The 121,896-nt window shown below is 41.1% G+C and overlaps 3 protein-coding genes across 4 annotated transcripts in view; all 3 read left to right on the top strand.

The window, feature by feature from the left end:
* Positions 1-27,327, top strand: part of gabra2b (gamma-aminobutyric acid type A receptor subunit alpha2b) — a 33,097-nt gene extending 5,770 nt beyond the window's left edge. The window contains exons 4-10 of the mRNA XM_075480908.1: positions 9,076-9,143; positions 10,873-11,093; positions 12,364-12,446; positions 13,230-13,373; positions 24,646-24,798; positions 25,131-25,333; positions 26,201-27,327. Of these exons, the coding sequence (XP_075337023.1) occupies positions 9,076-9,143; positions 10,873-11,093; positions 12,364-12,446; positions 13,230-13,373; positions 24,646-24,798; positions 25,131-25,333; positions 26,201-26,506 (1,178 nt within the window). The 3' untranslated portion in view covers positions 26,507-27,327. The remainder of the gene's footprint in view (positions 1-9,075; positions 9,144-10,872; positions 11,094-12,363; positions 12,447-13,229; positions 13,374-24,645; positions 24,799-25,130; positions 25,334-26,200) is intronic.
* A 7,370-nt stretch (positions 27,328-34,697) lies between these two features.
* On the top strand, positions 34,698-44,611 carry guf1 (GTP binding elongation factor GUF1). Its single transcript, XM_075480545.1, has 17 exons — positions 34,698-34,919; positions 35,095-35,206; positions 35,358-35,506; positions 35,628-35,708; positions 35,803-35,880; positions 35,967-36,050; positions 36,131-36,195; positions 36,286-36,489; positions 38,630-38,769; positions 39,047-39,170; positions 39,604-39,736; positions 40,242-40,385; positions 41,179-41,312; positions 42,526-42,627; positions 44,008-44,127; positions 44,247-44,283; positions 44,396-44,611. Exons 1-17 carry the CDS (start codon positions 34,734-34,736, stop codon positions 44,528-44,530), a joined length of 2,028 nt encoding a protein of 675 aa, XP_075336660.1. The 5' UTR covers positions 34,698-34,733; the 3' UTR covers positions 44,531-44,611.
* A 1,357-nt stretch (positions 44,612-45,968) lies between these two features.
* pigg (phosphatidylinositol glycan anchor biosynthesis class G (EMM blood group)) lies at positions 45,969-121,581 on the top strand. 2 transcript variants are annotated; one of them, XM_075480937.1, is made up of 13 exons: positions 45,969-46,412; positions 46,494-46,699; positions 54,529-54,738; positions 55,243-55,431; positions 62,401-62,539; positions 68,200-68,412; positions 75,569-75,786; positions 75,967-76,251; positions 90,746-91,149; positions 93,865-94,056; positions 109,017-109,326; positions 113,914-114,077; positions 120,868-121,581. In XM_075480937.1, exons 1-13 carry the CDS (start codon positions 46,259-46,261, stop codon positions 121,088-121,090), a joined length of 2,907 nt encoding a protein of 968 aa, XP_075337052.1. In that variant the 5' UTR covers positions 45,969-46,258; the 3' UTR covers positions 121,091-121,581. The 2 variants fall into 2 exon arrangements, with proteins under 2 accessions (XP_075337052.1, XP_075337051.1); XM_075480936.1 differs by lacking the exons at positions 45,969-46,412; positions 46,494-46,699; positions 54,529-54,738; ... (1 more) ...; positions 62,401-62,539; positions 68,200-68,412 and adding an exon at positions 73,858-73,873.
* Positions 121,582-121,896: the final 315 nt, after the last annotated feature.

The raw sequence follows: 121,896 nt of genomic DNA on the forward strand, positions 1-121,896 counted from the left end.
TTGGATTAAAGACTTAATCTTTACTTCTCTAAACTTCCATCTGGTCATTGCGACCAAACAAACCACTCATTTTGTATTCAACCTGACCAGAAGTCTGGCTTGAAGGTGGGGATTTTGGAACAGCAGCAAGCTTTCTTGAGCAGCGGCCTCTCAGTGTATAGCGGTGTAAAACATGCTTGACCGTAAACGGTGACACCGGTGTTTCAGCAGCTTCCACTACATAACAAACACTTGCCCTGTTGATTTGTGCTCCTGTCTGTTTTAACCAAGGCTGTGGGTGTTTAGAGACAGTCAATCATCCTTCTCCTTTTTTTCACATTGTTCTGCGTGTTGGTCAATCCACCGAGTGCTGGTAAACACTCACTTTTATTTTGGGATCCTACAGCTGCATGGAAAGTTATGAAGGTATGAGGTAAATTAATAAAGGTCAGTCAGATTAGTCAGAAAACGTGTGCAGCGAATTCTAGTTTCTTTTTCTATTAAAGCTGTTTGTTGTGCAGTCGTTCGGCTACAGAAAAAGGAACAGTTGCAAGAAATCATTGAAAGCCTGATATGAGCATGTCTGTTAGGATTTCATTGTTTGTTCCCAACAACTCACTTTAAATCTTAATATGAACATTTGAGTATTTCACACACCAAAACGTAATGTCGGCACCCTGATGAAATATCTGGGAAATGCATATATCTAGTTTTCCTCTGGCATCTTCTCAAACATCTTTGTCGTCCACGTTAGATTCAGAGGATTCTATAATGAAAAGTACTGACTTTGAGAGAAAGACAATGACATTAAATGATGACTCCCAACCATTAGATTGCTCTGACAAAGTGAATAACAGTTTGAAGTTAACAACTTAGATCAAAGATCAAAGCATTCATTGCATGCTTTCGATCCTGTTACTGTACCACCGGCAAATACATTTTTATCAAATTAAGCCCCAGTGGAAGCAAAAGCCTCAGCAATCAGTGTGTAGGACTGTACTTTATCCATGAAGCTACACAGGAACTACACAGAGCTGCAGTACTCACTCTGTAAAAGAAACACAAGATGACATCAGATGTAAATTTTCACATCGTAAACAAATTAGATCTGTGTGTCGTATCTCCACTGGACTTTAGTTTATAAAACATTTCTATTGTGGAAAAAAGGGGCTAATCACAGCTGCATGAGTGTGCTCACTTATAGATACAGTATGTTCAGGGTTAAAGAGGAAGTCCCTTTGAGTGTTTTCATGGTTCAAGTAACATGTACAAAAACAAGAGGGATATAAAGGGGGGGGGGGCTGAATACAAATGCATTTTAAAAAAAAAACAACCTTTCTTTTCTTTTTTATTGTGGAAATAATCAAACATTCCGTCATGTAGAGCCATTACACATTCCCACACACATTCTACTGAGGTCATATTGCAGAATAATGTATCCCTACAGTGATATGGCTTATCTGCTTTCTTCAAAAAAATATTTTCATTGAAAACAGCACCCATCTGTACATAAATCACAGGAGCAGGGCCGTAGAGTAAAGCTAAGAAAGACCAAAAACAGGCTCGAAATAGCCCACACATCTCTCAGACAGTTTCCAGCACAGCTCCGAAAAACTAACAGCCTTGAAAAAAGGTAGTTTACATTATAAATCCATCCCATATCACCTATTATATAACACTGGGCTGCTATGTGCTACTGAGCAGTCAACAGCAAGAGATGTAGGTGAAGCGTTTCACAGCTTCCACTGATAAGTAAATTGCAAAGATGGAAGAGATGAATCTAGGGCAGAGGTTTTCAAGATGAATCCTGATGGCAAAAAAGAACTGTAACTGCTTCAACAATGGTTAACACTGCATGCTTCTTATACATTATAAGCACAGACATTTGTTTGCTAAGCCAAGGCTTTAGCTCTCAGAGGCAAAAACCACTTCTCTCTAAAATTCTTTCATCTCTAATATAGATAATGCTTCTACCATGAATTGAATCGAAACACAGTAATGTCTGAATTGATTGTAATACTGTTCAGGACACTGAATGTAATTTGGGATTTTGCACACCTACGGGTGATGTCCTGTGCACGGCATCGCAACTTTTATTGAGATGTGGTTGCGTGTGCCCTTTTAGAATGCAGACGCTGATGTTTGTCGTCTTTAAAGCCAAACAGCAGAGAGCGAGGAAAGAATGTGTGACCGCTGTGAACAGCTTCTGAACCTATTCAGCATATTGCTACAGCTTTGAGAAAGAAAGAAAAAGTCATCTCCCTATGACGTCCTATAGTTCATCAGATCCCACATGGACTGCTGGGGAAGCCTGCACAATCAAATTTACTGATTGTGCCAGCGAAATGTTACTCTGGATAGCTGAGCGGCTGTCTCTGCTATGAATCAATTAGGAAATAAGGTGTATTCCCCCTGATGTTCTCAGACATAGTCCGGGGAGGAGGAGCCAAATTGAGTGTTCAGCTGTCACGGAAAAATTGTGACTTTGTGTGCCTGTTTAGTGGAGAAAAATGGTCAAATATATACATCATTGAGTATAAACAAAGTTAAACGTCCCTGATGACAAAGCATATGTTGCGAGGCTGAGCCCAAGGGAGACTCGACCCAGTTTAACACCTGATCTTATGTTCCCAAAGGGACAGAGAGAAAGAGAGCTCGCCTCATGAGTTAAAATGACAAAGATAAAATGTGTTGCTTATTGTGATCACTTCTCTGAAAACTGCGATTTCTCAAACCTGAAAAGCGAATTACAGAGGCAAGAATCTTTGGTCTGAAGACGTCTTTGGTTGAAAAACATCCCGTCGTGTTTCTGTTTTCTAGAGTTTTAAGAGAGATCTAAAAGTTACATTCAGCTCTTTAAAGCTGCACTCAGTATTGTGCTTGTTGTAATAAAGCCACAGACGATCATCCTCCAAATGTACAGTACTTTATATTTTAGGGCCTTTCAGCAAATTGTCTTGGATTCAAAGTGCAGAACTTTGCTATTTTGCTTCAGTCTTACTGATCTCCTGTTCTCACACATATAACATTAGCTTTGTCAGTCTGATCTGCTCTGTCAGTCTAATTACAAATTAACCATGCATTCGAGTTGTTTGCGCTGTATTGAGATGTCATGTGGCTTGTTTGCAATTGAACTGGTCGATTGGCCAAATCTGACTGCTGCTACTGCCCAAATCAGGTTAGAAAGCCAGCAAAGCTAACTACTCAGCTTCAAACGCAACACTTTGCCAACAGGCATCAGGTATCTAATACATCTCATCAAAAATGCTAATTCATTTTCTGTAATGAGTAGTTGGCAGAGGAAGGTTGCAGTTTCACACATAGATAATTTTCCGTGCTGCTATTAAATTTGAGGACAATTTGTTCAGTGTTGAACAATCTGTCTCATTGGATGAGGAGTTCATCTCTAAACTGATGTCATTCACTGTAATGGTTCAACATTTGTTTTTGCAAATTTTCCTAATCTCTGTCCAAACTGGCAGGGCTTGAGTTGACATTTGAACAGTTGCACAGTGGAATGCACAGTCCCTCACACGGGCAGGTTGTGTCTTACCAATTAAACATGGTTCAGCAGGCCCATCTGCACCAAATGATTCAGAATGCATGAGAAGCGCGTGTCTGTGACTGTTGTTGCTGAATAAATGAACTTTAGGTATTGTCCTTGTTCCCATATATTCCTAAAATCCTAAGGCACTAAATGCACTCTTGATATTTTCAAATAGTGAACACACGCACTCCCTGAGGTCTGTACGTTTCTAGGTTTGCTACAAAAAAAAGAAAGGGATTTTTGTTTTGAATATCATCCTCATGTACAATGCAAATGGACCTATGTTGCAATTTACTGGTGGATTTGGTTTTTCATAGACTTCTGTCTGTTCTTTTGTTTTTAAATACAGGGCTGGGATTTTTTTTTTCTTTGTGATAAAAAAAATCATCTCCTGCTGTCACGTTGTCAACACTGATGGTAAATCAACTGAAGAGCTGTTGATCAAGCAACTGTTTTTTGGATGGCATTTTGTGTGACAACTGCTACTAGTTACGAACAAAGTACAAAAATAAGCACCGACTTTATAAAATCACGCACACTTAGAGAATGTTTTAATGTGTATTCAAATAAATTCTTCACTGCAAATGAAATGATACCAACTCCCCAACAAAATAAACAGCAAATATGTATATCAGTAAATCTAAATCTATGAAGAGAGTCAGCTCTATTCATCAAACATTTAAATGACAAAACAAAATGCCCAACACGTCAATGGCACTGCCAGTGAGAGGTCCAGTGTTATTCCTGTAATAACATGCACCATCCTGTGTCTCTGTACAATAGGAGGCTACTTTGGTTCAACAACACTTAATGTCAAACATGTTTTTTACTGAGATGCAGTTTCAGTCGTTTAGTCAAAAGAATAAATCAAACTAATGGATAAATGTGTGCTAAATGAAAAAAATATAATCAATTTCAATCAGTCTTATCCACATACCAAGCCTTGTGTTACAACTTTATGTCTGGAGAATGGATGGAACTTATTATCCAGCAGCCTGCATGCTCCTCTTGATTTACATCACCTTATAAACAAGACGGGGTGGTAACACTTAATAATGCAGCCTGTGATTTACAGGTGATTTCACTTTTTCAATCAGACACTAATGAAACAGTCACTGGTCCCTGCTGGTACTTAAATCTTGGTATGGATGAAAACAAGACTATTAGGGCAACAGTGATTGAGGCAAAGTAATTGAAGGATTTCAAAACATCGAACTGGTCATATTATCTACAAAGACAGTTAATTCATGGCCAACTCTGGACATTTTAACATTGTCTCCCTCTCTGCTATGCTTCTAATTTTCCAACATTTTTATCAACTGCTGCGCCAAAGAAAGTTGGATTTATTCTATACAAATGTAGGAGATGCATACAGCTCTTATGCCCGTCCCACTTTAGAAAAATCAGACCACAATCCGGTTCTCCTCACCTCCAACTATATACCCATTGTTCAGCGGCAAGAAGTGATCAAAAAGAGTTTGAAGAGATGGTCTCTGGAAGCTGAAGAAACTCTAAAGGAGTGCTTTTGAAGCTACAGACTGGAATACATTCTGTTAGTAATAGCATTGTTATGATCTACATGTGGCTGAGTGTGGGTCAGACTACTTTAGCTTCTGTGTGGAGAGTATCACCCTCACAATCACAATGAGGTGCTCGCCCAATAGACCTTCAGGTATTGCCTCAGTTGACCTGCTGTCTCACATCATGGAAGTCCTGGAGAGACTCTTATTGGCCCACATAAGTAAGCAAATAAACACCTTTCAAGACTCTCAACAGTTTGGTTAATGTCCTGGGTTTGGGCTTGAAGATCATCTACCTGCTTCAGCAAGCTCACTCACATCTGGACAAAACAAGTAGCACCGTGAGGACCTTGTTCTTTATTTCTTTAGCGCTATTAATACAACGCAGCCCGAATGGTTATGTAAGATGCTCCGGAAAATATAGTTCTGGACAGGAGGCTGTATTCAAGAAGAGACAGGAAAGGCCGTACTTTCTGAGGTCCTTCCATGATTGTTTTGATTCTTTATGTTGCAAAAATGATTTCTAATTTGGGGATTAATTAAGTATTATTCCATTAAATTCAGTTCAATTAAACAGGGCAACACTTTGCTACTCTCAGTAATTTTTCAAATCTACATGGTGAAGTTTATAACCAAATTCTTATTGCACAATACAAGACAACCCCTTAATTGCACCTAAAACTATGGAATCTGTTATGAAGCACTTGTACAGCAGGTTTTGTTGGAGGGATATGAATGATGGTGCATCTTGCCAGCACTTCATATTTTAGAAGTAATCTTAGAAGTAATGATCTCTTTAGATTGTAAGATGCAGTTTAGCATGCAGAGTAAAACCTGAAAAAGCCTTTTGAATTGGCCAAGCATGAGTGATGATTATTGAAAGAGTGTTGAAAAAGTGAATGGACCTGATGCAGAAGCATTGATGCAGCCGCACACTTTCACTTGAGTGGAAAACAGAAGAGGCTTCCTGTCTGAGATATTGGTGTTGACATTAGATATGCTTGGAATCGTAGCTCATATGTTGCTCTAGCTCAGTAAATTGAATACCAAAAGAGTTGTCCATTAGTTAATTTACAGACAATTACTTTGCACATGCAGAAGTGAGCTGGGTTGACACACAACACAAATCCGTCTAAGCGGTAATGGAAATGCTAAACAAATGCAAAAAGAGAGAAGGTGGCTTTATGGTGCACTGGTGCATAGTGAGAATGTGATGCATTAACTCATCATGCTTCCTCTTTGTGCGTGTGTTGTCATCTGAGGTCTGCTCTGTGTTGTGGGAGCTAGGCCACAGAAGAGTATTACAAAGCAAATTCAACACAACCGGGCTTTTTTTTTGTGTGTTTGTTAGTTGGGTTGACAAAAGCTAAAAGTTAAATTAGTCATCGAGTTCTACAACAGTGCTCTTTCTTTGTTAAACAAGGCTTTCCTCTTCATGACTTAGACTTAGACTCAACTTTATTGATCCCTTTGGGATCTCCAGCAGCTTATACAACAAGACTCAGCACACAGACGGTAATAAGAAAATTAAAAAATATATTAAAAAAACACAAGATTGGATAACAAAATTAGATAACAAAAATACACTCTTAGAGAATATAGAAGTGAACAGTGGATAATTGACCAAGTTATTTAGTAAAATTGAATTAAATTAAGTTATTGCACTGTGGTTGACAGATTATTGCACATATGAAGACCATTTTGTTAGATAAATAAGTATTGCTGTTGAATAAAAGGAAAAACAGCAACTGTTTACTATGACGAGGTGGATAGCGGCTACCTGTTACCTCTGCCCCCCAAGTGAGGAGTTGTACAGCCTGATGGCCTGAGGGACAAAGGAGTTCTTTAGTCTGTTAGTCCTGCACTTGGGAAGGAGCAGTCTCTCGCTGAACAGGCTCCTCTGGCTGCTGATGACGGCGTGCAGAGGGTGGTTGGCATTGCCCATAATATCCAGCAGTTTGTTCAGTGTCCTTGTCTCTGCCACCGTCACCAGAGGGTGCAGCTTCATGCCGATCTCGTCTGATCAGTTTATCCATGCGTTTATCCATGCATATCTATGCGTTTATCATGCGTACTCGCATAAAAACATTGCCTGACATTTCATCCATAAGAAGGATTAAAATAGTTGGGAATGATACACAGATCACCAGCGGGGAAAATTATATCCCTGCAATTAAGACGAGAGGATTTCAGTCAGAAAATTGCTGCTGATACAAAGTGCATAAGTAAGGTCAATATGTTTTTTTTTAACTTGATACTAAAGAGCTGTGATAATCATCAAAATTTCCTACGTAGGTGAAATAAATTTGATTGATTCTCAATATATAGACAGATTTTCAAAAATATCTTAGATCCAATATCAGCAGTAGGTTATAGAACAAACTTGTTGGCAAATGAGGACAAGATATGAATGGACTATAAAGCACTCTCATCACTTACACACTCGACACTTTATACTTTACACATGCCTACCTCCACTGCTGTTTGCACTGCAACTTGCAATATTGCACAATATTGTATTTTTTTATTTTACCTTATATTCTAAGTTAGTATAGGTCTTAGATTAGCATAGGCTATTATGTGTATCATATGTTCAGTATAGCTCTTGTAATTAGCGTAAAATCTATATTGTAGTATCCACATTGTCTATTTATTGTTTCTGTTTTTGTTAGAGTACTTATGTCATGACATGTTACGGCAGGTTATGTCTTGTTATGGTAGCTGCTGTACGGTGTCCTGTCCTAAGAATTTCAGTGCCCAGTCCGACTCTGTTGTTCTGTCTATCTGACAATAAAAGACTTGACTTGACTTGACTTGACTTGATATAACGTATATTGTATGAATCAAATTCTCAATGCATGGCTGGCATGGCAACATATTGCACAGCCTTTAGTTAGTTTCCCTGTGACCGCAAAGCTTCTTTGGTTGCATAGAGTACAGCCCAAACAAGCTTCATCTATGACGTAGTCCCTCAGTTGAAAGTCATTGCAAGGTTACCAGCTATTTGATAGATTTTACCTTCATCATCGCATCATTATTACATTCAGCCTTTCAACCATTCAAAAACTTTTATCAACGTCTAAATTCACTGACCAGTTATTAAGTTGAACGTGAACGGATTGATTTTCTGTCAGTCATTTGACCATTTTGATTGGATTCTATTCAATGAGAGTCATGTGCTTTCATTTTGGAGATTCAATAGTTGCATGATGGATTGATTGATACATGTTTGTGTTTTAATCGTTGTTTCAGTCTGATTTCGGTGTCTGGAGCAGGTTATGTGTCTAGCCACAGTAACTACGGTGATCTAGCTAGGTTAAAAAGCTAACTCTGTAATAGTGAGCATGTTTATATGACAAAAAGAAATTAGAATTATTGTGTTACTGAAACCAAAATTGGATTTTTAAAAAACGTTAAAACAGGTTAGATTGACCAAAATTGGGCTTCTCACTACCAGACTGTGGTTGCTTAAAGCATCTCCAGACTGTCACTTTGCTCAAATAAAATCTTGATTTTAAAACTGCAGCATCATCTGACAAAATACGAGCAGTGATCTCATCTGTTTGAAGTTAGAAACAGTAGAATATTTTTAACAGTCCACAGCATCATGGTGTCTTACATACTTCAGTTAATAATTCAATCAACGTCTTGTGAATGGAAAAAAGGATTTTGGTCCAATAAACTGTCCGAGTCAAGGTGTAACCGTAGCTAGACTAAACTGTGCATGTGATCATGCTGACTGAAATCTCAGTCTGTAGGCTCAACATACCTTCCTAAGCCATCAATATTGCTTCATAGTACACACCTCGGGTCAAAAGGATTGGTTTTAAGTATGGCTACCAACTACCAAAAACACTGAAAATGATAAAGATTTTAGCTCAGAATGTCAGGTTAACCTTCCTGGTCTGTACAGAAAATAGCAGGAGTATACAGTGTATCCCCAGCTCAGCAACTTAAAGCCTCCTTTTCTTTTTGACAGTACTTTCCTCTTTGGTTTCTTAATGCCTCAAATGGTTTTCTCTGATCCAGACAGGGTAACTGAAGTGAAGACAAACATCTACGTCACCAGCTTCGGACCGGTTTCAGACACAGACATGGTGAGTCCATAATTTGAATATTTATTCGCTGTGTTACTCATTCATATTATTGTTGTTGAAGAGAAAGTCATCAATCCCCACTTAAGCTGAGGGGAAGGAAAGGTGCTTTTTTTTTTTGCTTTATTTTAGTTTGATCATGGCTCCTCCCCCATTTGGAATTATTTCATACTGATTTTTCTGTCCACACACACACACACACATAGATGTTCCGATACTGAGGAAGGACATGTATTCCTCACTCTAGCACGATGTCTATTCATCTGACAATTTTCATCTCATACATTATTAAAAGTGTTCTTGTTATTCTAGTCACTCCTTTGTTTACCCTGAGCCCTCCTGTTTGTCATTCTGAAACATGCGGCCACCTTCACATCATATCATCAGCCTCCTCCTATTGCCGAAGACCCATTTTTCACGTGATTGATCTATTGATTTAACAATTAAGAGCCTGGGTGTGCAATGCAGCAACCTTTAAATGATAAGTGCACCAGAGGACTCTTAGCTGAGGACAAACAGTCGCTTATATGAGCTGAGAAACAGAACAAGTAGAAAATATTTCTTATCATGTGGTGGAAATCCCAGATCAGCATCCACATCATATCCCCTGTGACTAAGTGGCCCAGAGGGTGATCTGTCCGCCTAATTTCAGCCAAATCATTCCTAATCTTGCTTTTGAACTATCTTTCACATCAACAGATGGACAGACAGATAAACATATCAGAGGAAATCATCCTATCCTTAATTTTTCAGAGGCAGAGAGTGTTTTTAATGCAGCTTTTCGATCCAAAAAGAAGCAGATCTATTGATATGTTTGAAAAAAAATCATCCAATGTATATTCAGGTTTTTAAAGAATCATATTCCTCATTCATATGTAGAAGGAACATATGTTCCTTGAAAATTACGCATAAGGATAAAAATTTGAAATATTTTTTTAAGGCTCTGCTCTTGCATAGACAGATGTCTCATAAAAATGACAAGCAGCACAAAATAAGCTCCTTTGATCTGCAGCTTGTCATAGAATTTACTGGATTCATAGAATGTCCACTGATAGCCAGACCTGTACAGAAAATATTGGGAAAGGGAAAAAAGAGAGGACAATTACTTGTATTAGAATAAACTTCTCTGTTCCAAATATTCCATCTTACAGAAACCACCTAAAATGTAATAAACCAGAAGCCTCCTGCTATTGTAGAAGCTGCTGTGCTGAGCTGAACTGGACTGGACTGGGTGTCAGTGGCAGTTTCTGTGTCCATAGATCTAAATGTCAGAGGCTATTCAACTTTGACAAGAAAAAAAAAAAAAAAGAAAAGAAAAAACGACTCTGTATCTCTCACTCTCGCCCGCTGCGTGTGATTCACACAAACACTCTCACACATCCACTCATTTCACAGTGCAGTGCATCCTGCCTTTAACCATCTCTTGTGTGTGGTAACTTTTGACAACAGAGGTTAAGAGGTTGTCGTGGCCTCACAGCCAACTTAGGAGTTCACCAACTCAGGAAGCAGGGAGGAATATAGAGAGCAAAGGCCTTAGTTTGATGGAGCTTTGTCTAACAGAGAAAGACAGTGCCCATGTTTTAAAGTGGCAAGTGAACTTATTTGTGAAGAAGCGCTGTTTGCATGCATCCACAAAGTCCGACAGTGGAAAGAGCACTGCATTATTTCACTTGAAGAAATAAATAGTAATGGTAATAATATCACTTTACTAATTTATCTCCTCTGCATTCAGGAGTACACCATAGATGTTTTCTTCCGGCAAAGCTGGAAGGATGAGAGGTTGACATTTCATGGACCAATGAACATTTTGCCCCTCAATAACCTGATGGCGAGTAAAATCTGGACCCCGGACACCTTCTTTCACAATGGGAAAAAATCTGTGGCTCATAACATGACCATGCCTAATAAACTGTTAAGGATCAAAGATGATGGGACACTGCTGTACACCATGAGGTAATTAAATTGGCATGCTTATGTCTGAAGTAAAAGTCACAGTTGTATTTATGACAGTGATAACTTATTAATGACATTTTGTCTGTAAGCCAAATTTAAAGCTACTGCTTAAAACCACACAATCACATTACCACATTTAAGCTTGTAACACAAATTTAATAAACAAGTTTTGTAGCGTTGGTTATTGAGCTTTAGACGGACTGGTGTGTTTTATTTGGTACATTTGTGGGGAGCATGTTAAGATGTTTACTTGTCGTAAGCTAAGCTGCTAACTGTTCCACTCCAGGAGTTATTGTTCATCTGTACTCCACAGATTTATACATTTAAACGTTTTTTGCCACAGACAATTTCTCGTAGGGTCTCTGCACACCAAGAAATGAGCAGCTAATGCAAGCTATGAGGAGAAGTTAGCTTGGCTAGTAGGGGCCAGTGTCCACTCTACTGGCTGAGCAGTAGACACATATCTTAGGTTTTCTGTTATTTTATGATTTTTAGATTTAGTTTATTATACTGCATTAGTCCAATGGTGAGTCAATGCACCAGGATTTTGTACTAATGTGCACTAACTGGTGGATGTTCTGAGAAGCGGCCTCTCGCCCGCAATAGCCCCCAAGCTAACTTCTCCTCATAGCTTGTGCCTGCTTCTCATTTCATCAGTTCCTCATAGGACTAATAAAATAGTTGATAAGTATGGTGTTATAATTGTGCCACATTACTGAGCAATAACTAGGGCATTCTTAGTGCAGACAAATATTTTTTGCAAGTATATCAGATGTGCTCAGAATGCGCTCAAAACTTGATTTATAGATATAAATCTTTGAAGCTATTATATATATAAAATTAGTATGAAAATATAGTGCTTTTTTTTTTTTTCTTTTCAGGAGAACTGACTTGGACAAGACACCTGTTTTCTTGTTTAGGCTAGAAGCACAGAGATCCATCTGTATTTACCGTGCATCCTGTTTTATGCAACGATGCAGTTTCCTATCACAGAGCTAACCTACAGTCAGATACTCACTGTCCCTTTGATTTTTGCTAATCTCCCCAGCACCTGATTTATTTTGCTGTGCTAGTTAGCAAAGACATATATCTCTGTTTCAAGGCATTACAGATGGGAAGCGTCTTGAGTAGTGCATAAGGCTTTTTTTCTCTCTTTTCTTTTCTCTCTCTTTTTCTTGGTTAGTTTGTTTTGTTCTGAGATGGTGCTTAATCTATGATGTTTACTTTTCATCAGTCTGCAAAATCTTAATGCTCTGTGAATTGGATGCAGGTTAACTGTGCATGCAGAGTGCCCAATGCATCTGGAGGATTTCCCCATGGACTTTCATTCCTGTCCACTAAAATTTGGCAGCTGTGAGTAACTCTGACGATGATAGTGCCTGAGGGAACTCAAAGTAAAATGCTTTTTACCTTTTCTCCTCTCATTGTTTTTTTGTCAAGAGAGCAGGCTAAGGACTGAGTAAAGCTGGGTTGCATGGCTCAGTTTTATGGCCCTACAAATATGAAACTTCGCATAAAATCTAATAATTAATTCAAATAATTTTGTTGAGAAAATTCCTTTTTGTCTCAAATTCTATTGCTGTGGCTTCCTTATATTTGTATGAATGTTTTTTTTTTTGGTTTCAGCTGTTTTTGAATGGTTAGTTTAGAAGCAAATGCGTACTAGTCATTATCAGAGCATTAGAACTTAGTGGGTCATGTCTGAAATGCCTTGACTTCTCACATAGATTAAATGTCCCATTTGGTTTCAGTGCATCACTATGTAGAGTAATGTACATTGATCTCCAGGCTAATTTACTTCTTTTTTTAGCTGCCCATTGCACAACATGATGAGCCGAGCATTTAAATGACTGAACAAAAATGTTATGCTTTGCTCAAACCTATATTCACATTCAGCATTTGCTGTGAGCGACTGAGAAAGGCTGTTATCACTAAGCATCGGTTGCTGGTCGGTGTTTTATTTCCATTTCTATTTCTCACTGCAGTATTTTCTTTATTAAACACGTTGAAGGGGGCCTTTTCATTTGGGTCATAGACATTATTGAAAAAAAAAAGAAAAATAATAATTGATAGCTGTAACTGCCCCAGATTTATCCCCTCTGGGTTTATCCTTTTTCTTTTTTCTTTTTTTCTTAGATGCCTACACAATCTCAGAAGTGACTTATGCTTGGACTCGAAATGCCTCAGACTCGGTCGTGGTGGAAGGGGAGAGCTCTCGCCTGAACCAGTACGACCTGCTTGGGCAAACTGTCGGACAGGAAACAATCAAATCGAGTACAGGTAAGCTCTTGTGGAAGCCTATAAGGTGTCTAAAGTGACCTCTAAACTCCTCCATCTTCTACTGACCTCCATCCTCTGGATCGTCCTGCTCAGAGCACATTTCAGGGGGGTAAAAAAAGTCCTTTATCAAGCACTTCAAAGTAATGAAGGCACGCCACTTTCACAGTCAAATTTTACCAGGTGGTTGCCAGCTGCCATGCAGCAGAAACTGGATGTTTCATAGCTGTTTTTAACGCACCCTCCAGCAAGAAAACACAGCACTAATCTGAGAGTAATTGCATCTTTGGCTTCCACCAGATTCATTTTGGTGGAATCAACAACCTAATATCTTTATCTCGGCTCTGCTGCAGTGTGAAAGTCAAACTGTGATTTTGGGCCTGTTTTAACGGAAACAGAGCTCGTCCACCTCCTACATGTTGCAGGAGGCGGCAGTGATCTTGTTGTGAAATGCTTGGTTTTCGTGCTGACTTGGTTTGGCTGGAAAAATCCAGGGAAATGTCTGCCCTGGCTTCCTCCACACGACAAACACTAGATTTGGCATCTTTGGCGCTTTAGACAAAAAGCAGGAAATTAAAATAAGAAATCCGTTAACTTGACCATTTGCTAAAAGTCTTAGGTTGTTGACGGCCCAGTTTTGGCTCAGGAGCTGCACTACAGCGAGCGCAGCAGACCTGTCAAGCTCCGAATTTTACAACATGCTGAATCAGCGTGTTTGGAGAACAAGAGAGTGATGCACAGCACTTAAAGTGATTGAGGCTGATGTCTTATTTAGCCTGAAACCGTAAACCTGAAACAGATTGCCTGACCAGCTCGTCCTCGTGAAATCGAAATTCAAAGCTTGTGTGTTTTTATAAGATATGCCTTGCACAATGTGTCACCTATGTGAGAGTACCTATCCATCTATAAAGAAAAAAAGATGTTGGTGACTCATTCTGTACTGTGGGCAATTTCCTTATTTTGTGCCCGATGAAATGCTTTCTCAGGTTTTTAAGAACAGAAAGTTTGTGCATAATGATGCCTGATCATCAGGCCCATGAGCGGACAGTCAGAGAAGACTGGGCTAAAATGGAAAGAATATGGCACCACAACAAACTTGCTTAGAGAGGGACAAAGAGACCAAAAGACAGAGGAGCGGGAAGACAAAAAACATTGCTTACAGGCAAATTCACCGATAAGCATGTGGGAAACTCACCAAACACACGGAAGAAGGTTAAGCAACCCTCGAGCAGTTGAAGGGGAAAACATTTAAAAGTGTCAGAATGGCCTAGTTAAAAGCCCAGACCTCAATCCAACTGAGAATGTGTGGCATGACTTAAAGATTGTTGTACACCAGCTGAACCCATCCAACTTGAAGGAGTAGGAGCAGTTTTATTTTCAAGAACAGGCTAAATTTACAGTGGCTAGATGAGGGACGATCATAGAGACTTAGAATTGCTATATGTATATATATATAAATATATTTATTTATAATTATATTATATATAATTATAAATTATTATATTTATTTATAATTGTTTTAATGTTGAGGGTAGTTTTTAAAGCACAGAGAAATGTTGCAGCAACTAAAGCCCTGACTATGTTGGCTTGAAGCGTACTTGGCTTTTTTTTGGATCCCATACAGAAATAGAAATATGCTCTATTCAAGATAATAGTTGTCAAGTTCAATCATTAGAGAAAGAACAAAGTGCACAAATATATTGGAAAATAGGCTATACTATAAAAGAAAACGATAATGAGGGCTAAAATTAGAAGGAATATTCATGCAACCCCACCAACACAGAAACGGGGCCAGAGCTTGGGAGAGCATACATGAGTCTACATGTGTTTCTGTGTGTGTGTGCGGATAAAAACATCATTACAGTCCAGGAAGCATGTGTTACAGAGAAATCATTTGAAAGCGTTGATCAAAAGCTGGTTGTAAGTTGTAAAAACTAAGTCGGCCTTGAGTGGAACAATGAGACACAAGGAGGTGTGGAGGTTTCTTCTGCAAAGATGAGCAGAGGTTGGCCACTGTTTTCCTTCACAAGCTGGGATTTTACATCAAATGACTGTTGATTATATGCTGGCAAAAAGCAAATCACTGATGATGGCCATGTAACGAGTGTTTTTGTGACATCAGTTTCCGTCATCAGGTATCAAATACTGCCATTTTCTTCCAGACCCATCAATGTCTCTGGCAGTGGTGCCCTAATGGACCAGCCACTGCAGTAATGGATGCCAACAGTGAAAGCTTCATCGTCACTCTGGAGTGTTCGCTTATGAACAAAAGATAAAGTTCTTTTAAAGTGGCTGGAAGCGAGGTGGCAGAGGGTCACTGGAATTATGAGAACTGAGACCCAGGACAGTTTAGGACAGCATGGTTTCTGCTTCCTAGTTTTCTGTTTTTGGTCACTGTGTGGGTTAACTTGAGGTTTAGACATCAGGACAACTTGTTTAGCGTTAGGTAACACTGTTTCCTTCCTAGGTTCAGGCAATAAGGCTTTGCTTGACTTGTTTTACTCTGTGGTCCACTATGTCAGTGGTCAGCCATGTTGGAAAACTGTTACAAATTTATACTGAAACGTTTTACTCACTCTCTGGTGCACCATAAACTTGTGGAGTGGTGCACCCAGATTTGTCTCAGATTTTCTGTGTTAGTTTGTTTCTTTGACATGTTAATGAGGCGCAGCTGTAGTGTCCACAACTCAACAGCAGCTGGCTGCCCCTGTTCCCTGGTTAATCCTCTACATCATGAACATATATTGGGTGAGTAACAGAGCAGACAACCCCAACACCTACAACTATTTGGTTAGGTTTAGGAATCGAAAATACGTGGTTATAATTAGAAAAGAGTAGTGGTTTGGTTTAAAAGTGTGCCACCTCCCACTGCACTGGTTTGTGACAACAAGGGTTCCTGACAAAACAACAGTATGTGAGACCATCTGAGAGAAAACAAGCTGAGAAGGATTTGAATAAAAAAATTCCATGAAGATTTATTCACTAGATCCAATGATTTAAGACGGAATCTTGTGAGATCTTTTTTCAACTAAGAAAAAATTCATCATCCATTACATGTGTTTTGGGTTAGGGGTTTACGGTTAGGGTTAATCCCTTTCTGTCAGATAGTATCATTATTGCAAAGCAAATACAAATGGAAATATGAATCTCTGCAATATGATTCTCCTCTCAGTAAGGATCTCTGCGGTGCAGTTTGGTGTAGCAGAATGAAATACATAACACAGAGATAAATAACATGCAGGGACAATTTCAAATAATCCCCCAGCGGTTATTAACTTAGAAATAAATGCCCTCCGGAGTGCGTACAAACAGAGCAGAACTGACGCAGGTGGAGGCTTGGTGCTGAGGAGCAGTGAAAGCAGCAAGCATGCGTAACAAATAGGCCGCCAGATCAGTGCAGTGAGATGTGCCGGCTGGGGATGAGGTTGGTTCTGTTAGGGCAGAGATGGACCACAGCTATGCAAGTAGTTAATACACATGTTTATCACTGTATCACTGATGATTAAGCAGCAGAGAAGTTGTATCTTCATATTGTGACAATAATTAATAAAGATTTTACATACGTTAGGATGAATAACAAAGGACTTGTGACTAAAGTCTGAAGGACCTCAGAATTCACCTGACAGATCTAATTCAACACACAAACACACACACACACACACATAGCACTTGTTACGGGGTGTGTTGTCATGGTAGCAATGCATATCGCTATGGCAATATGAGCATAAACTAATCATAAAGTTCTTATATAGTACTTTTCAAAACAGAAGACACAAAGGGCTCTCCTTTCAAAAATATGAGAAATACGAAAGCTTCTGATGCAGTTCAAAGCAGAGGCTGGGGCCCTTAAAAGGGCCACTAGATAAATGTGAGGATCACAAGATGATTAAGCTATCCTTAAACTATTGAACCTCTGTATTCATCTTTGGAACTGCTCCTTACTGCTGTACTGCATGCCACACATGGAGAGGGACTGCAAGCAGAGGCTGCCAAGAGCCAAAAATGTTGGAAATCTCTCATGTAATTCCAAACATACAAAATATTAGCTGTCCAGTCTGCTGTGGTTCTTAATTACTGCCCGTTAGTAAAAAAAAAAAAAGGGAAAAAAAGTCTATTTCTTTAAAGTTTCCCTGACGTTATCATGCACCCCCCCACCCCAAAAAATAAAAATAAGGAGAAGAAAAGTTCTACAAACATCTCACACATTAGTTTAATTCAAGTGAACTGAATGTGTCTGTAGCTAAGGGATTTGAACGCAGTAGTATTCTCTGTGTTACTGAGTGACAACACTCATCTAATTTTAGTCATAGTCTGAAGCTGAGGAAGCGTAACAGAAGGCCTGATACACTTAAGCAGGGTTGGAACTTCAGCATCAATTCAGACTAATTCCTGTCTCATTTATAGAACCCAGTATTAATAAAAAAAACTGGAACTGTGTAAGGAAACAACACAAAGTGATTACAATGATTTGCAAATCGCTCACAGTAAATCCAAACAGTAAAAATACAACAAAGCAACTGTTTAAACTGAGAAATGTTGATAATTGTTCTTAATCACTAATTTTATATTTTGATGCAAGCAACATGTTGCAGGAAAAGCGTAAAGTGTAATGCTAAATAAAGATAGATCAATTCAGATAGATCAGTCATTTAAAAGACTAATTGGCTTGATTGGCTACTCATTTGTTACAAAATTGGGAGCAAAGAACATCACAGAGGTTTCCAGAAGTATGTAAGCAAATTGACATGGATATACATACACCTGGATAGATGCTGGGATTCCATCACTTGTGGTCCATAATATCATTAAACGAATCAGAGAAGCTCTACACAGGGAACAAGGCTGTAAAAACTGCTGTATTTCAGAATCACCCCGATCTTCAGGCCCTCCGGCAGCACTGCAATAACAGCAAGCACAATCCTGTGGTGAAAGCCACTGCATGGACTGAGGACATTTCTGAAAATCAACTCCACCTTGTGCGTTCCCATTCATTCCTCCGACGAGCCAACAGCTTCTCATCCCAGGCGGGTGATGCCGTGTCATCACCAGCTGAATGCCAGCTGGCTTAAACCAGAGAGCGGACGATTGCAGCAGTGTTCTCAGACAATAGCTGAACTGGTTTTCATAACCTAACCCCTCATCTGTAGTGGTGTTGCAGACTCTGGGGCCTTTCACAACAGGTGTCCTGGTATCATGCGATACATAGAATACACACATGTGGACTTAATTGAACCAATTATTTGACTTATGAAGGTAACTGACAGCACTAGATGAAGGGATTCATAGGAAAAGAGGTTAGTAGATTATATATTCTTCCTCTACTTTTTATCTTATTATTTTTTTTTGTATTTATTCACTTTGTTATAGTGAACAAGTAAAATATAAATAAATTAAAAAAAAACTTGGTTAGGTTTCAGTAAGAAAATCGGTTTAAGTTTAGGGAGAAAAACTATTTGATCCGTCCCCCAAAATGACTCAGTAGGGATTAGGAAATAATACGATCAGCCTAATACACCATAACAGAACTCAATTTATGATCTCTATTGAGCTGATGACTCTTTCATCGCTTTTTTCACAGAAGTCACAGGGTTCTCTCCGCTCTGGGTTCGCTAGGACGTATCAACCCGGTGTTCCAGATATTTATGAAATGCAGTTTCTGCCGATTGTTTCCTTTATTGATGCCAGCCTTTGATTTCAACACATGCTTGGCTTTCTAAGGCTGCCCATAGCACCAGCAAAGACTGAACTTGGAATGCCAGGAACCTGAACCTGCAGATCTGTAAAGGAACCACTGCTGCTGACAGAATTTTGAGGCCACATATGTTGCCATTAGGGAAGAGCTTGCTCATTTCATCAGGACTAATTACATCCTGCATGTAATATAACAGCAACGGTGCCTTGATAACAGAGTCCAGGTGCTACGTGACCTGCGTGTGGCCCAGACCTGTTGCTGAAAATAACTGGCACATGATGAAATAAAAAAAATCACTTACATTTTTTTACAAAAGAAGCTGAGTCCTACGGGGTAAGAATGCAACCTGCCAGAATTGGTCAGCTCAGTCCCAACAGACCGCTAGAAAAAGAAGCGATTCAACACAGTAACGATCGCATCTCTGTTCTTTGATCGTGTCAACATTTGACGTGTTGTTTATGTGCTAATATCCATTAAGTGTAGATCCTAAAAGATTTGCAAGCATTCTGGAGGAAATCATGTCATAGGGAAAATGAGTAGAATGTGTATCGTGGCTCAAAAAAAGGTAAAGAATGAGATACATCTGATGACAATGAGAGAGTTTCAGAAGTTTGTCCCTGGTGGAAGATATTGATCTTAAGGTCATAGCCTCCGGACTTAAACTGTAGACTTAGGGGAAGAGTAGATGGTTTGCAAAGCTTGGCTTTGGAGATTCGTGTCTTCTTTGATGTACCTGAGCACGGAGTAAGCCATTCTTTTTTCACAAGCTGCTCCAGTTTTCAGTTCTTGGGGCTTTCTCTGCTGAAGTTTCCAGGTATTTTAGGATAGTGCGGATGAAAGCATCATTTACATCTGATGTTTCTGAAAGAATTTGGCTGAAAGATAGACCGAGACATCTTCCCTTACATCGCAATCTATAAAGACACCTTTATTGAAGGGATGTGCAATCGATCTGTTGAGTCGATGGCATTTTTTTTTTCCTCTGAAGAGTTTTACCCAAATCAAAAACAATCTGTCTGCTCTGAATTCAAATACAAAAACATGTCCAAAGAATCATTTAAATCTAATTTTTATGTTGCATCCTTAGAATGCGCAGTATAAATGCATGTGACTACCTCTCTTCGCCAGGTTTTCCACCATCACTTCCTTTAGGTATCAATTACTTACATGCAGTATTCCCCCAGTGACTGCAATCCACTATCATGGGAATCCCTGCCGCTGTTCCACTGAGTAAGAATTCCCTTTCATGCACTAAATGCTCCTATCTAGGTTAAGTGGTGTTTGATGCCTTGGTAGAAGGCAAAATGCCTGCCAGTGACTGATTCTCTTGTTTAACTAGTCACTCCACATTATCTGATTGGCTGGCTTTAAATGAATCATTCATTACTAGTGTGTCAGTGTTTGGTGTAGCGTACTTTCAAACTAGGTCATTTGGCACAAACCAATTCCTTCGCAGGCCTCGCGGGGACAGACATCTTGCATAAGCCTGTGAACATATCAACGCACTGTTACAGAAGTCCCAATTTTCAACCATTCATTCATTTGTCACACAGTCATGTTGAATTCAGTTGTTTTTGTTTGCTCTCAAAAAACATTTGATGTGTAACTGCATACATGAAAAACCCATGACTGAGCAGAACTGACAGTCTTATATGTTATGTTATGTTGTGTTTCTGCATTTAGCAGACGCTTGTATCTAAAGCGACTTACAAATGAGGATATAACATTACAACTGACATCAAAGCTAACAATAAGCTACATAGAAGGAAACCATTTGTCAGAGGTGACGGGGTGACAGTGTACAAATAGGGTGCAGGCATAGAGGGAAGTACAGGGTAAGTGCTAGGATAGGAGATGCTCTCTGAAGAGCTGGGTCTTTCTTGTTTCCACCGTCACGCCTATGCAGGAACAAACCGCTTTTTGACACACTTCATTCCGTTTTAAATTTTAAATGCAAGTGCAGAGCTGATAGTGTAATAAAAATCCTGACCCTGAACTTTTTGGGTGGTCGGTGACGGGTACGTACGCGTCACAGTTCAATATATAACATATACATTATTATACACACTGTATTGTCACTTAGGCTAACTGCCATATTTCCATATTGCTCTTTGCATACTCTGACTACAGATTACACTTCAGCAATACAAAGACACGCTAGTAGGTGGCAATATTGCTCAAAAGTAGAAAACTATTTTCTATTATTTTTTTCATAGAAGACTCTAAAACAGAAATGAATTTTACCACATCAACATCTTAGTGCTACACCATTACAAACAGTGCTATTTGTATCAGTATCTAAAACATACAAACGCGAATGGCGTTTTTGAGGCGGCGCGAATGAGGCGAATACCGCCGCGCGAGTGACAAGACGCGAATTTGCGCAAGTTTAGAAAATCCAACTTTGGCGAAATATTCGCGTCACGACAGCCTATCAGCGTTGAGATTCTGGACATCAGTGACGTGGAGACAGATGGACAGGTGCTCCGCAGCTGAAATGGAGCGCCTGTAGTTGGTGTCCTGCCGAGAGATCGCGGCACCGATCCTCCCGAGCAGGTCATCAAACTGGGTCCTGGTGAGCCTGAAATACCGCTGGAAGCGGCCGTCATCCAGACGCGACTCCTGGAGAAGGCGGTGAAATTCTCCGAGCTGAGTGCACATCCGGATGATGTCACTGACCCAGACACGACGGCGTGTGCGTTTCCGACGAATCTCGGACTGCCACAGCAGGTATAAGGACGCGATGGTACTTCTATCAGCCATGGTTGATGAGAGAATGAAATGGATAAACCCCTTGAACGAAAATTCGCTCGTTGTTTACTCACGCGAATAAGGCGACTAAATTCAACTACACCCGCGGCAAAACTCGCGCGAGTAACGCGGTGCGTTGCGTCCGGTCTGAACGCACCGTAACAAACAACATAAATATCCAAAAACGGCAAACATTTTTTAAAAAATTAACAAAATCTTGTGCTTTCCGAAACCAAAATCCAATCAAAATGAAACTATTAAAAGTTTCTTAAGACACCCAAAAAACGCCCAGACTTCGAATCTCAGCCTTCGTCATGCTGGTCATGCATATCTGAGACACAGAGCGATACAACCTTATACTTCATACACACTATGGGTTTTCAGTGATTTCTATGTTGTTGCTTTATAGCCCTGAAGTTTTATTCATAGATAGATGATCGTGTTTTTAAAACCTTCAGTGACTTATTTCTGGTCACATTGGTGCAAAGAACAAACGAGCTCTGAACGGTCAACAACTTGATAAGCTTTTCATTTACTTATCCAGCCAACACAGGGAAACAAAAGTTTTCAATAGAGGTGTGTTTTTGCATATTTTAATCATTGCAAAGCAACTATTACCTCAATTCGAACTCCTGGGCAAAATATTACCTGCTAAATGTTCTACGATATTCTGCTAACTTGACAGTCGCTAAAGTTGTTAACTGTTGTATGTTGCTGGAAACGTATAGTCAGAAGCTTTTTTCCCCACAGTTTTTTCTTCTTTTTTTTTTTTTACTGAAATCAGCTTTAGTTTTTCTGCTGTCAAAAACAGTTCTGATGAGGGTGAATAAATCTGTTGTTTGGCTGAAAAGACCAAAACAATTAGCTGAAAGAATTAGTTGCTTGCTAGCAGTGTTACAGCGTGTGATTGGTAGCCTGCTTGGAAGTTGTCTACCCTCCAGGGTCGTAAATTGATGAAAACTCCATTATTCGTTTGTTTTTGCTTTTTTTTTCAAGGAATCAAAATCAGTTCCCTGTTTACAGAAAGACCTTTCAGCCTGTAACAACAGTTGAATACTGTGTTGTAGCTGAGGGAGCTTTTTAAAGTCTGAGAAATTAACCCAGGTGTTACCGGCGATGCCGTGAGCCTATAAAGTCTAACAAATTAAGACTTTAATTTCTATGTAGAGCATCCAGTCTAAGACATGTATGGTTTTAAAGGAAAATACTTTTGATTTACATTAGGCTATAGCTCATTTCTAACTCATTCTAGTAAATATAAGTCAGGGTGGTTTACATATTTTGAAACATGCAGCAAAACTAACAGATTTTGGTAGAGCAGATCTTGTAAATACAATGCCACCCTGCTGTAGTTTTCTTATCAAGGGAATGTAAATATAACATTTTTAAAAAAGATTACTTTCCTCAAAAGTGTTCTTATTGTTTCTCATATACCAGCTGAAAAGTTAAGGAAAAAATAATCTGGACGTGGTAGCAGCTTTGCTTTCTGGTCCTTCTTAATCATAAAACAATGAAATTATGTTACAGAGCATGTGCTGACTGAGGGAGGTATTCCTCTTTGGTTCCCCATTCATTTATCAAGGAAACGTGGGAAACCAGCTGTGATCCTTATCTTTATCCTATAATAATTATACTTTGTCTCGGTGAAGCAGAGCAAGATCCAGTGAATTGAGCCACGTTCAGTGAATTCCTTGCTCATACATAGTCCTCCCCCATCCACGACACAGGCATGAGGACTGGCATGCAAATTGAATTACGCAAGATATAGAGCTCCATAGGGTACCGAGAGTGCACTCAATTTCTCTAAATTCCAGTGCGTGGCTGCGGATACGGTGACAGACAGAATTTGTCCTCACACAACTGCATGTAACACATGCAATACAACTATGGTGCTATAAAAAAAAGGGGGTGAATAAAAAAAATCTGTTGGGATTAGTCCATAGAGTTCACACCCCCTCCCCCTTTTCCATTGCTGAAAAGGACTTTCCTCTTGCCAAGTGGCAGCGTGTATCAAGGCCCTCATTTCGAAATCGCCGCAAATGAGCTATGTTTCTCTGTTCTGTTGCCATGGGTAACACATCTCTTTCTTCTCATGTCAAATCTTGGCTTCTCTTTGAGATATCTTCCATTTGGAAAGCCTGGCTGCAACTGCAGCACTGGCACTGTTTCACGTCCCTGTGTAGATGGATTATTATATCAACATGCAGTTTTCATCTAGTCGGCCTATGTCTAAGACAGCATTTGCTTCTTAAAGCTACAATCCTGAGATAAAAATATAACGTTTTGCTGAAATGTGAATGCACTCTCTCAACTTTTTCAGATTATTTTGTAGTCTAAGAAATCGAAATAAGGCTAACTTTCACAACAATAATGTTCCGATGAGAAATGCGACACCTCACAGATTTGATATAGATTAATCCAAGCAGACTCTGCCACAACTATTAGAATATTGATAGTTGTGCCTGAGGCAGACTTATTTCCAACCAAAGCTACCGTCTGCTCATTCAAGAAACAGGTCCTAGCAAATTGAGGAGGAATAAATTGCAGCAAGACATAAATAGTGTAACAGTATGATTTATTTAGGAGAATTTGAACTTGAATGGACAATAAAAGATCTGAAGTGAGGGATGAAAAGTCCTCTGTGGGCGATTGCAACAAAGCAAATTCCATTCAAAAGTGACAGTTTGTAGAATTCCAGCACGGGGGAAGATTGTACATATATACCAAAGAAATGTATGCAGAGCTGACAGATGAATGCAGACATAAAACGTAGCAGGTAATTAAAAGTAACAGTCAAATGGCTCTTAAGATATTTGTTTTATTCTTTTGCAGGTGAATACACAGTGATGACAGCTCATTTCCATCTAAAGAGGAAGATTGGCTACTTTGTCATCCAGACGTACCTCCCGTGCATCATGACAGTCATCCTTTCCCAGGTGTCTTTCTGGCTAAACAGAGAATCTGTGCCAGCTAGGACTGTGTTTGGTAAGCATATCACTACATCGCCGAGCACATTATTTTTAGCCTCGCTGTGTTATTGAAATATTCTAATTCCCAACGACACTGATGTAATTGAAGACCAGTGTTATGAGATGCTCAAGCTCACGGTGGGAACTCAGAAAACAGACTGGAGGAGACGCTTCTAAGAGGCCCTAACTGTCAAAAACAGTCAGCATAAAAAGGGAAAATGATTTTTCAGATGTGCGCTACGTTGGTCCGCATACTTCATTTACAGCATTAATGTATGTGAAACATATATGTGTCATAGAAAAAAAAAGTAATATCATAAAAGCCGACCAAAATTTTTTTTTTCCCAGGTGTGACCACTGTTCTCACAATGACAACACTGAGTATAAGTGCAAGGAACTCCCTGCCTAAGGTTGCGTATGCCACGGCCATGGACTGGTTCATCGCTGTCTGCTACGCCTTTGTCTTCTCCGCTTTGATTGAGTTTGCCACCGTCAATTACTTCACAAAGCGAGGCTGGGCTTGGGATGGGAAGAGTATCGTGAGTGAGAAGGTAATGAAGAAGAAAACACGTCTTCCATTTTCAAAGAGAATTCATTAGCATTGTATTGCGTCTCGCAGGTTGTGGCTTTAAAGGCATTTGTTGGAGACGAGGGGAGGAAAAAATAGTAACAGCTTATTCAAACCTCCTCGTGCTCTTTTTTATGTTTCAAATCAGCATGCATTACCAAGTGCACCTTTATAGAAAAAAGCTACGATGGCAGCTTAGTGTTTTTGTTGTGAGATGTGACACATGACGATTTCTCTTTTCTGGATGCAGAAGAAATACTTATCAGGGATAACATGGAAGTCAAATTTATCCTACTGTAATGTGCAGAGACCAGAGCAGTTCAGGGGGGAGGACAGATCTTACATCATTAGTACCCATATTACGTTACAATGTCAACAATAATGCTACACTAGTGGTTAGCACTGTCCCCTCACAGCCTGGTTTGAATGCTGGGGCATTTTCAATATGGAGTTTGCATGCTCCCAATGTGCCTGCGTGGGTTCTCTCTGAGTACTTCTTCCCACTGTCTAAAAACATGCATGTTAGGTTCACTGGTGATCCTAAATTGATCCTAGATGTGAGTGTGCGTGGTAGTTTGTTTGTTTGTCTCATTCGCTTCATTTGTACATAAATATCCTAATTACAGAACGTACGTACTTCCACCCCCTTTTGCACCTTGTGTTCAAAGAGAGCTAATCAAACAGAAAAATCTGGAAATCTGTGTGTCCTTAGCAAACTAGTGATGGATCTGGCCCTTGCTGGCCTTCATTGTGGCACAGCCCTTCGTTTAACTTCCTTTTAAATTCATGGACGTGTGATGACAAGTGAGGTTGTTTTGAATAGCAACTAATCCGTTTGGTCTCTCGACAGAAAAAAGAGAGGGCATCTGTCGTCAAGAAAAATAACGCCTACGCTGTAGCAGTGGCCAACTACGCACCTAATATCAACAAGGACTCCAGCACACTTCCGACTATTGCCAAAGGTTGTGCTACGGATCCCAGCAAGGCCAAAGCAGACGGCAAAGCCCAAGAGAAGAAGACATTCAACAGCGTTAGCAAAATTGACAGAATGTCCCGGGTTATGTTTCCAGTTCTCTTCGGCAGCTTCAACCTTGTCTACTGGGCCACCTACTTAAACAGAGAACCCGTTATAAAGGACATGGTCCCCTCCACTTAGACAGCAGTTTTGATGGCTTCTGGTCTGGGGACTAAGAAACGAACCAAATACCTCCAGAAACTGTATACACATACCTTTGCAGTCCTGGATTGCAGTGTGACCCTCTATCTCCGCCTGTTTTCTACACAGTCTGCAGCACTTTTGAAAAGCCTGGCTTTTGTAAATGTGTATGTATATTTATATTCATGGTTTCATGGTAACATATTGTGTGAATACTTTGATTTGAGTGCATATTCCCTTGAAAGTATGTTTCCAGTTCCAGGATGTGGCCACTGTACATACAAATCAAATGAAGATTTAAGACCTTAACATTAACACATACATTTTATTTAAGATGACTTCTAAGTGTGTTGAATTACGCTGGTAATGCCCACTTTCTTGATATCACAGTGCGTATTTTTCTTTGGAGTGAAATGAACTGGTTCTCATTTTTCTTTCGTTCCTTGCCATGTAAGTGTGGCCCGACTCTTTCTTTCTTTCCAAACCAATGCAAAAACACACTTGTATAATATTGTTACAGTTAAAACTTGTTTTATTGCCTGTGACTGCAGATATAGGGCTGCCATCAGACACTGATCTCCAGAATTACTGAAACACATCAACTCAATAGAAAGAAGCTGTGTGAGCAGGATTCACACAATTGAAATTGTAGCAGCAGGTTATTTCGTTGGCGCCTCCACTGCCACTCGGAAAAAATGTTTACTCTCCTCAACTTTGCAGCAAAGCTATGCAAACAGAGCGCTAGCAAAAACGACGCGGCACACTCAGAATTCACTTTCATCGAAGCAAGATGTCATCTCATTCAAACCGAATGAGACAGAAGGCCTGAAATGTTTGCATGTGAATCCTGCCTATAATACTGTAGCTCATATGAAAATTATCTTGAAAAATCTTGAAATCACCACCAGGGGGCGCAGGATCCAACCACAAAAAATATGACGGACGCGCAAGTCTGACCAACATGTTAGCAAACAGTTAACCTATTCACACACCAGCAGACTATGACCAACATTAGCATTCATTAGGAGCCATGTTTGATAGAACTATCAAACATTTAGCTCTGTTTTCTCTCTGGGGCCAAACTTGTTTCTTCCCCGGTTGGCTAATGAAGTTGCTAACCTTGTATGTCTGCCATTAGAGGTTGCTCAAGTTAGTTCCTGTAGTTGGCTTTTTTCAAAAGTTGCTTTCACAGAAAGCAGTATGTGCTGTGCTCGACATGAGGGCAGGGCATAGGAGGGAGAAGTTCTATGCCAGTTGCAAGGCTACTGAAGAGATACTCAGGAAAAAGCTAGTTTTTCCAAGACATGATGCAGGATGTATCTCTAAAGTTTTCAGAGGAAAGACTTGGCATTGCTGCGGTGGAAGAGGGGTGCGGGTACATAATACCCTCATGGCGAGACAGCAGTTGGGAGAGTTTAGGCTCATCCAGAAGTTGCACTTGAACAATGACTGCTTCCAGGTCTACTTCAGGTCTACTTCGGAGCTTAGGGAATGCCACATCTTATATGAAAGTCCCTATAGACTCCCTATATAAAAGACGCCCATAGCTATCCTCACATCATCCATTCGTTTGAGGACTGCCGTTTTGTCCGATGACCATTGTGGTTTTTGAAGCCTAAAATGGTGAGAGAGGGGTTGATCTAAAATCTAAGAACACAAGCAGTCACAGTTTAGCCTTGCCTAAAAGCGTTGGCTGCTTTATCTCAATTTTACTCTACGGTAAATTCATTGGGAAAAGTTCTTACCAAAGTAATACATCAAGTGAAAGTGGTTCTTTTCTAAAGTGGAGTCACCCCCTGCTGGCTGTCAAAATATTTGGAGGCACATGGATATTGCCTTAACTTGTCATGTATGCAGCCTATTTTAAATGTTTTGTATACAGTCTGTATGCTTTTTAAGTAAGGCCTTAAGCCTTAAGTAATGGTTTTTAAGCTGGAAAAAAAAACAATAACAAAAAAACAGACAACAACAAGACTAAGGAAAGCAAAGAATAAGAACCTAAGGAGACTAAAAAAAACCTACTTGAAGCTGTATAGCCAGGTGATCATTTTCTTCAGGTTTGTAACCAGAAGTGACTCAGTTTGTATCAAACACTGTCAAACGAGCACATTTAGTGAGGAACAAAACAACAACTCTCTATTAACAGAGTAGAAAAATGAATGGAAGGTACAAAACAAAAGAAATTATTGTTATTTGTCAGCAAAGTTCAGGTCACAATTACTGCCTTTGGAGAGACGTGCAAACTTCCTTGTTTGAAATGTGTCCGCCCATAAGTGGTGATAATTCTGGAGGACAGTGCAAATGTTTTGATAGCAATTAGAACTTCTGTTGCTCTAGTCATCATGTCCACCATTTAAATGTTTGCTCAATATCTGAAGCCAGTGTCTGGCTGTTTCCAACATGTTTCATGATGTCAGTCCTCATGTAATCGATTTCCATCAGCATGAAAATAGCAGGAGCTAGCGGTTGTGCTTCATTCTCTTAAAGAAAGTCCAAACCATTAAGTTAAAGTTATGGAATTGCCACGGTGTTTTTTTTTTTTGTTTGTTTGTTTGACTATTAAAAAATAGTTTCCTTTGATGTGTGCAATATGATGATATCGTATTCCCTGAAGCGGAGAAATGTCTTGTCTTGTCCGTCTCTGCCACGATCACTGTATATTGTATAAGAAAGTTGATGTTCAGCCCCGTATCAGCAGTCATATACTCTAAGGTGTTAATCTTTCTCATATGGTGATATGATTTTACTCATGATAATTTAACTTGATTTACCAGTTGAAACCAACTTTGCATGGAGACAAGATCTAGGATTTTTATGAATTGTTCTTTTTTCTTTCATGTCATCAGATATATGTCTCACAGTTTCTCCAACATCCAAATAGAAACTTCAACATTCCAGATAAAGTGATGGATGCTTGATTCAGCGCGCGGTTTTTAATAAACATGTTATTTCAGTTCTTTATATCCAGTTTTTGTCGTGGTTTTGGAAGTTGACACGAATTTCAATTTTACTGTAACAATACCCAAAAAAACAATTTGTGTATTGATAGATTTAGCTTTCGTAGTTAAAAAGGAAAATCAAGAAAGATGTTGAAAACATCACAGTATTTTGGTCATGAATATGGTAGTATATGAATTTGAGTTATTACACTCCTTTTAATGTGTAAAATATAACCAGTATTCCAGATGGGTCATCTTTACCTCTGTGCAGCATCCACTCTTCTTTTAAAAACTATCTGTAAACATCTGGGAACTGAGGAGACCAGCTGTTGGACCTTTGGTAGAGGACTGTTGTCCCATTCTTGTCTGTTCTTGTCCTGGGTCTTCTGTGTTTCGTAATGATGTTTTCAGTTTAGTCAAAGGTCTGGACTACAGGCAAGCACCAAAACTCTTCTCCTACAAAGCTATGGTGTTGTTATAGATGCAGTTTTAAGTTTAGCATTGTCTTGCTGAAATAAGCAAGGCCTTCCTTAAAAAAGACGTAATGTGGATGGAAGCACGTCTTGTTCTAAAACCTGTATGCACCTCTCAGGATCGATGCTGCCTTTCCAGATGTGCAAGTTGCCAGTTCCGTAGAGACACTAATGCACCCCCATACCATTGGAGATACAAGCTTTTAAACTGTGTGCTGATAAAAAGCCGGTGGCCCCTCTCCTCTTGATTCCATGATTTCTAAAAAGAACTTAGATTCATCTGACCAGAGGGCATTTTCCCCACTTTGTCTAAGTCCATTTTAAATAAGATTTGGCCCAGAGAAGATGGCTGTGTTTCTAGATCATGTTCACATATGGTTTCTTTTAATAGAGCTTTAACCTGCATTTGTGGATGGGAGAATGGTGTTCGCAGACAATGATTTCTGGAAGTGTTTGTGAGCCCATGAAGTGATTTCCATGACAGAATCAGGTCTGTTTTTAATGCAGTGCTGCTGAGAACCCAAAGATAGCAGGCATCCAGTATTGATTTTCAGCTGTGTCCCCTGCACACAGGGATGTCTCCGGGTTCTCAGAATATTTTGACAATATTATGTACTGTAGATGGTGGAATATTTAAAGTCTTTGCACAGTTTTTTACACTGAGAAATATCATTCTGAAGTTGTTCCACAATTTATAGATGTAGCTTTTGCAGAAGACTGAACGTCTGCCCATCTTTACTTCTGAGAGACTCTGCCTCTCTAAAGTGCTTTTTTTTAATACCCAATCATGTTACTGACCTGTTGCAAATGAATCTAATTAGTTACAACATGTTCCTCCAGGCGTTTCTTTTTAATAACACTTACTTTTCGAGCCTTTTATTGCCCCTGTCCCAACTTTTTTTGAGACGTGTTGCTGCCATCAAATTCTAGATGAGCTAATACTTTTCAGAAAATAGTTAACTGTCTCACTTTATATATTTCATATTTTTTCTATCGTGAAGAGAGAATTGGTTTATCAGTTTTGCAAATAATTACATTCAGTTTTTATTGACTTTTTTTTATCCAGCTGATTTGTAATTTGTAATTTGTAATTGTATCTTTCAAACTTCCATTTTCCATCAGCCCCAACCAAGCAAATAATTTATGTTACTACAAAGCTTTCTTTTTCCTTGTCAGAACTAATAGGAAGTCTGGTTTGACACCTCAGAAGATCCAAAATACGCTAAGCTGACCCATCGACTTCTCAGGTACATTAATATCATGGCAGAATAGTACGAAACAAACAAAAGACACCTAAATAAATTGTATTTCAGCTAACCTTTCAGAACAGAGCTGTGTGTAAACTACAGCTCACTGGTAACAGCCCAGTAAGCTCATGAGACCCACAAGTGGGGCAGCCCAACTCTTCTTCAGCGGGACAGGATCATCTCAACCAATGATTCTATGCTGCCAGGAACTATCATTATAAGTGTGTTAGTAAAGCCCTGTGGCACTGAGCTGTGATGCAACGCTCGCTGAAGTTACATTTTCCATTGTCTTCCCTAAATCCTTTCTCTTCAGTTCACAGCCGACCCCACTTGTCCGCTTCGAGACTGAAGTCTGATGCAAATCAGTGCTGATGGATGGGAGATCTCTAGTTGGTTGGTGCTGAGCTTGCTACATGCATGTCTTAAAATCTTCTTAATTGAGAATCATTTACAATTTTTGTAAATGTCAGATTGGAGCATTCAAATGTGAGTCACACTTCAAGACAAGTCTGCTTGTAAATGAAAGTACAGCATGATATGTATGGCTGATTTAGTGATTTAGAGCTCTTTATAGGCACAGAATTTGGGTTTGGTAAATGCGAGATCACTGTTTTTCTGAGGGAACTTCAAAAGTCTGATTTCTAATCACTGAAAAAGATTTAGGAAATGTTCATTCTTTTTCTTTTGTCTGTTTGCTTAATTGCTGATAGAGAGAGAAGCCACTAGCCTCTGCTGTCATCACTAAATCCATTAAACACAGACAGCGCTTCGTGAAAGTTTTCACCCCCTTTGGCATGTTTCCTTCTTTGTTCCCTTACAATGTGAAATTAAAATGGATTTTTGGCGGGGTTTGAATAATTTGATCAATGCAACATGCCTACCATTTTGAAGACCTGTTCAGCCCCACAAACAAATACTTCTTTAGAGCCCCCGTTTCACAGCTGCTGCAAGCCTATTGAGGTATGTCTCTATAAGTTTGAAACAAGCAGAATGATTCTATTATTATACAGCAATCTTTAAGTCATTCAACAGATGCTCAATTAAATTGAGGGCTCTGCTTTTAGTTTGTCATTTCAAGACATTTGCATGCGTCTCCAGAAACCACTCAAGTTTTTCTTCAGCAGTGTGCCGAGGGTGATTGTCATTCTGATTGGTAAACTTATGTCCTAGTCTCAAGTATCTGGTACATTAAAACAAGTTTTCCACAAGCATTTACCTGTATTTAGCGCCATGTATCATTCCTTTCATTCTTTTTCAATTTCTGAAGCCGTTCTTCGCCGTAAGGTTGGTGTTCTTGGAGTGATGGATTTGTACCCAGCACCCAGTTTTACAGAAGAACCTGACAAGACTTTCAAAATACTGTATTTCAATAGGAAGTCTGTCTGGTTTCAGCACATTTTGAGTACTTAGCAAAGGGGGCGGGACTCAGCAGCCTGCAATCCCCGAAAAGGATATGCTGATGAAATTTGTTGTTACAGGGTGAGTTTTAGGCAAGCGATTGTGTTTTCCTAAGCTTAACCATCTCGTTTTGTATTTCTTACCATAACTAAGTAGTTTGTCATGGGTGAAACATTGACAAAACAGTGAGAGAATTCAAAAATGATATTTCAAGGTAAAGCTATGTGAAGGCCCCAGAGGCTGGGATGGGACTTGATCTTGACTCTTGCTTTGGATAATCAGGTATGCCATCATCCAGCCCCTCCAACCTTCGAATGTGGACTTATTCTCGAGTTCAGTACCCTGAAAAAAACGAGAAAATTGTGTCCGCGGGCATTACACATACTTGACTATTTCACATTTTGCCATGAGACTGGGTTGCAGTTCTTCATGTGGTGTTTCCAGAGAGTTAGATTTTAGTCTGATTTTCCTTTTAATTAACTTTTCTTTTTTTTTTTTACAAGAATTAATAGTTTTTTTTGTTTTTATTCCACTCTACTTCACTAATTTACATTACTGTGTGCAGATCCATCATACAAAATTACAAAAAAACTCAAGTTACAGATCACGATGATTCAAAATAAGATAGATGCCAAATGGGTGAAAACGTATCCAATGCACACTAAACCCATTGACTGGACTACCATGATAACTACAGTGCATATTTTGTACATTCATATCTGGAGTAAATTTGACTTTGTCTTGGAAATGCAAACAAGACCCCAAAGTTACAACTTTTGTGGAGAAATAGCAAGCAGTTTGATGAGATGTTGTTGTATGATGGTTGTGTTTCATGTGTACAAAACCTCTTCCAATGCCCTGTGAGATCTTCTGACTGCAAGCAGATGCCCTATCACTTCCCCCAAGGTAGGAAAGATTCTGTGAAAGAGGTAATCAGGTGAGAGGCATATGCCATGTTTGGAAGCCTTCAGCGACAAAAAATTTCACAACTGTACAGATCTGAGAAAATGACATAGTCTAGAATTAATATAACTTGATGATTTCTAAGACCATCATGAGGGCAATAAATAGTTTTAAAATACATACACATACATGAATAACTGACTTCATACTTTTTGGTTTTTGACCTATTTTCATTTCCCTCCTGGCTGAGCATATGGATCTGCTGTATGTCTGAAAGAAGCATTTACTGCACATAAACCTTTTCTTTCATTGTCCAGAGGACGTGAGACAGAGACGTATTTGAGGAAGAAATAAGATGTTTTTATGCTACTGATGTAACTGCAATTAATAAGGTTGCCAAAAGACCAACGTCTTCTTTTGAGAGATGAAAAAAAAATCGAATCACATGCTTCCACCAGTGCAAAAGTCCCAAATGTAAAACAAAAGCAAGGAAAAAGAAAGAAAGAAAATAAATGATTGCATGACAGGCAGAAACTGGGGCTAATAGAAGCTTATTATCTCTGGTTGCACAATGGAGAGAAGCAGTAATCTATTCATGTGCAAGCGGCAGCCTGGTTGTCATAGCAACTGATATCCATTTTTATCCTTCATCTGACAGACTGAGTGGGCGGGACACCCGACTGTCAATCATTTGAAGGATCTTTTTCTAAAATGATTCTCCTAGATGCTTTGAATCATAAAAAAAAAACCAAAAAAAAAAACTGTCTTTAGATTATTAATCCCGAAAACTGTACACACCAGTTACGGATGATCACCAAACAAAGACTAAAACAGCGCAAAATCCTATTCTAGATCTCGAAATGTTGAGGAAGCAATTATCTGTCACATTTCAGTCAACCAATGGACATGTTGGAAGCGGAAGCTATCGAGGAAATATTGTCTTAATTCATTCTTATCGTCTCTGGTTTGAAATAACAAAACAAAAACAACTACAGTTCCCATGAGCCTTTGCCGCTGACCTGTCACCTAAAATGTCAGCACTCTTAGAGCTCACGCACCGGGGTTAACCCAGGACTATTTGATAAGTATATTTGTAATTTTCGTGTATTATTTCTTAAATCATTGGGACGTTACGCAGGCGGTACGCCATGTTCCCATTTGTTGGTATTTTACCATGAAGTTTTCCGTTGCTAGCCACTGAAAGGTTAGCTAACATTTATCTGTCTCTGCAGTCTTAAAGCCGTGAGCCTACCAGCTGAAAGAAAACATGTCCTTTTCTATAGCGAAACGGTTCTGTGAGATACCCATACTAAGACGCGTTTTACAGTTTAAAATGTGCAGAAGGAAAATTCCTTGCTGTAATGTGAGCTACACTGTGTTCAGACACCGCTGGATGAAAAGTCTGCCTGTGTTGTCCAGCAGCTGCAGACTGATGAGCACACAGCCCGAAAAGGTACCTTAAGCATAAGCAGGTGGCTGTGAATGCATCATTCAAAGTCAACATTGGCAGTCTATGTTGCTTCTTAATCATAACTTAGAAACACACTGTTGCACAGTCCAAATGTTACCGTGGAAGCTTGTTGAGATGCTGCCAGGATTTAGCCAGCTCTTTTCCCTTTCCTCATAAGGACACTGTCGACCTCTCTAAGTTCCCTGTGGACAAAATCAGGAATTTCTGCATCATCGCCCACATTGACCATGGGAAAAGCACTTTGGCTGACCGGCTCTTGGAAATGACGGGTATATTTTCTTTTTAAGAGGCTCCAGCTTTATGAGGGCCTACAGTACACACAGTCAAACACATACACATCACGGTGACATTTGTAGACGTGACCTGGGGTCCGCTCCCTAGTTGTCGCAAGATAACTGAGTAAATCATGTCGTACCTCAGGTGCCATAGCAAAGACTGAGAAGAACAAACAGGTTCTGGACAAGCTTCAGGTTGAGCGGGAGAGAGGAATCACCGTGAAGGCCCAGACTGCCTCGTTGATTTACCCCTACGAGGGACAGCAGTATCTCCTGAACCTCATTGACACGCCTGTAAGTTCTGAGCTGGGTTGGGACATAATGAGGAGGGTGTTTTTCTTTTGTTTAATCGGACCTTAGAGGATCATTCATCCCTCCGATTGGTGTGTCTACATGTTGCATGTTGTCTCCTCAGGGTCATGTTGACTTCAGTTACGAAGTGTCGCGCTCGCTCTCTGCATGCCAAGGTGTCCTGTTGATCGTTGATGCCAATCAGGTACTAAACTTTTTTTCCTCCTGAATGATTGTGGGAGGATTTACGGACTTCCTGCATATTAAGAATTTGTTGATAATTTGTTCTTGCTGTGAAGGGCATTCAAGCACAAACTGTGGCCAACTTCTACCTGGCTTTTGAAGCTCAGCTGACGATCATCCCTGTGATTAACAAGGTACACTCAGACCCACTGCCGCTGCGCTCATTTGAGTGTCATTTTCCCTCTTTACCTGAAAGACGATCTGACTTTGTTCCCCTCAGATTGATTTGAAAAATGCTGATCCAGAGAGAGTGGAGTCTCAGATCGAAAAGGTGTTTGATATTCCGAGTGAGGAGTGCATCCGGGTAAGATGGAGCACATGCACAAAGTACTTTTTTACTGAGGTGATCACTTTTCTGAGAAAATATCTCTTCGTGTTTCTCAGATTTCAGCCAAACTTGGAACAAACGTTGAAAAGGTGCTCCAAGCCGTCGTGGACAGGATCCCAGCGTAGGCGCGCTCAGATTATTACATTTCACACGTGAATTATCTTCAATTGACGTTTGCAAAAAAGATGTGTTTAATTTGACTTTCTTCCAGGCCCGCGGGAAGCACCGATGACCCATTTAAAGCCCTGGTGTTCGACTCCAATTTCAACCATTACAGAGGAGTGGTGGCCAACATCGCTGTGTTTGGAGGTCGAGTCAAAAAAGGGGACAAAATCGTGTCGACCTATCTCGGCAAAACCTATGAGGTCAACGAGCTGGGCCTTCTGCGGCCAGATGAGCACCCGACGCAGAAGCTGTAAGCTGCGTTCATCCTCATTCTGTGTTGCGCACCCCCCCCCCCCCCCCCACATATTCCACAGTGCTGTGCCAAAGTCTTAAGCCGCCCCTCATTTCTTTATGACGTGCCAGGAAAACAGGAAATAGGAGCACTGATTTATGGAAACATTTACAAACTTAGATAGAATTACAGTATATAAGACAAAAACAAAAATGTTTGAACAGTCAATGTTTGCTCTGAGCACCTTTATTCTTTAACACAGCCTGAACCCTCTTAGACACTGTTTCTGTCATTTCTTTAAGTAGTCTTCAGGAATAGTTCTCCAGGCTTCTTGAAGTACATTCCAAAGCTCTCCTTTGGATGTCGGCTGCCTTTTGTTCCGTTCTCTGTCAGGATGATCCCACACTGCTTCAATAATGCTGAACAGCAGATGGATCAGCTGAAGGTCCAGATGCATCTCTCAGGTCCTGTGTCAGGTCTTTGCTGGATTTTTTTCTTCTTTCTTAAAGGGATAGTTCGCCTCTTTTGACATGAAGCTGTATGACATCCCATATTAGCAACAGCATTTATTAAATTTGACTTACCCCCTGCTGCGCCCTGTGAGCCGAGTTCCGGCCTCGTTTTGGCGTTGACGAAGGTAGTCCGGCTAGTTGGCTGGGGCTTAAAAAAAAAGGGTTTTGCTTCTCAAAACAATATGTGTTCAAAAGAGTAATACATTTACATCACAAAATCGTTCAAGTCAGACCTCACAATCGCTTGGCGCTATTTTCTCTCCCTTCTTATCACTGCGTGCTGCCACCTGCTGATAGCCGCGCCTGTTATGGTGTTTACTGCTCGGTCTGCACTTCGGTCTGCACAGTTTACACAGCCCGCAGTGATACAAAGGTAGAGAGAAAATAGCACAAAGCGATTGTGAGGTCTGACTTTTTCTGGATGAACGATTTTGTGATGCAAATGTATTACTCTTTTGAACGCATATTGTTTTGAGAAGCAAAACGCTTTTTTTTAAGCCCTAGCAAACTAGCCGGACTACCTTCGTCAACGCTAAAACGAGGCCAGAACTCGGCTCACAGGACGCAGCAGGAGGTAAGTCAAATTTAATAAATTATATTGCTAATATGGGATGTCATACAGCTTCATGTCAAAAGAGGCGAACTATCCCTTTAAGGATGTCACTTTCAGATACTGTTGATCTGCTGTAGATAGGTTTTCAGAGCTCACACTTCGTCTTTCTTCTTCACCCTGCTGAGATATGGCAAGTTTTCAGCTAATAGCTCTTTGGGAATCGCCTTTTCGGTGCAAAAATACAATGTTATGTCTGTCAAACTGTGTTATATTTGGTGTTTTTCATAGGTGCAACTAAAGAAATGGAACAAAGGATGCGTCTTTGTGACAGGCTGCTAGCAACCAAATAAAAAAATAGTCTGTTTATTGAATTGTCTGCTATGAACAGCACTAGTTGTTCATCCTTTCTGTTGGGTGCCTTTTTATTCTGGAATTGTTCAGAGGTCAGTTAAACAAACAAAAAACACATTCCTCTAAAAATAGTCCAAGAGCTGGACTGAAAAGTCTGGAGAACTATTGCTGAAGGCCGCTTTGAAAGATCACAAGAAAGTCTGCAAAATATGCAGAAATGAGGTCTGGATCAAGTTTCATACATCTGAGGCAGTCGACTGTCAGAAAATGCTACACCAAGACAGGATAGATCTTGCAAAACTCTCTTCTGTCGGTGATCTTAAAAGCAGTGTCAGTCAGTCACTGCTGATTGGTTTTATGTCCGGGTATAACCTAAAAAAATAAATAAATTTAAAAAAAATAAGGCCTCTCCCTTTAAATTTGTTTTTTAAATGTTCTGAATGCGGTAAAACCGTCTGACGCTTATCCCTGAATTTTTTTGTTAGTTACGTCATTTTAAAATGCATGAAATGACACTCAGAAAACTTGTGCACGTGTGACGCTTCGTGTACTTTTTCACAAGGGTTCACCGGTTTGCTCTTGGTGTTTAAAGATGGAGAGACTTCTAACTGTTGCTCAGCGGACCAGCTCTGTTTTTTTTCCGTCTTTTGTAAAGAGCACCGGCACACACGATGAACAGTTAACAGACTTTTCACTCAACTGTCGTATTTGGGTCTCTTTCTGATCTGGGCTGTTTTTGTAGCTTTGCAGGCCAAGTGGGATATATAATCACGGGGATGAAGGATGTGAAGGAGGCCCAGATTGGTGACACACTCCACCTGCAGGAGCAGCCGGTGGAAGCTCTTCCAGGATTTAAGCCTGCCAAAGCCATGGTCTTCGCTGGTAAGAGCTGCTCTCATCCACGGCTGCTTCTTGCTCCTAGATGAGAAATAATACAACCGTATTAAAATGAAGCCATTAAGACCTTAGGCACCGACTGAATGTTGGAACCGGTGCACTCATATGATGCATCAGATCCTAATGGGTTTACAGCTCTAAGGTCCATTGGTGCATTTTGTGTTTCTCCAGCCAGCATGGTGCAATCAGTGCTTTCATCTTTCCATCTCATTTTTTTTTGTTATTTTATTCATTTCCTTTTATTTTTCGGACTGTCCCTCAGGCATGTATCCAATGGACCAGTCAGAATACCCCGGTCTTCGCAGTGCCATTGAGAGGCTGACCCTGAATGACTCGAGTGTCACAGTGCAGAGAGACAGCAGCTTGGCCCTGGGAGCAGGCTGGAGGTCAGGACGAATGCTTTACATGGGAATGAAAAAAAAAAATTTCTTTATTATCCCCGGCCAAGGAGCGGGTTTTGGCTTGTACGGTGGTGAAAGAAAACAAAACGGGTCTGGTTTTTACTGTGGAAGAGGTTCGTTTGGACACTCCTCTCGTATACTTATTGGCAAATACCTTTTCTTGGGACATACTATAAGTGGGCAGAAAAGGCATCCAAATAAGAGTTTATTTGTGGTCACAAATTGAATTACCAATCCAGATGATTTAGATTTGCTTCTGTTAGTTGCGAGGATTTAAATCATTTAGGAGCATGACACTGTGCTGGAATAGCAATGAGCCCCGTGGGCAAACTCCTCCCTGCCAGACTCTTTGTAATTAAAAACACGTATCAATTATTAAACTTGACTTCAAACTGTGGACCCTCCCGTCCTCCCACAGACTCGGCTTCCTGGGTCTTCTCCATATGGAGGTGTTCAATCAGAGGCTGGAGCAGGAGTACAATGCCTCTGTCATAGTAACTGCGCCCACCGTGCCCTACAAGGCTATCCTCTCCTCAGCCAAACTCATCAAGGTAAGAGCCCTCTCCCGCTCATATATCTTCCAGTTTTACAGCTGAGTTTGACTCGCACTGATTACAACAGAGCGTTTCCACTCGGCAGAAAAATTGCTAATAGATCAAGGCTGTCTCGCGTCCACCGGTATGCGTCCCTGTGAGTGATATATGGCTGATGCTCGATAGGAAATCCTTAAGAGGACGGTCACATGTTTCATGTTAAAGACAGACGCTAATTTGAATGCCTGATGTGTTCAAGTTGAGTTAAGCTGGAAACTACGTTCGTTATCCCACTGGCAGTGAAGGTTGTAAATACTATTTCTAAGTTTTTCTCATTAACCTTAAAAAACGGATGATCAAAATGCCTATGATGTCTCGGTCTTGTCAGATTAGAAATTCTATAAATGTGGTTTGTCTTTCTTTCCCTTCAAAACATAACATTATGAGACGAGCATCACGGAGTTCATCCCATGTTTGAGTCATCTTCTTCTTCTTCTTCTTCTTCTTCTTCTTCTTCTTCCAGGAACGCGGCGGTGAGGAGATAACCATTGTGAATCCGGCTCATTTTCCCGACAGATCGCTTGTATCGGAGTATTTGGAGCCCATGGTGCTGGGGACCATTCTCGCTCCAGACACTTACACGGGCAAGATAATGAGTCTCTGCTTGGTAAGAAAAACAGTGGAGATGCTAATTAAATAACTGAAAGCTGCAGTTTAACCTGTTCAATTCAGCCTGCTGTGACCGGGAGAGCGGGAATGTGCCCAGTTAATGCACAGCAACAGTAAATTATTATGTGCACACAGGGTACCGATCAGGGCAGAAAAAGAGAGTACTCAGTCCGACATGTACGCTTAATTGCCCATCACAATTAAATAAAAAGGTGAACCAAGTGTCCATCACAGTAAACAAAGAGGTGCATTGGGTTGTGTTTAAATGGTGGGGGCAACTTTGGTCCCGTGTAGAGAACTGGTGATGGTAAACTTGGAGCCGTTTAAAAACAGATGCACATAAAACTCTATAGTCAATGCACACATGTATCTATGTAGGGCTTTCCTTATATGAAAATATACCAACATCTGCTAATTGAAGCTTATATTTTTTTGCTGCAGATAGAATTTGAAATCAATAACTCCCCTTTTTCCATTAAGGGTTACCTTGAAGTGGATTACAGGAGATTTACTGTATGTGTCCGCCTTGCAAACGTCTTGCGTAACGCGTAGACAGAAAATGGAGTTTGACAGGATCATATGAAGTGCAGGTTTGCCTTTTAGTCCCTCCAAATAGCCCTTTTGCCGAAGATAAAACTAAGCACAAGAAACCTGACACGTCCAAGCCTTTGCCATACGTCACATGTGTCTCCCTCAACTGTAATTCAAACTCATGAAGTTGATCACCAGAATCGCCCTTCCTTGACGGGTGATTAATAAAGTTCTAACAAGATTGATTATCTGTCTTTTAGAATCGCAGGGCGGTCCAGAAGAATATGGTGTACATAGATGACCAACGTGTCATGATGAAATATGTCTTCCCTCTGAACGAAATCGTTGTGGATTTCTATGACCTCCTCAAATCGATGTCATCTGGATATGCCAGGTAAGGCTGATCACCTCCTGTTCCCCTGGAGCTAGTATCAATTATGTTACCGCATAACATAACTGATACTGAGTGATGCTTTTTTTTTTTTGGTATTACCTCAGCTGAGATTCTGATCAAGTCGAGCAGACGCGTAGAAACTCTGCGGGCTGCTGCTGATTGGTCGGAGAGAATCGCTACCTGTGGCCTTGCACGACAACATGTCTGCATTTTAACGTCTAGCACAGCATTTGCAAAATGATTGCATCTCATTCGTGGATTGCATGCGTAAATGACAAAAGAATACACGAACATGTTTATTAGCTGCGAGTGTGCTTTTACAGATGCATCTATCCTTTTTCTTCTCTGACCAGAGCTGAGCTCCAGAGTGCTGCGTTGTTAATGATCACACCCAAAAGATACTCAAACCCTTCTGAACTCAACAAAAAACCTGTCATTCATCACAAAAACTACTGTGCGCTCCTCTAAATCAGTGTAGTGTGATAAACGAACACAGAGCAAAGCTGTGTGTGTGTGTCTGATCCCGCCACACGTTGAGTACGTGCAGTATAGAAGCATAGAAGAGCCACGCCCACCTGAACCACACTGTAACGGACACACGGCACATCACCTTGAATTGAACACGCGTGCCACTCGGATACATTCTACCTGATTGTTTTCCTCAAAGACAAGAAAAGTCGAGTCAAAGTTTATTCCTGTAGCAGATTTAAAACAAGCCTCAGGTGACCAAAGTGCTGTAGAAGTTAGACCAATGTGAGTGTAATCAGCAGTCACTAAATCTGCTGTAGATGTGAACTAAAATCAGCAATAGAACAACAGTGAAATAAAATAGGTGGAATAAACTGTGCTTGCATGGCTAGCCAAGATATCCAGCTCAAAGTGTTGTAAGGTGATCTTGGAATGCTCCAGACTAACTGCTCTGTAGACTTCAGAGCTCTGGCTGGAGCACAACGTTGTAGAAACCTGGTAGGACGGCGCCATCCTGTTGAGACTCTTAAAATCAAGTAAAAATAATTTAAACTGGATCTTGAAATGGACTCTTAAACTAAATTTAATACACCGTTTCTAGAAATGGCATCTCTACAGATTTCAAGTTCAAAAGGCAAATATTAGAAGCTTGTATTTTCTTGTGACGTGTCTTTTCCTTCTTAAGAGCCCCTCATGTTGCATGTTTATCGCTTTATCGTCACCTTTCTGATTCGATCTTGCACAGCTTCGATTATGAGAATGCGGGCTACCAGGCTGCTGACTTGATAAAGATGGATATCCTGCTGAATGGGCGGCCGGTGGAGGAGCTCACCACGATCGTGCACAGGTACCTTTTCAAATAACGCTGTGTCACTGCAGTCTCCTGTAGCCCAATTATTTATGTTAAAGTTGCTCTCAAGGTCATACTATATGGTCCTTGATTACTGTGGCAATTATCCTGGTCCTCTGGAGCATAAAATGTATTCAACGCTATGGAAAGCATGACACTGGCCTCTTGGCAGCTGGCATTAACAACGACTTTACACACCAAACAAGGACTTCAGGACAAGGACAGCAGTAGAAAAGTGATGACGAACAGCAGATCAGCACTTATTGGACTATCTACCAAAGTTCAAGAGCTAAAAAAAACCTCAGTAATTGAAAGAAGCTATGCTTCACCGATGGCGGCCACTCTGTCTCATTCCACTCATTCTGTAACCAATCACAGAGCAGATAATCTTTTACAGGAAGTACATTCTAACCATATGATCCTCTTTCAATGGAGATGGCAATTCATTCATGTCGAGCTTACAGTCCTTTTTCAGTTTGAAGGTTTTATGTACCATGACAATGAAAAGTCATCTGATCCTTACCAGAGTCTTAAAATGAGGTCAATACAACCTCAGCTGTATAACACCTGATATATTACACAGTGTCACTATTTATTTAACAAAGACGAAGCCAAAATGCAGAAGCAGTGTCTGAAAAAGCACAGTTTGCTGCTCTGGAGCGTTCAGGTGTGTGTCACTCAGTGACGAGGAGGAAAGACGTCAGCCGCGACAGCCAAACTTTCAAGCCGTTTGGAGTTCATCGTTCCACAGCAAGGAAAGATTATTCACAAGTGGAAAACATCCAAGGCAGTCGTCGTTTTTTCCTGCAGGAGTGGACGTCCCAGCGAGTTCACCCCGAGGTCAGAGCGCGCGATGCTCAGAGAGGCTGCAAAACACCCAAGAGACACATCTGACGAAAAAAAAGACTGAACAAGTGGGACCAAAGTGGAGATGTGTGGTTATAACATGTGCAGTGAAAACACTTGTCTTGGCGGATGTAGTCGTCAGGTTTTTACGACTACGCTCTCTCTCAGTAAGACCTCTTTGATGCATAATAAAGCCCCAGATCATTTCTTCTTTTCTTTTTCACATCACTCTCCGTCTGCTTAGTATGAAGGAGGGTTGTTAGAAATCTTACAGCCTGAGGATAACACGGTGTAACCCGACATTTCGGTACCCTTCCTGCTTCTTCATCAGACGACTGATAATAGTATCAATTTATTGTGCTCGACCAGTGCACCTCTTTGACTCTGGCTGCATTTAGAGGGCGACGCGGGGATTTAGCTGACCACACTTGCTTGCCTTTCCATGAGCATAAAGCAAATATATGACCACCACTCGGTCAGCTCTTGTTTTTATAGTTGCTTCTGCTTCTGATGAGTATGTTGTCTTTGAAGGGACCGTGCGTACAGCTCAGGGAAGGCCATGTGTGAGCGACTCAAGGATTCCATTCCGAGGCAGATGTTTGAGATTGCCATACAGGCAGCCATCGGAAGTAAGGTCATCGCACGAGAAACGTAAGTACAAGGGATGCAAAATGATGCCCAGTACAGCTGCAAAGTACTTCTGAAAAAATTTGCCCTGAAAAGATGTGATGTAATGGAGTATGACCATAGTGTGTATGTGTCTGTTTCAGGATAAAAGCATTTAGGAAAAATGTTCTTGCAAAATGTGTAAGTCAATCCATTTATTTTTTTTCTTCTTTCCAAAAACTAAACGATTGTAAAAATATACAGTTGGGTGCCTTGATTTAGTCTTTTTTTTTTTTTTTTCCTTTTTCTGAAGTATGGAGGTGACATAACCCGGAAGTTGAAGCTACTGAAGAAACAGGCAGAGGGTAAAAAGAAGATGAGGCGCATCGGCAATGTGGAAGTTCCCAAAGATGCCTTCATTAATGTCCTGAAGAGGAAGGAAAAGTAGAGAGTGGTACTATTGATGCATTATTACAAAGTATTATATATATATGTGGAATAGGTCACTTTTATTGAAGAGCTCTGTTAGATTTACTTTGAATAAAGTGCTACAAGCTCTTCTGCTGTTCTCCGTTTGACGTTTCTTTACTTCTCTGTGATATTTAACAGTTTTCGCCTTTGCAGCGCTTTCCTTCCATCATCCAAAGTGGTTCATACTACTGTGTCCCACGCCCCACATGTTAAGAGTCCTGATAGAACAGAAATTACAGGAAAGATTAAACCTGAAAATATCAGGAACTGCTGAATTTTGCACCTGTGAGCCAGCTTTTCACCACAAAATACACAATGAAAGCATCTGTGAACTTCAGCTTACATTAGGGATGTTTGAGGTGCCAAAGACAAAGAAATAAGGTATTTATTTATTTATTTTTTAATTCGGGTATCTGTTACTGTGCCAGCTGTGTTGGTGGGAAAAAAACCCCCAAAAAACAATTATTATTTTCCATGAAGTCCAGTAGAACTTCCAGTAGATGGCAGCAGCAGCTCACACATATGCAGAGGTTAATTCAGTTCTGTGCTCATTTCCAGTCAGCCTCAGATCACATTAATGTCAGGTTTAGATAAGACATAAGTTGTGGAAACACAAATGTGGGGGAAAAAAAAAAGTAAATAAATCTGATTTGTCTTTTGCTGTAGTAAAGGTGAGGAGTTTTGAACTTCAGCAGAATGAAATGCAGTTCAGAAATAATTTTTTCAGTGTAGACTTTTGGGAAGAATATTAGAACTTCTTGTGAATCTCTGTAATTATGTGTTTATATAACATTCATGTTTTTATCAGATTGGTAAGGTTGTATAACCACCTGGACTGTTGAAGTTAGCTAATGACAAACTGCAGTAAACTCTAAAGCAGGCGCTTGATGGTGGAAGGTCCGATCAGCCATAGTAGCTTATAACTATTTGAAATCTTTACCGTATTAAAAAGCATTCAGATAGTTTGACACATTGGTGAGAAGCTTCGGCTATGAGTTTATCAGGACAGCATGTAACTTAACTTATTATACTGACCTCCTTCACACACTGTACTATATTTATTTGGTCATATTTGGCATTAATGACAACGTGGTTGCATGAATATCTTCTTGTATTCTTAAATTACAATCAATCTGAATGATTTGTAAGCAACTGATACTCTGGGGCTTACTGCATGTGCAGGAGCTTGAAATCGACCTCCACTTTTCACCATATTCAGGAGCCTGTTCATAAAAACTGCCAATTTTCGCATTCAAACGGTGTGTGACAATTAAAAGATAAATTGCCCGCCGGTAATCACCAGATGTGATTTGTTTTTGTGGGCAGGTTACTTGACAAATATAGGTCCACAAGCATAAACGTTGAAGGAAAAAAAGCGTATTAGTCTTGTTTGGTTCTACGTCTTACCCGTAGTTTAATGCTATCAACGCGGAAGCTGGTATGAACTGTGACAGCGCTAACTGGAATTGAAAATAATGATTTTATTCTAAATTAGGCGCACAAATAATCACCATGTTGGCATTTCATGTAAAACCGAGACGGGTGACTTTGTAGTATGCTGTCCGACTGTGTTCATGACCCTTGTCACATCCCTCGGTCCTTTTCATTCAGGTAAACTGTAGGAAGGGTCATGTCCGTTGTCAGCTAGCAGGTTATCTTACTAGCATAACTTTCTCCCTCCTTAAAGTGTCCGTCGACCAGCACAATGAAAGTACGCTCGTCTATTTTCGCCTCGTTCATTTTGATATTTGAAGTAATTGGCGTTGCTCTCTTCCTGCGGGGATTTTTTCCTCTTCCTGTCAAGTCTTCTGTCGAATCCAAAAGCAAGCTGTCGGATCTCCCAGCGGAACCGCTGACAGGTGAGCATCCCCTCCCGGTAACACTCATCTCCTCTGACTGCTCTCTGTTATAAACTCATCACATTTGTTCTCACATCATAGGGGGCTCTCCTAACTCATCTCGCCTGCCTCAGCCCCTGTTTAAGAGGGTGGTTATTATGTTAATTGATGGCCTCCGAGAGGACTTTGTGTTTGGACCCAATGGTCGATTGTATATGCCCTACACCAGGCATCTGGTGGAAAGGGGCTCGTCTCACAGCTTTGTGGCCAAGGCAAGACCTCCCACAGTCACCATGCCCAGGATCAAGGTAAGATGTCACTCGGATTTGGATATGTTACAGAAATGAGCGTTTATTGTTTACATTTGAAATGATATTGTATATCGAGGACAAATCTAACAGAAGCATTAGACAGAGGCACAGTTTCAGTTTGACAGCTATTTCAGTAGTGTACCAGTTTCATTGTTTGCTGTGTTATGGATGTTGAAGGCCATGTTGTGGTGTACAATGCTTACTTTGGCATTGGAAGAAGACAAAAAAAAAAAGAGCAAATGGATAGAAATCCTGACTGGTTACGTGCACGTCATCTTTCCTCTTCAACTACCTGTCAGACTTCTCAGTTTTCGCCACACCAAAGTCCACTGGAAATGACCTCAAGTTTCAAGCAAAACAAAGTCAAACCAAACCCCTTTCTGTCTTCAGACCTTTTGAGGATCATTGTGGCTGACGATACTAGTAAAATACTTTTGCAATACTGTTGTACTGTGAAACTGTGACATTTCCTGAGACTGTTGCCGTACAGTGAAAAATGTCCCACTGATGCAACCAGTCTACAGCAAAGCTGGGTTACTCAGATTTCAGAGCTGTTGTCAGGGACATGTATGACTTGCACAAAGAAAACTCAAGTGAAGGTTTAATGACTCGGGCAGTCAGGAGTAACAAATTCCACTGAGCAGTCCCTCTCTCAGTGGACTCTCTCTGCTGTCAGTCCATGATATATCCATCTGGATTACATACCCTCTCTAATGACCTGTTGTCTTCTGGCTGATCTTGAATATAAATGTAGTGTTTTTTTTCTTAAATGTGCTCTGAATAAGAGAAGATCAATTCAGTTGTCTTTTATGTATTTATTTCTTGTCAGTCATACAGAAAGTGTGGCAGTCTGCAGAGTTGGAGATAGAAGCTATGCTCAAACGTTGTTCTTTGTTAAGCTGAGATGAGCCGCATAAGATACATGTATGAATTACTCCATCTACTGATCTTAGACAATGCTTGTATACATTTTCCATCACACATTTATTGAGGCTGGCATGGGCTGATACACCCTCATTCGTAAGTCCTCGGTTTGGTTATGAGCTGGACTTCTCTGCTCTCTTCTCCGCACATTTCCTGTTGGTTTCTAATGGAGCTATAAACTGAAAAGTAGATGAATCTTAAGAGCTCGGGTTTCATTTGCTATTGCAGAATATCTCTACATGGTCTTTAGACTGACTTCCACTCAGCGCTGTTTGAACACAATTGATCTAGTATGGGGTAGGTTTGATATGAGGAATGTACAGGAAAGCAAGATGTAGTTAGTGATGTTGGTTATAACAGATGCGTTTTTTGAGACAGAAAGTGCATCCTTCCTGTAGATGCCAAAACACATATATATCATGAAGCAAGAAGCATATGAACCTTAAAACGATGAGCTTCTGACTCCTTTTGAACTACACTGACATGCATTTTGCACATTCCCGGGCCTGAAACTTGTGCCTTTGGCAGCTGAGTTTACAACCCTTCCCAATTTTGGTTTTAAGCCCGGCATCCCGTTTCACTACATGTAAATGATACCATGTGACACGGCAACGGGGTTGCCCAAAACCCTAACCCAAATAGGAACACACTTTTTGTCATCTTGCATAAAGTTAATAATAATAATAATAACTTGGACTTATATAGCGCCTTTCAAGGTACCCTAGGTCGCTTAACAAAAGAAAAGAAGGGGGGAAGGGGAGTGCCGGAGGGGTGGGTTTAAGAAGAGTAGGACATGGAGAAGAGATGTGTTTTTAGATTATTTTTGAACTGTAGTAGAGAGGGGGCAGAACGGATGTGAAGTGGCAGATTGTTCCATAGGGTAGGGGCAGTTGAACAGAAGGCCCTATCTTCATTTGTTTTTAGTCTGGTGCGAGGAACGGAAAGTAGGTCCTTGTCTGAGGAGCGCAGAAGCCGTGACTGGGAGTAGGGGCGGAGGAGATCAGAGATGTACTTAGGTGCGAGTGAGTGGAGAGATTTGTAGGTCAAGAGAAGGATTTTATAGGTGATGCGTGCTTTGACTGGGAGCCAGTGAAGTTGCTTTAGGATGGGGGTGATGCGCTGCCAGGGCTTGGTGTGAGTTAGCACCCGGGCAGCTGAGTTTTGAACATACTGCAACCTGTCAAGGGCCTTACTGGGTAGCCCAGACAGAAAACCATTGCAGTAGTCCAGGCGGTTAAGAAAAAGTTGGTGCAGATGGCACCCATTACCACGCCATCAGATTTAGACGCAGGGCTGTGCATATGCAGGGCTCAGACTGAGATTTGCTTTCACCACGATGTTTTCAGTTCCATAACTGTAGGGGGCGCCCACGAGCAAAAATTGACAGATTCTCAAGGGGGTAATTTAAATGAAACCGAGAGGAGCGTTTGGAGTTGGAGCCAGGTGTCTGTCCAATAACTGAAAGCAGGGTTAGACGGCAGAATTTGGAAAGCGTGAAAACATGGTGTGTTGTCACATTTTAATGATGTGTCATGCTGACGGGAGTATTTTGGGAGGTGAGCCAGGAGGGAATTACAGTCATGTCATGTGTGTTTCGCATGACAGTCGGTTGTGCTAAAACAAAGTGAGATTGTGAACAGACTGGGAAAGAGTCGGCATGTTGTTTTTCAGCGGTGCCGGCGAAGGTTTGCAAAGGAAATGATTTTCCAGGCAAAAGAGTTGCTTGGGCCCTTTAAATATTTACTGTAGGTGCTGGGCAGAGCTAAGGTGAGGGAGAGACGTCTAACTGAAGTGGTCAGGTAGAGTGGAATATTCAGCCTGAGTGTCAGAGGGCAGAATAAAAAGCAATATTTATGTTTTAGCTATGGTGGAAGGAAGGGAAATGTGCTGACAGCTGCAAACTGTTGTGACTGGGCCCCAATATTCCGCCCAGAGGAACCCTGCCGCTGAAGATGGACAATGTGGACACAATCCCCCTCGATGATTTCTGCTAAATGTGCTCAGAAAGTGGAACAGAAGCCGTGAGACTGCAGACTCAGCAAACTGGGAGTTAGTGTCAAAATAGAGGATGGATGACGATGGACAGAATCTGGAAGATGGTCTCATTGGTACATAAATAAGATGACAGATACTTGTTAAAGGTTACCACGAGACAAAGAAATAAAATAAAAAGTATGCTTTTTAAAGAATCTGACATATTGATGTAGGATTTAAATATTTGACATTGTTATGATATGATAACCAACCCTCTGTCACTTCAGGCTACTGCGAAGTCTGAAGACAGAAACGCCAAAACATTATCAGTTATTCATGTGTTTCAGCTCCAGTCCATAAACTGTCAGAACAAGAACAAGCCAAAGTCTGATCATTGATATGGGTTTGTCAGTAAGATGAATGTATTCTTGCAGTGAAAAATGATCATCTACAGTCTTTGGTCCTCTTACTGTAAATCTCTTCGGATAAAATCAGAAGCTGTTACCTTCACTGAGAGGCAGAGGCGAGCGTGAATATCGGCAGAAATAAACCGGCTGTTAATAAATTCGCGAATTGATCTCGGACAGATTTGACTGTTTTTCGACGCGAAAGAGTTGATCGCGGCTGTCGGATGGGAGCGTGCCACCCCTGATGTGGGGGAGGGGGCGAGAGGATGGAGATTTACTTGGACTCGCAGGGAGACGGATGTTTCACCGTAATCCAAGGGGTTTAGAGAAAGAAGCAGGGATAATGTAGGGAACGGATGCACAGTCATTTATTTCCCCTCACCCTCCCTGTACTGTCCTGTCGCGGGTTTTCATGAGAAAATATGAAGTGTTCATCAAAGTTTGTTGACCTTGCAAAACTTCAGAACGCTGCATCTTTTTCAGGTTTCTCCGTAAGCCTCGCCACTTTCTTTCACAAAATTTTTGGCTGCTAAATAAAAAGATTAGACGGCACAGCACTTCAGACCGTGTACGTTCCCACGAAGGACTGTTCTGGAAATGCATTCCATGAGAAAATGCTACTCTCCTTTGGGGGAAAAAAACTAATATGAGATGTTCTATCCAACAACATTTCTGTGAGTAAATGCGGCCTTTCCAGGCTTCATTGAGTTTAAGGACTGTTTGCCTGTTGGAGCTTGTAATGTGACAATGTTTTGCATGCTAGTCAAAGTACGAAGCGACAAAATACAAAGCTCATTTACAGAAAAGTTGAGAAGCTTTCTGTGATGCTACAAAGGCTTAAATCTGTCATTTTTCAGTCCAGGGAAAAGATTTTCACTGATCCGCTTTGTTGTAGTAGGGCAATAGAAACAAATTTAGATTATGAGGTTAGCATAAAACTTGATAAAAGTTGTAATAAAGTCAAGTTTGTTCAATCATCTCTTAATTAGATCTTTCAGTTTGAGAACTGAGGATACTAATTTATTTTTTTAATTTTGGGGGGCTTTTTATGCCTTTATTATATAGGACAGTGAAGAGAGACAGGAAGCAGGGAGCAGAGAGAGGGGGGGAATAAAGCGCAGCAAAGGGCCGTCTGACATGGGATTCGAACCTGGGATTTGTGCACAGTGTTGTTATTCGTGCGGAACGAGGTCTGGTTTTGCCCTGATGATGGAACCACTCCTCTCCCAGGAAAAGATTCCAACCTTACACCGCTGCATCGATTGCGAGGCATTCATGCCGCGGACACTGTTGCACAATGCACACCCAAACCCATCATGGACACTGACTTTCGCACCTTTTGCTGATGGTCTCTCCGATCTTTGGCATGTACAACAAGATGTCGGGATTGCAAAGCAGCTAAAACACAAACTCATCTGACCCCAGAACACGTGTCCACTGTGTTCCTGTCCATCAGAGTTGATATTCGGCCTCCTCTCTTTGCAAGGCATTCGCTGCAGTCTTCATCTTCAACAGCAGTGCTGCTGCTGAGGAAATGAGCGGGTAAATGAGCCGGATGGCCCTAAAAGGAGTCTACCGAGAAGTGCATCGTTCATACAAGTGTATCTGCTCATTTGCTGATTTTAAGTTGTTGCCGCATTTTTGGAAAATTTCCCCAACTTTTCTTTAGAAAACTTATTTAGCTCAACACACAAATGTTATTGCACAGTTCATAGCATGTGGACGTCATTTCTGGCCTTAGGAAGTCATTTATTTACGATGCCGTAAGTTGATAAAAGACAGAAATTAGTTGGAAAATAAATGAAAGTAGAAAACTGAAGTTTCCTGGATTTTTCGATGACATTTTCAGAGCAAATGCATGACATGACATGGGAAGAGATCTTCATTTCCAACCTTTAAAGACTTTGGTAAACACTGCTGGAAATGCACTTTTTTAAAAAGGATTTTCATTGGCAGGAAGAGATAAGAGGACGTTTAAATCTAAATCTCTGATTTAGCAGTGCCTGCATGAGGACTCGTGATGCGGCAGAGGGGAGCGTTTTTGATGTACAGGAGAGGAATATTTGGCACCTGATTTTTAAAGCTCCTCTGAGGGACTGACGGGAGACGACAGCTTATTATGAGGACATGCCAGTGGACATTCAGCGGATTTGTTTGCTCGCCGTCCCACCGCAGCCTGAATATCACGAAAAACAGACGCATGCTTCTAGTCCCGCTGCTGCTCAGTTTAACCTCAGTCATCAAAAGTTGGGCTTCGCAAAGGGCTCTGCAAACTGAATCAGCCTCTGAGTTGTTGACTGTCAGTCACATACCAGTAGGTGGCATTACAGACCAGCTGCCTGTTACAGCCCAGTATCTCTGCATTGCACCCAATTAACTGATATGACACAACCAACTCACCTTAATAATAACCTTTCCGTGGCACAGCCGTTAATATACACAGGCTTTATAGCTACCGCTGTCAGAGCCGTAGGTAATAATGAAGAATTCTCCGTCCAGCTGAGTTAAAGTCTCACGTGGACACTGTTGGATGTTTAGTTTGTGAATTCTTCTCTGTGGGTTGTGCATACAGTAAACATCTTCCGGGGTCCTCCCGCTCAGTTTGATTGTTTCCAATTTTAAATGGTTGTCATAACCACAACTAGAAGGGGAAACAAAGCCTCCCTCTTCCTCCAGTCCCATATCCACATGTGACCAGTTGAGACAGACTCTCCGCTTGGCACCGCGGGCAGTGAACGTAACTGAGGGGTTGCACTTAGGGAATGAATTCAGTTCATCATAGCAGCAGCAGCAGCAGCAGCAGCAGCGATGCACTGTGGGTGTTTGAGATGCTGGGATCTGCCTGGCTTGTATGAGCACAATAGTCCATCATAGCGCTTCGGTGTAAGTTCCGTAGGCATCATGTGGTAAAGGGCTTGTGAAGATTGGGAATATATTTTAGTTAATAGCAGAGAGTCTTCTATTCAGAAGCGAATGGAAAGCAATCACTGAGAAGGAAACTGAAGAAATGTGGTGCCAAGGCCTCAGCACTCGAAAGACGGCCCCTTCCGCTCGTGTTTTGGCACATTTACAAGTTTTCATCAGTATGCCAGAGAGCGTCTGTATGCCCCACTGATATCGTATTTGACATTTATTCAGTGGCACATCGCAAGCTTAGAACTGAAGGCCGGTAATTACTACGTTGATGAGTCACTGATTCGTTTGGGCAGCTTTTGATGTGTTTTTTTTAGCATCGAAGGGGAAATTTTAACCGTGAACCTTTTTTTTACTGAGCTTTCAAACAGTACAGTAGAAAGATCCACATCCCTGTGTTTCTTATTACGTCCCAGCAAATCTTTATTAATAGATCGGGGACCTCCATTCAGCTGAACAGGCAGAAAGAGAAGCTGAGCTGTGCGTCCCTTCCTGTAACGAGCACCTGCGCCGGTGGGAGCGAACCCATCGCCAGGAAGGAGGTTGTAAATAATTTAGCTCGGTAACGAAGCTCACGAGATTCTTTTTTTCATAATCTACAGTATATTTGACGTAACTAAAGTTTCTTGTTTTATGATTTGTCTTTGTTAAATGGGCGCCACGGATGTCTTTAAGTGCCATAGGAGAGCTTTTTTTCTTCTATGTGCTGAAAATGTTTCAAGCTTTGGATTCTTCTTGGCCTGGTTCTGCCTTTGCTTATGGGGGGGTGGGTCAGGTTCAGTTGAGTGCTATTTGTCTCTGTTGGAGCAGCGACGGGATGGTTCTCAGCCAGTGTCCACGCATACAGTTCGAAAGTGCTTTGTTTGCAGGCTTAAAAGCTGACCAGCTGAACAACTTGAAAACATGATTACATAAGTACGAACACGCACAACAACACTAAAGGGGCTAAGATGAGAGTTGAAGAAGTGATTTGAAAGGATTTGCCAGCCCTGCCCCCCCCCCCAGTTTTCACACCATAAATAAAGGCTGGTCTCTGCCGCTTGGAGCCTGGTTTCTGAGTGTGCCGGAGGATCTCAGGCTGTGCTCCAGAGGCTCGTACAGGGGTATTGAATGACAGACACTCAGGTCTCCCATCAGTACATATAGATCGAGGCTTCGTATTTCCCTCTCAGCGATACACCAGATGCTTTCATGACTTCCATAATAGGATGAGTCTTCCCTGTCAGTAAAATGGAAGCCGGCATTTTTTTTTAAATTTTAGATTCCATGATGAAATCAGCAGAAACTGTCTCTGATAAATATCGTATTTCTGCCTGATGCACTCTTCGTTTTGTGACAGGAAGATTAGCAAGCGGATCCGGGTATTAGTTTTTTTTCTTCAATCTTAGATCAACACTGATCAATCGCACCAAAGGGAATTTTTTTTTAAAATTGTTTTTATTAATAATTCTTCATATTAAAAACTTATCTTTTTCACTGACCTCTGTGTTGTGGCACAGATCTTAATCATGCAGGTTGACATGTTTAAACTTTAAGGTTGAATAACACCATTGAGAGATGATTCTTTTTTTTCAAAGGACAATGACACAAACGTATATCCCTCCCCAGGCTCTCACCACTGGCACTATCCCAGGCTTCATTGATGTGGTAATGAACCTAAATTCCCCCGCACTGCTGGAGGACAACCTCATTTGGCAGGCCAAAGAAGCGGGGAAGCGGATCGTCTTCTATGGAGACGACACCTGGGTGCGCCTTTTCCCAAAGCACTTCATGGAGTACGACGGCACCACCTCGTTCTTCGTGTCGGACTACACCGAGGTGAGCCGAGCTAAACGGTGTGAGTGATGTGTTTTTCTGCTCACATGAGTGAAGGATTAAAGCACCAGCGGTGGCTTACGTGATGCAGGAATTAAAAAAAAAAAAAAAAAGATGAAAAAGAAGTTGTTTTCTGTTCGTCACGGTGATGATGTTTAAGCTTGCGGCTTGAAGTGAATCACACGCAACACAGCTGTCATGTTGGGAAGATTTTTGATGCTCCAGAAAGTTTCTATGAGATTGAGATTTAAAAAAAAAAAAAAAAAAAAAAGAAGTCAAGTAACACCTGTGTGATTATGAAATAGTCTCAGTTTGATAAATGAAGCACAAACATTTGTCCCGCGTCATGCTAATGTGTGATTCAAAGCAGCTGAAAACCAGGGAGGCAAAGGGCCGAGATGAGAACTGCTCATCAGTGTGATGCGGCCGAGGCCTTCACCTGCAGCGTCAGGATTTGGAGGAAATTGAACTGTTCCTGATTATCTTTTTTTTTTTTTTTTTTAACAGGTTGACAACAACGTAACCCGTCACTTGGATAGCACCCTAAAGAGAGACGACTGGGACATTTTGATCCTCCACTACCTGGGCCTGGACCACATCGGCCATATCAGTGGACCTCACAGTTCGCTCATCCAACCCAAGCTGCTGGAGATGGACGACATCATGAAGAGAATCCACGGCGCTCTCGTTACAAAGGTAATTTCTTTTCTTTTAATCTCCGTTTACGATGCAGTGCAGATGTCCTAAGCCGACCCTCATATCTTTATATTTTGCTTCCAGGGAGCAAGGCTGTCTTCTTTATCTTTTAAAGTGGTCTTGAGCAATAGTTCTCCTGGCTTTCCGAAAGCCTGTTAAAGTTTTTCTGTGGACACTGTGACAGATTTTTTTTTTTTCCCCTCTCATTTTCAGTCCAGTCCTTGTTCCTGATCCTTTTCGAATGAATGTGTTTTTCTGCTTGTAAGTTCTCTAAGCAGCTTACCTATGAGTCCTTTGAGCATAAAAGGGCACCTAACTCAAAGGATAAACAAGTGTTGTTTCTCCACATAACAGACACCTTAGTGAAGAACAAAGTTTTAATTAAATTTTTAGACACTTTTAAAGTTGCATCAATGAAAAATGCCAAAGAGAATACAAATTTGACCTTCAGTCACTGAAGCCTCATCAGAAATGGTCCCCTGCAGTACCCGATGCTGGCAAACCCACAGAGACGAATGGCCCAACTCTGCGCACACCTCTGGCTCTCTGGCTTCGTTGTTTGGGTCATCGTTGAGCACCAGCCTCCTTTCTGCTCTCAGTTAGCAGACGGGGGACGCATGGTGGCTGACTTGCAAACAAAATGGAGCAGTTAGCTGCAGAGGAGCACCAAGGAGAATGAGTGAGAGGAAAGAGTGGGACTGTTGATATGAATTAGGTCACTTTAGATGCTACTCAGTTCCTTTATGTCAGCTGCCTGGTAACACGGTAGCTGTCACAGTAGAGCTGCTCGTAGTTGTGAAGCTCAACCTAATTGCAACCCTGAAATGACTGAGTCATTTCTTCAACTAAACATTCTGCAGGTCTAATTTCTCAGTTGTAAGCTTCTGCTGCTGAAATGACAGTAAAGCAAATATGTTTCATGTTTTTGGGAGTATTTGGACATGAGCTGAGCAATGCTCATATCTTGCAATACTTGAAGAGAGGACTTAACATATAGTAATGAAATACAAGCATGTTGTCAAAAACTGACCCAAAAACAAAAAGCATGTGATGTAAAAGAAAAAAAAACACGGTTTCTGTTGTTGGTGACTTTCACCTGTGGTTGACCTACCATACGTCATATAAAATGAACTCATTTACTCTGAAATGAGTCTGTTTTGAGTCGATATCTCCCGATTAAAAGCATTTAACTCAGCGTTGCCATTTCAATTTTAAAGTGTCATTTTAGAACTTTAAAGGGGTTTGAGAATTATTAAAATGGTCCCTCGTAACACATGAAAGGCAGGGATATGTGCAAATATGAAAAAAAAAAAAAAAATCAAATGGTTGCTATATTAATGAGATGATTTACTGTCGGCTGCATTTCTGACGCTATCAGCTGCAGCGATGCCACAGATGTAATAAAGCGACTGCTCCTCTGTTATCTTTAATTTCGTCTTTTCGTGTGTGCATGTCCTGCGCTATGCCTTTCTTCTTCTTTTTTTTCTACGTGATCTGACAGCTGTGCATGCATGTTGCCTTTGCAGTGTGTGAGCTGCTAATTGGTATTGTCTCACTGTCATTCTGCTGGGTAGCTTGTTCTTAGATTGTCAAGACTTGTCGACACGAGACCGTTATGCCCCCCTTCTTTCCTTCCCTTTTCTGTATCATTTAAGGCAGAGAGTGCACACCTTCTTGCAATCTCTCCCTCTTTGTAAAAGATACGATAGAACCTCTTTTGGATACGTTCACGCAACATTTCACCACATCCCAGAAATGTACGATTCGGTCTCATTTAACCCTGCTTCTCCGTGCTCTGGGCAGCCTTGTGTGCTGTCGCAGCAACATGTGCTCCCAGTCAGCTCTTTGACTGGAACCTTTCTAGAAAACCTTGCCTGAGTTACATTATTGAAACCGTACCTGTTCTCATCTACACCAGCAGCATGACCTAAATATAGCTACACCCCATTGAGGTCCCGTGGGTACATCTTATCAGTTTGTGCTTTTAACAATTTGGGAGTTGATCTCAGCATATCAGGGTGTTTCGCTCTCTGCGCGGCACACGACTTTCCGTCATATGCTGCTGCATCTCGGAGCGCTCAAAGGAATGCTGGCTCCAGCTGCAGCAGAGAAAGGGAGCGCAGCATTCAAATGACGGCCTTAAGAACTCCATTTGTCATGTGACGCGAGTCGCCCATTTCAGAGAAAAAGTTGTACCCATAGAGGAGACGGCAGCAGCACGTTCCATTAAAAACAAGATTGAAAAGCCTGACGTCCTGGTCATGAGGACCTCAGTCAGACCTGCCTGTTAATGGAGTGCACGTGGCCCCAATCTTCTTTGCTTGATATTTTAGATTTTAAGGTTGGTTTCCGATATGCCACTTTGCGTGCGAAACGTCTTAAATCCAAACTGCAGAAATGAAAGGTAATCCAAGTCCCGAGAGAGAAACCAAACCGAGATTCTTCTTCTTCTTTTAAATGAACTGCGCTCACACAGAATGATCAGATGCTGGCAGATTTCTTCGACCACATGTCATTGTTAAAGAGAACAGATTGTATCATATCATATTATTATGAAATATCTGTAACATGCTTGGCTAAATCCTCAGTTTTAAAGTACCACGGCAAAAGGAGTCATAGCAATATTTTCTTACAGTTTAAGAGCGCAGTTTTCTCATGACTTTTACTTTCAATTGTAACTATTGATTTTAGTTTTCTGAACGGTGCAACCAAACCATTTCCATTTGATAAAAAGATAGCAGAGCATTTAGACCGAAGCACATTTCTGAATAGATTTGAACCCATTTAGGCCTAAAACGCCTGGAACAGAATGCCTGTAAAACCTATGGGCGATTTCAGAAAGATCCCCTAAAACCTGAAGTTTTTCTGGAAATTCAGCAATTGTGTCAACGCCTACTAAATGATTGATTTCTCAGGCTACGTGCCCACGACAACGCTCTGAAGCATAAACGCAGATGTCCGTTTTTTTCCTCCACAATTTATCTGCGTTCTCACGAGCGTCTTGGGGTGGATATCTGTCTACCCATGGGAACAGGGAAAACGTATAAAACTGTTCCTACGGCGACGAGAGGTTGGATCGTTTTCAAGATCTCCACTCTGGAGGGCATTTGCGTTTTCTCCGTTTTGAACTCCCAAAAACACCGTCGCCGTGTGCAAGATAGGCACATCTGTCGAAATGTTCTGCGTTTATCTGTCGTTACCGTTGTCGTGGGCACGTAGCCTCAGCCTCTGTAGCAGATAGAAACAAAATTCAAAAAGTATTTGAGAGCTTACACCTGTGGCTTTCTTTGGAAGTTGAGTTTATTTACATACACCTTCACGAAAATAGAAAATGTAAAAAGTAAAGTGCAGGAACAGCACTATTTTCAATAAAAAAACAGTAATAAAATAAAAAGTAAAGTGCAGGAACAGTGCTATTTTCAATAAAAAAAAACAGTAATAAAATAAAAAGTAAAGTGCAGGAACAGCGCTATTTTCACATTGTTTTTTTTATTTATTTTTTTTAGTATTTTTGTGCCTTTTAATGATAGGACAGTTGGAGAGAGACAGGAAGCAGGGAGCAGAGAGAGAGGAAAGACATGCAGCAAAGGGCCGCTCGGTGCGGGACTCGAACCGGGGCCAGCTGCAGCGAGGACTGTAGCCTCTGTACATGGGGCGGCTGCTTAACCCACTACACCACCGACCGCCCCACAGCGCTATTTTCAATTAGAAAACTAAATGATTGATTTCTTAGCCTCTGTAGCAGATAGAAACAAAATTCAAAAAGTATTTGAGAGCTTACACCTGTGGCTTTCTTTGGAAATTGAGTTTATTTGCATACACCTTCACGAAAATAGAAAATGTAAAAAGTAAAGTGCAGGAACAGCACTACTTTCCATAAAAAAAACAGTAATAAAATAAAATAAAAAGTAAAGTGCAGGAACAGCGCTATTTTCAATTAGAAAACAGTAATAAAATTTAATTTAATTTTATATTTAAATTATTTATTTATCTATTTATTTTATCGCCAGTAACCTCTTCGTACTGGCAGCACAAGGAGTCCCATGCCCATACACATTCCAATAAACGTTTTCATCTCCGGCACAGTTACGTGTGACCACCTTGCCATCTTTGCTCGAGCTGGAGTCTGAAGTACCTGGTCACTGTATCTATTCGTCTCGGAAACGAGATGCGCCCAAAGCTCCTCAGTAAAAATATGATTAAATGCCTGCAACAGTGTGACATCTGCAGGTAAACCGAGTTTCACCCCGGTGTGCGGTTGAAATCTCTCCGTCGATTACGGTGATAATTGTTAGTCTTCCACTCACATTCAAACCCTTCAAAATCATCCTCGTCGTTATCGTCATCTTCAAACATATGTGCTAGCCATAAATCTCGATCAATTGGGTCAGTACGTTCATCAGCATCATCAAAGCCAAGAAACTCCTCACAATCGCTACCGTCTGAAAAAGACGTGTACGCTTTCCCGGCCTTAATGGTAGAATAACGCAACAGCGCCCCCGGCTTTAAAAGGTAGAAATGCGGCAATGCTTTCCCGGCCTAAATGGGTTAATCAGCAACAAACACCCCTTGTTTTCTATTGTTTTGATGGAAGCCACATCTTTTACCATATAAAAGGTATCTGCTTCAGTTGTTTCTTTTCACCGCTTGCTTGGCTTCTCACGTGGGAGTCCCCTTTACCAAATGCCTGTATTAAAGTGGTTAGTTTCAGTCTAAAGACTTTACCTGTGGCTTCTGCTGGCTCTGTGTTAGGGTTAGGGTTAACCCTCTGGTGTGGCTGCTCTCTTTGCTCTCCTGTTTAGGGTACTGTCTCTTTAAGTGGTTGAAAAGGTTTGTCGTGTTGCCATCCAACTTTGCAAATAACTGTCGTTTGTACATTGATGGAGTTCTTCTTAGGGACCAACTCCTCCGTTCTGTTTTCCCTTTCCGTCATAGCTTCCTGCTAAACTCTGAATCAAACAGGGTGCGGGAGAAAGGGAGTGACGAATCCACGCCAGTGCCCGTGGTTCACTATGACTGGTTGATCGCTGTTTCTCTTGGGCAGGCATTAAGCCGACTAGCAAGTAGTGTGATTTTTGGCTTAAGAAAAAATAACAGATTTGCATGTGCAAGAGCATAGAACAGCAATGGATCGAATGTGCCCTATACCACAATCTCTCTGCTTTGGCAAATCGTCAACATGTTGTAATCATTCACCTTCCAATATTGTAGATCTGTAATATCTATACACTGCTGAAACTACCCTGTTCTGACCAGCTGGTTCTAAGGTGCTGTAGTGATCAGTGGGTTTGCCTCATTTGGGTAGGTCCTCAGAGAGTGTAGGTTGGATAGACTTTGTCCCCTTTAAGGTCGCTTTGGTCAAGCTTGCATTCGGGAAATCTCTACGGCTGGCAGAGGTTGGACATGACAACAATTCATCTTTTGTTACCGATAGGGTGGTAGGATGGGGAGGGGGATTAACAGGTGGATTTGGACGGTGTCTGCAGTTGTAGATCTACATTCCAACCCTTTCCTATGGTCATGAGCTGTGGGTAGTAACGGAATAGCTGAAATGAGCTTCCTCCGAAGGGTGACCGGCTTCGCCCTGCTCTGCATCAAAAGAAGCCGGTTGAAGTGGTACGGGCTGGTCAGGAAACCTGACGGATGTGAGGGGGAGGTCTGGAGATCTCTCCTCAGACTATGGTTAGTGACAGAAAATGGATAAATGAATCCATTTCTTTTAGCAGTTTGAACTTTGAGATGTCAAACCTCTTACCTACACAAGTGGCCATAACTTTATGTTTAAACAATGCAGCCGTTACTAGATCAACTATTCAGGTGAGTTTGTTCTTTAAGCTTTTCACCAGTCCGCTAACTTCTGGAGCACCTTTTGGTTGGAATCACTGAGCGTGAAATGGAAGTCACGGGCTTCCATGTACCTCAGCACAGTTTGCTTGGTTCGTCTCCATGCTTTCTTCCCCAGGAAAAAGGAGGAAACTCTGACTCATCGGAAGCAGAAAAGAGGCCCGGTGGTGTTCGGCACTGGTCTGAATGTGTTCATTGGCTCCCTTGAGTCCAGTGCCATTTATAACATACAAGAGGCAAATCTGGGACAGAAGATGGTCTTTTGTTCTTTTTGTGCTGAGTAGGAATCATAATGGGTCATCTAAGCACTACGGCACAGTCTAACTCCCAACTGCAGTCTTTGCATTTATGGTCCTTCTTTTTTAAAGAACTTGTGATCAATATTTCTAAAGCTCCAGTGAGAAAATAAAGATATGTGCTGACATAAGCACTTTCTAAGCCTTCTTCCTTTAAATGAAGCTCGTGTCTTATCTGACTTTGCTTCGGAACAAAACAGCAGAATTTATCTCTGCCGTTCAGCAGTCACTGCTTTCCTCTTTCTTTCAGGCTGCTTAAAAGAATAAATTTTTCCATCTTCAACAATAGATGAAGTGTATGCCCTCTGATTCTCGCATGTTTCTGTGATACTAGTCTTTCGAGAGTACCCTATTTTGGCTTTTCTTTTGTTAACAGTCGTGTTGTGGGTCAGCCCGCTCTGCTGTGGCTCATAAGGCATCCCTGTCGAATTCGTAGTCAACAGCAGGTTCTAGTGGCTTCAGTTGAAAGTGAATCACTTAAGCAGGAAACCGAGTTTGATCAAAGTCTGTCATCCTCAACAAACTATTCTCCCCTTGTGTTTGTTTTCTGCCTTTACTGTTTATTTTATGAAAGTCTGGAGATAAATGGAACTGCATCCCCGGAGCATTTGTCATGACTTTCTTTTTTTCGGGAATGTCATGCCTCACTTTTGCGCTGCTGTTGAATGTCGCCAGCGTAACATTACCCCAGCTGCCTTCATTTTAGGGCTCCTGTCTGGTTTGCAGACTGGATGTATAGTTGCTTCCGAGCTTGAACAGCTCCCATTTGATTTTTCTTCATCGGCGCATGCAGTGGCGGCTCATTAACCTTGGCGTTTGCTTCTCTCAGGAGGCTGAGGGATCCTTGCCCTACCTGCTGGTGCTTTGCGGAGACCACGGCATGTCGGAGACCGGCAGCCACGGAGGCTCCTCTGAGCCAGAAATCAACACTCCTCTGGTCCTCATAAGTCCGGCCTTCAAAAGGAAAGGTAAACTACGTGGTGTTTCTTAGAAGCAGCAGACTCATCTTTAACTTGAATGGTCTTTCTTTTTTTAATTTTTTATTTTGAATGTGGTTTATTTCTATCGATAATTAAATGAAACTTTGGAAGGAAGCGCTTTCTTTCTTTCTTTCTTCTTTTTCTTTTTTTTTTGATCACACATACGGTCACATCAGTTTCAGCGTTAGGTTTAGTGTCATGTGTGCAAATACATGCTCCCAAGCAGAAGTGATGAATGAGCTTGGGTGAAAGTGTGAGTGTGATAATTGCTTCTTTATCAGTGAAGCCTATTTTGGAGGTCCTCCTCGCACGGTTATATTTTAAGATTTATTTATACTTGCATCATTCATGCTAATTAAACACTTACAGTTCGGTGAAGCTGTTGCTGCACGGTTCCCGCTTCAGCTCTCTGCCGCCGGCAGCGCTAAAAAACTTGAATGACTCGCTCACCTCAAGGATTTTGTTATTGATAATAGGTTTTATCGATCACAGTAGACCCACACAGAAGCACATGAATGCCAAATGACGTGTTACCTCCAAGGATAAGCGAAACCCCGGGCTATCTGAATGAGCCGCTCACCTTCACATATTTTACAAAGCCCACACCGTTTCTGTTCATTAATTTATTTTTTTTCAGCATCAACACTCTTGAAGCTGTATTCTTCTCATTTCTACAACTCTACTGCTATCGGGGACATAAGATTTAAGTTTAGTCTCTTTATTAGTTATTTCCCTGCTTTCCCCCTTGAGACATCGTGTGGCAGCCATTTTTCATCTTAGATAATGATAACCTGACGTCCTCCTGTCCACCGATGAAGGCTGCACGTGTACATCAGTGAGTGCTGGTGTTCTGTCGCTAGATAAGACCTTTTCATACCCTTTCTCATCGCATCTTTGGGTTGAACGCAGCTGTAATATCCAAAAATCTCATGCAAAAATGAAATATCCTGTATGAATATCTGAGAATCTGAATATTTAAACGAAATACTGGCATTTACAGCTTCAGTGTCATAACCAAAACAGAGGGTGTAAACCTTCATGTTGGTATTTAATAACTAGAAAGAAAAACTGAATTTCTACCGAGGGTCTAAGTGAAGAAGTCGACCTACAAGCATTAATTTGGCAGCGGGTCTTCATGATGAGTTTATTTCAAAACATGTGCTTCTGGTTTTGTCTAAAGGTCTGAAGGCTGCGATGTTTTGAATTGGTGATGTTGAATCCTTTTTTTTCCTTTTGGATACTCAGTTGCTGTGATAAGATATTTTATTTTAAAAAATTGCTACCTTTTTCACACAACCGGAGGTGCTTCCAAAATAGGTGCAGCTATCCAAATTTTCCTTTGTAGTTATCACATGTTTATGTGGGGGTTCACACCTGGTGTTCTGGTTATGTGATGCTTACGGAGCTGATGGGTTCAGACAGAGATGCACTGGTGTGGAAACATGTTTTATATTGCTTGTTGATCGCTGGATTGTCGTGTGACAGACTTAGCTTTTCACGACTCGTGCCAACCTTTCCTGTAGACGTGTTTACGTTGATTTTCTATTGTGTTTAGTCTGTTAGGAGCTGAGCGCCTTCTGCACAGTCGTCTGTGTATCTGACACTGATATCAGTGGTGTGATGGCATAGGAAGCGCTGTACGAGAGCTCGTCTTGATGGATGAATGAGAAGCACATATTAAAGTGCTTTGGGGAGCCCGGATGAGGTTAAAGGTGCTCTGTAAGTGCGTACTTACGGGTAGCTACGGGTCGCTCGACATCCAGGAGTGTTCTCGGTCCGAAATCATTTTTCACCTCAAGGTGATCCTCGCAGTCAGAGTTTTCACAGAGCTTATTGGACATGGTTCACTTCTCATGTTTAGGCCTTTTTAAATTTTGATTTCCTAAAACTGACACACGATCCAGCTATCAAAAATATATACAGTGTGTTATGTCTGTTTTTTGAGTTGAAAATCTTTAGAAACCGAGCGAGGGCTCCGTCAGTTTTCTCCAGTTTGGCCATGATAGAGGTATATACCCACTTCTGTAACATCCCTTCACTTAAGAACAACTTAAAAGACCTCGGTAAACACCCCTTGTGCCTCGCGGTGTTCTTCCAGGAGCAAAACTTAATTTAATTTTGAATCCACTAAATGTGAAGACGAGGAAACTTTATCGAACCTCTTCATTCTCTAAGGCAGAAACTTTCTGATAGCGACACCTTATCCACAAACAAGTGCACATGGAAATGTGCTCTGCTTAATGTGTCATTTAATGCAATCAGTGTGGTCATTAGTGGAACTGGCTATTTTTGGGAAATGAGGGGTCATTAGTAGAGAGCGTATCTGGCTGTTGTTTTCATTAGCTGCACCGGATCAGGATTCACTGCAGGCTGAGTACCTGGCTTCACTTTCTTAATCTCATTGCATCATTGAGAAAACCACATATTAGCAGAGCATTTAATTGACATTGCTTGGGAGGATCCTTAGAGGCAAAGCCACTTTAATCAGACCGTGTGGGGAACAGGAGTGTGTGGAGTTATTGTTTATCTCAACAACTACTTTTCTCCTTTTTTTTACGCTTTCCACTAAGAGATGTGGTTTGGTCATTTTTGCCCCTCACTGTTCAGAAGATGGAGGCTCACAGTTTGACACTTTTCAAGTTCTTTTTCTCGGCCCACCTCAGAGAGCCAGGCCTGTGAAGACTTGACGCCTGCCTTGCACACGATGCACATTGATAATGGACTCTCGGTCAGTTATTTCCTCGGGTCTCTCTCAAATGTCTGTGACATACTTCAAAATACCTCAAAGAGACGGTCCACCAGCTCCCTTTTTAACCATAAACGGGCTATATTCACTCTATTCTATTTATTAGATCATTTGAACGAGTTGTTTCTACAGCAAGTAGATTTACCTTAAAGGGATAGTTCGCCTCTTTTGACATGAAGCTGTATGACATCCCATATTAGCAATATCATTTATGAACATTGACTTACCCCCCGCTGCGTCCTGTGAGCCGAGTTCCAGGCGAGTTTTGGCGCTGACGAAGGTAGTCCGGCTAGTTGGCTGGGGCTAAACAAATAAAGCGTCTTGCTTCTCAAAACAATATGCGTTCAAAAGAGTAATACATTTGCATCACAAAATCGTTGTGCATGAAAAAGTCAGACCTCACATCGCTTGGCACTATTTTTGATATCCCTTGATATAGCGCCAAGGCATAAATAGCGCCAAGCGATGTGAGGTCTGACTTGTGAGGTCTGTCGTTCCCATAAACAATGCACATCAGTCTCTGTCAGTCAGTCCAGCAGCTGACATTTATTTCAACTGAGACAAAAAGAGGCATTTTTTTAAAGTTTACAGTTACAAAATTAATTGAAATGTCCACACAGCACAAATGTGGGCTAGTTTTAACATAACTTAATGTGATGAATTGATGAAGTTTATCTGGACATGGATCTGACGTAATATAATCGATAAAGCTTCCCTTGGCATAGCAAATGTGTTTAGCATAAACGGTATTCAGATTACAATTCTGCTGCCATAATGCTGGACAGGACAAGGGTAAAAAATAAATTTAAAAAAATATATATATATATATATATAATCGATTCAGTGGAGAAAAATCGATTTTTAAAATCATCCCATAAAAAAATCGCGGTATGTACATGAATCGATTTTTTTTCGCCCACCCCTACTAAAACCTCTCAGTAACTTGGGCACGCATGTCTGTGATTCATTGGACAAAATTTCAGGTGACATTTGTGAGAAAGAGAGTAATGAACTGAGGCAACATGCACCATTTATATGCGGCATAATATTTAAACCCCGTCATGACAAATGTTGACTTAACTGGGACACAATTTGTCAAAAGGAATAGAAATGGTGGCAGCTTTTCAATGAAAACAACTGTAATCTTGGTATTTTTCATGTAAAATTAGCCCCGGAATGGATGCGGCATTTTCACCAGCTGCGTTTGTCTCATCTGTGCATCGGCGCGCAGTGTTTATAACACAGGGCGCAAGTAGCTCTGCAGTGTACACAGCACAAAGTAGATTTAACTCCAAACAGGTTTGGTTGGATGGAACTGAACAGGAATTCAGTCGGTGGCAAATAGAACATATCCTCTAACTGTTTGTAGTAGGATTAGTATTTACTAGATAGTCCTATTTATTAGAAAATATTTTAATTTGCTTTGGTAATTAATGCATCTGCAGCAGCTAAAGGCCCAACTTCAGTATTTTCAGACACGTAGCACCAGGTAGCAGATTTAAGCCGGCCTGAAATCCTCTGGTGGCAGATTTATGGCAGCTGAAGGCTTAATTCAGGAGAGTCTTTGTCCTGCTGCAAATCCGTCTCCTTTTAATATAAAACGGATAATTCCCCCCCCTCCGTCTTATCTCATTGTGTTCAATATCCAAATTAGCACTTATCTCTGGGGTTCGTCCCAGTCTTTAATCTTTGGCTGTCTCACTTCCAGTCACGTGTGAGCTGTGTTGTTCATTTGAGGAGTATTTTTTCTGTTTTTTTTTTTTCTTTCTTTCTTTCTTTCTTTCTTCTTTTTTTTTTTTTGACACCAGTGTTAATTCATTACTGCAACCCGAAAACTTCACTCAAACACAAACGTTGTACGAGAAGACGCCCGCTCTCTGTTTCCTTGGAAGCTCTCCGCAGGAAGTCGAGTGTCAGCGCAGACGTGCTTGACAGGCAGACGCGCTTTGAAAAATGAAAAAAAAAAAAAACTCAAATCCCTGGATAATGATATTCATTTTTTTTATTTTGTTGTTGCGGTTGTTCGACATGTTGTGACAACCCACCTCACTGTTATTAACGGGGGATTAATGATTCCGGATGATGTGTGGAACTTTTCCTGATTGGGATCCAGGCATCTGTGTTAGATTTTCTGAGCGAGCGTTGCCCTGATTCCAGCCAACAAACAAAGACGTCACAAACGCACTTTGACTGTTTTAGACATTCCTCAGAGCTACCGTGTGCGCGTGGGACCGCAGATTGACTGTGCCGAGGGCTAAAAAGGAAGCGATGAGAAGTCACGGCTCCTGTGATGAGAGCAAAACGCACAATTAAATTCATTTTACGCCGTCTCTGACTTCCAGGTAATTGGTAGTTTTCCTGTTAGTGTTTCTGTTAGGTGTATGACTTCAGGAGAATGGCCTCGTCTCCCAAATTTAACTTGACGAGGCTTGTGAAATGCTTTGAGACAAGCTCTTATTGTTTAAACGGAGAAGTCCTCCACCTCTGACAGAAGGAAATTTTAGCGATTTCCCAACACCTATCATGAAAAGGTTTTATTTCTCCCTGAATTATCTGTTGATGTAATGGATTGTGACTTGTGTTTTTCTGAGAGTAAATATCCATTTTTGTGCCCCAGTATCACAGATTGATTGTCATACAATTGCGATTCAACGTTTGACTCGTTTTTGGAACGTTTCTCCGCACTCTGTGCCTGACACTGCAGCTTTTTATGGAAAAATCCACTGTTTCCTTGAAGCGTATCAGTGGAAAATAATCACCGCTGAACGCCGTGATCGACAAAACAACACACCAAAGCAAATCTACCACAAAAATATTCCAAGTGACTATATTGGTCGTTATCTTATCATCCCCACATTGAGTTTCACTCTCTTCCTTCTGTGTCTGTGCCCTGTCACGTTAGCGGGAAAGGAGCAGCCTGGCGTGGTGGAGCAGGTCGACCTGACTCCGACTCTGGCCCTGGGACTGGGCCTGCCTATATCTCAGAACAGCGTCGGTCGTGTCATCGCGGCCGTCTTGGAGGAAACCTCACTCCGAGACCAGCTGCGCTTCCTGCATCTCAATGGCCACCAGCTCAGCTGCCTGCTCAAAGACAGCATGCCTGACTACGAGAAAGGTGAGTGAGAAACTCGCTGTGCTGGGGCTCCCAACTGAAAGCCGCGGACCTTGCCTGACAGCTACTCTCATCATTATGCTGTTATGTTTCGACACTTCTAATAGACTTCGGGGGATACTTTTTTTTTTTTTTTTTTTTTTTTTTCAGTCACACAGCAGTGAGGCTTTGGCACATAATTCAAGGTGTAGTTCACTGCGAAATACAGTGCAGTACTTTTTCTCTGTCTGTCAAAACTCTTCCTGAAGTCTGTAGAGCTGTCAGACTTGCAGGGGAGTTGGTTACCATTTTTTTTTTTTTTTTTTACACCTCAGCCTTAACTCAAACATTGAAGTTGACAGAGAGATCCATTCTGTAATTTGCAAAATGAGCCCTGCCACCCGATACTCATATTCATACTCATTCATGACTGTAACTAAAAGCAGAGTAAATATTAGAATTTCATCTCTCGGATGGACAGAAGTGAGACTCTAAGTGAATGCATGAATACTAATGCAAGTCTGAGTGTGAACACACATGTTGTTAAACTAAAATACCAGTATGCTACTGCAGACGAGCTAATTATCTCTGTATCCCGCTCACATTTTGGTGCGGATAAGGAAATGTTAGAGACGAGGGGTGGCAGCGATTGTTTTTTTTTTTATTGTTTTATTGTATAAATTATGTCATTAATCATAAATGCATACAATAATAAGGTAGAAGAGAAGAGATGTGTGGTGAAACTGCCTCGTTGGACCACCACACACTCTCAGAAATAGGGGTACAGTACGAGTCCTTTTTTGTCCCCGAGGTACAATCTATACTTAATGTACCCCCTAGGGTTAATTATTGGACCTAAAGGTACATATATGTACCTTTTTTGAGGGTCCAAAAGGTACATGTATGTACTCAAGTGGTAAAATGTACATATATGTACCTTTTTTGAGGGTCCAAAAGGTACATGTATGTACTCAACAGTGGCGGCTGCTGACTTTTAAAAAAGCCCATATTACACGTTCAGGGTTGTAGTTGCTCGTGCCATCCCAAAGCAGAAGATAGCAAAGTTAAAAAGAATTAGTTATCACATAGCTGTGTCTAGTATGACAAGTATGCCCAGCAAATACACAGAAAGAAGGTATAGACTTTGAAAATTCACACAGCAAGGCCAAAATCAAGTATGATTGAATCTAAGGCCTGTAAATGGCTGGATCTGTGGCTGGATCAGAATCTGTGGAGCATTTTTCCCTGTCATAATGAATACTTAGAGTTTGATGGAGCATAGCTGCCATTGTGACAAAACTACTAGCTAACACGACAAACAAATGCACAACAGGAATATGATTGACAAAACTTCTAAACAACAAGGATGTGTTTCTTATGTACAGTGTAATATTTACAAAAGTGTATGTGTGTGAGGATGGAAATGGTAACGATGGGAAATGAGTGAAACTCCGACAGCACTTTCACAGACAACCAGTCTCTTTCGTATCCGCTTTGGGACTGAAGTTCCAGCGTGCTTCTCCCCGCTTAAAAATTCGGCTGCCACAAGATCTCTCATGATCTCTCACTGACTCCAATCATCACGACACAGCCCCTCATATTGACACACATACGTCTAATCTACCCCCAGAGACGCCGAGCAGCCTCGGAAGTGATGAGTTTTTGTCGATTTAGCCAATGATGACCTAGAATTGTAGAAAAAAACTTGACTCTCCCGCCCCCTCCTCGAAGCCGGGCAGCCCTCGGCTCAGAAGCCTGGCTGTTAGTGGCGGCTTCATAACATGATTTCCTCAGTGAACGGCGGCGATTTCAGAACAAATCACTTCATTAAGCTACAGGACAACATGTTGTAGTTATGAAAGTAAATGCAGTATTGGGCATATCTTGTGTTTTGTGAATAACTGTTTTATCGTCAATTTAACATTGAAGATGTAGCAATTTCGCCAGAGAATGGGAGAGGCTGTCCGGCTTCCTGTGTTGTCTCTGAATAGCCGCGGCTGGTACTCAAGTGGTAAACGGTACATATATGTACCTTTTTTCTACATGCTGGGGTACAATAGACAGTCTGTGTTAGGCTACTTCAGTAATTGCCACCAGAGGTACAAGATTGGTCTCTGTAAGGTACAAATCACAAGGGTACAAAACTATACCTTCTGAGGGTACTGCCCCAGTGACAAGCCATTGTACCCCTAAAGGTACAATTCTTTACTTTATTTTCTGAGAGTGCAGGAAGCATCTTACTGTTAATGAGAGGGAGTTACAGGTCTGTTTACCCATGAGTCACAAAACCTATAAAACAAGCAGAGTCTTCGCTTGCTGCCCAAGTCAAAGAGAGTCACCTGCCCGGCTTTTCTCACTCTGTCAGAAGTGCTGATAATTCGCGCAGCGGCGAGTCGTAGCCAATGGCGGCTTGTTTTAACGTTAAACTCTGATTTTCCAACGGCGCCACAGGCCCGGAGCTCGGTGTCCGACAGAAGAGCAGCTCCGGCCACTAATGGTGCTAACGAGCAGCAGGACTCTTAAAGCGGGAGTAATGAAGTGTGTCAGCGGCAGTTTAGCGACGGTAATAAATAGTGACAGGTTTCCTGCGGTGATAAAGTTGTTGCGTTTGTAGACGTCGGTTCCAGCTGAGCAGTACTTGGGTTGACTACAGCGAGCAAGTCGCTTGACCATGTATCAGATGGTGCGACTGTGACTTTGTGTAAAATCTATACGACTCTAGGCTGTGCAGAGACGGGTGATTTATTGCACACTGTCGCAGGTTATTTACCGTGGAGGAGTGCAGCTCGTTTGCTGTGTTTAATAGTTTGGATTTTTAAAGGCCAGTCATTGCGTCGCCATTTTAAATTAGGTTTTTTTTCCCTTCCCTTTTGATTTATTATTCAAATCAGCTGTTAATCATCTGTCCTTCAGACTCCGAATATAACTGAGCTGAATTTGCAGTGAACATGAAGGGTTTCTGGCTCGAGAGAGGTTCGCCATGTTTCATCCATTTAAATGTTTCATCGATTCTTGATTGTTAATTCGTGAAGGAACTGATTTCAGGTATGCGACTTTAGTGCTGACAGACGATGCAGATCTGATGTGACTAAGAAACGGTTTGCTCAAAGTACAAGTCAAGTGCATCAAAGCCGCTTCTCTGCACGTTTAACCCGAAGCAGTCTGATTAAAAACGAGGGTGCAATCGTCTCACAAGTTCAAAAGATTCAGCTAAGACTCAGTGCCACGGAAATCCTCAGCAGAAATTGTCGTAAAAAACATTTATGCTGCATTACAGAAAGAAGAACCACTCAACAATACTTATTCAAATAATAATGTCCCAGATAATCCCAGAGATGTCTCCGAATACAGTATGTTTGTAGTTTTTTTTTCTTTTTTTTTTTAAAACCCCCACATGCAGTGTGCCGACTGAAACAAGGGCCGTTTTTGTTGAGAGGGAAGACGCACTCGGCTCCCGGAGGAACTGAGTGTCTTATCTAACCTTTTCTGAGCCGATTCCTTTCAGCATAAATTTCCTTTAAAGTGTGAAAACTCCTCCCGGAAGACTTCAAGTTTGTCATCTGCTCTTGAACATTAATGCTTTTCACCCTTTGGGCAAATGCATGCACATATCTTCCCACAGTGTCGCTCCCCGGCTTGATGTCTCGGGGTCACACAGTTTGTCAGAGTTATCCATCTTTGAGCCTCCCCCACCAGCCCTAACTGTCTCCTCCTCCTCTGGTCTCTGGTGCCGTCCTTCACTTAATCAAACGTTAAGCACACTAGTGGCAACCCCTGCAGATGTTCGATTGGTCAGAAGTAATTTGCCTCAGTTTAAAAAAAAAAGAAAAAAGAAAAAGAGAGCTAAGCAAAGCAGTTTCATATTTGGTTACCTAAAACCAACATCAATTCCTTATTGTACATTCAAAAGACTACCAAAGTAGTTAATAAATGGTGCCACAGTTTCTTTCCCAGCTGAAAATCAAGAGCTCGTGCCTCTAAAGTGAGAAATGCCGACACTGGTTTTATAGGTAACTAGTCTGGAAGATTAAGGGTGGATGAGATAATTGGAATGAAGGAGCACAAAAATCATTGAAATGCAGCATTTACCCACCTACACGTTGCCAGTTTTGTGCAGATTCCCTTTTAAAATGGGTCTTTAAAAGCATGTTTGCAGCCACGCCAGCGGAATGGCACAGAGGACTGAAATGGACAAAGCAACCATTGAAGGACCCTAAACTTCCTCGGTGGTGCATTTATCGTGCACGTCTGTTGTTGACGCGTAAAGGCAAATGCACAGCGCGCAGAAGAAGACGGATCTGTAGGACCCACCCACCTGTTCAGCAAAGGAGCAAATGTTGAATGTTCAGAACTTGACACGAAATACTTTGTGTCACATAAAAAATGAAAAAAACTCAGTGCTCCGGCAGCACATTTTCCTCTCTATTTTGGTCCCTGGTTTCCATAGCGATGGTGTGAAATGGAAATTATTTCAGCACAGCTGCATTTACGTGTGTTGATTTTCTTTTTAGTGTAACCACTCAGGTAATCAAGGAGCCGTTACGCTGTAGAATCTAATATTTGCCGCTGCCGGGGAGTTTCTCCTCGGATATTTTAAGTGACACGTCTGTTGGACTCCTGTTGGGGTCAAATGGTATCCAATTCTGTTTCACCAGCAAGATGGAAAGTATTTCAACCAAAGATCAAGTTTTTGTGGAATTTCAGCGTTCAGCCGCCCACAGTTTGAGTTTGACATCGTTTTCTGATCTCGTCACGTTGCGTTATCTCTCCCGCGGTCACTTTTCTTCGTCTCAACATGAGAATAACCTGAAACTCGCTAAAGTAGAATTTCTAGTGCAGCTCTGGTGAGACGAGGTTTGAATAAGCTCGTTCTGGCTTTATATTTCTCTGCAGCATCCTCAGTCTGTTTATTTCAGTCTTCATATTGTGTTTTTCTTGTGCCTCTAACCTCAGGCATCTTAAAGAGCCATCAACCAATCCCTCTCCTTCTAAGACAGATGGAACATGGCCAGGGTCGTCGATAATGTGTGATTCATGCTTGTGTCTTAAGGCTCCAGTATTACTCCCAACCCCTCCGTCTGACGAAGCCTTAGTCACTTTTCCATGCTTATGCTGCCGAGATGGGGTTTATACTGCAAATGTTTGTTTTAAGGAGTGCGCCTGTGTCACTGAGGTGTGCACGTTGCTCTGACCTTCATCTGGCTTCCAAAGCCTTACAGTTAAACACATCATTTCATCTGGTTTCAGTAAATATGTGAATGACTCATGGCACGTCTCAGCACCAAGACAAATTGTAGACAGGACTCAATGGTCTTTACCTTGGGTGCAGTTTATTTTCAATTTAAGGAACATTACTGACACAAGAGCACAGGAAAAGAAACTAGCGACATTTAGCAGATTTTTTTATTTTTTATTTATTTATTTTTTTTTAATCATATTTCAGAAAAATGGATGAAATCATGAACTCTGATTCTTACATATTCAGGTTGGTTAAAATTTGCCGGTATTTCTTTCTTTTTACAATAGGGATGCAAATGATTAATCGATTTTAGATTAATTGTCGATCAAGAGGTTGCTCGAACAAAATTTATTAATCACGATTAATCGTAAAAAAAAAAAATCAAAAAAATCACGATTAATCGCTAGAGGGCGCTACTGTCTGTAGTAACTTGAACAGAGCGTGAGAACGAGAGGTGAACAGTGATCCCTCGCGAGATGTGTTCAGTGAAGGGACCAGGGTTGAAGACAAAATGAAGCGGGCGAAAAGAAGTGCTGTGTGGGACCATTTCAACATTATTAATGCAGGCAAAGAAGTCAAATGTTCGCTGTGTCATGCGGTATTGAAATACAACAGTTCAACTAGCTCACTCAGTTATCATTTGAACACCGTGCATGGAGCTGTCCTGCATGGCACCCGTGCACCTGGTCAACCTACAATCAAAGCTACACTGGGAAGGCAAGCGTGTGATGAGAGAAGGGCGGAGGGCATTACAGAGAGCATATGCAGCATGATCGAGAGAGATTTGATGCCAATCAACACAGTTGACGGTGCAGGATTTCAGGATCTCATTGCGATCCTAGAGCCAGGCTACAATATCCCTTCCCTTAATTTATTTCTTTTTTTAAAAACATTTTTTATTAAAGAATGTATTTTGTTATACCATAAAAAAACATGTCTGCTTTCTTTTCCTAATGCATAATTACTTGAGGAATATGTAATATAATATAATACAATATAATTATCATAATATAATATATACTTTTTGAATTCAGTGTTTTAACTAGCTGATATTTTTAAAGGCCCTATTGAAACACTGAAATTCAGGTGAAAAACGCCGCTTATCAATTAATCGTAAGTCGATCGATAAGATCAGTCAACAAATGATTAATGAATTAATCGATAATTTGCATCCCTATTTTACAATGATGCGTCTGCAACATGCAGAAGCTTTTCTGGGGGTGCTCCACGTTTTCCTTCTCTTTCTTTGAGCTTATTTTTATTTATTTTTTAATAACTGGCTAATGGTTAACCAAGGAAAAGAAAATCCTATTTGCATGTGATTCCAACTACAGGCATCCGTGATTTAGCACCCAACCTTGGTTACACTCTTTGTTGATATGTCACAATGCTGTGGCCAAATTCTACAAATGCCTTTTTTTAGGTAAAGGGTCCTTTATAACATGGGAAGCAACATGGGAAGCAAAAAACTTTTGGTGGACAAATGAAACCAAAATAGATATTTTTGGAAATGTTTTTATTTAGATATACTGATCTATTTGCCTAATCCCAACTTTGAAACATGGTGGTGGTAGTATCATGGTTTGGGTCTGTGAGACTGTATCCGGGCCTGGACAGCTGTCCACCATTGACTGAAGAAAAATGCTCAAAGATTAGCGGAAGCTCTTTTGCCACTCGAATGTGTGACGGTGGCTCATTTTCCTCCAAAAGTGGCCAATTTCACAATTTGTTTTCTGTTTGAGTTCAACTTTTAGTATAAAACAAGATGATTTTTCAGGTCCTATTTATTTAATGCAGAAATCCAGGCAGTTTTACAGGGCTCACACACCTGTAAGCACTCCATTAGCTGATCTGGCCTGAAAAAACAAACCATTTAAGAGTTCTTTTTCACTGTCTAACCACAATGCATAAAACTTGGTTTACTGTTTCCCTTCAACCCAGCGGCAGGCTTTGAGCAGTTTCGTGTGGCAGAAAAGGCTCACGGGAGTTGGATGAAGCTCTACTTGGAAGGAAACACCTCCGAGGTGCTGACCAACATGGGCAAAAAGGTCCTGAAGCAGTATCTGGAGGCCCTAGCTGCCATGAGCTCCGCTCTCAGCAAGCAGCTCGGCAAGTACGACATGTACTCGATGATCGCGGGCATGGTCTTCGTGTTTCAGGTGAGCACTGAGGAGTTTCCTGGATTTGTTTTAGTGGGAAGGCCGTGTTTATGGTATTTACAAGCATGCAAGAAACGACAAAAAAAAAAAGAAACTAAGCTCGCAAAGTAGCACGTTGACGCTTAAATAATCAAAGTGGTTAAAGCCTTTTGTTTCTCTTCCTCCCTCCTGGCCTTTCAGCTCCTGTTGGTCTTACTGCTGGCTTTGCCCGAAGCCCTCAGCGGTTCAGCGTCAGTGGACCTCCCGGTCCTCTCATCCCTGCTCTCGCTGCCTTTCTACCTCTTGTGCCTGCTTCTGGCCTCAGTGCACGTCTCGGTGTGCACGTCAACAGAGAGCTCCTGTTACTTCTGCAGTCTCTCCTGGGGTCTCGTGTTTGTTGCCATTGCCTTCTCTTCGGCAATGTTTTGTATTCTGATCAATATAGCAGCACGGAGGCTCCCCATCGGACCAAAGATTCACGGAAAGGTAAGTAAGACCTAATTATATCTAACCCCAGACATCCGTTTGCTTGCTTTCAGATGTGGACATCTAGATATGATGAGGTGAATGTACGGTGCAGCCATTTTGCCTTTCATGTAGCAACAGAAAAATGGAGGAAAAGAAACATTGCTAGTGCATTGAGCTTCTTTCGATGAACTGAAAGCTCACAGCCTTTTTGTAGGCAGATTTTTAACAGTTATATTTAAAACATTTAATTGCTGTGAGCAGAGCAGCACTATAAGGCATCTCCATTTGCTTTCATGGAAACCTCCTTCATCTACTGTGGCTCTGGGTTCCTTTTATGCCTTTAATGGATAGGACAGTTAAGATAGACAGGAAGCAGGGGGGGGGGGGGGAGGGGGAATAACATGCAGCCAAGGGCCGTCCGATACGGGACTTGAACCGGGGCCAGCTGCAGCGAGGACTGTAGCCTCTTGTACACGGGGAGCCTGCTCAACCCACTACACCACAGACCACCCCATGTTCATCCACTTTTTGATTCAGCTAAGTTACCAAAGCCTTTACTAATGTGCTGTGTTTTAAATCGCTTGAGCGCTTCGGTGCTGTGAGAAAAGGGACAAAAAGTTCAGTAAGTTTTCCAGGATCTGTGACAAATGGTAAATCACTGAATGCTTCTCAGTCAATATGAGGACGTGAGCAACATTTATAATCATCAAACACTCTGTATAGTCAGGCTGTATGGCTACCTTGTTGGGTTTTTAATCAATGAATGTGATGAACCACCTTTATTGTTGCTTAATTATTCAACATCATTGCACAGGAATACGATAAAGTAATAATAAGTATAGAGTACTTTACACCAGGGGCGGATTGTCCGTTTGCACAGATGAAGTAGTGCCTCATAAAGAATGTACATGAGCAAACCGCAACGTATCCTGTCAGCTGTGCCTGATACAGTCACGGCTGCTGTGTGTTGTGTGAACACACAGACTGAAGCTGTACAAGTGATGGCCAAAGTTAAAATAACACGAAGCGCATACAGTTCTGAACTTCGTGGCTCAGTAATGTTTAGTTAGTGTGTCTGATGAAAAATGTATTCATACAGGTTGCAGAGCTCCAGACTGTGACCAAATGGTCGCATTTCGCGACCAAAATTTGAGTGTGCGCGACTGAATTTCACATCTGCTCTCGCATACGCGACCAGTAATTATTATTATTTTTTTTACATTTTGCAAGTTAAACGTGGAAGGGGCGCTTCATTGAATCCATAAGCCAATGAGTGTGAGAAGGATACTGTTGTAAGTGGCTAATGTGTGGAGGGTCCTACAGTTAATCGCGCGTGCATTTAAGGTGAAAGAGAAAGATTTCACATCACAACCTGTGTGCGTTTGAAATGAGCAAGCGAACTATTGACTCGTTCTTCAGACCTGCGACTAGTGTGCCAGTGCCAGTGCCTCAGTCTACAGTGGCACATTTGGATGATGAATGATGATGATAATGATTCAGAGTCAGAGGTTTGTGTGGCGCAAAAGGTCAGAACCCCAAATTTTCACGAAGAGTGGCTGCGAGAATTCAGCTGGTCGCTACCCCAGAACTGGGGGGGAACACGAAGTTTGCCGACAGTGCAGGCACTTCGCAGTTTAAACAATGACACACTAGTGAAACACAATGTTAGCCTCAAGCATAGAGTATGCTGAGACATGTTAACAAATGAAAAAGCAACGCCACTGCCGGTTGCTTTTAGAAGACAAAAGGCTGTAAATCATAGCGCAGATGAGGCAGAAAAGATACTGAACTTTAACACGGCCTACTTCGTTGCTAAGGAGGAACTACCCTTCACCAAATTCAAAAGCCAGCTCGATCTTCAAAGGTATGAGTAATACAGTGGAAAATTAGTAGAAATGTGAATATTTGGTTAGTATATTGATTTACGGTGTGTGCCCCTAAAATTTTCAGTTGGGGGCTACAGCGCTCCTAGTGAAAAAAGTTAGTCTGGAGCCCTGGGTTGGACTACTGTAACACTTTATCTGCAGGATTCTCAAAGCGGTCAGTAGGGCGGCTGTAACCCTATACAGAATCAACTTTAAAATCCTCTCAGTCGATTCGACCCCTCGATGCATCTCTGATTGGCTCACTGTTTATAACCCAATCAGGTCACCACATGCACGTCCTTTGTTCCCAGAATGGGATCCAAATCTGTTGAGGGTGTGGTCAGTTACTGTGGTCCAGCTGTGGAACAAACTACTTGCTGAGCTGAGGTCCGTTACGACTATGTCTCCACTCAAAACATCTCTGCTCTCACAAGCCCACAATTAACAGCTGTCTGTTTGATTGTGCGTATCTGAACTTGCGCTGTTTAATTCTATGCGTGTGGCGCTCTCTAAGGCTCGGTTCATAAAACCCAATTTTCCAATTCGAATATACTTTCATTTGAAAAATCTAACATCAATTCATAAAGTGCGCGACTCGATTCTTATTACCCGCCGAAGCAGCAACGCTGACAGTGGCGCTGACCCAGAGGCCGATACGTGGCAGCATTTTGGAAAGAGAAATCATGCCCACCGAGAGGAGCTAACCCTTGTTTTATTTACTCATTTATTGTTTTTTAAAAGCTCTTTTATAGCCAAGCCAAAAACTGAATTATTTGAATTGGCATTGAATCGCATCCTTTTGAATTGGAATGAAATTCAATTCAGATTCAGGAAGTCGGTAGCGTTGCCCCAGCTCTAGTTCTCTCACTTGTTTGCTTCTTTTCTGTGAGCGGCTCCCTCACACTTTGCCTTTGTTTTGCGCATTGAGTTTCATATGTAATGACAAGTGCCACATAAATATAATTGCCAGGTGTTCTTTTGGGGGCTGGCACCACTTCCCTGTTCCTAATTAATTTCTGCACCTAAGTGTGTAATCCGTTGTCGGCAGACAAATATTAGTGGTGATCGCTGTGGCAGCATTCTGTGGCTCCGCTGCACCTCGGCTTCGCAAAGCTCATCTGCAGAACCAAACAAGACAGGCTACTGCAATATGCATCAGGTTTTGACAACGTCCTTGCAGCCTCTCAATGTCTGAACTATGGAAAAAAAACAAAAAGTTAACCCATTAAAAGGACTCCTTCACAAGTAGCAGTCCTGCATTGAAAGGACTAGACAATATTTGAAAATATTAATGCACCTTTTCTTCAGATTTTAAAGCTACATTTCAAATTAAAAGGAAGAAGAGACGTAAATATGATCTGTGCCCAATCTGACCAGAAAATATGACTGAACCATGTCAAGGAAACCTGCCATTAAACCTCCATAACAAAGGATGTTGATGGTATATAAAGAAACTGCTGGGTCATTGGCTGCCATTGACGTCTATAGACGTCAATTTAAATTCAACCGTTGACTGCCAAAGACGTCTATAGACGTCAATTGCGTTTTTTAACGGAGCGGGCTGGGGAACAATCTAGCGGAGTTTGTCACTAAATCTTAGGCTTGTAAACACTAAACAGAGAATATACTGGCAAAATTACTTACTTTGGATGGGAGATGAGTAAAGATCACATAGATTGTAGAAGAAGACTGAAGCGGCTTTGAAGCCAATGAGACTAATCAAAATGTTTGTAAACTATAATTGCCAAGATCGGAGAAGGAGAAAATGTCGCCGGCGAGACAAAAAAAAAATTTAGGCAGCTAACGCTCGAACAGAGCCTTCTGTGCAGCAGAAGTAGTGTACCACTACTATCCACCGACGAGATACCCGGGCCAAGCGGAGAGAGTCGTCGGCGTGCGCGTATTTCACCTCAGCGGAGCGCACCACCAGACAGTTCTGATGACTGTTGTTTTTGCTGTTTTATGGAAGGAAACCACTTTTCAGATGTTTGAGGTGTCACTAAAGCAAAAAATGTTAGCATCAAAGTCACTGTTCTGCTTGACAGGTTTCTTTGCACAAAAAGCGTGTTTTCTCCATTTTTTTTTTTTTTGGTCAAAAACAGCTGTTTTTGGTGAAACCAACCTATGTTCTACTGTCTATTACTAAAGGACTGAAAATGGTAGAAACAAACTTTTTTTTCCTGATGAAAGAAGAGAGTCTACTCTTTCTTTTGGTAATTTCGGTGTGTACATAGTCACAAGACACACTTTTCTGTGGGTCTTGGAAAATCAGTTAAAATACTGTAAAACACTTGGCAGTATGGGTCTCTCTGCACTGAAAATGGCTGGCAGCGAATGAGTTAATGGATTTTTGTTGCTCAAAATTGATTTGTTGTGTATTTCCCCTATCATGGAAATATTGAGCTTTACCTCATTAAATTAAAGTAGCTACCAGCAAATAGGTACATCTCTACCAAAGATGTGAATAATCAGTCATATATCGTACAGTGGAAGGGGGGCATGTTTGTTTAAATGGCCTGAAAAGTAACTTGTCTTCTCTGCTGCACCAATTTACTCATTATTTTTTTGTCTGCAAAGGTTACATCTCATTTCCCTTCTGGAAACTGCTTATGTGGCCAAAAAAGCAAAAAAGTCAGAGGAAATCCACTTAAGCCATTCGGCTGCATGCGGGAAAAAAAATTCTCACATCTGTACGCTGCAGAATATGGAGGAAATATACGGCAGCGTGGATGCTACTGCCACTCTCTGAGTTTCAATATCACGAATAAATGTTAAAGGAAAGAAGAGAACTCATAGTTCAGTTGGAAGGTAAAGATCATACCCGTAATGAGAAGCGCGACCTATCATCCGGCTTCAGTTTTTTGAGAAATCACCAGCAGTTGGAGAGAAAGATAAAACAGTCAGTGACTTGAGTCTTTAGTAAGCTGAGTTGTAGCAAGTTCTGCAAGATGAGTAGACCAAGAACCTGTCAAGTACTTTGAAAAAACTGCGAGTGGGTAGCTGACAGAGAACAGGCTTTTTCTCTTCTAAATCTTTAACACAATAGAGGAATTTGTACAGCTTTTTGGTTTTGACTGTGGCTATGGTTTGCACACACCAAAATGCTTAACATACCGTTTACAACTTTATAAAAACCAAGGAGGTGTTTTTTTTTATTATTATTATTATTATTATTATTAAGGTTGTCTGACTCCTGAATTTAACTCTACACTTTACCAAAAACACTGAGTTTTTTTTATGCTTCAACATATTTTTATACCTTTTTAAGGTCTTGTGTTGTAAGTTTTGACAAAACTAATAAAATTCTAACAATTCAGTTCACTTAATTTTGTATTTATATACAGCAAAATCACAACAAATGTAATTCTCAAGGCACTTCATACATACAGTCCAATCCAATTCATTGTAATCAAATTATAATTCAGTCAAGTCAAATTCATTAAAATCCAAATTAGTTCAATTCATACAATGCCAATTCAAAAAAAGCTGCCGAGCTAAGGAAACCAACCGACTGCATCCAAACTTCTTTGATTCAGTCCTCCGTCTTGTGTATGCATGAGGCAATGGTGGGAAGGGGAAAAAACGCCTTTTAACAGGAAGAAACATCTGGCCGAAGCAGACTCAGGAAGGACGGCCGTCTGCCTCAGCTGTTTGGAGGTTGATGTTACAGGAAAGAGGGGACAACAAGCATCATAACACCAGGCCAGGGATACCTGCTGAGAGAGGGGACAACAAGTTAATGACTACAATAATGTCCTGTGTATAAGAAGAGTACAGAGATCAGAGTAAGGAGAGGTGCACAGTGTTTCCCGCAGCACATTATAGTTAAGGCGGCCGCCTTAGCAAACTCGCACTGCCGCCTTGCCAACGTTCCCAAAAAAAAAAAATTTTTTTTTTTTTTTTTAAAACCGAAGTAATAATGCTTTGCCAGGCTCAGACATTAAAAGACAGCATTGATAACATTGAATTGCGACACCTACTGGTTGTTAATGTAAATGGTTAATAATATAAATAAAAAAGTGTTACAGCTCTTAAACAGCTTCGTTATTACTGCTCTAACAGCCCCCGTCCCATTCCAAGTAGTAGTTTCAGGGTTACCTGAGCCATCCCTAACTTAAAGCTTTATTAAAAAGGGAAGTTTTAAGCCTAATCTTGAAGGTGGTGATGCTGTCTGTAATGGAGTCAAAGGAAAGATTCTGGTCAAAAATAACTCCAAGGTTCCTCACTGTTGTACTGGAAGCCACTATAATGCCATCAAGAATCCCTACATAGCTAGACTTTGGGCCTCATGCAAGAACATTTTCGTATTTATATTCTAAATTTGTCTCACTTTTTTTGTAAGAAGGTCTCGTACGAACACACCACGTCAGATTCAGCAAACGCTCTTTACGACCTGCGTAAATGATGAATGCCACCCGTGCGTATTTAAAGGGATATGCCACCCCCAGGCCAAATTAAGTGTATCCCCGCATTCCCGATACATAAATAAGTGTGTGGGAGCGTTTTCCTGGCGACCCAGGCATTGTCCGAATCTCACAGCACTGACCACTGCTTGGTTGCGCGTAATACATACATGCTAGCGTCGCCAGCGTCGCCAATCGAAATATTTCGCCCAACGTGTATTAATTTACTTGATTTACCTTCTAATTACTGTGTGAGTGGTGTACTTTCACATCGAGTGCAAATGACTGTGTAAATCTACACGGAAGGCGCGGTTTGCTCATGTCGGTTTGGGAACTAGTTTCCAGTGCGGAAAATACAGCCGAAGCACACTCCCCGCTACGTCATTGGGAATCCCCCCCCTGGCTGCTTCACGCTGGTTTGTTTGAAGAAGTCGGGGGTGGGGATTCCCACACACTTATTTATGTATCGGGAATACGGGGATACACTTAATTTGGCCTGGGGGTGGCATATCCCTTTAAGTGCACGTGCACAAGGATAGTAAATTTGCATACTCCACGCCAAAAATGATACCATATAAGGCCACGCTTCCTCTCTCCTGTGCCAGGAAGTGTTGAGTGTTGAGTCATGAGAATGGCATCAAGGCGCAAAAAGAACAACTTTACGGGCTCTGAGATTAAAGTTCTGCTTTCAGAGATCCAAAAAGGAAAATCTGTCATTTTTAGCAGTGTCAGCAGTGGAATTACAGGACCTGCTAAAGCGAAGAAATGGGAAGCAATTACGAGTGCTTTTAATTCCGTGTCACCTGTAGTTCGTAATGTCAGGTAGTGGGAGACCCTCATTAGACCCAGAATAATCTGGCATGCCTTCTCTGGGCTATAGAGGAGTTTGTCCTCCGCTGTATCAAGACACACCCACCTGCATCCAAAAGTAGCAGGTCAAGACGGTTAACCTTCCCATTGACCGTGTTATATACAGAGTCAAATTAACCTTCAATTAGTGCATCATTTAAGTCAAACAGAATAATGTCAGCATCATTATGGGGTATAATGTATATATTTATTTATTTATGATATATAATTCTCTTAAATTACTCGTACGCACGACTTAAGAACAAATCTGTTCGTACGAATGGTTGTTGCATGAGGCCCAATGTCTTCCTGAAGTGCTGAGGACAAAAACTTAAGTTTTATCTGAATTTAGAAGCAGTTTATAGTCTAACCACCTGGTTGGTTTCATCTGGTTTCATACATGAGTATAGTTTAGTGTTGTCAGCATAGCAATGGAAATTTATACCATGTTGTCTAATATTGCTGAAAAGAAACAGAATCAGTACAAGCACAAGCACAGAACTCCATGACTAACTGGTGTGTGAGGAAGATTTTTTGTTGACATGGACAAAGGGAAATCCATGAGATAAATGTGACTTAAACCAGCCGATTGTGGTTTCTTTAACCCCAACAACATTTTCAAGCCTCCGTAATAGAATGTTGTAATTAGCTGTATCAAATGCAGCACCAGATCCAACCGGACACTAACGGATAAGTCCAATATCAGAGGCCAATAGGAGATCACTGGTAACTTTCATCAGTGCCGTTGAATTATTTCTCTGTAAATTATTACAAAGTTGAGCTGCAGCATTTTTTTTCCCCAAGAACTTTAGACGAATAAGCGAGATTGGATAAATATCTATATCAGCAAACAGTCCTGGATCAAGATTTGTTTTCTTTAAGTAAAGGTTTATCACAGCAATCTTAAGCAATCATAGTGGATTGATCAAATCCACTATGGAAGCTTTGATTAACGGAAAAACCTCTTTGTGCAGTCTGTTTGGAATTGGGTCTAAAATATATGTTGATGGTTCAGATGATGCTATGATTGTTTTCGACTCAGAGAGCTCGACAGGACAGAGACAGTGTGAACACAAGTCAGGTTCCACAAATGTCTGTAGTAAAAATAGTATGAAAGATTCCATGAATTTTCTCTTTGATAGAAACTATTTTATTGGTGAAGAAGCTTGGGAAGTCATCATAGTTAAAAGAATGCAGAGCTCGGACTCTTAAGGCCTCAGTATGCTTCTCTGTAGTCACGGAGAGGCTCTCATTCCTTTCGAAGTTCTCATTCCTTCCGAAGTTCTCCGTCGGGCTGTCTGGTACGAAAGGCAATTCACCTCCCGATCAGTAGGCGTCGCTACGTTAAACGACCCAATCTTGCGACGTCTATCGTGAAAGTCGTTGATTGATTGTTTACCTTCCGGCTCCGTTCCACTCCTCACAGTGAACGATGGCGACCGAGAGAGAAAGACTGTTGTTGGAGTTGGAGCTTATTGATTTTGAAATGCAAATCATTTTGACCAAATGTTGACCGGCACACAGTAAACTCTTTCAAAAATGGCGGTGTTGTTGTTCTGAGAGGAAGGCGCTAAACCGGAAAAGTGATTCCGGAAATGATGTTGTTAGCCGACCAATCACAACCCTTGCGGTCTCCCTCGCCTCGACGGATAGATAGAAATTTTGGCCGACGCACGCAAGCGACGGAGAGCCTCTCCGGGAGGGTCTCCGTTGACTGAGAGGGTTCTCCGTAGGCGACCATAAATCAGCCTTTAGTCAGCCTGGCTACAGTGCTGAAAAGAAACCTGTGTTTGTTCTTATTCTATCACTTCTATCAATGATTGATAATAAGCAGTTTGAGATTTGCGAAGGGCTTTTCTTATATGTTATTGAATTCTCTTTCCAGACTAAGTGAGATTTTTTTTAGTTTAGTGGAACGCTTTTTTCTATCCAGCTTTCTTTAACTCTGCTTTAAAGCCCGCAGGTGTGAATGAAACCAAGGAGCCAGCCTGTTCTGACCGATTATGTTCTTTCTTAGAGGGGCAAGATTGTCCAACGTTGTAGCTATAGCTCCGTCAACAAGATCATTAAGTTGTGTAACAGAAGTCGATACTCTTAAGAAGCTGGAACCTAAATTGTCTCAGTATTTGTCTGCATGAATGACCTGATTAGATTTTTTTAAGTCTCCAGGGCTCTCTGTGCCTCACATTAAATTATTTCTGTCAGAGTAATCCTGAAAACTAGAAAAGTTGTATCTTATATGCAAATATAAATCCTCCTCACATGAATCACAGTGATTGCCCCTGATTGACTGGCCACTCCAGCCCCCAAAGTTAGATTGTAATTGTTTAGTGTTTAACTTTCAGAAAATACACAAAAACTGTCGTCCATCCCCAACCAAAACGCTGTTACCTCTGTTCATATAGTTTGTAATCTTGCTACAGATGCGTGTACAGAATGGTTATTCTTAAAGGAACTATAATCAGTAAAACTTTAGCTGTAGCTTTCATACATTAAGTCACTGTTGATCTTGGAATCAATGGGCCTCATGCAAGAATATTTTCGTATTTTTATTCTAAATTTTTCTCACTTTTTTCGTAAGGTCTCGTACGAACACGTCACGTCAGATTCAACAAGCGCTCTTAACTTCGGAAAAAGTGTGTAAACGACCTGCGTAAATGATGAATCACACTCGTGCGTATCTAAGTTCACGTGCACGAGGATAGTAGATTTGCATACTCCACGCCCTAAATTATACCATATAAGGCAGTGCTTCCTCTCTCCTGTGCCAGGAAGTGTTGAATGTTGAGTCATGAGAATGACATCAAGGCGCAAAAAGAACAACTTTAGGAGCTCTGAGATTGAAGTTCTGCTTTCAGAGATCCAAAAAGGAAAATCTGTCATTTTTAGCAGTGTCAGCAGTGGAATTACGGGACCTGCTAAAGCGAAGAAATGGGAAGAAATTACGAGTGCTGTTAATACCATGTCACCGAAAAAAATAAATGGTTTGATATGAAAATGGCTTGAAAAAAAAACGTCTCGCCATGGGCAGGCGCTCGATGACTGCAACTAAAGCCGTGCAATCAGTTGTTGCCTCATCATGATGGCACTTTGATGGGGTGGTCCATGAGGGGGGTCTTCTGGCACCACACCTTCTGGTCTGCCTGGGCTGGTGATTGGTGAATGCGCAAATTCTCTTAAATCACTCGTACGGACGATTTAAGAACAAATCTGTGCGTACGAACGCTTCTTGCATGAGGCCCAATGTTCTTATTGATTACTTTAAAAGCAATGCATGGATTTGTTCCTGCTGCCATTGTAGGGCCTTTGCGTAAGTGCTGTTTCATACGCCATGTTTTATATATGTTATTCAAAAAGGAGGGATTAGAAATTTACAACCATAACCCAGTTTCACAGGCAAACTGTCTGCAAAAGTCCTCTGTGTAATGTAAACATCTCAGTGGGATTAAATCTATTTATCGCAGCTTGTTATCTATCTGGACTGATTTCACCTACAGTACCTTTGTTTGTTTGTGTTTGAACCACCCTTCCAGTTACTAATGAGGAAAGAATAGTTGGAAATGATTGTGATACAAATTTAAAACATGGCAAAAGGAAAGGTTAAAAGATAACTTTCAGGTACATTGTCAGTAGGAGCTCAAATGCAGATTAAGGCTAGGTTTGGCTTGACAAATGAATACTTTGTCGGCATCATGTGAAACTTGAAGAATTTTGCACATATACCAAGTCGCTGCTCAAACAAAAATGTGATCAGAACTGCAATTTAATTAAATGTAATAACCCTAAGGTGAATTTGCTATATTTCAAGAAATGAGGGAATGTTTGAAAAGCGGGACTAGAAAAAAATAAATAAATTGCATGTGTAAGATACCCGTAATAATAGAAAGTAAGCCCCATAACCAACCATTTAATTGAGTCTCTTCTAACTTTTATAGGTTCACTGAAGTCTGACAGCAGTACAAGAGTTTAACAGGATTTCGGGTTTTTACCAGAGTGAAATAGTCGTGTTTTAAATGAAAAAGCTGGCAGGTCATGTTGCAAATGACTGAGTCAGAAACTGTTTGATGGAAAGGCAAGTTCAGAGCTCAGCCTGTGGAATATGATCAATCATGTACATGTACAAGACCCGCAAATAGTTTTTTAAGGCATCACAGATGATTTATAACACTGCTGTTATACAAGATTAGATTTGAACTGGAAAACACAAAAATGGCACTAAATGTTCTCCAGTAATTCTTAGCAAAATATTACATTTTAAAATTCAAAAAGCTTATTTTTTTTTTATTTAATTTCAGTGTGCTTTGTCATGACTCAGACTGGGCCTTTGACAAGTTTAGACAGCAGTGTCCTCTATCAGCATGTTGGGCTTCAGTATATGTTGACAAATTGATGCTGGTCCTGAGACTCCTTGGAGAATATTTTTCCCATTTACACTTCTCGAGTCAACAGAAGAGCCTTAGGTTCAGAGGTACATAAGAAAATCAATACTACAGTACTCGCATCTGTTTGATTAATATAAGGATTGACCCAGAAGCTGGTTAGCTCTGTTTCACACAGAGACTTCCAAACGGAGGGAAACAGCTAATCCACGAAACGTGTGGAGCTCATGGATTATTCTGGCTTGTTTGAAATAAATAAAAAACAGTCTGCTCTTTACAGATGATTACATGTTTCATTGGCTATAACTTTTTCCCGTCTCTTTGCCGGCTGCTGAATCCCAAAACATTAATGTTTCATACAATGAAACCGTGACATGAATATGAGCTGGTTCTGACACAGGGGGGAACTTATGGACTTGAAGCAAAAGTTTGAAACTGATTTTGGTACTGATATGTGATAATTCAAAGACTTTATTAGGGCTCTTTCTTGTTTTGGACCAGTAGAAAGCAAAAGTAGCCTCAGCTGACCTAACCTGTTCAGATGGGAAACCTTGTTGTCTTTTGATCATGAAAGGGTGTTACATTACTACATTAATTTCAAATAAGCAATGTAAGTTCAGCTGGTATTACTTGTATGATGTATGCAGTGCGGTAAAAAGTTAAGTATAAACCGAAGTTTCCTGAGCACGAGTATGCTATCTAAAATAGCTCTTTTGAAAAATTAAGCTACTTCAGCTTTTATAAGAAAGGCCAATGTATTGATCCGTTTGGTGCTCACTGGCCAGACTGACTCACTTTGATTCAATTGTCAGTGGAGGCGAGAATGTTTGTGTCACACAAGTTGCATCTGAATCAATCTCATCAATCAATTCAGCCGTCCAACATTTCTAAGAGTTGGGACGTAATAAAATGTGTCAAAAGAGGCGGAGGGATCGAGGGCAAGCAGAACATTTTTTTTTTACCCCCAGAAAGGTGTTCATTCAAATGATTAGATGGTTGTATAGTGCAGTGCAAAAGTCTCGAGCCACCCCTCATTTCTTTGTATATTGCCAGAAAAACAGGAAATGGGTTCAGCAATTTATCGAAACGTGCAAATGGAAATGGAGAAGTCAAGTCTGACTTGGATTTCTTAAGGACATCACTTTCAGTTACTGTTCATCTGCTGTAGATTGTTTTGAGGCTTGCTCAGTGGAATAACAAACAAAATACACATATCTTTGAAAATTGTCAGGTGCAAGGACTGGAGTGAGAAAAAAAAATAGGCAGCCAGATGCATAAAGAGAAAACTTCAGAAAAGATCAGCACAAAGCCTGGAAAACAGTTGTTCAAGAACACTTCAAAAGATGTGAAAAAAGTCTGGTTTCTGTGGGGCAAAATTGAAAGAAGCAACTTAAGACTTTTGCACAGTACTGTATGTGTCAGTGATGCCTTCCCTTTTACAGTATCTCAATCTCAATCTTAATTATTGTGTGGAATTGAATGACTAGATGGAGTCAGAAATTGAATTTGTAGTGTTCAAGCATTTTTTTTAAATGGTTAATTATGTGTAAATGTTCCCTCCTTTTTTTTTTTTCCTTCTAAATTATTTGTAATTTTGATATTTATTCCAATCCGCTTTGAAACATTGCAAAACGCTTACTTGGCAAGGGGGAAAACAGGAATTTTTCCTCCACAGATTTAGCAATTTGCCAATTACCGGAGGAGCCGGGAACCAAAGCAGGGGGCACTTAGGTCGCGACATGTTTTAACTGAAAACAAGTTGTCGGCAAACAGAACGTGATTCCCCTCTTTGATTGCAGGAGTCTTGCACTTCGAATAAATGCACAAACTTATTAAAGGCCTGTTTTGACTCCGAAGTAGTTTGAGAACAGAGAAAGTATATTTTTGGGGTTTTGAACCATGGAGCCATTCATCAAAACTTTGGAATAGACATTGTGACTGAAGAGGATTTTATAAAAAGAACGATCTACATTTTGTTCATTCATGAAAATGTTTTTCATCCTGAATGTGCCCCATTTGAGCCGTTTCTTTTCCTTTTGCCCTTTTTGTTTTGGATATAAGTACCAGACCTAAGTATTTAATCACCCTTTGTGTTGTATAAGTAAACATGGATATGCTGGCAGGTATTATTTTGGATTTTGAAAGGAAAATCTGTCAAACGGCTCAGTCCCATAGTGAGCCTGGCGCTGTAGCCTGCAGGTAGAGTATGTAACAACTCAGCCTCTCTGTCATCGAAGTAAACGCAGGCTAATATGCATGTCTGCTGCTTGTTGGGCTGAAAAATGGCTGTTGAGCTAAGAGGTTGGCTGAACTCTATTTGAACTGACATTCCATAGAATTAAATGATTTGCATACAAGCATGCAGGTGGAAAGACACTAATCTTAAAGATGGGATGGAGGCATCCGTAAAACGCAGGCAGCAATTTGTGAATGAGAGCTCATGGTCACTGTCTGCAGTAGCAAGGCGATACAAAGAGGTGGAAAAAAATGAAAAAGGGGCATATCTTCTGCTTCAGTTGGCCCAGTCTTTCTATATGCATGAGTGGAGCAGGTGTAAGTGGTTCAGAATTGGACAGTTCTATTGTGAAGAAAATGGGTCATTTAATGAGTGTTATCGGATCAGGTTTTCAGTATTTAATATTGGCATGAATCATATATGCAGTAGTTTGATCCAGCTACCTATCCTGGTGACAATAATGGCAAAGTATATAGGTGGGCGGGGTGAAAATAGGCTGAGTTTGGAGCCAAGTCTGTGTGATTACGTGAGCTTCTTGCAACAGATCTAAAGTGCATTTCTTGAATTTAACAGATGACAAGTGTAGAAAACTCACTTTGAGATTGGCTGTTAGTTATCATCTAATACATATTCACTTTTGACTGCAGATAGAATAATCTCAGGCGATTGTTGATTCATCTTTATCAAAATGGTGCAATATTGTCTGCAAAATCTGGCAGAAATCTACCTTTGACTTAAGACTCAACCAGCTCTATGTTGTTTTTTTCCTCTCTTCCATAGTCCCCACTGAGCAGCATTGGCAGTGAGTGGTCGCTGTCAGAGTTGGACGTTTTGCTTCTGGCGGGCACCATCGGCCACACACTCAGCTTGGCGGCCAGCAGTTTTGTAGAGGAGGAGCATCAAACGTGGTACTTCCTGCTCAATACACTCTGCCTCACAGTTTTCCAGGATGTTTGCCGCAAGTACTTCAGAGAGCAGAGGGGCTCTGGAGATGAAGATGAACTTATCCTCCCTTCCAAAGACGGTCATCCCTTTGCTCGCTCCAAATCCGACATTTACTCAGAGAAGTGGCTAGCTTTAGCCACGCCCCCCTTCACTCTGGTTTGCTGCAGACTGCTGCGCTCCCTCAACCAAACAGGAATTCAATGGGCTCATCTTCCTGATGTTGGGCATTGGCTGAACAGGTTAGCTATACCAGTCTTCTATGATATGAATATTTAAGAATGTGCTGGACAAAACTAAGTGAAAGTATTGAATGGTATTTCCACATCGAATCACTAAACATATGAAAGAAGCAATAATTTTAAAACGTTTTATACATGAATTAAATTGAATGGAATCCTACTTTATTAATTCTCATAGGGAAGTAGAATAACAATAACAACTATAAATAAAATTAGAAATAAACCTGTTGACATACTGTTGGTCAAGAATCTCAGTCATCCAGGTCATGGTAATCATAAGAGCTTGAATAAGGACAACTGGACTTCTTCTTGGATCTTGAAACTGAAGAAGCCTTTCAGATGGGAGGTGAAACGCCTTTAAGATCCAAAGAGAAGTCCAGTTGCCCTCATTCAAGCTCTTATGACTGTTGACATACTGTTGGTGATGAGTTGAAACTTATCCGTGAAAAGATCACCTAGGATGGGTCGGGATGATGTGTTTGTGGCTTGGCAACAAGTGGGCTGATGATGTCATATGCAGGGTCGGCAGGTCAAACAGGGGGAAATCTCTCTGTTGACAACATGAACGAAATGTACTACTATCCATGTGAGGGCAGCGTATCAAGCTGTAAATGCCCAATATTACCATATTAAGCTGTATCGGTGACTTTGTTTGCAAATTACTCCCTGTTTCACTGGTTGTGTTTCCTTTCACCCTTTTTATTTAGGTCACTATTGATTCTTTCAATATCCCAATTTTAGTTTCCATCCGCTCCCGAGGAAGCTGCCTGCCTCTTTAGCTGCTAACGAATCACCGGTGTTATGAAGTTGTCCCTAATTTTATCTCACACATGACAGCCACAAAAAGTAATGTTTTAGGGGTGGTCTGTGGCGTAGTGGGTTGAGCAGGTGCCCCATGTAGGCTATAGTCCTCGCTGCAGCTGGCCCCGGTTCGAGTCCCGCATCGGACGGCCCTTTGCTGCATGTTGTTCCCCCCCTCTCTGTCCTATCCAATAATGGCATAAAAAGCCAAAAAAATACAAAAAAATGGGGGGGGGGGGGGAGTAATGTTTTAGGCTGTATCATAAACAATGAGCTGGAAGCATCGTTCTTCATTTTACACCATCATCTAATTATTTTGTGATTCTTAGAATTTAAATTTCAGCATCTTAAACTTCAGAAAGCCTGTGATGCTATCAGGCTTGCCCACGTCTACCAAATTCATGTTTAGCTCTGCCGGAAAACAATAGAAAAATGTTTGACAGCCGCAGCTTGGTTGGTCAGAATTTGATGCAGTCTGATTGTTAAGGTGTCTTACTGAATGGTAATATGATGGAGTGCTGTGTTCATTGCTTTAGTTTTCCATTAGGCAACACAAAAGATAAAGATAAATAAAGCGGTTGTGCTGAAGATCGAGTTCATCTTAAACTTTTTGACGCTTCATTGTATGCGTAAGTCTGAAGTCGCTTTGAGCGCGCCGATTCAATTCCCTCTTCTCTCATTACTCAAGAGAAAATACAGTTTAAACCTTACCACCAGTTTTGTGTTGTTGGATTGTAATCAACATGCTTCAAAAAATAAAGAAGCCATGTTGGAACACTGTAAAATTGAATTGGCTTCTTTCATTGTTGAAGGACAGAAGTTCAACAATGACTTGGGGATAAATTCATCATCATAAAGCAGAGGCGCACATTTCTCCAAGACGGTATTTTCAGTCAGAGATTGTTTCCCAGTCCACCCACTCATCAGTGTAACAGATCAATGGAACTGGTTATTTTTGCTCCCTGGGAAAAATAGAAAGCAATGGAACACGTGATATCACACACCGTTTTAGACACGATTAAAGCGGTTTACTGAAATGCGTATAGAACTGGTTTTATGCATCATAGTAACAGGCTCTGCAATTATTCAGTCAGCGCAGACACTTTAAGGAAGGCTCACATTGTGATATAGTATATGTTGACACCGAAACCTTTTATATCTGTTTCTCCGTCTGAGAAGCTGACAGGACCGTCCACTTGGCATTTCTTGAAGGGAAGATGGGGAAACTGTGATTTCTCTGTAAAACTGTGACTGCTCACAGTTATTAATATTCCAACAACAGCACAGGGCAGGGGATTATAGTTTGTTCTTGAACATGCATCACATTGTAGAATAGAGATGTGGATACTGACCTTTTCTCAGCCCAGTGTTGCCCTTTCTTTCCTACCTGCACTGCCTGTTGCTTTGATAATGAGCTCTAGGTAGCATAATGGCTCATCTTGTCCCAAAGTACCCAACTTCCACTGCTGTCTGATCCAGCTAATGGTTAATACACAGCTTCCCCTCCTTTGAGGTCTTATTATTTTCTCTGTGTTCAGCGTGGCATAATTTCAGGCTGTACACCTTTAAGTCCAGTGCAATGGAAATCTGTTTTTTAAAGTTTAAAGCGATGCTGCAGGATATGGCTGACAGTGTTTTATCTCATCAGATAGTTCCCCCGCTCAATATCTACTCCACTTCAATGTTCAAGAATTTTCGTTTGATCTGTTAAAAAAACCAAAATAACTTCGTTCATTTTTGTTCATCCCACGCTGAGGTGTAAATGCATTAAAAACTTGTCAACAGCGTACACAAGCATGTTAAAAAACTGTTAGAATATTTATTTGGGCACGTTTTTTTTTTGTTTGTTTTTTTTTTGTTTTTCTATGCACCCCATGATTGTTTTTTTTTTTTTTTTTGTCTGTCTTTTTCCAGCTCAGAACACAAGATGGTACTCTCCCTGCTGTCTGCTTTCTGCTTGGTTCTTATCTACTTCCTGGTTCAAAGATGGTGCTCGTGGGTCTCCAAGGTGGCCCTGGCCCTCGGACTTTTGGGCGTCTACAGCTACAGAGCGGCTGTCGACAATGTCTCGTTTCCCTGGCAGCACTCTGGTCGATCTACATCCAGGTAGGTTTTCCAAACCCCCAGAGCTTGCTTCAATTCACTTTAACAGTTGGCAAATGTCTGTCTCCTGACAGCAACCTGATTTAAAGTGCAGAGGTGTTGCACTGCGATGGAGATGCAGGCTGTGATGCATGTGTCATCTGGGACAAACTCATCATTAACTGATGAATTCATTTCACGTAGCCTAATTAGAGCTGTGAGGATAGCGGTAATTTTATTCCGTTTATTTAAAAGCATATGGTTTGATGATTTTTTTTTTTTTTTTTTTTTTTGTATTGACCAATTTGGCTCTGACCAAAACTATCTCAAAACTATTTATTGCTATTATTTTTTTCATACATATAAGCGCATGTGAAAATTAAAGTACACCTTTTGACTCTTTAAACTGTAAATATCAGGACATAATAACATGAAAACATATACCAGTTCTTAGAATAACTTGAATAAAACCTCAAATGGAAAAACAAAGCACATTACTTATTACATACATTTAAAGTAAATTACATTTTATTTAGCACAAGTTTCTTGTGTTTACCTTGAATAAAAACATAGAAATAGAATAGAAAAATACTTTATTCATTCCACATTATGGGTAATTCAAAAGTAGTGACACATAGTGTCATTTATGTAACTAAAACTAGGCCCAAATGGAGAATCGGTGTGTGTAAAATAAAGTACAGACTGACCGCTTCCATGGGAATTAAGAGAGGAAGTAGCTCATCAGCCAGGGGCTGCTAATCAAATTCACCTGATTAATTGATCCTCAGTAAGTGTGAGCACCTCAAATTAAAGCTGAACTTATGTCCATTTGCTGGTCTGGAGCATTCAGGTGTGTGTTAACACAGTACCAAGGAGGAAAGACATCAGCAGCCATCTCAGAGAAGCTATTGTGGCTGGCCATCAGTCTGGGAAAAGTTTTAAGAGCATTTCTAAGTATTTAGAGTCCATCATTCCACAGAGAGAAAGATTATTCACAAGCTGAAAACATTCAAAACAGCTGCTAATCTACCCAGAGGGAGATATTCCCACGAGCTAAATCTCAGATTCTACAGGCCCAGGTTAGCATGTTAAGTAAAAAAGTTCACAACAGTATAGTTGGAGGACAAATTCAAAACCAAGCACAACGTGTCAGCATTAACAGTGGAGTAAGCCCTTCGGTTAGAGAGGAGCTTTGTTATAGCGTCAGAATTTGAACAGACTTACTGTTTTTACACCACAGGCCATACTGTCATGTGTCAGCCTTTTTTAACCCAAAGGTTTTACATATCAGCACATAGTTAGCAAAACCACCTGGTCCTTAGCAAGAATTAAGTAAATACCACCTTTAATGAACAACACATGACATGACATGTCATTGTTGGTGTAACAAAAATCAAGCCAACATTGTGTGTGAAAAACTCATCCAAACACAGCATATCAGCATAAACATCTCATATCAACTGTCTTGCACGGTGGTGGAGGGCTGATGATCTGGGCTTGTTCCACAGCCACAGGACCAGGACACGTTGCAGTCATTGTGTCCACCATGAACTCCTCTGTATATCAAAGTATTCTAGTCAGATGTGAGGCCGTCTGTCTGACAGCTGGAGCTTGGCTGAAACTGGGTCATAAAACAGGACAATGATCCCAAACAAAAAGAAAATAATCAAGATGTTACAATGACCCAGTCAAAGTTCAGACCTCAGCATGATTGAAATGCCTTAAAAAAGCTCTACATTAATTAATGCCTGAAACCTTAATGAGCTGAAGCAATGCTGTGGACCAACATTCTTCCACAACATTGTGAGATTAATTATGTCCTATAGTAAATCATTACTTCCAAGTTTTTGCTGCTAAAGGTGGTTCAACAACCTACTAAATCATGAGGTGTAATGAAATATTGACATAAATGTTATATGTGTAATATTATTTATTATTTATGAGGGTTATTTTGACCAAATTTGAAGGCCTGGTTAAGATGAGATTTTTTTTATAGCATCCATGATTATGTCTTGTCTTTGACTAACTTGTGTGGATAGGAGAAAACATCAAGTGCAAAGTGTAAGAAATTAAAGGACGTAATCGATTTCGGCTCGCGCTTGAATCAGCCACATCTCACTTGGAGGTGGTCGTGCTCTTGGAATAAGTCGATCTTAGCAGCAGCAGTAAATGCAACTCATACCAACTCCAGAAGAAGAAGCATCTGTCACACGAGTGGAGTAGACCACTGTACCTCGTCATTCCCTATCAGTCGAGCTCATCAAAGGCTATATTATTAAAAGATAAATCGGATCCTACAGATGCCCTCTGATTTGACCCTCCAGTATGAATCCTCCCTCCTACACCATCAAACATACTGGGTGCATAATCATGTTAATTTTCCACACTAGATGATAATTCAATTCATCTGTTGCCAGCCCTTCAGTGTCCACTGTATTTAGGGTATTTTGTGTGTGCTAGAACTCAGCCTGAATAACGATTCATTTTAATTTGGGCTTTAAAACTGCGTTTACATTCTTGAGGAAATGTTTTTTTAATATATGTGCGTGTGTGTGTGTGTATGTGTTCCCATCTTGCAGATCATATTTACTAGATGTCATTTTCCTTAAAAAAAAAAAAAAAAAAAGATTGGAAATTGAGTCTTGCAGCTCCTCAGTGTAATTTCCATTCTGCAGACTGTAGCTTTTCACAAAGTTATCTGCCACTAACCCCCGTCAGAAAATAATGAGTGCTCAGGATTGCACACATCTCTCCTGTCTGGATTCCGTGACCTCCCCTTCTTCTACCACCAGAACCTGGCCTTCCCTAACCTTTTCGGTTCTCTTCGGCAGTCTTTCCTTCACGCTCACCTAATTAAAAGCTCAACCTCTCGCCCTTACCTATTCAAAGACACCTGACAAAGCCACGCGGGGACTCTGGCTGCTTTTGATGAACTTCATGATTGACAAGGTTGACCCAATCCTTCAGCTTTTTCTCGAGATCTCAACACACTGATCATTACAGTGCTCTGTCTCTAGGGTTTATTTTAGCTTTGGTTCACACTGGCGTAATTCTCGGCCTAAGCTCTTCGTGTAGACCAACTTAAGTCTTTGGATTTCTCACAGCACCGTAGACCGTCACAGGTGCCGTCTTGTAATCCACTGGTGAGGAGAAGCAACACCTGTCAGCCGCAACATTACACCCGCTGACGTGTGATGTGAACAGCGTAGCTCATCTTGTTACAATGCAATGTTCTGTTCGGAAGCCGTGGGTCCTGGCCTTTCTGGCTCTTATTTTGACACATCCCACCCACCGCAGACAAAGTACGTTCCCATGTGGCACTTCCACAAATAACTTTTCAATGGGTGGCATCTGTTTGCTTTTGTGTTTTTAAACACCCAACAAAGTGAAATTTGTGGTTATTTTTAGATAAAAAGTCCAAAATGGACTACACAACCACTTTATTTCCTCCACACTGTCACAAGTATGGAAAAGGAATGGATTTTTTTTTTTTTTTTTCCTATAACGACCCCTTTTTTAAGTCAGTATTCTGTCTGTAAAGCCCCCTGACAGTTCCCCTGCTCCCTCCTCGCCTTCTCTTTGTGCCGGCTGCCTAATTGCTCTTTTGCATCTTTCAAAATGACTATTGGGGTTGAGAACAGTCACTTTAAAGGGCTCAAAGTGTCACTCGGACTAGTGTCACTGTAGAAGCTGTTTGGCTTTTCTCCCTCCCTCACTCCTGCACTCGCACTTCGTCTTTGCATTTTCAGAAATTGACCTAAAAATAGACGACGGACTAAGTGAGCAGAGGGGGCAACCGTGTATTCTGCGTATTTAACGGGATAGTGAGAGATCACTGAGCAATGACTGCAACAACGACAACAAAAAAAGAAACAATCGATAAAGACATGTTAAGGGGAACATGAAAGATGCCACAAACTGCATTAGCTCAACATGAAAGCAGCGAGCTGTGTACACCACATCGAAAGTTAGTTTCTCTCTTTGTCCCGCTCCCCTGCATCTATGTTCTCGCAAACATAAAAACCAAAACAAGTGTTTACAATGTTTGTGTTGGTGTGGCTCACACCTGCACAAAACATGACCCATTTTATCCCGGACGGCTTTATCTAGAAAAGAGACTGTCGTGCAGCTCCCCAATTTGAAAATATTCATGCATACCAATCCTGCTTAAAAATGGAAATGTATTCAAACTTGTCTCAAAACACCTGTGAACTCTCGCCACACACACACACACACACACACACACACACACACACACACACACACACACACAGAATTCTGTTTTATTACCCAGGAGGTAGACCACTTTATGCCCATGTTTCAAAGTCAGCTCTGTGTTTGCAGAAATCTCAGTTGTAACATTTAACGAATGATCATCTTCAAAAGCTGAGAGCATTGCATAGAAATTGCTTTTGCTTTTTGTCTTCCATAACTATGCTTTTTCAGGAATAAGGCGGCTGTTTTTAAAAGAATCTAACAAAAGGCTAAAGGGGGGGGGGGGTATACATGCTAAGAGAAATGCAGGAATTGATCAAGTGGCTTGTGGGTAATTACCTGCTTTCCTGCAGCTGTTGTTTTTAAGTCCTCTACTTAACCCTGGCTGTCACTTCGACTCGCTCAGTTTTATCCCGCAGAAAGAGCAGAGCACAGGCCCTCCTCATCCTCAGCCGTCCGCTCCGAAGCTTTCCTCTGGCTGTGGCTTATTTACTCTAAATGTTAGCCCGATACAGTTGATTGATGAAGGGGGACATACTAAACATGTTAAGAAGATTGGAAATAGTCTTTCCTTTTCTTGTACACTTGCTGGAGCACAAGCGCTTGTTTCCAAGGTAACATGAAATCCAGACATTTCTGCAGCCTCGACAAGGTACTGTTTTCTGTCCGCCGTTTGGAAAAATCCAGCAAATAAGATGAGTTTTATTAGATTGGCAACTTCTCATCATGCAGTGTTGAGGTGTTCTCCTGATCCTTAAAGGGATAGTTCGCCTCTTTTGACATGAAGCTGTATGACATCCCATGTTAGCAATATCATTTATGAACATTGACTGCGTACTGTGAGCCGAGTTTCAGCCTCGTTTTGGCGTTGACGAAGGTAGTCCGACGAAGGTGCCACCTGCCGACAGCCGCACCTGTTACGGTGTTTACTGCTCGGAAGCAGGGGACTGCTCGGTCTGCAATTCGGTCTGCACGGTCTACACAGCCCGCAGTGATACGAAGGGAGAGAAAATGGCGCCAAGCGATTGTGAGGTCTGACTTCTTCCTGGAGAACGATTTTGTGATGCAAATGTATTACTCTTTTGAACGCATATTGTTTTGAGAAGCAAGACGCTTTATTTTTTAAACCCCAGCAAAGTAGCCGGACTACCTTCGTCAACGCCAAAACGAGGCTGGAACTCGGCTCACAGGACACAGTAGGGGGTAAGTCAATGTTCATAAACGATATTGTTGGTATGGGATGTCATACAGCTTCATGTCAAAAGAGGCGAACTATCCCTTTAAAGGGCCCAAAACTTTCTCTTCTTTTCTTTCTAACCTTTTCCCAACAACCTTAATTCTTCTCAATCCAGCTGAGCACAATCAAAGTTAAAGGTTGGAAAATAAACGTTTGGGTTATTGACAGCGGCCTGCAAGCAAACAACCCAGTAAATGTTAAGCACTTTAGAATCAAAGGTCGCTCCCCTTTGATTGGTGGATCAAAATATATATATTAATGATATTGTCCCTTTTAGGCCAGTGAACCACGTGTGACCTATAGCCTGCACCTTGTGATGTCACATTTTTACAGTTATTCTTCACCAATTCAAGCCTACTGAACGATTGTAGATGGAAACAGAACTTGGTGAAAAATGGTGTTCGTGCGAGGCCACATCCCTCACAGTAAGAAGCCGACTGAGAGAATAGGTTGTTTTGATCAATGTAAAATACTGATAATACACAATGTTCATGATGTTTTTATTATGAAAGATGATACTAGGCAATCAGTGTGTAAGTAATGCTATTTTTAGTGAATTTTTTTTTTTTTTTTTTTTTTTTTAAATGTTTTTTTTTTTATTATTTTTTATGTAGACTCCCTTAACAAGATCAACTTTGATCCATTGATTAATGAATGCTTTCAGGCTACAGTTACTGCTCTATCTGCTTTAATGAATGTTTAATGCCCTGTCTCCCCCGATTAATCTGATAGTGGCTCTGCGTAGAAACGACCCAACAGTTCTCAAATCCCCAAGTCTTTACAGCCGCTGCCAACAGAAACTAAATTTACTCCTCTGTTGTTTTGGAATGAGGCCAAGCTTACTGTAAACTTTTATCTGTGGTCTGTTCTGAACTAAATTATTCCCAACGAGAAATGTAAACCATCCTATGTGAAATGACCGCACACGAGAGAGGGTTCAGCCATTCGTTTGTCCATTCATTTTCTGCTTTGTATCCGGGTTGCTGGGGCAGCAGTTATCCCAGTTCTTCCAGAAGGATGACCGAGGCGTTCATAAGCCAGCTGAGAGATGTGATCTCTCCAGTGGTTAATAGTTCTGCCCTGAGGACTCCTTCCAGTGGGACATGTCCGAAACAACTTCCCTTGTCAATAGCCGCATTCGCACTGTAGGAACCTTTGGCAGTTCCTATAACCTTTTCAGGAATGGGGCCGTTTTTTCCCGCATTCGGACATACAGGAACTCGGGACCACGGCCCTCAGTTCCTATAACCATTTTAGCTCCTTCTCCGAGGCTGGGTCTTTTCTGGGTTCTATAGGAACACATCTGACGGAGGTGTTTGGTGGTTGGCAGCTACGCCCCCTTTCCGCTTCTTCATGTTCCTGATCTGCTCAACGTAAACGGTAGAATAATGGCTGAAATGTTTACTCATACGACACGGACACATTTAATAATAAGTTTAATAAGTTAAACTTACACATCGTCTCCTTTGTCTGCGGCGCTCTGCTCTCCTTCATGAAACGAAGAAGTATCGCCTGCGCTCGATCCTGACTCTCTGTGTGAGCTCTTCCAGCCTCGATGTTAGACGCCCGATGTGATCGTCCATGATTAATATCACCATCATGCAGACCATGAACACGGTGGCCTCCCCGCTCTGCATATTAGCTTCTTGGTGGTGTTTTTTCCTTCTCTCCTTACTTTTCGCGGGTTTTGTTTTGTTTTGTTGTTGAATGTAGCGCTAAAGTAACACGTCACTGTGGCAGACGGTTGCGTCCCATCAGTCTCTATCAGGTCCCGACTCGGTTTACACGCGAATGCAAACTGAAACAGTTCCACTGAGGAAGGACAGTTATCAGAACGAAATTCGAGGAGGACCGTTCTTAGAACTACGTTCTTAGAACTGCTCTGTCTGAATGTGGCTAATGTCCAGATGGCATCCTGGTCACTACCCACAGCTCCTGACTACTGGTAGCCTCGTTTCCACTGTCAGTACGATTCGGGTCACTTCGTATCGGTACGGGTCGGGTCGCTTTGCGGTCAGCTTTGCGTTCCCACTGTACAAAGGGGACCCTCAGGGGTGGGCGGAGTGCGTTCCGAAGCGTCACTCCGTCGATTTACGTAAAGACGTAACGCCATATAATCTGCGACACAAGCTTGCCTCCTCACCAACAACGGAGAGCAGAGCCTGCACCTCCTCAGCACTCCAGACTCCGTTGCAAGCATACATTTTTTTTTTTTTTAAATGGCGCGGGTGTGTTGTTGTGCTCGGTTGTGCTTCAGATATCCGTCGCGCTGCGCAATGACGTCATATGCTCGACCAATCACCAGCTCGCAGAAGGGTTACAAAAATGGTAACGGGTACCATGGGACCGGTACACTTTCGTGGTTGTGGAAACCCTGAAATAAGCGAACCATTCTGAACCGACCCGTACCGGACTGCTTAGTGGAAACGGGGCTTTAGATTGACTTAAATCATCTGCTTCACCTTTCAGCTTCGATCTCTCTTTAACACGACAGCATGCACATAACTGCCCCCACTCCTGAACAAGATCTAATGATACTTATTCCCAACTCGGACCATTTAAGGATTAACCACGTCCTTTGACCTGGAGTTGCTAATTCATCCCCCAACTGCTTCGCACTCGCCTGTAAACTGCCGCAGGAAACAAGTTGACAAGACTTCAGAGAAATGGAGTTATTGTCTTCTTTTTGACCAAAATAGGACTTGTAAAATGAATATTCTACAGATGTTGGTCTGAGCGGAATCAAATCAAGACTAACACACCTATTTAATCCAACTGGGGATACATGGTTCAGTCGCCAATCTGTAACTAGACTCAAATGGGTGTAGGCAGGCTGCACATGCTCCAAATTTTCAACTTTTTGTGAAAGCAGCAAAGCGTATGTGTAAATTAATACAGCCAATTTACTTAGAAAGCTGCTCTCATTCACATACGCTTCTTTTTCTTTTTACTGGATGGCTAAATGCATCAGAAATTGTGACAAAAAACATCAACCCATTAAGACTGCGGCCTTGGCATTCTGTTCATTGGCATTCGGTTATGGACAGAATGAGCGACAAATAACTTAAAAAAAAATTAAATCCTTGTTTGTAGTCTCCTAAAAAAAAAAACTCCCATTACATTGCAGCTTCAGGGCACTTTACATACCACCACCAGCAAGCCTGCACTGTTGATAAGCAAATAAATAAAATAAAAAAAGGCAGCATTATTAAGACTCCATTTGCCAAGCTAATATGCTGGCTGCCGACATACTTTCATGCCCCCTCTTTTCTTTTTACGGGCCACTGTGGATGAGTGGAAAGGGAGATGTGGGCCTGCAGAAATCTTTCTTTGGTGTTGTTGCACTTCCTGTTGCTGACTGCTTGTCTGTAGAGTTGGATACAAATCATAGCATAATACTACACCCCCCCCCCCCCCCCCCCCCCGCATGATTCTACTTTAAGTAGAACCTGGAAAATTTTAAAAAATGTGATAAGTGAAAATCTGTCTGTTACGACAAAGTACTTTTTAATTGATATAATGAGGGGACTCTTGAAAATAAGTCTTTGACGAACTGTAGGTAAATGATTTATATGAACAGCAAGTAAGTTTTTGTATTTTTGCTTTTTAAAAATGTCAAAGGAAACGAGATACCTCTCAGTATTCAGAGTTTGGCGTGCCTCAGTGTCGGGGAACATGTTTAATATTTCAGGCTGATATGGATTAGTCCTGCAGACTGTCAGAGGCAAAGTTGATGAAAAGAAAGACTGTCTTCAAGTAGCGTCCATGAAGCATAGTTATGATGTAGCAGCCACAACAATGCCTTTATGCACTACCGGCTGGATGTACTTAAAGGCAGAGAAGTTTTCACCGTGCACACTAGTTATCCTGTAAACCCCAACAGCTCACATCCATCACTGTTCTTACATAAAATCCAATTCAGCCCTGTTTTCCTTCCTTCTTTTTTTTTTTCTCTCCTTTGCATAAAATAATAATGAATACAATCCCTGCCATACTGTTCAGGTAGTGTTGAATAATAAAGAATAGTGTTGGATAGAGCATGATATTCTGCTCCCTTCCTCTGTTGGAACAGGTTTCCATAAAACACACTGATTAATAATACATGTCCACTGCTTGCCGTACTCCTTCTGGGTCGGCGATTATCCTGCAGTTCCTTTCTGCAGCTTTGACTGCATCCTGCTACTTTTTGCCGTGCGATTGTGTTTTGTTGACGAGAAGTCGTGTTTGTGAGCTGATGATTTTCTGATTGCGTAAATAGCTTTGGAGCTGTTGCACTTTGAAAATGTTTTCAGTGGGGGCCGCATGCCAGTTAGGGAGGCTCCCTGTGCTGTGTCTGCTGGCTGAAACGGTGAAACGTAATGGGACCGAGTCATTAATGTTTTAATTCCACCTGTGCTTTTCTTGCTTCAAACAGTCAAAGTGGCTGCTGTGAAAATGGTCTACAGGTGGAGTATTTAATTCTTAATTGCTGCATTCATCTCCTCATGTCTGCACAGAATACATTTAAGTCTCATTTTACTCCAGGCCATAAAGATTCAGTGGGTTTCCTAACCTTATTACCTCTTAATACCCGTCCTTTCCCCTCCACCCATTATGAAATATGATAAGCCAGCTAATCCTTGCTGCAGCTCTTTGTGCTCTTTAATTCCTGTTTTCTTTTCTTGCATCACGGAAAATTTACGTATTCTTCATAAATGGGCCCAATTTTTACATATAATTCAATCAAAGGGCAGCTGTTGAGGGGGAATCTTTGAACTGAATCCCCTCTGGATAAGAGCATATGCAGAATGTCTGAAATGGAAATTAGAATAAATGTAATTGCCTTAACAATCGGAAGCCCTTTTCCTTTTCAAAGTTTCAATTTAGGGCTCTTTCTCGATTTAGATTGATATCTGGAAAGTAGATATCTGGAAAGTAGATTTCTGGCGGAGTAAGCCCTTCGGTTAGAGAGGAGCTTATTGAAATGTTTTAACTTTGTTATAGCGTCAGAATTTGAACAAACTTACTGTTTTTACACCACAGGCCATACTGTCACACGAAAGTGACACATGTCACGTGTTTTTTAACCCTAAGGTTTTACATATTCAATTCAGTTTTATTTATATAGCGCCAAATCGCAACAAATGTCAGCTCAAGGCACTTCAATAATACAGTACAATTCAAGCCAATTGAAGTCCAATTCATAAACATAACAGGACATAATTAAAAAAAATCCCCTTGTCCTTACCAAGAATTAGGTAAATACCACTTTAAATGAACAACACATGACATATTAAACCATGTTATTATTCGTTTAACAATAATCAAGCCAAAATTTTGAAACGGTGTGTGAAAAACTAAGCTGATCCAAACACCTCATACCAACTGTCAAGCACAGTGGTGGAGAGCTGATGAATTTGGGCTTGTTTTGAAGCCATAGGATCTGGACACCTTGCAGTCATTGAACTCCTCTGCATACCAAAGTATTCTAAAGTCAAATGTGAGGCCATCTGTCTGACAGCTGGAGCCATCAACAGGACAATGATCCCAAACGTAGCAGCAAATCTACAACAGAATGTCTGAAAGAGAAAAGAATCAGGATGTTACAAAGGTCCAGTTAAAGTCCAGACCTCAACCTGATGGAAATGCTGTGGTGGGATCTTAAGAGAGCTGTGCATTAATCAAAAACTTTCAAACCTGACATTGTTTTCGAACAACCTTTTCTAACATTTTCAACAGAAGCCTCTTTTGCTTTTTTTTTTTTTTTTTTTTTTTAACAAAAAAGTGTCAATAGTTGACCAGTAACAAAATATTAAATTTACAAAATATCTATTTCGTCAACCATGCCTTTGAATATGCCCTCATTCATTTTCATCTGTTTTCAGATGGTATCCTCTTGAAATGAAGTGTTATCTTGGAATGTGATATTAATAAGGGCGGAAAGTTGCAGAGCTCCTTTTGAGACTGTGACACACACACACTGACAGCTTGTTTTACCATCTCAGTGGGGGTTACTCACCTAAGTGCACCTCAGTTGTTGTCCCCATGGTAACAAAAGTCCCCACGGGCTGGTGTGCCGTCTGGTCAAAACACCCATACAGGATAATGAACTTGAACACTCAAACACATCCACAGATGTTGTCACTCAGATGTGTATAGATTGTGTTTCATTGACATATCCCTCTCTCAAATGTTCACTCGGTTGCCGTAATGTCTGTATGTATGTGTGGGTGTGCAGGAGAGTTGATATTTAAAAGTCTGTGGAACAATGTGTGTTTAGTTTTTTTTTTTACCTTCAGTAAGGCAGTTTTAGCTTCACTGTCTGTCAGAGCATATTAAAGATGTAAAAACCTTATGAATGTGGGCTTTAAATACAGATTCTGGGTATTCACTTCCAAATCACAGGAAGGGTTTAGTCCTCACCACACCTTAATACTATCATGAAACTATGATAAAGTGTTCATTTTAATACGCGGTGAAGAATTATTTGCTGCCAGTCACTACCTGAACATCGCCAAAGCAGGAGTTTGCTCATGTGAAGGCTGCATTTTGAATCAACCCCCGACCATTTTACTTGCTAAATTGACCAAGTTATATGGAGGAAAAGCCGATCCATGTGCATTTAAACAGCTTTTGAATCAATTATCCAATTACATTTACATTTTCCCGAAAAAGATGGATCTACATATTACAGAGCTTTAATTTATAATCCTTTCCTGCCATTTGGATGTGAATGCCCTCAAATTAAAGCTGAGAGTCTGCCCTTTGAGCCCACATTCATTATATAACTGGTACTTAAATGTGCTTTGGTTAACAGCTAAAATTAAAGGAATTATGTCGGTGGCCAAATATATCTGGACTGCTTTAAAACAAGCTAACAGAACCAGAAACAAACAGCTCATTTACTGCAGAGCTCCAATTTTCCCTTATTTATTTACAATAAAAATGTCAAACATTTTAGCACCACCTGCTAAAACAGCCCACAAGTAAACTCTACCTTCACGGCAGTTGCTATGTACAGTTTCTGTTGAAATCTAACTAAAACCCCAATCAGCCATAATATTATGATTATAATAACATTACACCTGCCTGGTGCTGAGTAGGTCCTACTCATGCCTCCAGAAAAGCTCTGACCAATTACAGAACATAGACCGAGAACATCTGAGGATGTCCTGCAGCGTCTGCTACCAAGGTGATGCCAATCGAGCCTTTTTCTCTGTGGGTTTGTAGGGTGGGGTCTTTGTGGATTGGACATGCTTCCCTCAGATCTCAGCAGATATCTGGTGAGTTTAGAGGCTGGTTGAACGCTCTTTGTAGTTTTTACAAAGTCCACTGTTGTCCTGCTATAAGGAGTGCTGTTGCTGCTTTGTATGGTGCTGGTATTCATCCGTGTGAATGCGAGGATGCAACTGTATCAGAATATGCCGCACTCTGATACAGCTAAAATCCTAAAGAAGCCGTTCTTGTTCATTTGTTTTTATGTCCGAAACGGTGACTGAAATGCCACCAGTTCAGGCCCACATATTTAGCTGTGCAGCAGTCACTGATTTTATAATCATCTTGTACATTTCACACAAACAAGGTCTGTGTTTTCATTTCAGCTATATTTACATGTAGGAGGACTGAGAATGTGAACTCATGTGTGCAGTTCATATTAATCTGGTCAGACGGCAGCTGCTGAGCAGGGCAGACGGGTGAAGGTCTCCAACTAACAGGGCTGATCTGGCATCCCTTGTCAATGCAAAGTAGCCTCAGTTGATCCAACACGTTGCTACATTCAACACTAGTTACTTTTCAAAAATTGAGCGTGAGCTGCAATACACACACTAACACACTTGGCTTTTAAGGGGACTGCATCAGACTGTATTGATAGCCACTATACAGTGAACGGCATTAGTTTTATTAAAGAATGCTAAAACTGAATGCAAGGTGAAATTTTGAAGTTTAATTTTTGGCAGTACAGCTACACCTTAGTTTTTAGATGGATGCCAAGTATGTTCATATTTATTAAAGTAAATACGTTCAAGTAAAAGACCACTTACAAACAATCCAAAAAGATTTCCCCAAAGGGCTTTACAGTTTATCAGACATAGAGACAACATATTACACCTAAATCTTCACGTCTGCACACATATAGACATAAAAATAAACATGGCTGCTATGTTTATGCCAGTATAATAAAACAGTTTATACAGCATGTGGTACCCTCTATACTCGGGGCCCCTTGATTCAGGAAAAACTTCCCAAACGACAACCTGGGGTGGAGAAAGAAACTCGGGGAGGGAAGCAAACACACAGAACGAGGCAAGGGCAACGTGCACACAAGGTGGAGGAAGACGGGAGCAGAGAATGAATGCCCCGGAGGACAGAGAGGCAGAACCAAAACGTCTGGAAGGAGGATCTGATAGCCAGGCCAGAGACTGAGAGAAGTCCCAGGCTGGAAGATTGATCTTGCAGAGTGAAAAGTGAGAAGATGGAGGAGAAAATGGGTAGAAACGGACACAGCTGCTGTGGAAGCTTCTGCACTGGAGGGGACGGCATCTAAACGAGGAGAGCGATGGTGAAAAAGTGAAAGGCTACATGTTTCGGCCGCCGTTGTGTGATTGTTCTGTGTGTTGCATGCAGCAGTGTGTTGAAACAGTTGAAAAGAGTCGAGCCTGTTATTGCCAGAAGGGAAAGCAGACCTGTAACTGTGACAGCCTCAGCAATGAATGCGAGTTGAGACCTTTCACTGTCATTAAAGACGAAACCGGAACCCTTTGTGAAACATCTAAGCCACTGTCATTGTTGCACAATGTTGATGAAATATCACATGACCCTAAATGTACTTAGAATATTGAAATTCCTCATTCCTCAAAGTTATATCAACACGGAAACCTCGACAGACAAAGTGATGGGTGTGAGACAGTCTGTTTTCCTCCGGCAATGCACTCGGTCTTCCTGTCTCCGGGCTTTAAATATTAATGCTACATTGACATACTGCTTACTGAATGAAGGAGGGGCTGTTAGACACAGAAATATGAGGACTGCTCATATTTCAGGATGATGAAATGAGTTAAAGTTGTGAATTTTGAAAGGCTGTTCTAACTAAAGCAGTGTAGTACTTCACTGGCTTGTTTGTTTGTTGATGAATTCAGATTTTCTGTTTTCACCAAAGTATGCTTATCAATCTGTTTGATTATCATTCTATTCAGGTAGTTCATTTCCATCTTCTTCACAAAGATGTTTTTTAGGGGCTTTGAGGTTTCCCGCATTTGATTTACTTGCATTGTTTGGATTCTGATTAGTACTTTTTGCCAAGCATATTTTCTTTTATCTCTGTAAATAAAGCCTGGATTCAATTCTGTGCTTCGTGTCCCCAAACATACTTCTGAATATTCTTTTATTTTAAAACACAAGCGCACGTAAAAGCAAGGCTTCCAGTCCACATCCCAGAGTCGCCTAGCACAGTTACTCCAATATTGATTGGAACGTTTAGTTGGAACAAATCAATACTGGCTGTATCCTGTTACCGTAGCTGGAGAAATGAAACGGTGTGATCTTTCTCTTTCAGGGGAACGGTGGAGGCACGCTTTGTTTACGTCTTTGTTTTGGGCATCCTCTTCACGGGCACCAAGGACCTCCTGAGGTCCCAAATCATCACAGCAGATGCCAAGCTGAAGAGCAGGGGATTGTGGGAGATTTACAGCGGCTTGGTTTTGTTGGTTTCACTCTTGTTTCGTGCCCACAACCTGCCAGTCCTCTGCTGCTGCCTCTTGATCCAGACACTTATGGCTCAGTTCATCTGGAAGAAGCTCCACTATGATGCAGCTCAGACCACCATCATGCACTACTGGTTTGGTCAAGCCTTCTTTTACTTTCAGGTAAGCAACGATAGTGTGGTAAAAGATTTATTTTAAAATTCCAGTGCTTGGAATGTGGAGATATCTAGATGAATGCTGTTGATTAGAGCCAACTGAAAACAAATCATTTCTTCTAAGCCTCAACATGACATTTTCTCCCAGGTCTAAAGTTAGCGACTATTGCCACTTCCCAGTACTTTCTGTGTTGGAAGGGAACCCTAACTGGAGGATTCAGGCGGCCTGCGATGAAGCAGTCGATAAAAGATGAGATTCTGCTGATTAATCAGAAGCTGGTTTCTCCAGAAGAATCTGAGTTAGTATAGATCCTATGCAGGCTGAGCATGTGTGTCACACTCCAGTGTTTTCCCATCAAACTGGCCCCAAATTAGATAAACAGTTGTGAACAGCCAGTCTGAAGAAGGCTGACTGGTAGTCCATTGTAGTTGGAGGGAGGTCAGAAAAATAACAATGGACTTTAAAAAAAAATTGAAATTTGAAATCCACACACTTTTTCTGTTTTATTTGTTTTGCTGAATTCGAATCTGGTGACATTTTACAGCCGTATTTGCTCCGTTTACCTATTCAAAAAGAAAATAAACACGTCTTGAGACTTCTATATAGGAACGGAGTTTAGTAAAGTACACTGCAGTGTCTGTCCTTGCATGTGATACGTAATACAACGTGTAATGGCCTTAAAAGGCTTTAAAATCTCACACAAGATGGGCTCATACGCTGCTTTAGGCTCCTGAAGGCAGTTTAAGAAAACCATCAACATTCCATGATCCATCTGTACATCTATTCTTTTACTCTCGACTCACAGAGCCAATCGCTTGTTACTTTTTCAGTAGTTTTTCTTCTGTCTGTGCCTTACACCACCTCATAAAACACATTTCATTTTCATTACTTGACTGATTAATGCCTCAGTTTCACATAGCTAAAAATCACCACACCAGGAAGGTGCTCATTCAGTTTTTTTTTTATGAAAACGCAGATATGACCAAAAAAAATATATATATTTATTGGGTGAATTTGTTTGTTTGCTATTTTTTCTAAGTAGCTTCTTTTTTTCTTGATGAAGTAAGAGAAAAATGATGGAGTCACTAAGTCATGAGGAAAATATAGAAACACCATGTAATCTGCATTTCTAACAGAAATACCTGCACAAGTCTAAATATGCAAATTAATCTACAGGTGAAAGAAGTAATGACCTGACTGACTGGCAGGAAACACAGCCTGAGCTGCCAGTAGAAACAGTGGAAAGAATTATCAAGCTCCTCTTAGAGGGTAATTCACCTCAAAGCAGGGCAGAAGATGTTAGTTGTTCCCAGTCAGCTGTCCCCACAAATTGGAGCAATTACAAACAAAATAGGAAGTTTCTAAGAAGAGGAAACATCCGGGTCGACCGAGGAAGATGTCAAACCGTCAGAACAGAAAACTCAAAGCAATATGTCTGAAAATAGGAAATGCACAACAAAAAAAATGAAAAACAAATGAGCAGAAAGAGTGTTTGACCTCCAGAAAAAAACCGAACGTAAACCATCACTAACGTCTAAACAGAAGAAAACTGAGGACTGAGAAGAAGCTGTCATGGACAGTGGACGTTGGATGAAAGTGATGTTCAGAAACGAATCGCCTATCTGCACTGGAGAAGAGATGATGCCGGAACTTCTCTTTTGGTGCAGGTCCATTTAAACGTGTGAAGATGACTGTCTGAGGAACACGACCAAATTTCCATTGATGTGGGGTTGATGTCAGGTAAAGGACCAGGGACGATGGCAGTCATTACTTCTACAGTAAATGCAACAGAGTACTAACTATGACCTTTTTTGCGATGACGATCCCATCATTTCTTTCCTCGGTGAAGTGATTGCCTCGTTTTTTTTCCTCCACTTCATCTGAGGGAAAGAATTAGCTGAATTTAAATTAAAAAATTTTTTTTTTTTTTTTTCCAGGTAGGTTTTTATGGTGGTTCCATCAGTTGTTTGACAGAACCAAATGTACACTTAGCTTTCTAGATGTTGTGACAAGAAGGTGCAGGCACAATGTTTTTCCTTTGAACAGCCTTTCTTGCCCTGGTTTATACGTGTGCAGGTTCCGACATGCAATAAGCACTTAACCGAAGTGGCATTCGATTAGTTTGTGAGCTCAGGCCTCCTTTTCAGAGGACACACAAATGAGAAAACAAAATACAAGTGATATGACAATACAGAGAAATGGTATCAATTTGCGTGTAATATTAACGGGCTGCTGCTCTTTGGGTTTCTTGGTTTGATGTACCGAAAATGAAAAAAGGTGCATGACCGCCCTTGATTTTAGCGACAAATTCTTTTGAGAGAAACTGTCTTAAGTCTCTCTTCAGAGCAACTCACACGGCCTTTCTTGAACACTGCATCTGACTTCTCCACATCCGCTGAAATTAAACTGTTGTTCAAAATTTATTTTGTTGTAAATCCATAAGATGATTCCTTCCGTTTAAAACAATGGTCAAGCCAGCGCTAGTTTGTGCTGTTGCCTGAGGGGACAGATGTGTGTGCAGCTGTGCGCTTCCCTTACACAAAAGGAAGTTTAAGGAGTCGGTTTTGACAGGAATTGCATCACTCTTTCCCTACAGCGCCACAGAGACCAGCTTGACTAGCTGCTTCCACTGGATGTGTTATGGTGTTGCAAGTCATAAATCCACCTGGAAGGCAGATGTGTTACCTTCTTTTTAATTTAACCCCCACCTACAGCAGATATTTGCTCGGCAGCTGTGCGTTGTTGTTCACAGAAATTTCCACGTCGCTAAAAATTTATTAACTTTCATCACCCTCGGGTCATTAATGTTGTGATGGGCTCGGGAATTGACCGCCACCAGACAATTTTCTGTCTAGGCGTCCAGGCGTGTAATTACAGACCTTTGAGTAATAACCTTCTCGAGCAGCTGTAACCACAATAGATGTATGAAGGCGCAACACGTGGGACTTAAGTCTTCTACTCTGAAACAAAACGTAGTGTCATGTAGAATGATCTAACTTATGCTCAATTAAAATCTAATCACCGAGTTCAGTCGCACTTAATTCCAGTTCATCTGAACTGGGAATCTTTAATGGATTCTGGGAACATGGTTGCCTTTTCTCCGCTGTGTTTTTAGAAGTTTCATTGTAGTTTTTGTCCCTTGTTTTCAAAGTGCTCTTGTTTCCTGGCAACCAAACACTCAAGAGCATGGGAGTTATTGGACATATTCCAGGTAACCTCAGAGTGAAAACCTATCAGGCGATGAATTAAACTTCTCACAGGAGAGCGTTTGGCTCTCTGCATCTAACAGTTTGGATCAATCGGAGTGAATGAAGCACCAGACTTGTCGGATTGTGGACTTGTTTCTGGCCTCGTCGCCATCTTAAAACCAGATGATCGGTCAGATAGCAAGGAGGTGTTTATTATTCTCAAATGAGCTAGCTTCTACAAACGTTGCCACATGAGTTGAGTCAAACTTTGGATGTACACCTTCAAGTATTGGAATCAACCAGCCCCACTGTCTGTCAGCTCTTATGGGATATGTTGTTTTTTTTTTCTTTACATGTTTATCACAAAGTAAACTTTTTTTTTCCAAATGTTGACGTTGTCGTCTGTGCAGAATGACATTTGAAACATCTCAGCAGGATTTCAGCAAGAAATCAAGCAGAAAAAATCCCCCTGCTCAGCCTCCAACCTCCTGACTGATATTTCCCGTGTTTGTTTTAAATGGAACCAGCTGTTAGCATTTTCTTCCTCGCTGATCAGAGCTGCGTGCGCTTTCACTTTCAGCGAGAGGTTTGTTTGACCTCTGCTGAGTGTGCTTGAATGGGGCGGAGCCAATATGCAACAGCCTACTGAACAGATTTTAACCCCCTACCCGAACCAGGGTTTGCATCCCCACCCCGCTGTGACTGGTATGCAGTTGGTGAGAGGCTGAGGTAGATTGTGGCTGTGGAAAGGGGTGACTCTGGGACGCCAGTGGTCATTGTCTAGCCTCCTGAAGGTGTCGTGGGCCCAACTAGATGTAAGACTGATTAAAGGAGGTTCCCACCTGATGACCCCAATGACATGGGTCAGCACTGCTCACTGATCTATATAGGGAGTATAGGGAATTATTCACTGAGTCTGGTCCATTTTTTCTTTTTTTCTTTCTTTAGCACAAGTTTCTTGTGTTTACCTTAAAAAGTGATTATCACTTGCCATGAGCAATGAGATTGAATTTGTTCAGTAGACCCAAATGAACTCTTGTAAATAAGCCATTTTGAAGTTTGGTATAACTTTAGTGTTTGTTTTTTGTCTTTTTTCTGATTTCCCTGTGTGAATATTCTAACCTTACTTTAGGGATATTTTATATACTTGAAAGTTTGGTCAAGTAAACATGTACTTGCCGCCACATGTACAAATGCACAGTGAGCCCGAGTGGCTCAAACTCCAGTTCAAGGATGTCAGGTGTGTGTGCTCCTCTGGTCAGAGACTGAAGACACAAACAGCTGGGCTGCTGGGAAGTCAGCACAACCTCAAATAAATGATCTTTGTCTATATTGTATAGTTATTTGTGCTCCCTTTGCAATTCTAAAAAAAAAAAAAAAAAAGTCAATCTTTGTGTGCTTGCAGGGCAACTCGAATAACATAGCAACCATCGACATTTCAGTGGGCTTCGTTGGACTGGAAAGCTACGTTGAAGCCCCTGCCATCTTCTTAACAGCCCTCAGCACTTATGCAGGCCCCCTGCTTTGGGCGTGTCATCTTGTCTGCTACCTAAGCTCAGAGAGAGACAGGTGAGTGTCGGTTTAGCCATTTCTTTACTTTTAACATAATTGTTACACTTAGATTTGAAAAAATTTGGATGGTCAGCTTTCACCCTCATTAGCATCCCCTTCGACGGTTTGTCAACACTTTTTAAGTGAAGTCTTTCAGCTGTTGTTTTGGAAATTTTCACCCAAAAGTCTTCTGGTTCTGTGAGATTGTTCACCCATTCCACCCACTGCCCTTCATGCAGTGCTGTTTGAGACTTATTCCCATATTTTCATGTCCGGGAACTGAAGGTCATGGCAAAGCTTTTGCCGTGTGTGGATTTTTGGGTATGTTTGTGGGTTTTTACATGATCCAGTCCCTGAGCCACCGGCTGAGACACACCTCCAAAGAATGATTGACAGCTGGATAATTGTTTTCAAGAAAGTCTGACTGTTTCTAAGATGCGTAAAACAAGCCCAGATGTTGATTTGCAAACTTCCGACAATAGATTTTGTGGTAAGGAACCAGGAAAAAGTTTTCTTCAGATGACGTTGGATCGAGGTCCACTTCAGAGCTTAATGTTCCGGAAGGTCTTCTGCTGTCAGGCAGGAGTTTTTATTATCCTTTTTTTTTTTTTTTTATGCTGTAAGCACTTCTCTCTGACGGTTTTATTGGTCTTTCGGACCTCTACCTGACCTCTACCACATCTGTTAAGTCTATATTTTAATCAGACTATGAACTGAGAAAACAACCACTTGGCGGTGCATTGCTGTATTTATATAGCTTTCTTGTGCTTTGCGGTCATCAATTATTTTCACTTTCAGAGTGTCAGGAAGCTTCTTAATGGCTGCTGATCTCTGGGACAACGTTCGAGGAGTCAGAGAATTTATAAAGCTTTGAAATGTGCTTGGTCTTTACGAACGATCATGAACAAACCTTCATCATCCAAGAGCGTGGGTGAAAAGCTTTAGTGCAGAAACACTTCAGCTGAAAAAGCAGCAAAGTAACGATATTTTGAAATGGTTTGCTGGAAGAAATGTCTTTGTGTTATGACGCAATTCAACTTCACTTTTCTTATATTGTCCGTGCAAGTGCAGACGTTCCCCCTCATCTCTATTACATTTACTTTACAAGTGCTGCTTGCTTCTTTTTTGTACTTGTGCAGGCCGAATCCTCTCTGCGGGTGAGACGGTGTGGGTGCACCTGAACATTAAGTTCATTTGTTTTTCTTGTGGTAACATGGAGAGTTGCTTGCAGCGTTTCAAAGATGAACGAAAACAGCGAGAGACCTCAGCTGGAGAGAGGTCAGTAGCTCGGTTGCAGTACGTGTGTGAAAGCAGCCAATAAGCAACGTGAGTGATGAGGTCTGCGGCTGGGCAACACCTGCTCGGTTACCGTGGAGAGAAATACTCTTTGTATAAAAGGAGTTGGCTTATAGGGATACTTTGCTTTGTGATACTTTGGGTTTTGTGAAGTACATATGCATAGTTGGTGTTTTTATCTGCTTAAAGTAATTCCTGTATCAGACACTTGTGGATTTCTACACATCGTGCGGCTAATAAAAAGTAGGGACAATTGTATCTCTCTCTTGTAACCAGCAGCCTTGTGATTTATTGAAGAGAAATGTTTTAGTTTCCACAGAAGATCGACTACAGAGGATGAATATACCCGGACAGGATTTAAAGTCTGAATAATCTTTGCAACTCTGAAATTCAGCAGTTCCTCCCATCTCAGAAATGTTGTGTTGTTGGCAGTGGCAGAAAATATCAAATTAAAATGAACAAATAGAGAAATGTCTCATTTGACAGAGCAGTTGGCGATCCCAGATGAATGCACAAACTTGCATTATCTCTGAAGACAGGAGTTTTGGACTTTAAACAGTCAAGACAGCAATGAGTTGAAAACAATTCAGACCCGATGATAAATTGAAACTGGTATTAAAAACAACATTTCAAAAGTTGAAAAAGAGAAATCTTATTGATTTTTGATCAAGGTGCCCTCAGAGAGCACTACATTAAAAACCAGGCACGGCTCTGAAGTTGGAATCACTGCATGGGCTCAGGAACACTTCTGAAAACCATTGTCGGTGAACAAAGTTCATTGCTGTGGTTATTAGTGGTTATTACGGCATGTATGGTGCACTGGGCGTCCCTGCCGGCGGCTTAGCTGCAGCACGTATTGCCAAGAGCTCAATCCATGTTTCTCCAAAAAAAACATTTTTTTAAAAGCTTTTGGAGATGATGAGCTTTTTTTTTTTTTTTTTTCGTGGTCCTCAAGATAAGAGAAAATGAGTCAAATGAAAGCCTTTAACCAAATTTCAGGATGTGTCTAGATCAATTCAAACAATCAGAATCAATCTATGACAAAGAGTTCTAAAAATAGGGCTTATACACCTAATATTTTTTTTAAAAGTTCAATATGTTCCCATGGCCCAGTTGGTGGTAAGTTGGTAAGTTTGATGGCAAACTAAATCTAAATCAAACCCATGAGAAATTCAGAAGTTAATTTGCTTCTTTTAAAAACTAATCGGTCATTTTTGTTTTATAAATAGTCATATTTCTTTTTTTTTTTTTTTACAGATAGCTGAACATAAAACCTAACAAAAAGACTCCACGAAAGTTGTAATTTTCTCAAAAGAAGAGATCAATTCTAGAATAAAATGGAATGGAAAAAAAATAATAATTTAGTGGAAAAACAATTAAAAACTGCTGTCCAAATTATCATTGGCATTTTATAGCCTACGTTGAATGCAAAACCCGTCGTATTTTCACTTTATGCAACTTGAAAACAAACCAATAGCTACAGATTAAAGACCACTGCAAATCATTTTTCAACTTTTTCTTCATCCAAGATGGCAGCGAAATAAACACTCCCTCCTTGCAGTTTCTCCAGCCTCATACCTAGCTCAGTTTACCCCACAGCATTTGGCTCACTTTGACCCACAGCTGGTACTTTGGAAGAGAAAAAAATTAGCTCGCTTACCAATTCAGGCAAATATTTAGCTAAATGATTTGCATCATTTTATACACTGACAAATTTCCAACATGCCAGTATTTTTTGTCCTTGATGATTTGGCATCAGTGCATCAGCCATTACATCTGATACTAAAAACCTTTTAGCCATAACTCCTTTTTTTAAAGAAAAAAAAGGCTTTTTCTTTGTACAGTCTGGCAGATTTGATGGGTGCCATGACAATAAAAGTGCACAGTTGCCAAGATACACAGGGTGGGTCAATTTATCCACTGGCTCATCTCCTTCCCCTTTTACAAATTACAACTTATATCCATTTTACTCAGCATCTTTGGAAACATGACTGTAAAAGAACTCGCATAAAGTAGCGAAGGTAATCCAATAAGATAATAACACCTGAGAAGTGTTGGGTTTTTATTGCTTTCAAGTAGTAGATAGAAATCTACTTCAGAATATGTGCATTTTAAAGATTCAGTTTGATCGATGAAAATGGGCAGTTGATTGCATTTGAGATGACATCATCATTGAACTGCCAACAAAGGGCACATAATGCGAGGTGATGGTGGTTTTACCCCCCCGAGCAGTCGGATCACTTGGGCCTCACATCAGTTTGCGGGGGCTGTGGTGAACTCCTCTGCCACTGCAGGGGTTTGACTCGGATCCCTCCTCCAGCTGATGTCACATTAAATCCAGCTTGTAAAGATCGCGTGCTGCATTTTAGTGCAGGGCCGCGCGACCGTCTCTCCGTGTTCTCGGATATCACTCGTAACGGGGAACTCTCCACAGAAACCCCTGCTGTAAAATGCACTCAGAGTTATTGTGAGGAGTGAAACTAAAATAGCCTCCTTTCATTTAGATTTCACTGTGCGGCGTCAGCAGCTTGACCACAAAGGAAAGTACTGAAAACGAGCTTTGATCAATAGCTGCTCTGCAGATCAAACAATCAAACTGTATCACTTTTTAAACTGATTTTTTTCGTTTTATTCCACTTTAGATCTTCAAACCCAGCCAATCGGGGAGATATGGCTTTAAATTCATCATCAAAACTAGTCTGTCACTCTTAACTTTGAATATATAAGCTACACCGGGCCAAAGCTTTATTGAGCTTTGTTTTGATCCGACTCATTTCTAAAGCTGGAAATTAGAGATGTTTGTCACACTCCTTCTATTATGAAAGAATAAGCCGCTTGCAGGATTTTTTCGAAACTGACATATCACTGTGAAAGATTCCCAAAGAGACACTAAAACATTCATGATTTGGTATATCTTTGAGGTGGCACACAGAAGTAAACTTGAGCTGTTTTAAAAAGAGCAACTCGATGGATGCAGCAGGTAGAAGAGCTTAAAGGTTGCATTGATTGCTGTGATTCTGTTTTTCTTTTGTTGTTTCTCATTATTACTCTTGCTGTCTGTTATCTAAGTGACAAGGGCATGGCGGTATACTCGCCAACCAAGTTTCTCTTTGTCTGGGGGCATTTGGGACTATTTCACAGCTATATTAGTGAGTCCATCACAGCAGCACAGACTACAGTAGTTTAAATGTGTCACCCCAACCTCTAAAAAGACTATAGGTGAATGAAAATGTTATCTACCCTCGATGATCGTAAATCATCAGTTATTGGCCTAACAGGGGCTTCAAATATTAACAGTTTTCGACTGTATCTTGGATTAAACTATGCGAGTGACACTTGAACCATTTAAGAGCTAATTTGCCTTTTTGAAAAGCATTCTAAAATGTGAGCAGTGTTTGAAAGCATCCTTAAAGCTGAGGGTTTTCTGGAAGAGTTCACTGAATTCACCTTTATTTCTCAGCCTCAGCAGGCCTTTTATCCACATCTTCATACATGTGGACAGTTAAGCACGTTAAGACAACAGGAGTGCACCTTCAGCTGCCTGCAGCAGTGGAAGAGAAGGCTGCTGTCAAGTCGGCCACAGCTTAGGAAGAGAACACGTCGGGTTTTTTGGGGTTTTTTTCAGTCTACCTTTCAATCGCTTTGCAATGAAGGTGAAAAGAAGGTAATAAGGAAGACTAGAAAGTATTTTCATGTGACGCGGTGACATTCTCAGGCATCCGCAGAAGTCAGACAAGATTTCTGAAGCATGCTTGGCTACAGAAACATCACGCATCACATCAAGTTCAGGGTTTCGCAGCACAGCATCGAACTTAATCGAATGAAACACACCCCTCAAGACTCTCACACTGCCAGTGCAAGGCCAGTGGGGAGACGCCATGGAAATGTGACTAATTATTTAGATGGCACCAGTCTTGTGTAAATGAAGTTTGTCTCAGGCTGCTCTAAAGTCTCTTATTGAAACGAACAAGTGTCAGACTAAGGTGTCTTACACTTTTAACCCTTTAAAGTCTGCACTGAGGGGAAAAAAGCAAAGGAAAAACCTTCAATCAATCAGTGCTTTTTTTTTTTTTTTTTTTCACAAATGGTTGGGATGACACATCATAGTAAAAGTATTACATTTTAAAAAGATAATGTCAAACCACATGCTTTCTTTTAGCTTCATGCACCAAAACCAAGTTTCAGAAATGGCTCATGCAAGTTCACAGCCACTAAATTTTGATAAGACGGAGTACAGTCAGGGAAGGATGTGCTCCACCAAATGGTAGTTCAGGGTGTTAAAGGGTTCAAATATGAGACTTGACTTTGCTGGTAAAGTTTTTTGTAAGAATTGACTGCTGGAAACACATATGTAGTGATGTTCTGGTAAAAGTAATGAAGTCATAAGTGAGTTGCAGCTTCAATTATTCCACAAAATGGCAAAACTTTACAGTTTCAGGTTTAGAACTTAATAGAAATTGTTGACCAAGTGTTGGTCTTTTGTGAATGTAGGTTAGCGAGATCTGTTTGAGTTCATAAATCACGCCTTTAAGAACAAGTGGGCGAATGCAGGTTGAATGCATCATTTATATTATGTTCAAGGATAAAAGCGACAATATAGCTGGAAAGAAAATCTGCAGCACGCATCCTATAGCTCAAAAAAAAAAAGAGTTGAAAAAGAAAAGGTGGACTGTTTTCAAATTGACCGGCAATGATTACTGACATTTGACTAGAGACTTGCATTAGCCGTGGTTTGTCTGCCTGCACCACCGATAGACCTGGCAGTTGCTAGATATAAAACATTTGGTGGCGATTTAAAATGTGAGCATAGCCTGGAGGAATTGTAACGAGTTTACAAAAACCAAGGCTGACTCTCTAAAAGTGGAATATCTTTCTTTGAGGACACAGATGCAGCTTTATCTTACTAAATGTTTGATCGCACATGTTGGTCAGTCACTGGTACATTCCTGACCAGCCCAGCTTCCAGCTTTGAGCTGGACTACCCACCATGTCTCCTGCTCCATCAGAAGGCTTAAAGTTCCTCCCCCTCAGCTGGGACTTTGCCTGTTGTAATAATAAAAACATTTTAAAGATCCCCTCGCTGATTTTCTCTCACGTTTCAGTGCATCAGAGATGACTTCTCAGTGAAAATGCAGGCAAACACTTTGTGTATCTGTCTGTGTTTGTCTTTGCATCATCTCCTAATCTCCTGGCCGCATCCATCCTCACGTCATGCAGGTTTTAAAGTCATTAACTTGTTAATCAGAAGTTCCCAGCAGTCCGCATTATCGGGAGAAGATAATTGTATCAGACACTCCTGCTGAGTATGCCTAAGAGGTAAAAATGTGAATTATGGCCTTCGCTATGAATCATCAAACAATCTGCATCTTCAGTAAAGCAGCTTTTACAGCATGTGCAGACGTGAAGCGGCTTAGGATGTCTGTGGTTTCCGTTAAAACTTTTCTGTGAGAGTCACCTGCCCTGTTCTCCGCACTGCTTCCTCCTTTCTCACCAATCCTCTTCCTCTCCACAGGAGCCCGGTGGCAGTGAGCCACGGCTGCTACTGTTTGGCCCTGCTGAGGTCCGTGCCAGCTGCAGCCTACATTGTTCTGGTAACTGTCCTGCGCTATCATCTCTTTATATGGAGCGTCTTTTCACCCAAATTGCTGTACGAGTCCATGCACCTCCTGTTGACGGCAGGAGTCTGCCTCATCTTCATCACGATGGAGCAAAGCCACAGCTCAAGTAAGTCTTAGGGAGCACAAAGACTGACCTCATCCACCGGCCTCTCAGACTAAGACTTTTACACTCGTCTGTTCACATTGTGCGAGTCGGGGTTTCGGGAGGAGTCGATCTAAATGTTTGCAGAAATACTTTGGGATGATGTATAGTATATTTTGAAGCAGTCTATTTAAAATGCTGCATTTTTTTTTTCCTTGAAGAAAATGTTTTGGAATGAATAAAAGTGCGATGACTTCTGAAATTTCTAGAGAAGAATGACTTTCCTTAACTCAGGGCCGAGCGCACAGCGAGCTGCAGCACATCCGAAATGACAAAGCAGCTCTGTGAGTAATATGATTGGATAAACTTTCGTGTTATAAAGGGCTTCGTGTGTTTTTCTTCTTTAAAACGGTGTTTTTGTTCTGAAAGCGGCGGTTTACGTCGCGCAACCTTGTTCGTCTGAAGTCGTGCCGAGAAACGCTCGAGTTCACCAAACTGAGCCTGTCTTATGATGTAGTCGGAAAGCGCAGGTGTAAATAATAAAGGTCAATCGTGACATTAACGGCTGCTGCGCCTCACTGGGGCACTGGCGATCGTTACGCATTTGCTTCTCCTGCTGTGGTGGATCAAAGGGGTCTGCTACTGCTCAACGGTACGGACTGAACCAGGAGTTTGTATCGCCTTGGTAGGTAAGACAAAAGGTAAAACAAAAACTAACACAAGTGTGAGCGAGATGTCAAACAATGAAGCCTGTGCGTGCCCACACAGACTTTTTGGAGAAGGGTCTAATCAGGCAGCATTAGTGAAAATACATGTGTGGGTGAATCATGGGGGTGCAGAG

The sequence above is a fragment of the Odontesthes bonariensis genome, chromosome 13, assembly GCF_027942865.1.
Source record: "Odontesthes bonariensis isolate fOdoBon6 chromosome 13, fOdoBon6.hap1, whole genome shotgun sequence".
In the NCBI taxonomy this organism is placed as follows: domain Eukaryota; kingdom Metazoa; phylum Chordata; class Actinopteri; order Atheriniformes; family Atherinopsidae; genus Odontesthes; species Odontesthes bonariensis.

What these genes read in the sequence shown, in the direction of transcription:
- pigg (XM_075480937.1), top strand. Translation starts at nt 46,259, where the DNA reads ATGAAAGTACGCTCGTCTATTTTCGCCTCGTTCATTTTGATATTTGAA. An exon ending in TCCGGCCTTCAAAAGGAAAG is followed by an intron (nt 62,540 to 68,199) that starts GTAAACTACGTG and finishes CTGTCACGTTAG; the next exon opens with CGGGAAAGGAGCAGCCTGGC. An exon ending in TCTGGTCGATCTACATCCAG is followed by an intron (nt 94,057 to 109,016) that starts GTAGGTTTTCCA and finishes TTTCTCTTTCAG; the next exon opens with GGGAACGGTGGAGGCACGCT.
- guf1 (XM_075480545.1), top strand. Translation starts at nt 34,734, where the DNA reads ATGTCCTTTTCTATAGCGAAACGGTTCTGTGAGATACCCATACTAAGA. An exon ending in CGAGTGAGGAGTGCATCCGG is followed by an intron (nt 36,051 to 36,130) that starts GTAAGATGGAGC and finishes CGTGTTTCTCAG; the next exon opens with ATTTCAGCCAAACTTGGAAC. An exon ending in CTCACCACGATCGTGCACAG is followed by an intron (nt 42,628 to 44,007) that starts GTACCTTTTCAA and finishes TTGTCTTTGAAG; the next exon opens with GGACCGTGCGTACAGCTCAG.